The sequence below is a fragment of the Lipophrys pholis genome (genome assembly GCF_963383615.2).
Source record: "Lipophrys pholis genome assembly, chromosome: 1".
Lineage (NCBI taxonomy): Eukaryota > Metazoa > Chordata > Actinopteri > Blenniiformes > Blenniidae > Lipophrys > Lipophrys pholis.
In genome coordinates this window covers 53484081-53604097 of record NC_137635.1, presented here as the reverse complement: position 1 = coordinate 53604097, position 120017 = coordinate 53484081, and the positions used below count along the sequence as shown (strand labels likewise).

The 120017-nt window shown below is 44.3% G+C and overlaps 3 protein-coding genes across 4 annotated transcripts in view; all 3 read left to right on the top strand.

Moving 5' to 3' along the window:
- LOC308107020 (glypican-1-like) overlaps positions 1 to 35268 on the top strand; it is an 84667-nt gene extending 49399 nt beyond the window's left edge. For both annotated transcript variants that reach the window (XM_080459109.1, XM_080459110.1), the window contains exons 3-11: positions 381 to 539; positions 18269 to 18496; positions 18586 to 18749; positions 28181 to 28346; positions 28480 to 28610; positions 30443 to 30571; positions 30681 to 30814; positions 32039 to 32214; positions 33077 to 35268. In XM_080459109.1, the coding sequence (XP_080315235.1) occupies positions 381 to 539; positions 18269 to 18496; positions 18586 to 18749; positions 28181 to 28346; positions 28480 to 28610; positions 30443 to 30571; positions 30681 to 30814; positions 32039 to 32214; positions 33077 to 33291 (1502 nt within the window). In that variant the 3' untranslated portion in view covers positions 33292 to 35268. The remainder of the gene's footprint in view (positions 1 to 380; positions 540 to 18268; positions 18497 to 18585; positions 18750 to 28180; positions 28347 to 28479; positions 28611 to 30442; positions 30572 to 30680; positions 30815 to 32038; positions 32215 to 33076) is intronic.
- Positions 35269 to 43286: 8018 nt separating this feature from the next.
- rab12 (RAB12, member RAS oncogene family) lies at positions 43287 to 49892 on the top strand. Its single transcript, XM_080484580.1, is given in 7 exon segments — positions 43287 to 43643; positions 45430 to 45490; positions 47051 to 47189; positions 47342 to 47431; positions 48503 to 48562; positions 48564 to 48608; positions 49411 to 49892. Coding segments are annotated over 7 exon segments (732 nt in total). The 5' UTR covers positions 43287 to 43414; the 3' UTR covers positions 49519 to 49892.
- A 2552-nt stretch (positions 49893 to 52444) lies between these two features.
- Positions 52445 to 118476, top strand: mtcl1 (microtubule crosslinking factor 1; the record flags this gene model as incomplete). Its single annotated transcript, XM_080484567.1, has 15 exons — positions 52445 to 54339; positions 58009 to 58233; positions 59131 to 59289; positions 85939 to 85998; positions 86987 to 88369; positions 92678 to 92806; positions 96951 to 97055; positions 97902 to 98123; positions 99210 to 99392; positions 102149 to 102316; positions 105715 to 105990; positions 107058 to 107348; positions 108070 to 108149; positions 108451 to 109972; positions 118273 to 118476. Exons 1-15 carry the CDS (start codon positions 53566 to 53568, stop codon positions 118474 to 118476), a joined length of 5781 nt encoding a protein of 1926 aa, XP_080340693.1. The 5' UTR covers positions 52445 to 53565.
- Positions 118477 to 120017: the final 1541 nt, after the last annotated feature.

The following is a 120017-nucleotide window of genomic DNA, read 5'->3' as shown; positions in this document are numbered from 1 at the left end:
TGTGTGTGTGTGTGTGTGTGTGTGTGTGTGTGTGTGTGTGTGTGTGTGTGTGTGTGTGTGTGTGTGTGTGTGTGTGTGTGTGTGTGTGTGTGTGTTTGTTTGTCTGGTAACACACACATAAGCATGCATGTCAGGAGCGCTCATTAAAGGTGTATGGGAGCCGCGCCGCCGCTCCTCTCGCCACATCTGGATGGGTAATCGTGCGGCTAAAACACACACAGCCGCGCTTTCTTCTGAGAAAACAAGCGGCCAGATCTACTTCCTGTCATGTCGGTGTGCTTTCTACAGCAGCAGCGAGTGGAATCCTTCAGCTCGGCTCAGACTCGACGCTCTGCTTCGCCGGCTCCTCACACCTTTCCTGTGCTTTGTCTCCGATTCAGGCGAGCACCTGCGCATCTGTCCTCAGGGTTACACCTGCTGCACCAGCGACATGGAGGACAGCCTGGCCACCATGAGCCGCCGGGAGATGGAGATGCTGCTCAAAGACGCCGGGCGCTCCCTGCAGACCTCGCTGGCCGGACAGTACAAGGCCTTCGACGGTGAGTTTCCACACTCTGAAGGAGGTTTTACTCTTTTTTACCCTGATCATGATCGGCAGGGAGACGAGGTAAAGTCTATTTTGTCAATCAGCCTGCAGTGGTTGTAGGAGGTGTTTACATCGATAGCTAGAGCTACACTCGGTAGAGCACAGACTTTCGCCAACGGCACGTTTGTTTGTGGAAACGAGTTAGCATCGCAAGCATGATAGCTGTTAGCTCATATCGATGCTAAATAGCCTGTCGGGGAGCTCCATCACTGTGAGCAGGGAGCGTCTCCATGGCAACAGACACTGATCTCCTTTGATCTCCTCCATGAGGCGCCTCTCCCATCTGCTTTGTATGGGACTTTTTGTTTTTCAGTTTTTAGGGATTTATTCAGAAACGATTAGTCGTTAACGTCCCAAAATCTAAGCGACTCGTCCTCTGGATGATTACAAATCATCCCTGGGTGAGTGGTTTTTATGAAAGGTTGTTAAAATACAACCATACAAACCAATAAATAAATAAATAAATACAGACTAAAACATAACCTTCTCAATTGGATGAAGATAATCAACGTACTCTGTGAGAAAAGTCTGACTGTTGCTCACATACACAGGAGAGTATAAGTATAGATGTGAAAGGAGGTTTTACTTGTATTCAATTTACATGACTTAATTATCTTTGACGTTAAATTCGCTTTGGAGGTGATAAACCATTAACTAGCTGCATTAATTAGTCACGTTATTAACCACTAGTTAACCTTTGTTTTTTAATGATTCAGTAAACGTTGCTTGTTTTCATTTTTGCTTATTGTTTCTTTGAAACTTGAAAATGAATCTACATGCTGACCTGTGTTGCCAGATGTGACGGTATCCCCCAGTTGGGAAGCCAAACCCTCTTACCTTTTAACTTTGCATTTGTGTGTTTATAGCATTTCTTTATTTTTTATTCCACATAGCCCAAATTTCAGCCAAACTGTAAAAGTGTTATGTTTTTTATTGAGTTGTGTGGTTTTTACCTTGTTAGGGCTGAAAAAGGTGATTCACATCAGGCAACCCTGGTGCTGACCGGCGTGGCGTCCTTATTTACTTCTGTCGACAGCGTCTCATGCGCTCTGGGGTCCGTCGGGTCTGATAGAGGTCGAGTTTAAAATGTAGCGTGAACGATCATACAACAAAAATCGGATCCCAGCAGAACAATTGAAATCGAACATCAAGACCCGCGGTGTGAACGGAGCCACGGTGTCTCAACAATGAGGCACCAAAGCAATTATTTGCTTCTGACATCTTGCTTCAGTTAATAGAAGGGTGTCACTGGGCTCCGCTCGTTCCCCTTGGCCAGTCCGTGACGGTGTCAGCTGGATCTGGGCTCGGCTAGTTGGCCTGACCTTTCCAGATCACAGTGCTTAGTGGCCTGCTGACATTTGTTTACTCTTCCTCTGCTGCTTGGAGCTCCGCGCTCTCCCTCCTTTGTAGTCAGGTGCTGCTTGCTGATTCGTGAAAAGGATTCCTCCCTGCTCCGTGCAGGACGTCCAGAACGTACAAACCTGGTCCCGGATGGTTGAAGTCGTCCTGAACTTTTCCCCACCCTTCATTGATGCACCTCGTTTAGCGCAGTAAACAACACGGTCTGCAGGCAAACACACATGCACTCGGCTGCAGCCTCACCAAATCACAGATAAACGAACACAGACGTCGTCGGTACGTCGTGTTGCCTCATCGTGGAATCATTCGCAGCTTGTTAGCTGCTCTCGTACGCTTTGCTAGACGTGTCGGTACAAACTCCTGATTGCTGCTGTTGCTTTGAAAACAGAGAATTAATTGGACTGTTTATCTCCGGTGCTTGTTAATCCGTCCACATTTGTACTTTCTGTCCTCTCCTCTACACTTCCCTTCAGCTTTCTTACTTTTCCTTGTGCATTTGTACTTTCTCTCCTCTCCGATCCTGCTCAGCCTCCTTTTTTTTTTTTTTTTTTTCACTGTTTTTTTTTAACTTATCTCACCCCAGCCGAGCATCAGATGCAAATATGAGAGCTGACAGAGGGAGATGTGTGTGTGTGTGTGTGTGTGTGTGTGTGTGTGTGTGTGTGTGTGTGTGTGTGTGTGTGTGTGTGTGTGTGTGTGTGTGTGTGTGTGTGTGTGTGTGTGTGTGTGTGTGTGTGTGTGTGTGTGTGTGTGTGTGTGTGTGTGTGTGTAGACCTGGAGGTCTAAAAACCATCTGCTGGAGGCTGCGTCCTCAAACACCTCTGAGTGAAAGTCTGGGGTTAATTGGACGATAATACGTTCCATCCTGTTAACGTTTGCTATTGAAAAGTGGGAAATCAGACAAATGACTTTAGTTTCAGGCTTCAGTGAGTTCTGTTACTGTTTCAGTATTAATTCAGATTCAGACACCTTTATTTATACCGCAAGGGGCAATTCATTTACAGTTTCTCAGCGTGTACATTTACATACGTGCATGCATTCGCTCATTCAATCTGTCAGGAAACAGCAAGTGATATAGGGAAATGTCAGAACAGAAGAAATCAATGAAACCAGATAAGATAAGCATGAAGCAGAAAACACAAGACAGTGAAATGGTAAGAATGGTAATAATTTAAAATAAATAAATAAAAGAAGGATAATGCCATTCAAGAAATTTACAGTAATTTAAATTCTAAAATGGGCGTGGCCTGTCTTCAAGAGTTTTATGACAGAGGGAATGAAGGACTTTGAGTACCTGTTAGTTTTTCTTTGGGGTACATAAAATGAAGTGAATTGGTTGGAGTCGGGATCTCAGACACCGAATATTCTTCAGATTTAAAGTCGGGATGTACCGACACCGATGCCAGTATCGGGTCAATACTTCACGGTGTATTTATACTTATAAAGCTCCCCGATACAACCCAGAGAGAATTACGTGATGTCATCCATCGCCCGCGGTGATACGAGAGGTTAAAGGTTGATACTCGACCTTTAAAAAAATTGGGATCGTCAGTTTAGCTAGAGCTACACTCGGTAGAGCGTAAGACCTTCTCCAACGCCACGTTTGTTTGCGGAACCGAGTTAGCATCACTAACATGTTAGCCGTTAGCTCATATTGATGCTAAACCAGGTGGGTCAGTTAGCAACATCACTGTGTGACACATTGAGCGTCTCCATGGCAACAGACACTGAGCTCCTTTTATCTCCTCCATGAGGTGTCTCGCTCATCCGGAATATTTTTTAATCACTTTTTGGGGATTTATTCGAAAACGGTTAGCCGTTAACGTCCCAAAATCTAATGGATTGAACCTTTGACGATGACAAATCGTCCCCGAAGATTTTGTGCAATTCGGGTGAAAAGTTGTTGAAATACATACAAACCGATAAATAAGTACACATAGATGAAAACATAACTTTGTTTGGCGGAGGTAAAGACGAGATGAGCTGCTTTGAGTCACAGTTCAGTGACTTTGCACCACGATTCCAGTGGCTGCACATCTGGCTGTGTTTAGCAGGGTGTGGGCTGGCCCGCACCATGAGGCTAAGTGTAGGGTGTCGCTGCTCCGGCCCAGTCGATCCGGGACGTTTTAAGGTCCCAGGATTTTTGGACGAAGCGCCAACCAAGCCACAGATTAGAGGACGAGCGTGCTCACATGCAGCCGGCCGAGTGTTTGCCCCGTGACACACGTCAGATGTGTGTCGCTGTGTGTGTTTACTATGTGTGTGTAGTGTGACTGTATGTGGCTCGCAGTGTATTCCTGTGTGAAATCTACAAACTAAACAATATGTGCAGGATGTAATTTAGAGAGGGGGAAACTCAAACACACCGGCTGAATGAGAGGACGGTGAAAATGAAAAAACGGCGGCGAGCCGAGGGAAGGGCAACGATGGCGTATTAAAATTGATTTTGATAGCCAGGATAAACAGAAAAAATGGAGGCGAGAGGAGAAGCGGGAAGGAAAAGGTCGGAGAGGACGCGGAGAGTGATGGCACCGGAGGGAGCCGGGCGCTCGATGGCATCCAGGTGTGTCAGACAGACGGAAACCTTAAACCTGGCAGGTGGCGTTCGGCCTGATGGCGCCATCGCTGATGTCTGTGTGTCTGCGGACGCGGCGTGTCCTCAAACTGCTGCTGCCACACGGAATTCATGCAAATCTGAACTTTTTACAATCTTTGAAGGGAGTATTTGTTTATACTTTGCATAACAAAATTGACGGAGAAAACAAGTCTTTTGGGTTTTTTTTCACCTGATGACTTTAAAGTAGCAGAGAAGATGGATGAATGATGGATTTTTAAAGTCTTTCATGACCTGCATGAAGCTGGAAATGTGTGAAATCACACTGCTTTCTGAACTTCAGTTTTAGTAAGCCCCGTTTCCACGGCAACGACTGAAAACGCAAAACTTTGATTGCGTTCTCGGTGTGTGTTGACGCGACAACGGAGCCCGGAGCCACAGAAAATGCAACTTTTTGGAAACGCTCCAATTCTGTCTTCTTGGAAATGAGGGAAGACACAATTTTTTTTAAAAGGCTCTTACTCTGTTTCCATGGAAACAAGGGAAAACGCAGCTTTTTGAAAAACTGTTTCAACTCTGTCTCTATGGAAACCGGGGGTACATGTAACTTTTCTTTAAAACGATCCATCTCCATAGGAAAGAGGGGGAAATGCAACTTTTTGAAAATGCTCCAATTCCGTTTCCATGGAAACGGGGAGAAAATGTTCTGAAACGTTGCTACTGGTCATTTGCTCCACGGCCTGTAGTGACTAGTTGTTCTGCACATGCTCAGTAGATGGTCCACATGGTAGTTTTATTTTGACAGTCACCATAATGCCAATCCAACTTGATCGACTGTCCACTAGAATGTCCGTCTCCTCCCAGTGTTCATGTTTAGAGCTCATTGTTCTCTGCTGCATGTCTGTGTTGTTTTATTATTAAAGCAAACAACAGCACCAACTAGTGGCCAACATGCTCACTACATAGTTTTCAGCGTTTCTGCCGTTGTGAAACGATGCGCTTCCTCTTGAGACGTTGTGTTATGTTATGTTATGTTAATGACGCCTGAGCCCCTGAAGACGAGGTCACATCTCTTTTCACTTTTCATATCTGGCAGTACTGTTGGTGAACTCCCATGAAACACACTGTTCTCATCGATTTTCAAACTGGACCCGAGCCCCTTTTTTTAATGTTTTATTTTCTACACGGCTATGACGGCATGAAATGGGTTTTTCATTGTTCTTGGATAGATGTCTCTCTTTCTTTCCCTGATTTTTCAGTCTCCAGTCATTAATAAGTGCTTACATGCACTTTGCACGACACACTGACACGAGGTCGCAGACCTTTGGGCCGACGAGTTCCGGCCCATTTCAGCTGGCAGATATTTGGTCATTGAGCCTAATCTGATTTGAAGAGCAATGGCTGAATGCTCATTTCTGGTAGGAATTTCATCCTTTTTTCTTTTTATTTTCATTAAAGTGGCGCTCTGAACATCCCCCAGCTGGCCTGTTAAGTAATCCCATGTTCTCCCTTGGAGACACATTGAGAGGGAGCAGCCGAGGCGAACCACATTAGGCCAACCTAAAAGTTAAAGATTAAATTTGTTGAGGAGCGTAATGCTGCACACACCTAATTACAAATGCTAAAGTTGGTGGGATGCAAGTGAAAAGGCACAAATATGTTTAAATCCCTCTTGTGGTTTTATGTATATGGATTTATTTAGATTTTATAGCTGCTTCTACTTTATATTACTCTGTGTTTTTGACAGATTTGTGATAGAAATGTATTTAAGCTTATGAACCTTGGCTGTAACTGGACAGCTGTTTTGAAGTCTTGCAGGCCACTATGATGAACAAAAAGCTCAGTTTTATGTGTTTTCTGGTAGATGGTGATATTTCAAATATCCCAAAAGTACACGTGCCAAATCCTATCTGGGGTGACGGGATGAGAATATACGATTTAAGTTCATTTGACAGTTTAATCCAGGAAAAAGTTCTTGTTTCATGAATTACGTATTCGGCTCAGTCACTCTATTAGACACCTGCCAAAAAAAAGCAATATAGTTATAAGTCTCAGAACTCCATTCACGTTTATCCACATTAATCCAAGCCGACCTTGATGAACCGGCAGAGTAAACCCCGGAGAGGTCGGCACGCCGTCGCACGGCGAGCACACAATTATTCCTATACTTGATTTATAGTCACTAATTCAACAACAAACCGCAGCGCAGCTTCGATCTGGAGGCGAACCTCCTGTTAGCTGAGATTGATGACTGTTTCCAACATGAGGCCCGCGGGCCAAAACCGGCCGCAAGAGGCTCCAGTCTGGACAAAACACCAAGAAAATGGCGACAATTTCAAGGAAAACACTGACAATTTAAACATTCCTGTTGTTTCTCCTGGTATTTGTGAAATTATAGACATTTCCAACACAGATACTCTGAACCACAACAAAGAAAACGCATTATTGTTCAAAATAAATTTGCAAAAAGAGAAAGTAACTAGAACTTGAAAGGAAGAGAAATCTTAAAAACATTTAATATATTTAGGAGCAGAAAGGAAACGTTGCATTTCGGTAAAAAGAGTCCAGTTATGGAACAATCTAGACTCAAAAATGTCTCAAACACATGATAGATTTTTTTTTTTAAATGCGATTAAATCAAGGTTATTATTGAAATACAAAGAAATAAATGCAGCAGAATCAAAGTGTTTTTGTTGTTGTTTTTTTTATAATATAACTCATATAAATTACAGTGGCTATGTAGGCCACTTGGACTTTTATTTATTTGATATTTGCTTTTAATTTTCATTTGAAGGGATTAATTGGGATAAAGGGGCAGAGGATATCAGTTAATCTTCTTTCTGTTCTCTTTCATTCAGAAATCTGAAAACTTTTGTTCTTTATTGCATTGAATTGTATTATTATTTTTACAATGAATGAAATAAACTTTTTTCCCTTTTTTGTCTAAAAATATAAATTGAATAAATAAATTAAATAAATAAAAGTGACAGCTCTGCTCTATGATCTGTAAAGTGAATCAATCTCAACTGTGTTGTCCTTGTTAAGGTCAGTTTGGTGAAAAGCCTCCAGGTGACGCCTCCTACATTATGACAACATCACTGCAAATATGTAAAACATCCGAGCCCCACCGCCGCCGCCGCCGCCGCCACCCGCACTCCAATTTCTTGTTTTCAGGGTCACCCCTCATGATGTCACGGGAGACAAGGACATGTGGTCCCATTGTGGCGCCTGATTAGCTCATTTTATCTGCATGTACGTCGGCGGGGACACGGAGCGCCGCGGCCTAATTAACGCCAAACCCGTTACTCACCAGGAGCCACGGCGCCTCGGAAAGAAAGAAGAAAGAAGAAGAAATAAAAGCAACGGAGACGGCGTGAGAGTGAGGGAGGGGGAAAAGTAAGATCAGATAGAGTGAGGAAGAGGAAGAGGAAGAACAAAGTGACAGCGAGGGAGGAAAAACCACTTTGAAAAGAGAACCAGATGGAGAGAAGAAGAAGCGGTAAATGGTGCATAATGGCAGCCAGGAGAAGTCGCAGGATGAAGAGCTCCGTGATTAATGACATACATGGTGTGACGTGTCGGCCTGTTTAAAGTCGGGCACCTTATGACGGAGTCTAAACGCTGACGAAGGGGCCTGAAGTCTTCCTCTGTGCCGCTATTGATGAAGAGTCTTGTAAAGCGTCTAATGGCTCCCAGATCATCGGTTGATGGTTCACTGTACCCGGGGCAACGGTCTCTGTTTGTGTTGAGCTTTTCATCGTCCTTGTACAGGTGGAGCAATAACACCGAGGATTGTGGGTAGTCGTGGCGGGTGATGGATTGTTACTGCGAGTGTGGCGTTACCACAGTGTGTTGTTCAGTCTGCTTTCCTTCCATTTACTTCTTTTTTTTTTTTTTTAAATAAACGCTCAAGGTGGAGCTGCGCTGAAGCCGTTATGGCGCCGGGCGGCGACAGCCTGCGATTAGTCCGAGGAAGTGAAAGGAAACGTGTGAATCAGCCGTGATGTCACCAGGAGTCACACTGAAAGGTTCCCTGGTTTGCTTTTGTATTCAGGGGGTGGCGCTCTCGCCTCAGAACGGGAAGGTCACGAGTTGAAACACTGGCCTTTTGTCCTTTATACCACTGGGGGGCGACTTTTCAAGTGTTTTCATGCAGGAATATTTTAGGTCGTTTTAGGTTTCAAGCATTGTTTTTGTGGGGTTTTTGGTTTGTTTTGGAAAACGTTTAAACAGCAATGTTCTGAAAACATAGATTTCATGCCGGGCCACTAGGGGGAGCTGTTCGCAACAAAAGTTGTGTAACAATGAAGTTGGCCGAGGAGGTTATGTGTTTGTCTGCACGTATTTAGAATTCATTTATTTGTCTGTATGTATTTGACCAACTTTTGGCAAAAACTCTTTACCCGAGTTACATGAAATTTTCAGGGATGATTTGTCATCATCCAAGGACCAATCGATTGGATGTTGGGACGTTCACGGCTAACCGGTTCCGAATATATACCCAAAAAAACAGCGAAACAATGTCCCATGCAAAGCGGATGAGAGAGGCCCCCTATGGAGATCAAAGGAGATCAGCGTCTGTTGCCATGGAGACGCTCCCTGCTCAGAGATGTTGCGAACTGACAGGCTAGTTAGCATCGATATGAGCTAACGGCTATCATGCTAGCAATGCTAACTCGGTTCCGCAAACAAATATGGCGTTGGCGAAGGTTTGCGCTCTACTGAGTGTAGCTCTGGGTTGTTTTTATGATGAAACCACACATGCCGACAGAAAACAATACGCCCTAAACAATAACAATGGGAGAACACAGAAGTTCTAGTGGACAGACGATTAAGTTGGATTGTTATTACAGTGACTGTCAAAATAAAAGTACCTACTCCCAGGAGAATGTGAACTGGGAATCATGACGCCACGGAGGAAATATGTTCTGATTGTCTATACTGAGCATTTGCGGAACTACTAGTTACTCCGATCGTTAGGCCTGTGACGATAACAAATTTTGCTGGATGATTTATTGTCCCACAAAATTTTTTAGACAATTAACCACAAATATAATGATAATATATCAAAATAATACAAATATACCCTTTCAAATGCAATAAGCTTTTTTTACCATTGAAATTATGTCAAGAACTTTTAAATAATGTAAATAAATAAAACATAAAAAATGGACTGTATCTGTCAACAAAAACTACACTTGAATAAAAATCACAACCAAAAACAACAAAGTAGACGCTGTGTCTAGAAATGAGACAGAGACAAAGATTCTGGATCGACAGGAGGGTTCACTCCCTTCATTCCACCATGAAACAAAACCTCCAGGTGCTCAGAGTGAAGCGTCTTGTCATCCAGCCTGTTTGGAGGTGAAGGTGATACGACAATATATCGAATGATCGAGGTCATTATCTTTTAGCGGGTGATTCATTTTAAATTTTTTTAACTGATTATCGTCCCAGGCCTATCGGCCGTGGTGTGCAGTGGCATCATTTCCGCCGTCTTCACTGAGATGTAGCCCGAGCGTTTTCAGAAGGTTGTGTTTCTGTTGTTCTGTATTCACTGTGCTGCTCATTCATGCAAAGGCCCAATACGGTTCGACAACTTTTTCAGTCATTTTTAACAAACAAAAGCGACGTTTCAACAAAAGTTGGCACAAATACTCTGAATGTAAGTCTATTTTTTTTTTTTTTTTTTTTAATACTTCCTCGTCATTATATTCTCAATACTGGCATGTTCCTCCCTTTAAACTTCATGACTATTTGAAGTCAGAGACGCGGCAACACATCCGGTCTACGGACATAAATAGCAAACTAGCAGCCGCACATCACAGACAGACTCGTTCTGGCAGAGCATCACTCATTACCAAGAGATGGGATAGAAAAGGGAGACCTGGAGAAGAATGAAAGGTAGTAGAAGATGAAACCGGGGCTGCGGCGGCACCATTTGTACGCCTCTTTCATATCTGGCAGACTTAATTCTATTTGCCCATTTGACGAGCGCTGAAAGATCAAATTAGACGGATTTTGTTTCGGCAAAGAGGAGCGAGCGAGCGAGCGAGCGAGAGGGAAAATGAGCGAGCTTATGAGAAGAGGACAGGAGGAGGGGGGGATATTAAAAAAGTCGAATGTTCTCACGGTGCATCTGCTGAAGCTGTGGATGTTTGTTGTTTTAATTTTAGAGAATCTTAGACCCCGTTTTACTTTTTCAAGTTGGGGAAGAAAAACACAAAACAGCACCCACTAGTGGCCAGACATGAAAACGACATTGGTGCTTTATAGACGTCTTGAGTTTGGACATCGAATCATATAAAGAGATGATTTCTAAATTATGTAAAGATGGCGTTTGAGTAAATCTGCCTACATGCTCTATATTCCTGTATGTGTGAATACATTTCTATGCATATAAATTGTATACATACTTACTTAAATTCATTTATGTTTGTATAATTGGATTTGGTCAAACAACTTTATTATATGTATTCTGTATTATATATCATCCTTTAAAAGAATATGTAATTTATTGACACCTTTCCATCTGATGATTTAGATGTTTGGATGAAGTGAATATTAAATAAGTGGAAGCTAAAGAAATGTATAAATTTATGGAGAAAGGGTGGGATTTAATAAGTTATACTTCTTTTTCTCATTCAAATATTTTTTTTCAATAACAAAACATGTATACATAAATAATAAAGACAATAACAAGGCAAGTAGTAGTAGTAGTAGTCTTTATTTCGAATTTGTACAATGCAAAAAAATTAAATAAAATAAAAAATAAAAAGAAAGTAATATACTGTACATACAATTCGAAAAGTAGTACACTGTATGAAATAAAAACCAGGATGAGATTGAGAGGAAAATGTTCCCTGATTGATTATTCACCGTTTGTGTGGTAAAATATCTTTGGTTATCTGGCGTGCACTGTGGATTCTATATTGATTTTGAGCATGAAATAAAAAAAAACTAAAATGAAATGGAAAAGTGAAATCTTTCTGAAACAAAAACGTAAAAACGATGAAACATCGTGGCATGAGCTGCAGCTAAAACACAATACAGAGCGGAGGACAGGCGGATTGAGGGGCGATAAAGAAGAGTGTGGAACGCACCGCGAATGTGTTAATTGAGGCTGAGAATAAAAAAGAAATTTAAAAAAGAAAAGTGGGAGTAAAGTTAAAATAAGCCTCTGACATGTCAAGGTGGCCTGGATGAAGCTTGGAGTGATTACAAATGAAATCATTAACTCCTCTGTCACTGCAGGAAGAGAATCATTAAGACGCTCTCGCTCCGCTTCGCTCCTTCAAAGTGCCTCTGTGTGAGTCGGGGAGATAAAAAGACGGAAAGTCAAAATGTGATGCTGGGAGCCTCGAGTTCGAGCAATTTGGCTGATCTATTGTCACATTAAAGTCTTTTTTCGTTGGTTGTTGTTGGTGATAATGAACGACTTGCATCGCATGCAGAAGGTGATAACGTTGAAATATCATCAGATCGAACGGGAGCCGTCTAAATTATGGTTAAATAGATGCAGAATCACACGAGCCTTCATCTCGCCAGACGCAGACGCTCCTTTAGCTGCCGTTTATATTCAGTTTGAGTTAAGTTTGGACAACAAGAGTTTGTGGATGTTACATGTGAGACTTGAAAGTTTGACGCGCAGCACGACACTCGGCGGAGTTGCCTCTTATCCCCCGGTGGCTAAGCCCACTTTGCTGACAGCTGAAAGTATAATGAGTCTGGTGCTGCTACAGAAATAAAGGCCGTTCCTGTGCTGCACGCGGGGAAGGCAGCACATTTCTGTTTTCAGGTCATTAGGTTTGTTTCAGTTATGCTCGTTTCATCACTTATAAATGTCAGGAGTTTGAGGTTCTGCCTCCTACAGTTTCGTTAGATAAATACAACACGGGGATTTAACTTTATGGTACATTTCCGGAGCCGGGGCAAATCGTAGCTCCAACATTGCGTGAAGTCGTGTTCACGTTTCCCAGTTTGATCTGGACCAGAGTCTCTTCAGGGATTTTCGGGGAAAGAACGTTTGATTTGGGCGTCTTCGAACTCCCCCCCGACCTCTGAACCGGATCTAACCAGCGATCTCTGGTCGCCTAGGAAACGTCGATCTCTTCTTCTTCTTCTTCTTTTGGGTTTAACGACAGTTTGCATCTATAAAGTTGCGTTGTCGCCATCTGCTGGTTCTATCTATCATCATTTTTTCCCACCGCTCTCGTCTTCCCTGATGACTGTTTCCCTTCTTCTTCTTCTTCTTCATTTTGGTCAATGGCAGTTGACATCTGTGGAGTTGCACTATCGCCATCTGCTGGTTCCAGCTCGTCCATACCATTACCACCGCTCCCAAAATCAAAAAAAACAAAGAAGAAGAAGAGAGAAGCCGCTGTGTGGCATCTCAGTTCTCAAGCAGGCGGTTATTCCAGTGGACGGAGTGAGAGGACGGGACCTAGGGTGCAGTGCATTCTGGGTAGTAAACAAACAAAACTAACCGCGCGAATCAAAAGAAGCAGATGCAGAAAGAAAAAGTAGGAAAAATATCTTGCGGCAGACGTGGAGCAGTGAGGAACAAGTGGAAGAAGTAGATCGACGTTCATTGATATCTGATCTGGTTGCTTGTGGCTAACCATTAGCCACCCGCTAACTAGCCACCACAGACTAAAGCGGCGGGACTTCCTCTTTCGGTCCCGACCAATCAATGAGCCGTGTTTCTTCTTCACTTCCTCTCTGGTCAGTGTTTTGTTTTAGGCGACAGCGCCCCCAAACCGTGAGGTTTTTCCAGGCGGTTTGATCCGGTCTCTGCAGTGCTGCTTGAACGCAAAACAAACCAAACGGAGGTGAAGCGAGTCCCGGACTGTCTGAATGTCAGAGGCCCCTAAACGGTGTCCAACACAGTCAGACTCTCACCTCGGACCCTTTAGAATCAGCATTTAACTAAGATTAGTCTTCACATCAGCTCTTAAAAAAAAAACAACTTCCAGCTGTTGTCTGTGCCTCCAAAGCTCCACCGGCATGCGGCATGAGCAATTAGACATCGTCTCCATCACCCGTCCCCAGAGGGCCGGCGTTGGGGGGGGGGGGGGGGGGAACGAAGTGGAGGATGATGAAGGATGATGGAGGACTGCAGGTGACGGTGAGGACGGGTATTGAAAAGGGACGAGCTCTGTTTGTCGGCGGGACAACAAACATAAGAAGAACGAGAAAAGGTCATTGTCGTACGGCGAGGCACAGGAAGCACACACACACACACACACACACACACACACACACATCATTACTCACATAAACTGAAAGGGCAGCGGTGCAAACGGGGACGGCAGAGCGCCGTTTTCAAAAAGACCTGACCTCCAGGCGTGGCGATCAGGGAGAGCATCCGCGTGTGAATCCCAATAAATTCCTCTGAACACCTGAATGACGTGTTGAAACTCTTCTCATATTCGGACTGAAAGCAGTTTGACTGCAGGAATTAAAATCGCTGTGTGTGGTCATGTGATCGCGCCGCCTATTTGTACACACACACACACACACACACACACACACACACACACACACACACACACACACACACACATGCGTTCCTGCTGACGTCTGGAAATCTGATTTTGTGTGTTGCCTCGCATGTTTGCCCGTCGGTGACACGGATCCGTCCCTCTCGGCACTTTGAGGCGAGTCGGGCGCCGTTTGAAGGCGGTTTGAGTGGCGGGAGGTCAGGGAGCAGGGGAGCGAGGTGTCACACAGCAGCTGGCAAACGAAAACTGGACGTGCTGCATGTCGGCAGACATTTATTCCACCGCATGTTTATTTTATGTGACTGAGGCTGCGACATCCGACTGACTCCAATAGGTGTAATAGGTACACTGCAAAAAATAAATATAAGAAATAAACACTAAATTTGAGAAGAAAATTACTTTAAATTATTTTAATTGTCTGTCCATCCAGCAAGTACATTTTAAAAAAATCTTGATTTAAGACTATCTTGTAAAATAAAGAACTAAAAACACATAAATGACTTTTAAAACAAGCCAAGTTATCCATCATGTCCAAAAATATGATTTTAAATTTTTTGGGCAAGTTTCAAAACAATTACTTAGATTATTTGTGTGTGTGTGTGTGTGTGTGTGTGTGTGTGTGTGTGTGTGTGTGTGTGTGTGTGTGTGTGTGTGTGTGTGTGTGTGTGTGTGTGTGTGTGTGTGTGTGTGTGTGTGTGTGTGTGTGTGTGTGTGTGTGTGTGTGTGTGTGTGTGTGCAGCTCAAAATATTATTTACAATTAATCCATCCATATTCTGTAAATCTTCCTCAGCTTAGATCGGGGCTGTCGACCTGCGAGAGGCTCCGGTCTGGCCTAACCACCAAGTAAAATTGAAAAAAATAGATTTTCTTCACAAATTTCTGAACAGGACTGGACACAAATAAACACTGAGGCCTGAGCTGAGATATTACCGACGCTGCCATGAAAGTTACTACAATGCTACTGCATTGCTGTCAAACTCGCCTCAGAACCATGCTGACAGGGGCATAATAATGATGCAAAAGACGCTTTTTTTTTGGACATTTAAATGTATTTTGCAGCAAAAGGTTTTATTAAAATTGGCTTTAGGTTGAGACTGGAGTCATTTACAGTAAAAAAATGTGAAAATATAATAATTTTCATCACGTATACTCTACCCCACGATGCCGAAAATCCTTAAAACTTTAAATTTAAAGGTTATTATGGCACTATTTTATCACTCCAGATGAAATTGGTCCGTATGTGGCCTCTGAGCTGAAATGTATTTAGGTCAGTGCTGCTGGAGTAGAAAACTGAAAATGGGCAACGGGGAAACGCACACACACTCTTTCACTACAACTATGATCAATTTAATAACAAAAAATTCTAAGATAAAACACAGAGTTGGTTCATTTCTCTCACGTCTGTCAAACTGAGTAATGATACAAAGACCATCGGTGAGAGCAAGAACATGGATTTACTTTCTGCGTGTGTCTCTGTGATTTAATGAGTCTTCAAACAAGAAGCTCCTTGAGCTCCAGGCTCGTGAAAAAAGGCCAGAAGAAAGCAGCAGGCAGCAGCTGCGAAGCGAGTCGACGAGTTTCTGATAATGAGCAGGGATACCGTGGCCACCGAGGCCGGTGCTTAGATAATGCTCCACAGATGGGTCAGGATGAGCACGTCAACATGTTACGTAAGGCCAAGTGATGGGAATTTACTTCCATCCACTGTCATCGTAGTTTCTGTGTGCGTTTAAATATGCAGGATAGTGTGTATGTTTGTGTTTTTGTGCAGTCAGGGACCCCCCCCCCCCCCCCCCCCCCCCCCCCATCTGCAGCTCGCTCTGAATTAAGGTGGTGGCTGGAAAAGATAAGACATCTAGAGAGAAAACAAGGTTGCACAGTAACATGGCTTCCATCTTCCTATTCTGTTCACACACACACACACACACACACACACACACACACACACACACACACACACACACACACACACACACACACACACGCTGGAGCAGCTCGCCTTACTGATGGTCTGGGCTGAACCTTCTGCTGTCTCAGCAGAACTGAACCTCATTTATAAACATTGTTTGCACAGAAAATAAAGTAACGATGCTCCGGAAAATGTGAAATTTCTGAAAACAAAAGTCGGGAGTGTGCGTCGCTCATCGCCGACACACTAGTACACCACAGTGCATCACAGGGTGAAGCTCAGGACGCACTGATACCACTTTTTTTAAGGACGAGTACTAACCTTTCGCTGCTTCTCGATACCGTGTACCGATACGAGTACTTATTAAATGACATTAAGCCTAATTCAAACAACGATGTGCGAAGGCTTTGTGTTGCCTCAATCCCCCTCAGCACAGCCTCCGCGTCGACGCTACGTCGCCTCCATCAGCATCACAGTCTACAGTAGCATAGCGCAGAGCGTGGCGTCTTTTCTACGCACTTCGCTATGGTACTATAGACTGCAGACCCGAGGAGCTGAGCTGTTAATGAGTATCAGTCGGATTTTAATCATATTTAGCATGTGGCATCGCTCGTGTGTGAGCTTTAAAACTCTTAGCATGTAGCATGTAGCATGTAGCGCGGCTCTGAGTTACTGGATCCACTGAGCAGTGAAACTAATGAGCGACATCGGGCTAACGCTGCTGCTGATGAAGTGGCTGTTGTACGGACTTCCTCCTCTTCTTTTTTTTCTCCTTTTGATATTTTGTCAGAACATAATTTACAGTCTTCCTTACTTTCCTCATTGTCATTAATACCGAATAATCTTCTGTATTCTCCTGCTATCTTGTGTACCTGGAGCTGACGTGGCTGATACTCGTCACGTAATACGAGCTGGGTTGTATCGGAAAAGTTTTACTCAGGTATCTGTACCTGATACTGATACCAGTACTGATACCAATATCGGGTACAGATACCGGTATCAGATACCTTTACCTGATACCGGTATCAAGTACCGATACCTGATACTGATACCAGTACTGATACCAGTATCAGGTACCAATACCTGATACTGATACCGATAACAGATATCAGTGAATCCCCAGGTATAACTAAATCTAACCTACACAATGTAATGCACTATGGCAGAGATGTCAAACGCCGGTCCTCGAACACCGCCGTCCTGCATGTTTTAGCTCTCCCTGCGTCATCATACCTGAATCTGATGATGACGTCATCATCAAGCAGGTTAAAAATAAGCAAATAAGGAGCCTTTTTATTGAAATCAGGTGAGATGCAACTGTGAGAGACCTAAAACATGCAGGATGGACACCCCTGTCATATGGGTTGCATCATGTACAGTGAACTTGCGCATACTTTATCAAATTTAACTGAAATTAATCACTTAAAATAGTTAATGGAAATGTACATATTTAAAACGGCAGGATTTAACCGGGGGCTCTGGAATCGGTGCAGATGTCGAGGGCCTGGGGCGAAGTGACAGAGGAAACCATTTTGAACCTCTTGACATTCCGGCGCAGCTTTTCCCTTCGCAGCTGAAGTGTGTGCTGTCACTCTGCCGAGACCCAAACTGCTCCCTCAGGCCTTCAGAGGAAAGGTTCCAGTCCGCCAATAGATGCTCAAAGATCTCCTGATCGTCTGGAGTCCCATCGCTTTGGATTTTCTAAAGGATAACTGAAAAATGGGGGTGGGGGGGGGTTTGGATTCGGAGCTTTGTTGAGTCGTTTCAGACCTCGTGGTTCTCCCGCCTGTCACTCTGTTTACCTCTCCGTCTTCTTCACTGCCTCAGACCTATATTTGCAAATCCTCACTTGAAGCGGGATGCACTGCACCCCGGAGCACCGTCAATCTCCCTCCTCTCCCGGGGGGGGGGGGGGGGGGGGGGGGGAACACTCACGCACTTCAGATTCGGGCTCGCTCGCAGTGAAAACAGGAGGAAGGAGAAAAAAAAGAAAAGAAGCAGCAGCAGTGTTTGTATGCAGTGAGCGGAGGTTAAAGAATATGTTGCAAAGCCCAGAACAATGTGTGGAAATAATTACTTTTCCTGTGGAAGTACCTCCAGCATATGATGGCTTTATAATCATGTGGAAGCATTACAGACGGATTCATGACTGTAAGGAGGCGGAGACGTCTCGCGTTAATGGCCTTTCTCCTCGCCGCCGCATCGCGTTCAGCAAGTACAGTAGTACAGGAGGTGAACGTGAAGACGTGAAGTAATTTATGGCACAGAGAGAAAGAAGTGTGGAGCTGCTGACAGGGTATAAAAATGCACTTCCTCAGCCGTTTTTAAACTATTAACATTTTATGTCTGTTTTTAGGTTACTTCCTAGAGTTGCTGAACCGCTCTGCCATTAGCCTGCAGGAGACTTTCATTCCAACTTGGGGCTCTCTGTACTCCCAGAATTCCCAGGTCTTCTCCGACCTGTACACGGACTTGCGGCACTACTACCGAGGCTCCAACGTCAACCTGGAGGAAGTGCTCAATGACTTCTGGGTGCGGCTGCTGGAGAAACTCTTCTACCAGGCAAACAAGCAATATTTCATAGGTACATTTTATTTTTTTATTTTTTTCATGTATTTAAACCATTTTGGATGCTTGGATCAAGACTTGCCTGGACGTGTGTGTCGATTACAGGTGAAGACTACCTGGACTGTGTGTCCAAGCAGATAGAAACGCTGCGTCCGTTCGGAGAAACCCCCCGCACCGTGAAGACCACGATCACTCGCACGTTTGTGGCGGCGAGGTCGTTTGTTCAGGGGTTGGTGATCAGCGGAGAGGTGGTCCGCAAAGTTTCCCAGGTGGGTTTTCCAGTTACTAGTTGTTGTTGTTTTTCACACTTTGTTTATTGTCTTTTTCATCTTTACATTGAACAACAATCACAACACAACCTTCACCCCCCCCCCCCCCCACACACACACACACACACAACAAAACAAGATGATCGGCGAAAATAAAATAGCAATAAAATCATAAACGAATAAAATTGCAAATCCAATCTAGTGTAAGTGATCATAGATTAAGAAAAGGAATAAAAATCAAAGTTTTGCAGTAAAAAATTATAAATAAATAGAAATATATCAAAAATGTAATGATACAAATACAATATTAACACATCTAGTTACTAGTTACATCTTTGTAGTGAAATTGTCTCATATAGTCACCAAGGTTTTTTGCATTAAGAAGTAAACTTATCAAATCCTACCCCTTCTCCAATATTTAGTAGTTATATATTATAATTATCTTTCTGTATTAAAAATAGCATTATATATGTAAATATAACAGTAACAATGTTTTCTAATATAGAAGACTTATATATACATGTGTGTATATTTATATATATATATGTGTGTGTATATTTATGTGTGTGTATATATATATATATGCACACACTCATATATAAAAACAAAATGTCAAGTTTGCATTCATATACATTCATTCACACAGTGCTCCCCTTCCCAATATGCCTGTAAAGACCCAAAACATATATATAAAATACATGTACAATCACCCGTGTATAATCCTGTTTGCAGTGTGAGAGACACTGTACAGTTTCTTCATACTTGTACAGTTTATATTTGAAGTTTCAGCCTTTTTTTTAAACCGTCTCATGCTTGGCCATTGTTTCAGGTCTTGACTGAGTTTGGTAATATTAATTAATGATGAATTGTTCCCAGGGTGCACTTTGCTGGATATAACATCTCTTAATTAACTCTAAACTCTCACGCCATATCTGCTTTGCCTGTCATCAACAAGTACTTTCTGGATGAATTTTAGATTTTTTTACTCAACAACATACAGTTGTTATTAGCAGTTGGCGTCCGTAGAAAATAAATAAGCTGCTGTCGTAAGCCTGCTGGAAGCGCCCTCTTGTACTCAAATTACACGCTGGTTATACCTCATGAAGTAGTTGATTCCGCTTAAAATTATAGATCTGTATCGCTGCCCTGTGTGTGTGTGTGTGTGTGCGCGTGTGTGTGTGTGTGTGTGTGTGTGTGTGTGTGTGTGTGTGTGTGTGTGTGTGTGTGTGTGTGTGTGTGTGTGCATTAGTATTCCAGTGCTCAGAGGTGTGAGCTCGTCCCCCTTTAGCGCTCGCCTCCATGAGCCCCTGAACGCCGGCCGGGCCTGCTTTACCAGTCCACACACATAACGCGAGGCAGTGGGAGATCAATGTTCGCAGAAACAAGAGGCTCTGTAAAGTATGACCCCGCGGCTCACACAATCAGCCGCTGCGACAACAGTTAACGTCAGCTGCACAATGAAAAATGTCTCCCCCGGCTGCAGGGAGGGTTAATGCCTCCCGAGAGAAATGGTTCCCTCTGTGCATGAGACGAGATCAGAACGGGGGCTGAGAAATCATCTCAGGGAGGAGGCCCATATTGATGCCTGCGTGGAAAAATATCTCCCGTCAGACACGAGGCTGGTGAGAGTCGCAGGAAAGCTTCGGAGGAAGCTGATGTGAATATTAGAACATTCGGCACCATCCCAACCAGTTAGAAAAAAAACCCACAATCCCACTTGGGCGAGCGTAGGTGATGGTGGTAAGGAAAGTAAATCCTGTAATAGGTAAAAAATGTGCCGAGCAATCAGATTTAGACATGCAAGGTTAGTGGAGAGTAAAAAAGACCTGGAGAGAGAACAGCAGCACATCATCAGCGTGGAGCAGCGAGGGATCGGAACCCACAGAACCAAGACCGAGGAACGAGCAGCAGCCGGGTTCAGTGTGGCCGTTTCTCTGTGGCTCTCGGCCGAAGTGCAGCGATGAACCGTCTCGTTCCCCCAGCAGCTTCATGGAGTTCATTCACTCACCAGGAAACACAGAAACTAAACGTGATGAAGCAGAGGAGGTGAAGCCTGGAGGGAAGAACTGCTGGGAGGGTTTGACCAATCAATATGTCGGCATGGAGCTCCACCTGGAACCTGATACATGCTGTCAGCTCATTGGTTCTCAGTGTGTGAGGCGCCATCCATCATCCATCCATCTATCATCCGTCTATCATCCATCCATCATCCATCCATCATCCATCCATCATCCATCCATTATCCATCCATCCATCATCCATCCATCTATCATCCGTCTATCATCCATCCATCATCCATCCATCATCCATCCATCATCCATCCATTATCCATCCATCCATCATCCATCCATCTATCATTCATCCATCATCCATCCATCATTCATCCATCATCCATCCATCATCCATCCATCATCCATCCATTTTTCATCCATCTATCCATCATCCATCCATCTATCATCTATCATCCATCATCCATCCATTATTCATCCATCTACCATCCATCATTCATCCATCTATCATCCATCTATCATCCATCTATCATCCATCATCCATCTATCATCCATCCATCATTCATCCAGCTATCATCCATCTATCATTCATCCATCATCCATCCATCATTCATCCATCTATCATTCATCCATCATTCATCCATCATCCATCCATCATCCATCCATCATCCATCCATTTTTCATCCATCTATCATCTATCATCCATCATCCATCCATCATTCATCCATCTATCATCCATCTATCATCCATCTATCATCCATCATCCATCTATCATCCATCCATCATTCATCCAGCTATCATCCATCATTCATCCATCCGTCATCCATCCATCATCCATCTATCATCCATCTATCATCCATCATCCATCTATCATCCATCCATCTATCATCCATCTATCATCCATCATCCATCCGTCATCCATCCATCATTCATCCATCATCCATCTATCATCCATCTATCATCCATCATCCATCTATCATTCATCCATCATTCATCCATCCATCATTCATCCATCTATCATCCATCTATCATCCATCTATCATCCATCATCCATCTATCATCCATCCATCATTCATCCAGCTATCATCCATCATTCATCCATCCGTCATCCATCCATCATTCATCCATCATCCATCTATCATCCATCTATCATCCATCCATTTTTCATCCATCCATCATCCATCTACCATCCATCATTCATCCAGCTATCATTCATCTATCTATCATCCATCCATCATTCATCCAGCTATCATTCATCTATCTATCATCCATCCATCTATCATCCATCCATCCATCATTCATCCATCATCCATCTATCAACCATCCATCATCCATCCATCATCCTTCCATCTATCATCCATCCATCCAGATTCTCTCAAGCTTTTCTTATGAAAAGGTCTAAAAACATAAAACATGTTTAAAAGGAAAACCTCTCTTTGTTTCTCTTTGATGCAGAAATTAGAAGCATTGATAACATTTGTTCATAAAGACGTCGGGAAGCGTGAAGAAGCCGTGATTGGTCCGTTTGATTCTTGTGAAAAATGTTTCACCAGCAGAAGCTGTGCCAGGAAGCGGGAAGCTCCCATCAGGGGGATTCCCTGCTTCCATCACATCAGAAGGGGGTTTCTTTCTTTCTTTAGTACATTTTTGGTATTAATTGCTCAGATTTGGAAAAACGAAGACAATTTTATCCCGTATACTCTGAACCACAACAAAGAAAAACTTTAAAGTTTAAAATGAAAGGTTATTACTTCAGTTGGCTCCTTACCTTCCCCGTTGCTGGTTGCTGGTTGCTGGTTGCTGGTGTGATGCAGGATAAGTTATAAGACATTTGACACCAATTCACTGTGAAATGAAATGTGTATTTTCAATAATGCTGTTGGAATATCAGCTCAAAAGACACATGAACTAAACTCTTACACCCACTCGATAAAAACTGGGGGAATTTGGGGGGATTTTTTTATTTTTTATTATTATTATTGCTGCAGTTCAACTCAGTTTCGTTTATGTACTGTGAATTACTAACTCGGTCAGCTCAAGGCGTTCCAATAAAACAAGAACACAGACAAAACCCAACAAATTCCACATGAGCACACATTGGTGACAGTGGAATGAGGGGAAAAAAAGACTTTAATGGGTTTAAAACCTGCAGCGGAATCAGACATGTTGGTGTTAAAGAGCTGGATGGAGAACAACAAACACCTCATCAAGGCTGTGCAGGAGCCGCAGAAGAAAACAGGGAATAGATAATCATCATCAGACCCACATGTTGAGATGTTTGTTCATGATCTGCGGCCCTTATGTCAGCGAGATGTGACTCACTCGTTTTTTTCCATGGTGCCGTTACACATCCGTTGGTGCTGATGGACGGAAGAGCGACGGCTTCATCGCGAATCTGGATAAAAAGGGAGAATTTGTGTAAATAATTAGCCGAGCTTTTATGAAATCACAGCTGTGATTCCGGGTTTTGGGATCTGCTGCGTGCCGAATGAGGTCACGAGCTGCTTCCTGTCCTACTTAGAGCCGCGCCAGAGCCGTCGGCACACCAGGTCAGTGTCTGTGACGGAGAATACCCCGAGCTGGTCCAGTAACAAAATAAGGGTTTTGCGTTTTTTGTGTCAGGAAACGATGTAGTTGGCGTGCCAGGCTATGGGTTACTGCTGTTTGGTTTTGTAATGAAACCACACACACACACACACACACACACACACACACACACACACACACACCAGAGAACAATGAGCTCTAAACACTAACAATGGGAGAACACGGACATTCTAGTGGACAGACCACGGAGTTGGATTGTTATTACACTGACTATCAAAATAAAAGTACCAAGTCCCAGGAGAATATAGACTGGGAGTCATGACACCACGGAGGAAACTTCGTTCTGATTGGCCAGCGACTGAGCGTTTTCAGAAAATGTCGTCTTCGCCCGTTTCCACGGAGCCCAAACAATTTCACAAAGTTCCACCTTGGGAGCCAATTTGAAAAAGTTGCATTTTCATTGGCTCAGAGCATTGTTGTCGTTTAAACCCGAAACGCTGCGAAAGTTTTCACTTGACGTTTGAGGCGGTTTTTTGGCTCCGTTGGTAGATTTGTGAACTCTCAATCAGAATCAGTTTGCCCGGTTCGATTCCCCGTCTTGCTGTGTCCACTTGTCGAAGTGTCCTTGAGCAAGACACCGCACTTCAATTTGCACCGACTGGCTGGTTTGAGCCCCTCGCATGGCAGCCGCCGTCGTTTATCTGTGGAGGCAGGGGTGGCCCAGAGGCAAAACAGCAGACCTGGAATCAGGAGGTCTCATGTTCAAACTAGAACTACACTCGGTAGAGCGCACACTTTTCACCAACCCCACATTTGTCACCATGGAAACCAGTGGATTACAAGGTTATTTGATCCACCACTCCTTCCATCATCTGTCATGTTCGTTTGAGTTACTTCATGTTATCACTCTCTGTACGCACATTTTAAAATTTCTGTGACCCCGCCCGACCTTTGACCCCCCAACCACTAACCAGGGTGATGACGTCACTGCTTCATGTGGCATGTCAGAGGATGGGGAATTGAAAACGGAACATTTTGTCCCCGGTTTGACATCAATCGGATTAAAACTGACTGCATTATCACGAAAATACTTTTTTGACCTTTTCGTGACCTTGACCTTTGACCCAAACGCTCTCGAGATTTAATGGAACCATTCTTGATTAAAGAAAAATCATCCCTGAAAATTTCTTGCAATTCAGGTGAAAATACAAACAAACCAATAAATAGATAAATACACTCATAAAAAAGGGATTTCCCCAAAGGGGGGGGGGGGGGGGGGGGGGGGTTAATCAAACATGATCAGTTTGTCAGTGCAGATTAAATCATGACTGTGTAAACGAGTCCTGAATCATCCATGCCGACGCCTGTCGGATCTGATTCGACTAAAAACGATATCGACTTCCGTTCATTTTCACATTTCTTTATTAACTTTGTTGTTTTGTTGTTTTTTTTTCAGTCACGACTGCTGTGATGTGTTTATACAGATTGATGCCACACTGTGCTGTGATGTGACCGATTCAGACAGTGAGAGACGATAATAACAAATCCAGAACATTCTTATTACTCGGCTCACTTCTTGTTTGATTTTACCAGACATGTAAAAATCCACTTCTGTTTAGGTTTTTTTCCCCCAGAAATGTGAATACCTTCAATTCTGAATCCCTTTTTCTTCTCCCACTGTAATTCTATCTGTGATTGATCGGGGCCGCAATGAGACGACCGCTCCTATTTATAACTGTACGGCTGCACGGCGAAGCCCTGAAGATATAATAGATAGAATATTTGTGTTCCTTCAGATTTCTTCTGCGTGAGAAAGACGATATGAATCCCGGCCGTGTGTTTGTTGTTTATTTTGATTAAGCGGAGGTGGTGAACAAACTGAGAATTTGAGCTCTCAGCACAGAGTCGCAGCGTTAACCCCTCTCTTGCACCAGTTGCTCGGTCCTCAATTCTGTTGTTTTTTTCTTGTTTTTTTTCCTGGACTTTTGGGTTCCCTCGGGCGAGGGAGTGGAGGAAGTAGGCCACGTGCCGCATTTCTCACTCTGGAGGCAAGGAGTCTGGATCAGCTCGCTCGCGCTGTAGCACAAGAGGAGGAGAGGTCGCTCATATATCCTTACTAATTACAGAGGAAAGACGGGCAGAAAGATGGAGAGAGAGAGAGAGAGAGAGAGAGAGAGGCAGGTATGGAGAGCATGTTGTGAAGGTGAAGCAAGGACAAGTAGGTACAGGGAGATCACAGCGACGTCTAAAAGGGGTTTTCTAAACTAAAACTTCCTCTCTATGATTTAATTCGATGCGAGCTGAAAGATTTAACTCCTGGAGCTCCGGGATGTTTCTTTTCCTTTTCCTTTAGAAATCAGCACGAATAAAGACATGATAAAACATAAAAACGAGCCGTCGTCAGTCCGGAGCGGCACTGTTTTCAGGTCTTCTGGAGTTAAAACTCTTTTTAGTTCCTGTAGTTAGAAAGCATACGTTTGGTTCGGAATGTGACACATTCAAGAATTTCTTTTAAGATGAGCTGAAGGTCACGAAATTCAATATGAGAACTTTTTTATTTTTTTATCGTATTTCCGTCCTTTTGCGTGCTGGGAAATGAAATTGCAGACTTTTAATTTCATGACAATTTAAGGAGCCGTTATCAGTATTTCAATCCACAGATTGATTGTTAATGAGAACGAGCCTCAATTTGAGACTCTGAGGGTCTTATTAGTGCTTCTAATCCGACAGCCGGCGCTCCAAGGTCACACAGGAAGTTGTCGACGCCTGGCCTCCAATTAGCCACACGGAGGAGTTACACACCGTTTCATGTCTGGCCTGGGATTCCCAGCGTTAACGCCGGGCGGATGATGTAACAGAAACTCCCATTAACGACTGTGTCTCCTTAATAAGTATTTCATTGACGTCCCCCCGCCGTTCCTCTGCAGCTCCGTCCTGCTGGATCTGTTTTAACGTCCCACCACCGCTCTGTTTGTTCCCACTCATCCCACTGCTCTCTCTCTCGCCCTCTCTCTCTCTCTCTCTCTCCCTCTCTCGCTCTCTCGCTCTGGAAAGCGTCTGACTCATCCCTGGTTAATGAGCGGAGGGGTAAGGATGGAAAGACGGGAGAAAAGGAGGGCAGCAGTGAGGATCTGACTCATGTCTCATGTGACTTGAGATTAATCCTGGGAATGTGCTTATTGCTCATCTGTGTCACTCCTAATCCTTCTTCCTTTAATGAGAATATTTGGTCGAGATGTTTTCTCTTTTTCCACTTTGTTTGGGAGGCTGATAATACTTTCTTTTTTTTTTTTTTTTTTGAAAGTTGAAACGCTGTCAAATCGAACCTCTTTTGATTTTCATCTCCAGTGAAATCAAAGGAAATGGTAAATAACTTTCATTTCATTTTTGCTGATTGTGCTGAATAGCGTGTCCACTTTTAATGCCGCTATTAGAAAATGTGTATAGAAATCCTATGAACAGACTGGAGCTTCTAAAGGTTTTAATCAGACCAAAGTAAAGCAGTGTCAGGGGCAGTGCTTAGAGAGGTTAGAATCTGTTTTATTGTTTGTTTGTTTTTCTGTTGTCTGTTTTTCTTTTCTTTCCAATTTTATTTATTGAAATTTCACAGGTGAAATTGTACAGTTTTATTGGTCAGTTGTAATGATCTGTGGTCATTTCTTTTTTAAAATAAGAGAACAAAAACAACAAACAAACAAACAAACAAAAAGAAATATCCAGACAAGACGAGTTACAAAAAGAAGTGAAAAGATTGGAGAAAGATTCTTTTCAGTTTTTATTTGGACCCAAGAGTCTGAAATAAAGATTGATTGATTTATGTAGTGCGTTTCCTCCGCTTTACACTCTTTATCACATTCACACATTCACACATTCACACAGCAACGGAGGCGGCTGCCTTGCAAGGCAGGGGGAGATCGAACCTGCAACCGAGCCACGGCCAAAATGTGGAACAAAAACATTGTTTGACACGTGAGAAAATAGGAAAATTCCCTACAACTGCAAACAATACTGGAGCAGGACAAGCGTGACCGTGCAGCCGTCTTTCGTTAATATTCGTGGAAGGAAAAAGCAACCGAACACGATCCAGCGCCATCCAGCCCAGATTCGGTCTCCACACCGCTGAGATTACTGGAGCTCATCCTCCTCCTCCTCCTCCTCCTCCCAGAATCCCTCAGTATTTCTGGGAGGAGGAGGAGGAGGAGGAGGAGGAGGAGGAGGAGGAGGAGGAGGAGGAAGAGTGCAAAGTGTCAGACAGTTATTTTCCCACCTGATCCCAATTGTTGTTCTATTTTCACTGTATATTTGTTAAAAGCCGGTTTTAACTGTGACTTTGCCTTTGGAGGAACAGTTTCCAGGAAAAGCATTGGGCCGGCCCAGATGTCAGCTTAGAAGAGCTTTGTATGCCTAGCTGCTCTCTCTCTCTCTCTCTCTCTCTCTCTCTCTCTCTCTCTCTCTCGCTCTCTCAGACACACGCCCTACACTTCCTGAGGTTTTTGTATGCATAGCTGTACTCTCTTGCGAACAGGGCTTACTGGTATTAACCCAGTTTCACTTTTCACGCACGAAGAGATAGAGAGCTAGAGAGAGAGAGAGAGAGAGAGAGAGAGGCATTGAGGGACTGCTAATACTTATACGAATGTCAGGGCCTTTTCATCGCGTGTGAAACAAAAAGCAGATTCTCCCTAAGTGGTTTCCAAGGAAACTGCTGAAAGAAAGTCTGGTGCACGTCAAAAGAAGGTCACCATGGGCGGTGACCTCCCGCTGATCTCGCCGTCATCGTCCGGCTTCAGACATTAACATCCAAACTTCAATGGATATATATTTCACTGAACAGTGCGTTTTCATCCAGGTGGTGGTTATTTTTCCCGTGTGCAGGTGCCGCTGAGCCAGGAGTGCATGAAGGCCATGATGAGGATGACCTACTGTCCCCACTGCCGCGGCATGGCGTCGGCCAGGCCGTGTGCCAACTACTGCAGCAACGTCATGAAAGGCTGTCTGGCCAACCAGGCCGACCTCAACACCGAGTGGAGGCATCTCGCAGGTGGGGGAGCTCACACACACACACACACACACACACACACACACACACACACACACACGGATCGAGTTTGGCCATATGTTCGCTCCGAGTCGTCCTGCTTCATGTGAAACGTTCCTCCATCCCGTCCGTGTAGAAACCATGACGCAGGTGGCCGACCGGCTGGACGGACCGACGGGCGTCGACAGTGTGATCCTCAATCTGCCGAATCGCATATCGGAAGCCATGTTCACCATGATGGACAGTATAGACAACATCAACAGCAAGGTCAGAGCACACACACACACACACACACACACACACACACACACACACACACACACACACACACACACACACACACACACACACTCACTCACTCACTCACTCACTCACTCACTCACTCACTCACTCACTCACTCACTCACTCACTCACTCACTCACTCACTCACTCACTCACTCACTCACTCACTCACTCACTCACTCACTCACTCACTCACTCACTCACTCACTCACTCACTCACTCACTCACTCACTCACTCACTCACCAACCTACCTACTTATCTACCTAGCTACTTACCTACCTACCTGCCTACTTACTTACTCACCTACCTACCTACCTACCTACCTACCTACCTACCTACCTACCTACCTGCCTACCTACTTACCCACCTACCTGCCTACCTACTTACTTACTCACCTACCTACCTACTTACCTACCCAACTACCTACCTACCCACCTATTTACCCACCTCCCTACTTACCTACCTACCCACCTACCTACCTACCTACCCACCTACCTACTTACCTACCTACCCACCTACCTCCCTACCTACCTACCCACCTACCTACTTACCTACCTACCCACCTACCCACCTACCTACCTACCTACCTACCTGCCTACCTACTTACCCACCTACCTGCCTACCTACTTACTTACTCACCTACCTACCTACTTACCTACCTACCCACCTACCTCCCTACCTACCTACCCACCTACCTACTTATCTACCTCCCTACTTACCCACCTACCTACCTACCTACCTACCTACCTACCTACCTACCTACCTACCTACCTACCTACCTACCTACCCACCTACCTACCACAATATTCGAGCATGAAATTCTATCTTTGTTCACTGTCTGATTTTATGGCCTGGCTTTATGTCCACACTGATCACCGCCCCTGGTTCTCCATCAGTACTGTTTTAAAGCTACACATTCCTAATTTCAAACGAAGTGCCGTGAGTCATAAAGCAGCCGGCAGGCCAAACCTTTACTTCACTGTTTAACGGCGTTTGGGCTCCACTTTTATAAGCTCCTCTGAACGCAACTGGCAGCAATGAAAGACGGACTGACTTGTTTGGTTAAGGTGGAAAATAAATTGCGAGTGGAAAACACAAAGCTTCCTCTGTGCCGTGCGGTTAGTTTGAGGTGAGCCGCGGACTGGGCGGACCGCCGCCGGCCTGGTTCAGCATGGTAATCACACACGGCGTCGGTGTCTGATCTTCATCTCTCGCGGAAAGTGCTGCGTCGGAAAGTCAACCAATGCTGTAGCATTATCGCACTGGGAAGATTATCTCCTATTTACATAATCTGTTGATGTCAGGAGCCATATGCTGTGTTATGTGTGTGTGTGTGTGTGTGCTTCATAAAACCTACAGCGCCTGTGATGTGTGTGTGTGTGTGTTTCTGCTGGTTAGCGAAATCAAAAACTGCACTTACTTTGTTTGATATGTACCAGACAGAATCGATGAGTTACGGTAACAGATGTGGCTTTGAGCCTAAGGAAGGATTATTTCACAGTGATGTGTGAAGGTACAAAGTCCTGAGACTTCTCTAAGCAGGGCAGATTGGATGACAGATTGACTAGCAGTTTTTTTTTTTCCTCTATATTCCCAATGCACCCTTTAGAGAACGTAAGCCCCGCCGGGACGAGTGCTACTTCCTGAGCCGTGAATCGCTCCGCTAAAGCCGCGCCGCGATTGACTCGGGAGGTCACGCAAATAAGCGATACCACTGGCCGCCACCGATTCTCAATGGCAGATGTGTTTGCTCATGAATTCCTCCTTTGCTCCCACCTTCACCCTTGACTTCTGTTTTTAATCTTTATTCCTCAGTTGTTCCAGGCGTGTGGAAACCTCCGGGCGGGAGGAACCAGCAGCACAGGGGTGGAGGAAAACATGAAGAGAGGGAAGTTTACGGTGGAGGACAGGCTGGACGGGAGCGCCGGCAAAATGGAAAAGCTGGTCAGTGTTTGTCCGGCAGCGATGCAGTTTCTTTGACTCTTCTGGCCGTGGCCTGTCGCGCTGTGATGATGGGTAAAAGGGTTTCAGTCCTTCCCCTCTCTTTCCACAGGTGATCGATGTGACCATGAGGCTGAGGGACATGCAGCCCTACTGGGTTTCTCTCCCGAGCGTCCTCTGCAGCGACCGAGTGGCGACGGGAACCGGGGCCGAGGACAAGTGTTGGAACGGCATGAATCGAGCCAGGTACGGGAATTAAAGGGGCCTGTGGGCGGAGAGCAGCCACGCCACGCCGGAGCGTCGAGTCCGAACTGCTGGACGGAATTTCCAAAAGAAAAAAGATTGACGATGTCAATAATTAATCAATAAAAGACACTGCAGAGACAATGAGGCCCTGTTAAAACAACGTTTTCAAGTTAAAACGCAGAACTTTTGTTGTGCTTTTGGGGTCTGTTTACATAACAACGGTGCTCAGAGTCCCTGAGAACGGCTGCCAAGGGGGAACATTTAGAAAACACTCGGACTCCATCATTGTGTAGCAGCGGAGGCCGGTGGTACCTTTATTAGGTGGGGCTCTTCATTATTAACTTCATTTAAATATAGTGCTTTTATAAACCACAATACAACAGTTATGTCTTCTTTAGATTGAGAGGCCCCCTAGTGGTGAAACATTGTAGTTATTTTGAACAGCTAGTGAACAGACAGAACTTATTAACATGACTCTTTTATAACACAAACAAGCAGATGCTTAATTAGTCCCTGAATGTGTTTTGGGGCTGGTTTACTAGAAATGACAGTTATTTGGAGTTTAGGAAAAACAAAAGGTAATATTAGGTATATTTCAAGCAAAAAAATGTTTTCACTTGAAACGCTGTCGTAACTGGTTGGTTTTGTGAAAATAAAGACGTTTTTCATCACGTATACTCTGCGCCACAACAGAGATACATTTTTAAAGTTCAAATTTAAAGGTTATGACGGCTCTATTTTACCAGTCCAGCCCACTCCAGATGAAGTTGGACTGTTTGTGGCCCCTGAACTTAGATGGATTTGACACCACTGATATATATTTTCACAAAACCAAACAATTACTTCTTAAAATGACCACTATCTCAACACCCTCTAAGATGTTCTAAGACCTGGGTCCTGTACTCTGATTTTCTTATATGGAGGTAACTCAAGGGTTAAGACGCTCTTACAGTCAAGGGCCGGCCCACTTTTTCAAAACTCCTGGTATCCAGCTCTATTTATGATCCTAATCGCTCTTTTCTGCCATTTGATTACTGGATCCAGGGTAGTTTTATATGTATTTCCCCATATCTGTGGCCTTTTTCCACTTGCTTTTCATGGAGTCTTCCTGAAAAATGATTGATTTATAGAACTAACTCTTACACAGCCAATTTTTATTGGATCCATTTGCTATTACCGTCCCAAAGTATTGAAGCACTTCAAACAAGTGTGTTTGTGGTCCAGGTACCTTCCCGAGGTGATGGGCGACGGCCTCGCCAGTCAGATCAACAACCCTGAGGTGGAAATCGACATCACCAAACCAGACATGACAATACGCCAGCAGATAATGCAGCTGAAGATCATGACGCACCGCCTGAAGAACGCGCTCAACGGCCAGGATGTGGACTTCCAGGACACCAGTGAGTGATTACTAAACAACCCAGAAGTCTCTGAAGGCCGTTTACAAGAACACTTCATCGCCGATGATTCACGGATGATAGAAACATTTTAACAAGTTCCAGCTTAATAAAAACCTCGCCAAACATGGTCATTTAAAGCAGCACACTTCTGTCTTCCATTTCACGAAATGGCAAAGTGATATGGTTTGTGTTCGGATTGCATTTTAAAGGGTTTTGTCTTAAATTGGATTGTGCTTCCCCGTTGAAGTGGGATTTTTGTTCCTGTGTGTAATTACAGTCCCACATGGTGCTGCTTGTTTTCCTGTTTTTGTTTGCTTTGTCTCTCACAATGGGAACTATCAACCCGCAGCACTTTGAAAGTGGATCTATTAGAATAACTAGAGCTACACTCGGTAGAGCACAGACCTTCTCCAACGCAACATTTGTTTGCGGAACTGAGTTAGCATCGCTAGCATGTTAGCCATTAGCTCATATCGATGCTAACTAGCCGGTCAGGTAGCTACATCACTGTGAAACACTGAGCAGGGAGCGTCTCCATGGCAACAGACTCAGATCTCCTTTGATCTCTCTCATCCGCTTTGTATGGGACATTTTTTTCTCAGTTTTTGTCCATTTATTTGGAAACCTTTAGACGTTTACGTCCCAAAATCTAATGGATTGGTCCTTGTATGGTGAGAAATCATCCCTGAAGATTTCATGCAATTTGGGTTAATAGTTTTTGTGGACAGTTGGTCAAATACATACTGTACATACAAACCAATAAATAAATAAACACACGCAGACGAAAACGTAAGGAATTGGCGAAGGTTGATTAAACTCTGCGTTGTCAGATGAAGCTCATGTTCCCCGTTTGTGTCTGCAGGCGATGACGTCAGCGGTTCGGGAAGCGGCATGTGCACCGACGACTCGTGCTCCCGAAGCCCCCGCCTCGTTGCCCCCGCCACCGACCAGCCCGTCCTCTACCCCTACCTCCCCGAAAACAAGGAGGTGAAGGGCTCCGACGCTGCCCTGCACCTCCCCTCCGTCAGCCTCCACCTGCTCCTCCTCCTCCTGCTGCTGCTGCTGCTGCGACGATAATCCACTACAACCAGCAGGGGGCGTCGACCAACCGGGACCGAGAGTCCGGGGCGAGTTTGAAGCAGGAGGGAGGAGGGAATTTGGGGGATTTAGTTGCTTTGCCAAAACTGAACGAGTTTAACTAAACAACAACGAACCGATCGCTCGGTTGGACTTCCTTTGGTTTTGGATTAGAACAAAATGGAAATTTCACTTCATCGATTTTTTTTTTTTTTTCTTTCCCCGCTCTCGTCTTTTTTTTCTCTTTTTTTTTTTTCCCTTTCCTTCCCGCTATATTATGACTCCATTAGAGCTGGTCTTTCTAACGTTTCCTTTCTGGTGTTTGGGTTTCGACGTGTGGGAGTGTTCGGGTTACGATGGTGTTGACGCCACACACAAGAGTCAGGACGGAGCTTTTTGCAGTGGCACGTCTTAAAGAAAAACAAATCCCTTTTGGATTATTTATTTTTTATCGATTATCGTCAATAAACCCCAAACAGATTTAGTCACACGCAGATTATTTATAGAGGAAAAAAAACCACAAGCTGAATTGTATTAAAGTAGTGATAACTTTAACAAGGAGGATAATCTGGACTGCTGCAGACCTCCTAATGCATTAAGCCTCACAATATCATTATATTCTCTCTCTCTCTCTCTCGCTCTCTCTCTCTCTGTCTCTGTCTCTCTCTCTCTCTCTCTCTCTCTCTCTCTCTCTCTCTCTCTCTCTCTCTCTCTCTCTCTCTGCATCAGCACTTTTTGCCATTTCATCATGTAAGCTGTAATAGCAGCCGTGATCACATTTACACTGACATGATCGTCTAACATGAGAGGAACAGGGCCGTCTTCCACTCCATCCGTCCGCTCGTCTCCCCCTCCCCCCTGCTGAGGCAGATCTCTCTCTCTCTCTCTCTCTCTCTCTCTCTCTCCCTCCCTCCCTCTCTCTCCCCAGACCCCGCTGCCAGTGTAGCATCACCATGAGATTCTGTAAAGCCCACGCTCGTCCGGGGCCGCCCTCCCTCCACAGATCTCCGAGTCCTGTGATTTTGTAGCAGAAACAGAAATCAGAAGCGGAGACGCCTGCGATCTCGCTGCACTTTTTCTTTTCTTTTCTCTTTTTTTCCCCCAGTAGTCCCTCCACAATCGCAAAACGGAGCAACACAATATGATATGCATCATTTTTCTCTGTGTACCCTGAAAAAAGGTTCCGGTAACATTACTTCAGTGTCAAAAGGTTTTCCTGTGTAGTTACAGCGACGACTCACGCCACAGTACAAAACAATGCACGTCTCTGAGAAGTACTACTATTTCTATGGCAAACAAAACATTGTACATATTTTTGATTGCTTATTTGTTGTTGTTTTTTTTTCTAGAGAAACTAGCCAGTTAGGTACCAAAATTTTTATAAGGTGGTCAGATCATAGTTTTATTTGTCCTCATCCGTCGGGAGTATCTGCATCGGCAACTTTTCTATCTCGCTGCCTCCCCCCCCCCACCCCCACCCCCCTCGTTAGTTCTAATGACCTTTTAAGGCTTCTACATGACGGCGAAGGCAATATGACAATGACGCAGCGCTTCATTACGCGTCATCCTTACTGGGATTGTTATGGGGACATGGCGAGGAATGATGAGACGATGCTCGTGTGTGAATGTGTGCTCGTCTTTGATTGACAGAGCAAAAAGAAGAAGTGGGGGAGGGGGGGAGGGGACTTCAGAGCATTTATAAATCCTGTTTGGACGGCGCGTCGAGGAGATCTATTGAAATGCATTTGGCTAAACGCGTATGATGGAGTGCCATTAAAGTGACAGCAATGGGAGACTAATATAGCTCATTTTTCAAAAATAGTATCATCAGGCTACTACTGTAATAACTCACGAGCTGCATTGATGATGCCTGTGCTGTCAGAATGGCTCGTGGCAGGAAGATGGAAGAGTGTTTTCTTTTCTTCGGTTATGTGTCTTCTTCAGTTGCGCACTGGGACAATCCACTCTGACTCATGTAAAAAAAAATAAAAAATAAAAAATGTATAATCTATATGCAACTAGAGAGTTGACGACACTGCAAAGTCGTTGGGCTTGTGCGGGGTCACGCAATGACTCGGCTAATTGTTACTCCACAGGTTTACCTTTCATTGTTTGTTGAAATGCTTTATTAGTGAATGACTCGTTGCCGTGTGATTGCGTCCGTCTCCTCTGTTTGTCCCTGATTGAGAAATCTGCCTGTGACTGCCTTTGGAACTTTTTCTGGGTCAACATTGAGATTTTAAAAAGAGTGAGATTATTGTGATCTTAGTTGTTCCGACGGGGGTGGGGGGGGGGGGGGGGGGGACACAAACTCTTTTAACCGTTTGCCAGTGCCCCTCGTGGGTTCCTGCGCTGGGGGAGATTTCTGAATGTGAATGTGAAATAACACTCGCAGGCCTGTAAAGAATAAGAAAGTGCTCCAACTGTGATGGCGACATTCCAGTTCAAAGACGACTTTAGACTCACAACTTCAGTTTCAATGACTGCCTCACAATGTCATGGGCTGAAATTTGCACATCCCCACCCCCTCCCACCCACCCACCCGCTCCTCCATCACTTTTTGATCTCATTAATTTGTTGTTCAAAGCCCTCCCCCCCCCCCCCCCTCCCCCTCCCCTCCTCCCTTTTATAAAAACCTGCACTTTTATGAGGCCAATAAATGGCATTGTCTGCACAAAGACATCACAAGATGGTCGATCGATGCGCAAGTCAACACCTTCCAGAAACGACTATTGATTGGGGATGTGTGTGTGTGTGTGTGTGTGTGTGTGTGTGTGTGTGTGTGTGTGTGTGTGTGTGTGTGTGTGTGTGTGTGTGTGTGTGTGTGTGTGTGTGTGTGTGTGTGTGTGTGTGTGTGTGCGTGCGTGTGCGTGTGCGTGCAGATAGGTATGGCCCAGCGAGATGTCTCCCGTGTGACTGTGGTGAAACGGTGTAAATAAAGCGGCACTGGGCGCGAGGGTTTGGAGCGGGACTGTCCATCGTCGGCGTCTCTGACGAGGGAAAGAAAACAAAACATGCAAGGCTGATTATTAAAACCAACTTTTTTTATTTCAACACTGACTTCAGAATGGGAGGCATTTCTGAAAGGTGCCAATTTATGAGGAGAAAAAAGTTATTTTTCTTGTTTTAATTTACTTTGGTTTTATTGTTCTCGGAAATCGATGGAAAGTTTGTTCTTAAGGGGACGACAGACGCCAGACAGGTTGGAAAAAAAATATATATCTAAAAAAAAAAAATAAAAAAAGTCTCATTTGCTGTTGTACCTGAAATCTTGTGTCAATTATATACATTGTAAGATTTTCAACACGTCTGCGTCCTGTTTCTTTAATGGTGTGGATGTTTCGGAGAGAATTGGGTCGAAAGCTGTTTCACAGCTCATCCATCAGTTTCAGGGGAGTGGAGCTGATGGACGCGTCATTAATCCCCTGCACACGTGCTCTTAAACAGCAGGAAATCTAACATGGATGCTTTTTCGTTATGTCAGTAAAGCAGAGAACACTGAAGGAAACCCAGGAAAACTATGCAAATGTCACAAAAAAAAACAACCAAAACCACGAATAAACTAGTTTGATCAGTGGTTTTCAACCAGTGTGAAGCTGAAAATTATCCAATTTGATTTAATTGGTTGATAAAAGTCTTCACTGGCAGTGGTTTGATATTGTGGAGCTTCAGTGCCTGGAATGTTTTGACTGCTCAAAAAAGATTTAACACCTTTCCTTGCCAGCAGGTGGCAGTGTGAAGCACATTAATGCTGACCCGAGTTATTAATAAAGGTCATATTATGCAAAATTCACTTTATAAAGGTTCTCCAGCAGTACTAATCGTCCCCATACCTGGACTGACGCTCCAGAAGTGAAGACAGTCTGTCCTCTCTCTCCCTGGCTTGTTTCAGGTTTTAAAAAGTGTGTTGCTCCAACCAGCCAATCAGAAATCAAACCCTATATAGTGTCATCGGGGGTTTAGCCAATCCCAATCAAGGTAGGCCCTCCCTTCGACTCCTCCCACAATTAGGCAGCTCTGCTCTGGCACATGGCACCACGAGAGGAAGTACTTCCTCCTCTTCCCAAGATGGGCATGTGTGGGCGGAGCCAGTCCAGCTCACACAGACACAGCAGATTCTGAATGCAGCTCCTATGATCCAATATTCAAATGGAGGAAAATCAAGGAGAAGCCAGTAAACATTTCTCTTGATCGTAGTTATTTTCAGTAGTATTTTTTGGGTTTAGCAAAAAAATACTTTTTCTCATGCGCCACAACAAAGATGAGTTGTAAAGTTTAGATTTAAAAGTCATTACGGCTCTTTCGTCACCCGTCCAGATGAGACTGAGCTGAATGTGGCTCCCTCAGTCGTAACCAGGGACTCGGCAGGAGAAGCAATGAAAGAACCCGCTCTGGTTTAAAATGGCCGTTCCGTGTTCACGCCTGAGGAGATCCGCTGTGCGTCGCAGCACGGCCACACAGGAAAACACACCACAAATACCTGGAGTCTCTCTGCACACAGAAACAAGACAAAGCACTCAAACGATGAAGCGACTGAAGTCATCAGCTTCCTCACGTTGGTTCTGGCTGTTCGACCACGAGCCTGTGGGACATCGAAAAGATAGAAATCACTCTTTTATGACCACTTTTTTCAGTAACGAGTAATCTGACGCGTTACTATTTCCAAACCAGTAATCAGATTAAAGTTACTCCTCCAAGTTACTGTGCGTTACCAATGTAGAGTCCCGCGGGAGGTTGGAAAGTGAGTCGAGTAAAGCCGCTTTATTGATAAACAGAACCAGGCCGCTGTTTCATTCTAATCCAAGCTGACACACACACAAACACACACACCCACACACACACACACTGCATCCACTCTCAGCCAATCACAGGCCAACTCGCTCTCACGGTGCGTTCAGGTGACACAAAAGAATCGGAACCAACAAACATCATCACTAAACCTTAACACTGCATCAGTGACACAACTACAGAGATGGTATTTTTGTCGGGGGAGGGGGGGGGCAATTAAAAGGTAGCATAGAAAAGGCAGTGCAAATAAATAAATAGATAAATAATGCAACTATAGAATAGAATAGAATAGTAAAAACCTGATAATAAAACAGAGGGTCAGATATAAATACAACAAAGAACGAAGGTCAAAGGTTAAATAAGTACAATCATGGTGCAGCAGGCCAGGTAAGGATCAGCACTGAGTCTTTGGTAAAACCAGTTGCAAACGCAGCAGAACAGCTGGAAAGGTTGAGTGACGGGTTGCTGGTTGCTCCACCAGACTGTTTGCACGGCGTCGGCCAGGCAGCATTCGCATTCCCGCTCTGGGGTGAGTGAACAGGTGAATTATCATCGTGTTGATGCTCGGCCAGTAAAGACAGTGAAGTAGGTGCTGACCTTTACGGGTCCAAGTAATAAATAATCATCGGGTGAATGAGCTCGACTGAAAAATTCCAAAATAGACATTTGACGTTGGTATTCTTACCGTGTTTTATTCAGTTTGAAGATCCGGGACAGTTGGTGGATTATCAGAGGTAATCTCATGTCATTTATCAACGTTATTGATATAAAAAACTCAATGGGGGGGGGGGGGGGGGGGGGGGGGGGGGTCATAAACACAAACATGTGTGCACACATACACACACATTACATATTCTGACTTGTCTGTATTGATTCAATTCTAGTTTATTTGTATTTGTATAGAACCAAATACTAGTTATTTCAAGGGATTTCTTTGTGTGAAAAATTAAAACTTTATGGGTTTAGGAGAAAGAAAAATAAAAATCTCACAAGAAGAAACCAGCAGAAAAAAAAAGGACAAGAATGGAATGAAAATATTGAGGGGAGAGACAAGAGTACTCCATATTATTTATTTATTTATTTATTTATTTATTTATTTATTTATTTATTTATTTATTCATTCATTTATTTATGGGGGCTCATTCTAAGTTAAAATGAGTTCATGATTATTGGGTTCTCACTCACCTGTATAAAGAATGACTTGATATGTATTTCTGGAAAAACGTGTACACAAGTTAATATGTTGATGAGGTGACGCTTTGTTGACAATATTAATAATGATTTTTTTTTTTTTAAAACCTGTATGACCAGACTCAGATAAAAGAAGGAAACAACCGGTTATGTGGAGAGTAAAGTTGCAAGAAAAAAGTATTTTTCAACGAATTCTATCGTTTCTCTACATTCACTGAAGCTGCTGGGGTCAGGTGTCTTGCTCGTGGGAAACTGTCGGTGGGATTTAACCCGCAAACCTCTGATGGACGACAAAATCTGCTTAAACAGCGTGACGACGCGCAGACGCTTTGTGAGTCGCCACCTCTGCACACCTTCACTCATTTTTCCGTGGTTGTCTTTCGTCCTGGCAGACGAGCTTCACTCTCACTTATTGATTGAGTCTGAAGCTTTTTGCCTCCTCTCTTACACACACACACACACACACACACACACACACACACACACACACACACACACACACACACACACACCCCAGTACTTTCTCTCGGCGCTTGCACTTTGCTTTGCAGCACTTTTATGAGTGACTGCTCCTGAACCTTACACGGTCGCTCCCGCGTATCAGCTCAATAGGCTTGTCAATAACATTTCCTCACTGCAATTTTTCCCTTCAGGTTCTATCATGACTTACTGGGCCAGAACCACACGCTCAGTATCTTCTGAGTGTTTTCAAGTGACCTCATACACTTTTTTTTATTTCTTTGATGAGCTTCTCTTAACTTGTATGAAAGAAACTCAAACTTATTTAACTTTATGTTCATGCAGAGCTCCGAAAATTTGCTTCTCACATACCAAATGATGTTATATTGCATCATAGAGAGAGCATTTTGAAAAGTTGAGTTGACATAATAGTGTCTCATTTCCTAATTCCTTCTTTTTGAATATCTAGAAAATGTGAATTCAGTCAGAGAGAGCCTGTAGTTTTAAATATATCTGTCAAATCTGGTCATTCAGCTCAAGATTTTCAGTTCATTTTCATACTAATCTTTCCACCATGGGCGGAATTTTGTCCTGTCATACTTTCCCTTTAGTCTAAGACACCCCCCACCCCCACCCTCCCTTCTTTGATGGGGTTTGTAATGTTCCTCCTCTAACTCACTTTTTTTCCCCTCTCAATCATTTTCTCTGATCTCCGGCTGTCTGACTTCTTACATAATTTCTACTAAGACGCAGTGGGAGAGAAGAAGCCCTTGATCTCAGATTTATGCTCCCGTCGGATGGCTGAATTTGCAATGAGTCAAATTGCAGGCGGCAGCGCAGCCAGATGGATGGCCCCACACTGCCACCCAGTGGAGGGAAGCTTTCATTACATTGACGTAAAAAGTAAAAACACAAATCTTCACCTCCACGTGACGGGAATATTTCAGTCTTACTGAATAAAGAAAACATGGAGCTTTAACATTTATAGGACACTCAGGGAAATTGCTAAGGTATTCCTATTTTAGAAGATATAAATACTTTATTATCATTTGATATAGTATCAGAGTCAGGAAAAGAAATCAGAAATAAATATGTAATTTTAGTTTGAAACATTTTATATCGTGTTGTATATGAAAAACGTCTATTAGTGGGGAAACAAAATAGGTTATGCATTATCTTTTAAAATTATGCTTTTTTTTAAAATAGACACATAACTATTAGAATGTTCACCATTGTGCAATATCATTAAATCTGGTGTCAAAGAGGAAAATGTAATAATGACTCAAATTCTTAAATCTGATGATTCCAAATGATTAGAATAGAGTAGATTAGCTTCACATATTAGAGGCCAACAATTAACCAATGCCTAAGGATTACACTCCAACAGAGATTACGCAAAACTCAACTCATTGCGCGGGATTCCAGTGGATGGGGATGGTATAGTGTTTTCTTTCACTCATTTCTGTCTATAAGTAATCCTAAATATTTCTGAAAACAGGGTGAAGTCGATTTTAAAGCAAGGTTTTATCAATTCCTATTTGTTCTGCCTTTCCTTTGTAGGTCTTCTATGCTTCCACTGCTTATTTTGTAGAAATAGTATTATTATAATTTTTCTGTTACGTGTAAGTCTTTTGTGTTTTCTCTACTCAACCTTGAGTGAGATCTTCTTCTGGCCTCCGTAAAAAGTGCAGAAGATCCTGAACGATTCTCCTGAGTGAGATGATTACTTACCAACACCGTATTGTACTTTGTTAATTCCTGTGTGATTTGACTTTATGTCAAATGGGGTGAATTTGATGTAAAGTGATTTAAAATAAGTCTTCAACATGATCATGGGCAGATAGATTCACTGCAAATAACAACAGCAACAACAACAAAAAGACTAATGAAATATTTTATAAAAAGTCAGTTTAGTTATAGATACTTAAAGGGGACATATCATGCTAAATCCACTTTTTTAGCCCTTAAATGCATTTTGTTGTATATTTAGAGTGTTTAGAAGTACAGAAAAGTTCAAAGTAGTCTCTTCAGGTGCTCCGTTGATATCTTTATATTCTGTTTTGGTCATATTTTGCGATCGGTTTCGATTCTTCTATTCTCTATTACGTTTTTTGAACAATGACGTCACAGTATTCTCAGCGGAACTGCCAAATTAGGACATCGACATTTCGAGCAATCCGCCATTTTTGTTTCTCGCTGCGATTTTGCAGTCCAACCGAAGTTACGAGAGGATAAGTGGAAATGTTCGGTTGTTGGATGTAGTAACCCACAAGCTTCGTTACACCGTCTCCCAGCATCAGAACCTTTTCCAAGTGCCTGGTTGAGTTTTATTTTTCACAGAAATGTACCCACATCTGTGGGTAAGGTCATTTTTGTGTGCGCGAAGCACTTTAAGGACGACTGCTTCAGCAACCTCCGCCAGTATAAAGAAGGATTTGCCGAAAGACTTGGTCTGATTGAGCGGTCAGTTCCTTCTATCTATGGAGACGACGAACAGAGCACTTCGGTAAGCTGTATATAACGCTAAAAAGTGTGATGATAAGACGTCCCTGTCATTGTTTTGTTAGCATTAGCAGTTGCACCGTCTTCATATGTTAGCGCTGTGTGCTCGTTTTAGATTATAATGTAACTTCTGTGTTAAATAGTCGTTGTAATACACGCAGTATTGTAGTAGTGGGCATGGATGGAGAAGTTAGTGTAAATCTAGTAACACACCATTGCGTTACATCCATATGAAGACGTTGTTCTGTAGGTGCATCATCGTCATTTTCATCTCGCTCCGCCGGGTCCGACTCTGGCTCCAACATGTATGGCTGGATGGACAAATCTTCCCTTGTTGACATTTTGTAAATAATGTGTGAATATAAAGTTTCTGCGCCGCTAGATAATTGTATCTGTTCTATCAAACTACAAAGATGGCCGGACAGGGTGGCGTTGAACCGAGTGTCACCTCTGCAACCTGGAGAGGAGGCGGGGTATGAAGTGTCTCATTTGCATTTGAAGAGACCGCCCCAAAACGAGTTGCTCTCAGAAGCACATCAGAAAAGGGGTTGAAAAAGGGGCCTGTGGAGCTATAATAATGAGGAATTCAAACCCAAGCATTGCAGTTTCGCGTTGTATAGACCACAACTGTATGATTTATATGTAAAAAGGAAGGATTTAAAAGCATGATATGTCTCCTTTAAAGTGAAATACATGTATTTTGTTGTAATTTGGATTCTTTTTGGAAGGAAAAATGACGTGAAAAAACCCAGAAAAAAGTAAATGTCACATCAGTACACAACAGAGAGAATAGATCTATGAGCACCAATATTATTTTTAGAAAATAAAAACATTTATCTATTTATTTTTCTTCCTTTTTCATTCATCATTTTTTGACAGAAAATTTATTTTAAAAATGTACTATTTTTTAATATTAAAAAATGAGTAATAATATTTTTTTTTCTTTTTTATTCAGAATTTTACTGAGAATTAATTTTAAGAACTTAGTATTTGTGTACGTCACCGTGGCGGAGTGACGTCGCGGGCGGATGTGACGTCATGACGCCTGGTTTCTAATGGCTGAACAACAACAACTGTCGGTAACGGACAAACTTTCTAAAACTTCTTCGGGGACGGAGGAAAGTTCGCTGTCGTCGTCCGCTTCGTTCTGTTCGTCTTTCACGCCCCCGATGTGGAGCCACTGATGGACCCGAGGTTTGACATCCCGCGGAGGGCCGCCGGAGCTGGCGGCGGGGACTCCGCCAACTCGTCCCCGGCTCTGGGGGCTCAGTCCCGGCGCAGGAAGGTGCCGCCCCGGCCCGCTGATTTCAAACTGCAGATCATCATCATCGGCTCCCGCGGCGTCGGTAAGACCAGCCTCATGGAGCGGTTCACCGACGACACCTTCTGCGAAGCCTGCAAGTCGACCGTAGGTGAGGACCGGAGGCGGACCGGCGCTTGGTGGGGCGGCTGGGATCAGACTAGTTTCTGGACAAGAGATGCTTCTAACAGCCTGAAGCCAGTAGATACACTCCTCCTAGTTGTCACAATACCAGCTGGAGACGACTGCCTTTACCAGCCCGGGCCAACACAGTACATATACTCCTCAAACTTCTCCTAATTCCACATGTAGATGTTTAACTTTAACAGGAAAATGTTCTTAAATGAGCACTGAGCTCGTTCATTACATCACACCACATCACATTGATGGTTCACGGCCTGGAGAAGTATTTCAGGTGGTTTTCCTATATTTTATACTCCTATTAGGAGTCCCTGAGGCAGTAATCTAAAGAGGCAGGCTTGGACTTGATCACCTCAAGCTTGGGAAGCATTTGTTTTGTGCTTCTTTCTTCACCTGTCAGGTGTGTGAGTGAATATCCAGATCGGGCCCTTTTCTAGATTTCTGTACAGAACAAATATTTATATATATATATATATATATATATATTTGATTGGTGGGACCTTTCACAAGGCCAAATGTGGCCCTTTAGCTCTGCTTGACCATATTTATTTTTAGATTTTTTACGACGTATGAACAATCTGAACAGTACCTGAACATATTAACCCCCCCCCCCCCCCCCCCCCCCCCCCCCCCCCAAGAAAAGAGAAGACTTGATGCTTTGCTTTTGGGTAAACAACCCTGTCATCCAGCAGACCGCCATAGTGTCCAATCCCAAAATAGACACACACACACACACACACACACACACACACACACACACACACACACACACACACACACACACACACACACACATGGGCAGCTGCTCTGGCAGAACTCCATTTTGTTCCCTGTCATTATCGCAACACACAACTTGCAGGTTGTTTGAGCGGCGCAGCTCTGATGTCAGCCTGTTCTGATTGCAGTATCATCAATACATCACAGTCACTTACTGGTGTGACCAGGCTACAGGTGCTTCTGGATTCAAATCGAGGGAATCTCATCATTCCTGTCGCGCTGAACTCAGTTTTTAACACTTTATCAGTCATATTTGACCCATTGTTTTCCGGTAATTAGTGCAGATTAGATCAGACTTAATTAATCCCACATGGAGGAATTCATCACAACAGCTCCGCGTTGTACAAATAGTTAAAGATAGTTAGGATGGTGGTATTCAAGAGAATACACTATGTATATGTGCATAGGAGTACATGATGGTGATGTACATTAATCGTCATTCCTGCTTGTGTTTCTGGAACTTATAAATCTACAACACTTCTGGTTTTTTTTTAACAAATTTCTCAAGAGAAGCAACACGACACTGAGACATGAGATGAGTATCCATGATGCTGCCATGACATCTAACGACCTGACAGTTTAAATTTAAAGGTTGTTCTGGAACTATTTTCCCCCGTATGAAACCGTGCCGTGTGTGGCCCCTGAACTACAACATGTTTGCCACTAATGGCTTCAACATGTCTCATAACAACACTAACATAAGAACAGTGTTTTGGTGTTTTAGTCCCACTTTGCGTCCCGTCCAGTCGCTGCTCCTCGCTGGCGCATGACGGAAACACGACAACTGGGACAGTCTGTGCATCCATTAAGTCACATTTATGGTATTTCCTGCAGTTAGCAGATTGTATTGAGATAATGGTACTCCGCAGTGTGTAAACAATATTTTACAGGACTCCAGTAAATATCATGGAAAACTCCACATTAGGGTTTCGTCAGTACATCAGTAACCCTGTTATCTACATGTTTTCTTCCGCTCCCAGGAGTCGACTTCAAAATCAAGACAGTGGAGCTCAGAGGGAAGAAGATCCGACTACAGATATGGTGAGAGATGCCTCTCTCTTGAATCCTCCCCGTGGTGCGTTCAGGGACCGCTGCAGAAAACACTACAGCTGGTTCACTGGCTGGATCGCAGCCTTTCCTATGGGCTTAGACACGTTTGTTGTTTTCACTTCTGTTCAGAAAGCACCGCGTGAACGCACTCTTTTGTCTAAAGTGTTATGGCCGTAGCAGAAGAAATATTAAACAGGTCATATTAGGTAAAGTCCACATTCTAAAGGTTTTCCAGCAGTACTAATCGTCCCCATACCTGGACTGACGTCCCAGAAGTGAAGACAGTCTGTCCTCTCTCTCCCTGGCTTGTTTCAGGTTTTAAAAAGTGTGTTGCTCCAACCAGCCAATCAGAAATCAAACCCTATGTAGTGTCATCGGGGGTTTAGCCAATCCCAATCAAGGTAGGCCCTCCCTTTGACTCCTCCCACAATTAGGCAGCTCTGCTCTGGCACATGGCACCACGAGAGGAAGTACTTCCTCCTCTTCCCAAGATGGGCATGTGTGGGCGGAGCCAGTCCAGCTCACACAGACACAGCAGATTCTGAATGCAGCTCCTATGATCCAATATTCAAATGGGGGAAAATCAATCAACTTAGAATACTGAAGGTTTCTGGACGAACCAGACCAAGTTAAATTGTTGAAAAGCTTCATTATAGGAGATCTTTAAGACTTACCAGCTATTTCAGGCTTCAACATGAACGACTCGTATTGCCTATTAATGATATCTAGTGTGAACCAATGCATGTGCTGAGGGATGCCGAGTTTCAAACGCACCAAAATGTAATGGGATTCCACTGATTACATTTTGGGAATATTTCATGACTCGCATTTGTTTTTGTTTTTTCACTCACTGTGTGACTCACTGTGTGTTCTGAGGGAACTCCATTGCTCGTTTCACTAACACATCTGTCTTGCTCCCCACTAACACCCCCCCCCCCCCCCCCACCACCCCCACCCCAACATCTCCGGCGTGCCACACTTTTCCATGTCACATCGGCTCCGGCAGCCGCCATGCTGCCGCCGCTGTGCGCTCCTCCGCTCGTCAGCCTGACTGTGACTCACTGGGCGACGGGGCTGAAGGTACAGTAACGCCTCAAACTGCTGCTGCTGCAGGAATCACATGATCCGCTGAGTCAAACTGCACCCGGCTCCAAATCAAGAGTCCACGCCGAAGACTCTTCTTTACCTAAACTGATTCAGTGAGATCGATCTAATCCGCCCGTCTTTCACAACTCCTTCTGATCTTCAACATTATACTGGAACAAAGTTCTTTAGTTGGATATGGAGAAAATAATGTGCATGTCAGATTCAGGGTGATCAAACTGGAAACCTGATTACAGCAGCATCGTCACCGTTAATCTACGATGTCAGATTATTGCAAATTGCTGCAGGACTGATTCTTCTGTCACAAACTGTAGTTTGACGATCGCCATGTATTCTTACAATGTGTGTATTGATAAATCATAGACATTAATCAGTAGTTATATTGGAATTAGTGACTCTCTGATCTCACAGGTTTTGTGTTGTTTTGTCTTTGGGTCTATTTTCTAGGGACACTGCAGGACAGGAGAGGTTCAATAGCATCACGTCGGCCTACTACAGAGGAGCCAAAGGAATCGTGCTGGTGTACGACCTCACCAAACAGGAGACCTTCGAGGATCTGCCCAAGTGGATGAAGATGATCGACAAGGTATTGAAGCACATTGTAGTTCAGTGCAGCTCAGTTTCACCTCGAGTTGAGCGGTAAAGTAGAGCAGTAATAACTCCTAAATCTGTATGTATAATTTAAAGTATGTACTGGATGATGTGTAACGGCGTGCTCTGCCTTGTGTTTGGCGTCAGTACGCCTCAGAGGAAGCAGAGCTGCTGCTGGTCGGGAACAAACTGGACTGTGAGACGGATCGAATCGTCTCCAGACAACAAGGGGAGCGGGTGAGTTCACAGCGTCGGGGGGGGGGGGGTTGTCAATTCTCTGAAATGAAGGAAAAGAAAATCATTTTTCTTTTCAAACAAATTATAATTATAAAGTGTCGCCGCGACAATCTGGATCCATTTTAATACATTTTTTCGAGATTTTTCTACTTTTTTCCGCTTTGGCCGTTTTAATGCGTCTCGTCTATTTTAGCCGCTTTAGTGATTTAACTATTTATAGTCGCTGTGCAGTTTTAGCGATACCTGCTTTTTCTTTTTTCCTCTTCTTTCATTTTTTTCTTCTTTTCTCTTTTAGTATTTTTCCCATTTCCTTTCTTTTTTTTCTTTACCTATTTTTCAAGTAGTTTTAACAATTTTTTCAAATTTTCTTTCTGACTGTTTTACTTTATTGAGCTGTGTTGATTTATTTGTTTGTTTGTTTATTTATTTGTTTGTTTGTTTGTAATGAACAGATTAAATTACAAATATTTACTAGGAATAGATATTAATTCTAAATATTTATTAGCTAAAGTATCTAAAATAGAAAAGAGTCACTCTTTCCTCTTTTCTTCTTGGTTTGATATTTATAGCTGCTGTGCATTTAATAATAATTAAATATATAAGCAATTTTACCCTGGAAAACAGATTTGAGCTGTTTTTGCTGTATTGTTGTTTTTTTTCATTGTTTTAGCTTCTACTTTTTTTTAAATGAGTTTTAATCCGTTTCCAGCTGTTTTAGCTGTTTTCATCCCGGATATCAGACCGTTGTTAAAACAAACGTGGTATGGGCGTCAAATAAAACTTAAAACCAAATGTTTATTTATATTGAACGTCGAGGTTGCAGAGCCCTGTGCTCTACTCATCCTAAAAAAACTGGACACATTTCTACCAAATGCAGTTTAATCTATGTACTATTACCTTATCGGCTGCAGTTGAAGGATTTTTTGTAATAAACATATTGAATTATTTCAATAATGGACGAAATATCATATTAAAATCAGACTGAAGGTTTTGCAGAGGTTCTGACTTTTTTTACTGGGTTTTATTTTTGCTCATTAAACTTCACTCTGGCTTTGTTTGTTTGTTTTCCAGTTCGCCTCCCGCATTAGTGGAATGCGCTTCTGCGAAGCGAGTGCCAAGGATAACTTCAACCGTGGACGAGATCTTCCTGAAACTCGTGGACGACATTCTTAGCAAGGTGGGCGTGTTTCTCTCAGTGAATTCAACATCCTCACCTGCACTGACTCAATTCATCATTATTGTTTAGTCAAGTTTAATCATGTATAACCAGTCTATTCTGGCTGATCACAGATCAGCCGTAACATTATGATCGGCTGGTTGGTTAGTTGGTTGGTTAGTGGGATCTATTAGACTGGTTTAAAGCATCTGCAAAGCTGCAGCTCACTAATTCCATGCGAGCAGTCAGAGGAAACGGAGGAAAGAAAACAAATAAGCCCTTTCAACAGTAAGAAACCTGCAGAACCAGGTTCAGAGGAGGAGACTTCCTGCTGTTCCAGTCATGACTAGAGGATAGAAAAAGAGAAAATTGATCGGACAGAGACGTGGAGCAACAAGCAAACCGCTGCAGATGTGAGAGAATAAACAGGAAGTGTCGGTTTGTTGTGACCGGCGCAGCACAAAGAGGGAGTCGCTCCCATATGAAGCTTTTCCATCAATTTCCACTGATTCTACTGGTTCAGTTTGCTGGATTCCCCCTAAATCTGAGTCTGTATGGAGCTTGAAAGGAGGTGTGTGTGTGTGTGTGTGTGTGTGTGTGTGTGTGTGTGTGTGTGTGTGTGTGTGTGTGTGTGTGTGTGTGTGTGTGTGTGTGTGTGTGTGTGTGTGTGTGTGTGTGTGTGTGTGTGTGTGTGTGTGTGTGTGTGTGTGTGTGTGTGTGTGTGTGTGTGTGTGTGTGTGTGTGTGTGTGTGTGTGTGTGTGTGTGTGTGTGTGTGTGTGTGTGTTAGCGGAGGTCTGACGGCGACGTCGTCTCTTCCAACAGATGCCTCTGGAAGTCTCCAACAAGGAGCTTTCCAACAGCGTCCTGTCTCTGCAGCCAGAACCAGAAGTGCCTCCGGAGCTGCCTCCTCCACGCATGCGCTGCTGCTGAGAGTCCTGCTCACTCACACACACACACACACACACACACACACACACACACACACACACACACACACACACACACACACACACACACTATGCAGAGTACCAATGTAGCCACCAGAGGGCGGCATATAGCAGCATTTAGGAAGCACGAACTCAACAGGCAGTGTCATCATCATCATCTTCTTCCTGTTTCTTCTTCGTCTACGACCCCGAGCCGCACTAACTAACAGCTCCTCCCACCTTCCCGTCGGCACGTGACCCAGACTATCTCACCCCCCGCACACACACAGTTCTGGCGAGCTGCCCCCCCCCCCCTCCAGGTGCCTTCCGGGCGGAGGTCGTTCTTCGCCCTCCTCCTCCCGCCTCTCATCACTCTCATCACACCGAGTCGTCCGGTAAAGTCTGGAACAACGTGTCGCGTCTCTCCGACTCTGTTTTTTTTTTTCCATCTCTGCTCCGCTCTCTGCTGCCAGGGCGTTACCACGGCGACGTGAGGTAAACAGAAGGTGTGGATGCAGTGCGGTTGGAGATCACATCAGTTCGTATTGATTCGCCTTAAAGTATTAAAGGGTTTCTAGTAACTCGTCATGTTTTGCATTTCAGTCTCTTTTCCCCTTTAGTTCAACTGACAGAGAAGAAAAGCACAAGTAGTGTGTGTGTGTGTGTGTGTGTGTGTGTGTGTGTGTGTGTGTGTGTGTGTGTGTGTGTGTGTGTGTGTGTGTGTGTGTGTGTGTGTGTGTGTGTGTGTGTGTGTGTGTGTGTGTGTGTGTGTGTGTGTGTGTGTGTGTGTGTGTGTGTGTGTGTGTGTGTGTGTGTGTGTGTGTGTGTGTGTGTGTGTGTGTGTGTGTGTGTGTGAGAGACATGGTGGAACACTAACAGACACACACACACATGGTAGAGGTCCTTGTTTAGTTTAGTTACTAAAGTTTTGTGTCCCTCTGGATTCAGACGCTCAGTTTGTTTGTAAGGACAGAAACGTGCGGGAGGTTCGTTCAGTATTTGAACGACTCGGGAAGCTTTGATTTGATTATTGCACGCTCTGCAAAACTCGCTTTGCCGCCAGTTTCATCAGTTTCATTACTTTTAGAAACAAAAGCGTCTGGTTTGTATAAGTTGGAGTATCTGTTGGAGTGAAATGTCGTTTTTGGAGGAGCTCCTCCTCATTTCCCTCTAAACCATGACAGACTTTAACTCTGAAGAGTCGCGGCAGCAGAGAACTGCTCCTTTAAAAGTTACTGATCAAACACTTTGGGATTCCTTTTTGCGTGTGAAGTCCTTTTGACTCGCTCGTCTATCAGAAACACCGGGCTCCGTAAGCCTCCACGTTAACTCCTAGTTTTTATAACGTCATGTACTTTCCTTTCGGAGATACTGCAGTACCATCAGTGTGGCACTGCGAGTGTTTTCCCGGCTTTTCTTCCCGGTAATCCTTCATGTTTTATGTTAAACTCGAGCTTCTGTTTGGCCTCTAATGTGTACTAACCACGACTTTACTGTTTTTGCCTCTCGCCCCCGCGTTGCTTTGGGGTTTTGCTGCGACAGGAGAAGGTGGTGACGAGTCGCTTCTTTTTCTTTCACTTCCTCGCAGTATTGATATTATCGAAGGAACCACCTTTCTACACACGTGGGCGTTTCTTCGGGTGTAGACAGTTGAAGTAGACTTTTCACTTTTGGCACTAACCCTGTGTACTTTGTTATAACAGCCCAGCCTTATACTCACTCGGCGTTTCCCTCAAACTGCTCCTCACCTTTCGGATGGAAGACTGTACTTTGTATTAAACCTGGTCTAAAAGTCCTTGGAGGGTTTTTTGGGGGCTTGTTTAAAACAGATCTGTGGTATTTATAACTTGTGGCATTCTTGAACTAATGAAATGCAATTAAAGATGTCTATATTTATTACCAGAATTTAGTCTTGGTGTTACTCTGTGCCCTTTTGAAATGAGATCATTATACGATTATTAGTAATAGATATTGAGGAAAAAGAAAACTAAAAAGGGACCAAAGCTGAAATCTCTAGTTTTCTGAGGAGAGGCTCATGAATCCCACGAATGGATTAATACTATGTTCCTGCAGTATTTGGACAATAATCATTTGTACACGGCACATCGAGCCGTTTTGCAGATATTCTTGATAAATAATAATTTTGGAAAATTGCATCTCAGAATTTTTAACGTCCAATACAACATTGCCTCAAAATAAACTAAGTATTTTTAACCCAAATACTCCACTGCAGTTATTTATTATGGTTCTATTAGTTCTGTTTTTAGGACGAGGTGATCAATCCCGATTAAACAACAATCCTGATATATTGAATGAATGAATGAATATTTTGAATGTACAGAGGAAAAAGAAACATTTAATAAAACCACACGATCCACTTGATCTACATTCATCTACATGTAACAAACAAATAGTGTCGTAAAAAAACATACCGAACATTCAGAACTGCAGTTTCATGATATACTTTATTATTAGTTTGACAGAAACTGTAAGAAATGAGGAAGTTACTTAATATACAGGATAAAACTGAGTTTGGAAAGAAAACGTCCAAATCTCAAAGTACTTTAACAGAATACTTTAGGAGAAATGAGCGATTAGAAACAAGTGATTGATTAGTGGAGGTGATTATTGGCTGATGAAGAAATGTACACACCCTCCCTTGCCAGCAGGTGGCGGTAGGTCGCACGTTAATAATCACCCTGTGATGGGTTGTAGCGCAACATTAAGGACCCCAGCGACCAAAAGAAGTGATAAATATTATAAATGTTGATATTATTGAAATACCTTTGCTTATTTGTTATTGAACTATTGATTTTAATCTGTAAAAAAAATTTAATATTGTCATTAAATGTGTCGTATAAACCGACAATATCTCATTTTGTTACCTTTTTCATGTAAGACATGTACCGTTAGAAAAACTAGGCACTAAATTATACCAAATTAAAAAAAAATATATTCTATAAACTCCTCAAAGATGTTGAACAAATGTTTAAATTAGAATATTATGACCCTAATTAGTCCTCATCAGCTTCAACTCGCTGCATTTCTGTTAGTTTACCAGGGTTTACAATGCAAAGTTTTACAGCTTTATGTTTCTGTTTTTCTCAAAGATGGAAAAGAATAGTTACATTATGAAAAGTTTGTTTTTAAACATTTAATTTTGTGTATATAGAATTTTTCAGTAAATAAAAATGTGTTTATGGCCAAATTGTGAATATATTTTAGATGTTTATTGTCATGTATTTAAATATACAGGTAAATAGACATTTACGCTGCACAATGAAAAGCTTATACTTTGCTTGTTCCCAACTTGTAATTAACGAAAAGATAAACTAAACTATAAAGAACGAAGGAACAGCGCATGTGCAGATGAATAGTTAGAAATGATAGTTCTTTTTTTTTTAAGGTCAGATCGATCGTCAGACTTGCAAAACAAGATGCAAATTCCTCATGTGAAGATGATCAATGGCCAATAACGTGCGCGCCATCGGGACATGCGCACCAGTGCGCGTCAGAACGCCTGGTTCCTCCTGGTCCCGCCTGGTTCTTCCTGGTCCCGCCTGGTTCGGGAGAAACCCAGGGGTGTGTTGGGTCGGTGAAGCAGCGGCGCATGCGCCCCGCAGGAAATCACGGGCGTTGAGCTTCACACCGCAGATTGCAGATCTTCCATGTCAGATAGGAAGGTGTGAGAAGAGGGAGCACACACACACACTCACACACACACCGGGGATCTAACACACTCCTCCCGGTGCCACGGAGCGACGGAGACCGGCTGATCTGCATCACAAAACGGGACCGTCTTCCCCCCCGCAGATGCAACCTGTCCCGCCCGGTTCTCGTTACAGAGCGGAGCCACGATGACAACCTGGTGAACGCAGTCCGGACGGAGTGAAATTCACGCAGCTCCACGCACGATGCGCATCCTCAACCCGGCGGGGAAGAAGGTCGAGAAACCACCGGGGTGCTTTTCTGGCGCGGCTCGTCGGGGATCCGGCTCCCCGCCGCGGATTGATCGTTTCCTCCCGCAGCCTCCTGCTGCCGGTGCCGGTGTATGATGGAGAGCTCCAATGGCTCCGGCAGCGACACCAAACCGCAGAACCACCAGTTGGAGAAGAAGAGGCTGAACCGAGCGCCCTCACCGGCCAGACCGTTCCTCAAGGATGTGCACTCCCGCTCCGCCAAGCCACCTGCCATCGTCCCCAAATCCCCCAAATTCAACAAGCAGCAGCAGCAGCAGTCCGCCCCGGTGCCCTCGGTCCACCCGAACCGCAGCTCCAGACGCACCGGCACCGCGGCTAAGGACAAACCCGCCGCGGCCAAAAGTGCCACCAAGTCCGCTGCCGTGAAAAAGCCCACGAAGGTTCCCCAGCAGGCGGCCGCGGAGTCCAAAGCCGCCGCCGGTACCAAACCGGACAGCACCAGAGGGAAGAAGGGGAAGGCAGCCTGCGGGTCTCCGGGCCCGCTGAGCCACGGATCCCCGATCCGCGTCCCGACCGGAGCCCCGGGCCGGGCCAGCCACACCGACAGCAGCTCCGACCTGTCGGACTGTCCGTCCGAGCAGCTGTCGGTACCGGCCGCCAGCAGCGACGCAGAGTCCGGTACCGGCTCCAGCGACCGGGACCAGCCGGGAGCCGGTAACGCGCCCGGAGCGGCCGCTTCCTCCGCCAAGGGGAGCACGTCTCAGGCTCAACCCGCTCCGGGGGCGCAAGGAGAGAAGAAACCCTCCGCAGGCGCACCGCCCAAACTGCCAGGCGCCAAGGACGCGCCGGAGGAGGACCTGCTGCGGGAGATAGAAGATCTGCGATCTGAAAACGACTACCTCAAGGTAGGAGGCTTTATTCTCTCCCAACAAGTTCCCAAAACCGAAGGTTCAAATGCTGCGAATTACGCGCAGGCAGAACCAAGAGGACAGAGCCCAGCGCTCCCAGGTGTCCAACCTCCACCTGCTCAGATTAAATCCATCATTTCAATCTGTAAGTTATTAAAACGTAAAGTCGTCGAAGCGCAGCTGTCCTCCCTCCATCCATCATGTCTTCTTTTTACCCTCCTGAGCTTCTCCCCGGGGATCTGCCCTCTATTGATGGGGCTTTTATTGACCCTGCTGCTCCCTTTAATTCTGGAGTCTTCATGTTATTTGATCACATGGGTATATTATTATTATTTCTTTAAAGTGCATTGTCAGTCAATTAAAAAGAAAAAAAGTAAAAACAATCAAAGCACAAAACAGCAGAACATCAGTCATGAATCATTGAGGGACTTTAATCCTTTTAACACATTGAAGGAAAAGACCTCCTTATTCAATTTATTGGAAAAGTCAGGAGTTTAGGGGCGAATGGCGACGGCAAGAGTCAAAACGCAACACAAAAGTCAGGGGACACTATTTTGTGACGGACTATTTTAATTAAGTGACATTTTAATGAAAGGTAAGTGAAGCGCAGCTGCTGGATGATTGTGATTAATGTCCTTATGTGTTGGTCGCTGTTACATTTCATTAAACTCTCCTGTCATCAAAATGGTCCGTCGGAAAATGTTGTCCCCCCCGGAAACGAAGCCTGTTCTCTTTCTGGGTGAACTTCCATTGTGACCTTTGCGGTGGCGTTGCGTTGACCCCCCCCCCCCCCCCACTGTAATAACCTGAAGTGAAGCCGGTGAAGGAGAAACGTTGAATAAACCTCGGAGTTCGTTCACTACAACTTGTGACAGATTATTAAAGTGTCTGTAAAGTGTTTACGGAGGAAGAGGAAGAGGCACTTTCAGCTCCATCTCAAACTCCAGACCCTGCAGGTGTCGTTCAGGAGCCCACCTCCTCCCCCTGCGTTAAGCAGGTTTTCTTCCATGTGCTGCTGGGGAGGGGAGGTGAGGTGAGGGGGGTGAGTGGGGGTGAGGGGGGGAGGCCGACGGATAATGCGGCAAACAATCTATTTTTCTTTTTTTTGTCAAACGGGGAGCCAGGTTTATTTGCATGTTCCTGATGAGAGTATTATTTCAAACTTGATCACGCATGTCTGCGTCTGTCTGTCTCTCTCTCTCTCTCTCTCTCTCTCTCTCTCTCTCTCTCTCTCTCTCTCTCTCTCTCTCTCTCTCTCTCTCTCTCTTCCGCCGGGTGGAAACACAACAGAGTTAATCAGCTTTACAGGCTCTCGCTGTAATGGCTTTATCCCACAGGAGTTGATAACAGTCAGATGTCCCATGTGTGCCGGGTTCAAACACCCTCCTGCCCGGCTGTCAGGTTGCCAGCTGGGACTTTGAGGGTCTCTAGCCTCACCCCCCCCCCCCCCCTCCCCCCTCCCTCATAATGTCTGGGAGTCCCCATCAGTGCTGGTGAACACAGGATTTACCTCTTCCACTCGTCTTTTACTTCCCATTTCAGGTCTTTTGTGGAGACAAGAGGGAGAATAGAGTAACAGAGACACTTTTACAACCAAATCTGATTTCATAGAAGCGATTCTGCTCCAGTGAAGCTCACAGTGCGAGAAATGTTTTTCCATCTGCAGCTTAAATAAAACTTGTAGTTTGAACGTTACGACACACAAAAGTGTGGTTTTAGTTCAGGAGCCACATTAAGTTCAATTTCATCCCGAGTGGGGCGGAGCGGTAAAATATAACCTTTTAAAGTTTAACTTTAAAGTTTGTCTTTGTGATGAAAATGTCTATATTGTCACAAAAACCAAACAATTAGTACTGAAAGTGACGACAATCTCAACGCAAAGACGTTTTTCAAGAAACCTTCTGGTGCAGAATACAGTGAAATGTCCCCCCCCCCCCCCCCCAAAAAAAAAAACCCTGTTGCATTCTGGGTGTTTTTACAAACGAACCTTTGAGACCAACGCTAGTTTTAATATTGGAAGTTTTTATAATAAACAAACAAAATAAGAGTAGGAATAGCAGACAGGGTCAGGACAGGTTCAACATGTCTTTGTTTGTTTTGTTTGAAGTCATTTATAAGGTGTAAAGAAAAAGCAATAGTTTCATGTTATGTGTAATTCATCCTCATCATTTTCCTGATCAGGAGAAAAAAGAAGCAAAACGTCAATTCTACAAAATATAGACGAACATCTGAGGGATTGGAAAGGAACTTCGGCTATTTTTGATTTTGAACACTTTTTAGAGGTCAGGCGCTCCATAGTTTAGATTAAAAACAAATCTAAGGTTTGTTTGAATCATTTTTTAAGTTTTCTTGGTGGTTTGGCCAGATGCAGGCCCTGGTACCCCCACCCCCCCCACCCCACCCCCGCTCTAAACCAAGTTAGGGTTGGGTTTGTGTTTTTAAATAGGTAAAATAGTAATTATAAATTGATATTTCTTTCTTTCTGATAAATGCAGTATAATGTGTTTTCATGACTTAATTAAGAGAAGTTAAGCACAAATGATGAAAAAGAGGTGGTGCCCCCCCCCCCCCCCCCCCCACACACACACACACACTTAATAAACATGAGCAATCTTCTTAAATGTGTGTGTTGTGGCTTTGCTTCTGCTTTTAACCCGTCCATCGATTGACACCCCCCCCCCCCCCCCCCACCCACTATTGTAGAATTTCAGTTTAGAAAATAAATCTTTTTTTTTTTTTAGTAGTGAAATCTAAATGTTTCCAATCCGAGAGATAAGATGCTTAAATTCAACCCGTCGTGTTACATCATCGGCATCGCTGGAACGCAAATGTAATCATATGAAAGTATTAGCAGAAGCTGCAAAGGTACATTACTTTTCTAATGTAGTAATGTTTACTCTGTTCTAGGGAGGGAAAACGGCTCTGCAGCTTCTATCGGCTGTTTGTTTCTGACTTTTCCATTAAACACACTGATGTTGGTCAAATTAATCAATTCGGTCCAAATTTAAAATGTCTTCCAAAGCTCCACACGTGTAAAAATAGCAGTATATTTTCATGTTTGGGGGATGAATAATGTTTTTCTATCTATTGTAGTTTTATTTTTCATTCCTGCTTCCCAGAGGCTCAATCTTTTGCACTTTTTTTCAGTTGTGAGTCGAAGAAACTGCAGCTGTACAGACTCCGCCCTCTTTATTTGGCCTTTTTTTGTATCATTATTATTATTATTATGTTTATTTCTTTTTTTCTTTAAATATGTATATATATATATTTATTTTAATTGTCTTTTTTGGGAATACGTCTCAGCTATTCCTTGTTATTTTTGGGGGGAAAAAACTAGTAACAAGAAAAAACTCAAAAACTAAGATTAGTTTTGCACAGGAAGTAATAGTGTAGTAGTTTGCACACGCCTCACTAAAAGGTTGTCGGTTTGAGTCCAGGCTTGCGTCTTCATATTTTTTTCACCTTTTTAAAATAACTTATTAAACAGTTTGTCATTTTTAAATCACAGGATTTATTGTTGAACGCAACCATAGACCTTTCTAATTCTACTAAAACCTCCCGAGTCAGCACTCTTCCTTGCGTTAAGCTCAGAGATGTAATGAAAGTTTAGTTCTGGTTAACAGACGTTCGAGTGTGATGGCGTCCGTCCTCCGTGCGTCTCCCCAGGATGAAGTGGACGAGCTGCGGGCGGAGATGGAGGAGGTCCGGGACAGCTACCTGGAGGAGGAGGTGTACCAGCTGCAGGAGCTCCGCAGGGAACTGGACCGGTCCAACAAGAACTGCCGCATCCTGCAGTACCGCCTGCGCAAGGCGGAGCAGAAGAGCCTGCGGGTGGCGCAGACCGGACACGTGGACGGAGAGCTGCTGCGGAGCCTGGAGCAGGACCTCAAGGTGGCTCCATCAATGAGATCATCGCAAACTGTCGTTATTCCGCTGAAGGAATTCTGAGATGTTCCTGGAAGCAGGAGACACGAGTCACACACACTCACGTTGTCTTTAACCCAAATGCACGTAGTTGTTCGGGGGGAGAAAAACCTGAATGTCCTTCACTCGGGTGGAAAACATGCAAACTCTGCATAGAAAGTGTCCTGATTACATTTTGCTTCTCCAGCGAGAAATACGACTCGGTCATTTAACTGATGACCTGCAGAATTTAGCAAGGAAATAAATCTACCTTTAAGTTTGTGTGTGAAAAGTCAGATGTAAAGTCTTTTGTTTAATTAAATCCATATCCATATATATATACATATAAAATAAACTAGAGCTACACTCGGTAGAGCGGTGACTTTCACCAAGCTCATATTGATGCTAACTAGGTAGCTACATCGCTGTGAAACACTGAGCAGGGAGCGTCTCCATGGCAACAGATGCTGAGCTCTATGAGGTGCCTCTCTCATCCGTTTTCCCGCAGTTTTTTGGGGGGATTTAGTCGGAAACGTTTAGCCGCTTAACGTCCCAAAAGCTGAAGGATTGGTCCTTGGATGATGACAAATCATCTCTGAAAATTTTATACAATTCGGGTGAGTAGTATTTGCGAAATAGTGGGAAAATGCATACATACAAAACAATAAAAAAAAAATATATATGCAGATGAAAACACAACCTTCTCGGCCCAACTTTCTTTGGCGAAGGTAATAAATAAATCACAGCTTATGAAAATATAGTCAGACAAAATAGATAATCTATATTTAAGTATACCCACATACCTTCTCCTATATTCAATAGTTATATTTATAAAGATCTTTCTGTATTAATGCATTCAGCTAAAGTGACTCCCCCCCCCCCCAGGTGGCCAAAGACGTGTCGGTGCGTCTGCACAACGAGCTGGAGAGCGTGGAGGACAAGCGCAGCCGGGCGGAGGACGAGAACGAGCAGCTCAGACAGAAGATCATCGAGGTGGAGATCTCCAAGCAGGCGCTGCACAACGAGCTGGACAGGACCAAAGAGGTGAGGCGGGCCTCCCTTTCTCTACCTCATCTCACATCTCATCTCACATCTCATCTCACACGCACGGCTTTACAAACAGCTGGTTTTGGTGACGCATCGTGGTTAAAGCATCATGGCGACGGTCGGTTGAGAATTCCGTGGACTCTGTTGCCGTTTCGGTTCAGTCTGATGGATCCTTGCAGAGGAAACGGAGGTTTGTGTGGAAATCAGAGCTGAACATCCTGAGCTCCTCCTGAAGGCCTAATCATCTCGACTCCGACGTGTTTACACGCTTAAATCGGCCAATATTATATTTCCTATCACAGCTCTCTGGAATTAAAGGGCTCAGGGAAATTTAATGGACAGATATTTTTACCTTCGCTGCCAACGAAAGTTGGGCAAGAAGGTTATAATTTTGGCTGCACTTGTTTAATTTTATTAAATTTTATTAAATTTTATTAAATTTTATTAAATTTTATTAAATTTTATTAAATTTAATTTAATTTTATTTTATTTTATGTTTTTAATAGTTTTTTTTATTTTAAAATAATTTTTTTTTAAATTGGTTTGTATGTATATATTTGACCAACTCTTCACCAAAACTGCTCACCCGAATTGTATGAAATCTTCAGGGATGATTTGTCATCATCTGAGGATGAATTGATTAGACTTCGGAACATTAACGGCTAAACGTTTCCGAATAAATCCCCAAGAGACTGCAAAAAAAACAAACTGTCCCATACAAAGCGGATGAGAGAGGCACCTCATGGAGGAGATCATAGGAGATCAGCGTCTGTTGCCATGGAGACGCTCCCTGCTCGGTGTTTCACAGTGATGTAGCTACCTGACAGGCTAGTTAGCATCAATATGAGCTAACGGCTATCATGCTAGCGATGCTAACTCTGTTCCATAAACAAATGTGGCGTTGGCGATTATCTGCGCTCTACCGAATGTAGCTCTAGTTTTTTTAATTTCTCAGCATAATAAGCAGTTCTGATGTCGCCGGATCTATTGCAGCGTCCAGGAACATGTTTTAGATGATATTCGTTGTTCCCGTTCCAGCCGGAGGTTACGCCTGCTGAACTCCTCGTGTTTTCTCCATCCTGCTCCTCTATGGAAAACTCTCTACGGGGTTTTCTCTGCTGCTTCCGTCCGATTCTGACGTTTCTCAGCGGGTTTCCTGCTCATGTTTCTCAGCGGAGGCAGTATCTGCGCTGATAAAGGTCTCCTCCTCGCAGGTAATACCATGAGCAGGGGCTTTTCTCAGTTCGGCTGCTTAGACTAATCGACTGTGACAACAGCAGGTCGACGCGCCGTCTGCCAGCGGAGAGAAAGCAGGCTTAACGCCAGAGCAGCCGGCGTGACGCGACGGAGGCGTGGCCTTCTTCTGCCGCCTGTGTGACACAGTTTGGCGTCTCGTCGTATCACCGGGGTGACGGGAAGTTTTCTTAACCATCGGAGGACTCCCTCGCTCGGTGATCGTCCGACCTGAAGGTGGCGCCGCGCTCCGCCAATGAGCTCTCATGTAGTTTTGTGGTGAAATGATGAATTAGAAAAACACAGTTTTTTGTAGTTCCGTTCCACCGTTCCTTGTGTGTTTCTGTAGTTGCTGTTGTACTTTTGCTTAAACCTGTTTAAAGCTTGAGTTTATTGAACGACAGAGCCTCAGTCACTTTTTATTTTTTGGATTGTTTATATGCATTTTAACTCTGAGGACAATCACAGCAAAGTCTGCAGTCATTTTTAAGTGCTTTGAGAAAAAAAATCAAATTGAAACTTGAATTTTTCTTTTTTTTGTGGGGGGGGTCGAGCCCTATGATGAATACATGAATGAGCGCTGGATGACACAATTGTTTTGTGTTCCATCGAGATTCGTCCCAGAAAAACACAAGCAGGCTTTGAGTTCTTCTACAATCCCCCCTATCATAACAATCCAGGGCGGTGATGATAAGAATATTTACATGCTGACTTCTTCTACCTGGGAATGTTTTTTTTTTTTTTTAAATCTGGGAATCTGCCGTCTGCTCTCCGGGGAGATAAACCTCAGTGAGAGAATAAAGAGGTGGAGTGAAACTCTGCTGATAAGAATGCAGCTCAACAGGATTTAAAGGTTCTGCTTTAATTGGAGCTTGTAAACCGCGACCCAGTGAGGAGCGTGGAATCCACAACACTGCGACTTTTATTGCTGCACGTTTCCGTCTTTGTGTTTTTTATCAGAAAAGACGGGACAAATGCGTTGTGTATGATTCCATCAGGTGTGTCGGCGCTGAAGGAAGAATGAAAAGATGAATGGTTGCTGCGGTTTCTTCGGCTCGAGCAGGAGTGTCGAACGCGTTTCAGTTCAGGAGGCAGACTGGTTGAATTAGAGCCTTAATAACTCTTTAGTTTAAACTTTTAAAGGTTTTCTTTGTTGTGTTGCAGAGTGCACGTGATGAAAATGTCAATATTTTCACAAAAACAAACAATTAGTACTGAAAATGACGCCAATATCAACATAAATGGATCCTTCTGGTGCAAAATGCAGTGAAATGTCCAGAAAACTGTTGCATTCTGGGTATTTTTTTACAAACTCACCTTGACAGCGTGGCTCTGAGGCCAGTTTGATCGTGAGCAGGGAGCCAGCTTTCATAGCAGCATCGGCGATATCTCAGCTCGGGCCTCAGTGTTGTGAAGTTTTCCGTTACTTAAAAAAAAAAAAAAAATCATATTTTCTTTCAAGTTTTTACAGTTTTCTTGGCGGTTTCTCCGGACTGGAGCCTCTCGGCCTGGTTCCGGCCCACAGGCCTCAGGTTTGACGTCCCAGAGTTACTGCTGCTCCACATAGATTTCTGTCGGCGCAGTTTCTTCTAACATCTTATCTTATTGTTCAATCAGGAAGTGGAAGTTAATTTATCACCACAATGGAAAACTCTTAATTTAATGATGAAATCAGAAGATGTCTTTAGTTTTATTAAAAAGCAGTATAATACATAGTGTTGACCCGTTCTTGTTCTGCATCAAAGTCTTCAATTTAATTTCCTATTAAACCTCAACAGCTTTTCCTTTATGATCACTGAGAATATTACACATTAATCTGTTGATAGTGAAAGAATTCCGCCGGCGTGGCCCTTTAAGGCCGTCTCCTCGTGTCCTCGTGCTCTCGCTGGGCCATCAGGAGCCACAGTGTGTTTCTGGCCCAGAGTTTGGCACCTCAACATGGATTAATCCAACAAGAAGGCCTGTTATGAAACAGCCTGGCGTGTTTCTGTCCAGTCAGCTGGGAGGGGAGGAGAGCGGCAGAGAAAGGCAGTAATCGGACAGCCGTAGGCCCAACGCCGCCGCCGCCGCAGCCGCCGCCGCCGCGCCACGGCTTACCAACTCGGCCTGGACAATATGGCCTTTTATTAATATCTCGATATTCTTATTCCATATCACGATATACAATATATATATCTTGATATTTTGCCTCATTATATTGCCTGTAATCACACTAGTGTGACGCTTCTACGTCCACATTAAAACCTTCTTTTTTTTAAACCTCGTTGAGGTTAAAACTCATTAAAGTAAAAATTAAGGTTCCAGGCCAAACAGGCACATAAAGACAAAATGCAGTTTTTGAATGAAGGATTTTATTAATGAGGAAGAAAAAAAATCCATATAGTAATTTCCTGTTTTGCACAGAGAACGAGCCGCGATGCATCGAGTATATTTATTCGATATATCGCCCGGCCCCGTTCCAAACCTCACGTCAGGCCTTCAGGACGTCCTGTTGTTCCCGGCGTGACGGCGAAGACGGGCTCGCCGATACACGTAATGAAATGGAACTAATGAAATGCCAACAGGCAGAACGCCAGCGCCGGGCGATTTATCAGGCGTTCCCAGTCCCACCATAGGAATCCACCAACACTCGGTCCTTTGTGCTTTTCTTCCTCTTGTGGCCATCGAGTTCCTCATACCTGAGAACATCAGACCTTTAACGCCTCGGTAGGAACACCCACCATCATCTGGGATGGGTCCTTGTTGTGCTCGACTATTTAATGTCCACTCAGCTGAAACTTCTCTTTGTTTTTTACATGATATCTCACTTAACTCTGGAGATACGAAGTCTGAAAGCAGTTCCAAGCAAGACCTGTGGATTAAAAAAAACCAAAACGATATGTATATATATATATATATATATATATATATATATATAAACTGTTGCGTTTGAAAGCTCCATGTGTGGCCATTGTTTTCGGTTGGACGTCTGTGGATACAGGAAGTGATGTCAGTGGTTGGCAGCCATTTCTCTGTGGAGTCTGCATGTTGTCGCTCCAGCTCCTCCAGATTCCAGGTTAATTGATGACTCGGAATAGTTTTTATTTATTTCACCGTTCTTTGACCGGGTGGGTCTATTTTTTAGAACCGGTTTACAGTGACGACCCGACCAAGAGGCATGAAGACGTAGAAACAAATGCACACGACAAAACACTGCCGCGTAGTATTTCTAGTGTTTACAGGGATTTTAAGAAATAAATTGATTAAAACTTACAAGCGAGGGCAGTGATGCCTCGCTGTTGGTGGTGTGGTATATCCTTAAAATTACCTTCATGTTGAGATTGGAGTAATTTTCTGTTTTTTCTGAAAATATCAATATTTTCATCAGGTATTCTCTCTGCGCCGCGGCAGAGAAAAACTAGAAAGGTACAAACTTAAAGGTTGTTTTACACATTAACTGAAACGTGTTTGACACCGCTGCTGTAAAGTCGGGACTTTTTCGGGGGGGGGGGGGTGAATTTCTGCATTCCCGAGCAGGAAGCCGCTGCAGACTCCTTTTGTTCGCCGTGCCTCCTCTGCCTCCGACTCCTCGCGGCACGGCGAGCCTTTGAGGGAGCATCCTCTGATCCTCTTCCTCGTCTCTGCCGCTCACCTCCCCTTCCTCCCCTTCCTCTCTCGTGGTTCCCTGTCGGAGGAGTGTGGAGGAATCTCATTGACCCAGTTAACATCTTGCGTGCGACTCCGCCAACAGGAAGGAGGAGAGCGGCGGGCGGCTGCTGCAACTCGAAATCTGCTGCAGTGACACACATCCATGTGAAGCTTATCGTCACGGTTTGGCCCCGGCATGCAGAAATCCTGCGATTGTCATAAACGACAGTGACTTGGAAAATGTAGCTGGAGAAGCTCTGGCTTCAAACACGTGTTGAGAATGAATGTGGAGGAAAAAACGAGGAAACGTAGCCGGTGGATGACTGAACCTGATCACGCAGCGGCGATGACGATCTCCTCCCTGAAGGAAAACTATCGCTGACACAAAGCTAAAGACGGAACATCAATTCTGCAGGAAGCCCTGCAGCCGTGTCTCTTAATTCTCGGCCTTTTGAAGATTAAAATCGTTGAAAATTGAAATTCCCCTCCATGTGGATTGTTTTTTAAAATCTGTTCATGAATATGTTCGACACGTTTTTTTTATTGGCGTCATATTCTCCAGCTTTTTAACTCCTCCTCTTGGTCTCGTTGGTCCAGAAACGTATTGAAAGTTCATTGATTTTCCTCCATTTGAATGTTGGATCATAGGAGCTGCATTCAGAATCTGCTGTGTCTGTGTGAGCTGGACTGGCTCCGCCCACACATGCCCATACTGGGAAGAGGAGGAAGTACTTCCTCTCGTGGTGCCATGTGCCAGAGCAGAGCTGCCTAATTGTGGGAGGAGTCAAAGGGAGGAGCCTGCCTTGATTGGGATTGGCTAAACCCCCGATGACACTATATAGGGTTTGATTTCTGATTGGCTGGTTGGAGCAACACACTTTTTAAAACCTGAAACAAGCCAGGGAGAGAGAGGACAGACTGTCTTCACTTCTGGGACGTCAGTCCAGGTATGGGGACGATTAGTACTGCTGGAAAACCTTTAGGAAGTGAATTTTACATAGTATTACTCCTTTAATGTACAAGATGAATCAAAGTTGAAAGATTCACTGATCCAACGCATCAGGAAACATCAGGCCGCATTTGAAGCACGACTACAAAAATAAAAACATGATTTGTTCTGAATTGTTCTTTTTTAAGTTTTGCCGATTTGACATGAAAAGGAAGAAATGTGGTTTCAAGGAGGTTTTTAATTCTACCGCCAGAAAAAAATAAAAATAAAAAATCTCCCATTGTCTCTAATTTTGCTGCTCGGCTTAACCCAGATCCGAAACGCTCACGACGGCGTCAGAGGTTTGTATCACGGTGCCTCTCGTCTCCCCCCTGGAACGAATGGCATTAGCAGTTCTATTCAGGGAGGTTGGCGGCTCAAATCCAGCTCCTCTCATATGTTCGGGGGCTTCGTCTCCTTGTCGGGGGAGGAAAAGTGGATTTGTCAAAGGTTGTAGAAAGAGAGACGTCGGGTTTGGTGTGTGAAGAGGAGGATGGATACAGAGGATGTCTCACGGTGGTGTGGAGGTTGGTTAGATCCCTGTTTGTCCAGGATTTACTCTGATTTTCTCCCAAAGTTGGATCAAACTGGAATGAAGTTCAAGCCGAGGGGATCGCTTTGACACTGAACAAGTGGGGTCGTCGTTTTTTTAGCTTCTTTTTGGCCTGTTTTGGTTTTACGGAACAAAAACTAATAAAAACCTGCGCTGAAATACGTCGTCACAAGACGTGACGAAAACACTGAGTAAGTCAAACCGACCGTTGTGGTTCCCGACACGTCAAGGCACCGTTACAGATCCAAAAAGTGGCTCTTTTGGTTGTAGACCCGTCTCGTCCTTTTTCACAAGGACGAAGTCTCCGTTATGAGTCTAAACACAGAAATATCAATCGTCTTTGCTTTTATTCTCTGTGAGAGGATTCTGACTCGATCATCGTCTGGTGGACTGAGACCTTTAATGAGACGTGGCAGAGGTCAGAGGTCAGAGGTCAGAGATGGTCTGAGTCAAAAAGTGTCACCATGTTCGGACCGGCAGCAGCAGCAGCAGCGACGCAGAAATATGATTTAACGTCAGAGAATCTTTTCCCTTTCAGAACTCATCGGTGCAAAGCCCCGTCACTTTTCGAGTGAGACTAATTGTTTTCGCGTTTTTTTCAAAAAGTTGCACGTTTCCACATTAACGTTCTGAAAACGATGTCCGTTGTCTGTTTCAATCGGCACCAAATCGTTCCGTTTATTAGTTTTAGGGTTATAGAAGAATAGCAGAAATGAAAGGATTAAGGTTTCATCCAATTTACATACTTTAATTTGAGGTAAGTTTGACGAAATTGTCTGTTTTCCATTTTTTTCGTTTCGTTTTTAGAAAGAAAAACAAATGTTTTTCTTGTTTTTCATTTTTGGTTTCATTTTGAAAAATGATTGACACACAAAATGACCACTGTTATTACCAGATTGTCTCCCTCTCGTCATGATGCAGTGGAGGAAACGGCAGCCCCGTTTCGAGTTGAGGGATTATTACTCATTCAGAGATTTTTCCAAGATGTCGTGAGTTTTGATGAAGACGAGCTGCCTGGGCCGAGATGAAGTCATCACTTAATCATGACTGTTTGCACGCGACGGACGACCCCGGAGATCTGGAAGTGCCCGCCTGCGTTTGCCTCCCGCAGAAACTTCCCTTCACGTGAGGCTTTTAACTGACCAGAGCCACGGAAAAACACTGTTTTTAGAGAAGTGGAACTTTTCGAAAATGCTCGGGTGCCGCCGTCGCGTAACCCGGCGACAACGACACCGCGAATGCGCGAGTATGTAGATAATAACAAACATGGCGGCCTCCTTGTTGTCATGACTCCCGGGCTATTTTCTCCTGGGACTTTGTAGTTTTATTTTGACAGTCACCGTAATAACAATCCAACTTGGTGGTTTTATTTTGACAGTCACAGTAATAACAATCCAACTTGGTGGTTTTATTTTGACAGTCACCGTAATAACAATCCAACTTGGTAGTTTTATTTTGCCAGTCACAGTAATAACAATCCAACTTGGTAGTTTTATTTTGACAGTAATAACAATCCAACTTGGTGGTTTTATTTTGACAGTCACCATAATAACAATCCAACTTGGTGGTTTTATTTTGACAGTCACCGTAATAACAATCCAACTTGGTGGTTTTATTTTGACAGTCACAGTAATAACAATCCAACTTGGTGGTTTTATTTTGACAGTCACCGTAATAACAATCCAACTTGGTAGTTTTATTTTGACAGTCACAGTAATAACAATCCAACTTGGTAGTTTTATTTTGACAGTCACAGTAATAACAATCCAACTTGGTAGTTTTATTTTGACAGTTACAGTAATAACAATCCAACTTGGTGGTTTTATTTTGACAGTCACCGTAATAACAATCCAACTTGGTGGTTTTATTTTGACAGTCACCGTAATAACAATCCAACTTGGTGGTTTTATTTTGACAGTCACAGTAATAACAATCCAACTTGGTAGTTTTATTTTGACAGTCACAGTAATAACAATCCAACTTGGTAGTTTTATTTTGACAGTTACAGTAATAACAATCCAACTTGGTAGTTTTATTTTGACAGTCACAGTAATTACAATCCAACTTGGTGATCTGTCCACCAAGTCCACACTTGTCACCATGGAAACCAACGGATCTCAAGGTTATTTAATCCCCCTCTTCACTCCTTCCATCATTAGTCCTGGTCGTTTGAATCGCTTCATGTTGTCATTTAAAACTGACTGCGTTATGATGAAAATACATTTTTGACCTTTTCGTGACCTTTGACCCAATCGCTCTTAAAATGTGATGGAACCGATGAAGACAAATCATCCCTGAAAAGTTCATGCAATATGGGTCGATCGTTTTTTGCGAAACGTCGGTAAAATACGTACAAACCAATAAATAAATAAATAAATACAGACGAGCAAAACCATAAACAGGTAACAACAGCCCCCACTAGTGGCCCAACATGACAACTACATCATTTATACAGTTTTTTTTTGCTGTTTTCTGTGGAAACAAACCTCGTTTTCAGCTCTAAGGGACGTTTTCTGGACGTTCCACCGTATTTTGCAGCAGAAGTTTTCATTAAAATAGACTTTATGTAGAAATTATAGTCATTTTCAGTAGTGAGTGTTTTTGGTTTTGCAAAAAATTTATGTATTCTCATCTGTAGTATACTCGATTTAAAAAAAAAAAAAGGTATGTTTTCACTCGAAATGTCATATAAAGGCAAAACTTTTCAGAAACAAATGTAAAAAAAGAAGTTTTAACCTGAAACGCAGCGTGAATGTAAAACTTTACTGATGCTAAAATGATGCATTTCTTAAAAAACATGCATAATGCAACAAAATTCTCTGTATTTTTTCCTAAAAAAGTTCTTTATGTTGAGTTTGTAGTCATTTTCTGTCGGAATTATGTTTTGCCAAAAAAAAGAAAAACTTTAACGTTTAAATTTCAAGGTTGTTCTTGTTCTACTTTCGTACTCCGGAGGAGCTTGGTCTGATGTGTGGCCCCTGAACTAAAACGTGTCGTGTGTTTGCAGAAGGAAGAGCTTCGTCCACGTTAATTATGAAAAGCTGCCGCGACTGCAGTCTCCGGCTGCTCCATTAATCATAGACTGACGGATAATAACCTGCTGATAACGGCTTAATTAAAGCCCAACAGCCATCTTGAGGCTGTTTGCAGACACAATCGGCACTGGAATGAGATTATTGTTTCTTCCTATCGGTCTGATTGTACCACAATGTTTTGCAGCTTCGGCGCTGCAGGTTTACAACAAACTGATCAACTCGCTTCCTCCTCTGAATCCCAGCTTCTAACGTCGCTTATTTAAAGTGAGAAATTAAAGGTTTTTTTTTTTATAATACTTTCGTTTGCGTCCTCAGATGAAAAGATCAGATCACCTCACCCCAAGTCTCACGCAAACGATACGTTTAATTACAAGTTTACCCTGTAAATAAGATTAAACTGATGAATCGCTCGTCTCTACTTCATTTGAATCAACACAGTTTAACTCACACAGGTTTTATTTCACTCCCACTATTGAACCCAATAAACATTTCATCTTATTTTTTTTTTTTTTCCATTCACACAAAAAAGTCATTACCTAAAAAAAAAATATAACCTAGAGCTACACTCGGTAGAGCGGCAAACTTTCGCCGACGCCTCATTTGTTTGTGGGACCGAGTTAGCATTGCTAGCATGTTAGCCGTTAGCTCGTATGGATGCTTTTAAATTAGACGCCTTCAGAGCAAAAAAAAAAAAAATGAAGCATTTATAGCTATTATTGCTTTTTCTATCGTGAGGTGGTTCCCAGTGGTCCCGTTGTCCAGATCAGGACGGTCGACACGTCGATGTGAGAGGATGAATGAGCACAGAGCAGAATGGATTGTACTTTTGGTGTCGCGGGTACTTTGCCTCCTGTCAGATGAATCCATGAAATGATGAAACCGACGGCGGCTTCATCCTGTGAGACGCCCTTTAAAAGATGAATTCCTAATCCGGGGCTGAGCGGACGGGTTCCAGTGGGGGCGACACTAAAGAAAAGAGATGATCCGCCGTGTTTTACACGTCTGAGCCGCGGCGGCTTGTCGTGGCGTCTGGTGTTGATTTGTGTTCACATTATTTAGCTCCGGCCGAGCGCAGCTCTAAGATCTGATCCCATTTGTAGGGCATGATGGTGCCGCCGCCGTGCACCGTGCACATGGCTCTCTCTGGCTTACACACACACACACACACACACACACACACACACACACACACACACACACACACACACACACACACACACACACGAGGCTGACGTCCTGACAAACCACCAAGAAAATTGGAAAAATGCATAAAGCAAGTTTTCACTGCATTTTGCACCAGACGGTTTAATAAAGTTCAATTTATTTTGAAATTCTAGTCATTTTAGGTCGTGATAGTTCGTTTTTGCTGAAATATATTTACATCACTTTGACTCACTTTGACTCACTTTGAAATGTCCCGTAAATGCGAAACTTTTCAGAAACCAAAAGATGATGGGATTTCTCAACGAAAACGCAAACGTAAATTCGTTCCCTCTTGAAAAGCTGCGACTTCGGCGCTCGTCAGCCAGCGGGGACAAACCGGGGTCCACCGCCGCCGGTTTCCAGAAAACCTCAGGGTCGTTCTGGTTTTTGTTGAATCCACAGAGCCTCAAATTGTTTCTTCCTGGGTTTTGTCCAAACTGCAGGATCAGCGCCAGAACAAGAAAATAATAACTGATGGGAAATCTGTGCCATTGATTTCAGTGTTTACTGTGATTACAAAGACGGCGACGCTTCAGTTCCGCCTGAACAAATGACTAAAGATTACTGGATTAACATAAAGTCCGTTTGCCAGAACCGGCCTGCAGGAGGCAAATGTATAACATTTCAATTAAAACGTCCTTTTTTTTTTTTAACACATTCTATATTTTGATTTTAAGGTTATAGCACTATTTTACTCCAGATTAATTTGGTCTGCGTGTTTCCTCTGAACTGAAATGAGACTGCAGCCTCCTTAAAAATCTAAGAGTAAAAAACATAAGCAGAAATCTATTCTCAATCTATGACACATTTAATTCAACAGAAAAACTAACATTTACGTCACAAAGTTAAAATATACGTTAAATTCAATATGTATAATAAAACATAGAAACTCTGAAAGTGAGTTATATATGAAAGTAACGGCCTTTATTTAGATTTGCTGAGCTCATGAGCTCGTCACTACATCTCACAGATCTGATGTTCCTTCCTCCTCGCTGATCAATAAAACTTAATTCATGTCTTTGTTGATTTTCCGGATCCCCCCGAGCGGTTTTCGTTTTCGGCTTCGTTCTTCTCGTGACATTTCAACATAAACGAATTTACCGGAGATCATCCGGGGCAGTCGCTGTGCTGAATAAAAAAAACCCGCTTCCTCCAGGACCGAGGCTTTAATTCGCCGCCCCCCCCCCCCCCCCATCGGTTACCATGGCAACCTGTGACTGACCGGCCGAGCCGAGGAGACGGGTCGTTCATCACCGCGTGGACAGTCGCAGGTTTTACGACTTGTTTCACGGGGTGACTGAGCGCTGTGGCGGCTTGAGTCCGAGCCAGCAAACAAATTCACTAATTACATGAAGTCCGGAGATACTGGTGGTTGATGAAGCGCCGCTTGAGGATTCACTGTTTCGTGTTTCGAGCCCGTTGCTGCTTGTGTGTGTGTGGTTTCATTACAAATACAAAGAGCACCCACTAGAGGCCCAACATGGAAACGTCGCTTTCAGAACGTCACAGACGTGAAACTTTCCTCAAACAAAAACGCAAAAACACCATTTTCACTTGAAATGTTGTCGCCGAACCCGCTGGACGGATGAGTTAAAGAGGTCATATTATGCAGAGTCCCCATACCTGGACTGACGTCCCAGAAGTGAAGACAGTCTGTCCTCTCTGTCCCTGGCTTGTTTCAGGTTTTAAAAAGTGTGTTGCTCCAACCAGCCAATCAGGAATCAAACCCTATATAGTGTCATCGGGGGTTCAGCCAATCCCAATCAAGGTAGACTACTCCCTTTGACTCCTCCCACAATTAGGCAGCTCTGCTCTGGCACATGGCACCACGAGAGGAAGTACTTCCTCCTCTTCCCAAGATGGGCATGTGTGGGCGGAGCCAGTCCAGCTCACACAGACACAGCAGATTCTGAATGCAGCTCCTATGATCCAACATTCAAATAACTAGATTGTTTTTTATATCTTGTTGTTTTCTCATCTTCTCAGTAACTTAGTGTTTCCAAACCTGTCAGACGCCTCGATCACAGGAATATCAGATCACATTCCAGTGAGAATGAAAGTGTGGTATCCCGCGTAACGTTTCATTTCCGTTCTGGTTGATGGTGTTGCAGGCCGGAGGGACGCTTCACGTCCTTATCGCTCGTCTTCTGCGGTAATATTTTACTTATCTTTGACAGGATGGCAATAATATCTGCGGCCTCTCTCTTGTCAACACACGAGCTGTAATGTATGAGGCGCATGTTTATAATCGTCCACCTTTTGTCCAGAAGACGTTTGAACCCAGAGAGAGTCGGTACAGCCTCGGGGGTTTCTGGGAGTTTTGTTAGAAATAAGGGAACGAATCGAGAAAGTAGATGCGTTTCTGTAAAAGGTGTTAGTTTATGGAATAACCTGGACCATAAGTAAAAAAAATAATAAATTGACTACGCTTAAAACATTTAAAAGGAGGTTTAAACTCACTATTTTTGACCAATATTGAGCTCAGGATTCACAAATTAAAATCCACCGTGTTCCCTTAAAGGACGGTTTAAATGAGTTTTTGTGTTTTTTGGAGTCTCCTCTGGAACTCACATCACTGATGCTGCATTCAGTTTTGAGAATTAATTGTTTCTGCGCTGTTGCTTTAATTGTAGAAGCTTTACTTGTGTTATGTTCCGGGTTCCGCAAAACAAGTTTAACTTCAGCCAAAAACCCTTCGGTCGCAAATTATAAGAAGGATGTTGTCACGGTGACCGAATAAGTTGACAGAAAGTTTGTTTGTACCTTTGTTTTGTTGCGTCATATATTCAGTCGACCGACAACCTCTCGTCTCGTTTTCCGATTCCCGGACAAGCCTGAGCTGCAGTGACCAGATCAAATTAAATGTCCGTGAGGCGAAGCTGACTCTCCTCACCGTGAGATCTGCAGAGTCAGCACTGCTGCCCGTTTCAAGTGTCTGACACACACACACACACACACACAAACCTGATTCACCAGCTCTCGTCGTTCGCTGAATCGTGCAGCACTTCGGCTGCGATTAAGGGAATTGCTTGTTATTATTAGCAGCTAATTGCCGAGGCACGTTTGTTTACTTTTGTTTGAATCGCCTGAGGAGATTAGTGGAGAAAGTCCCGGTGAATTTCCTCCTCTCCCTCCTCTAAGCCGTGTCGTCGACCTGGTGTCTTTGTCCGGTGCCAGTTTGGCCGAGTGGCATCGTGTTTTGTTCCGGTGGCGGCGGCGGCGGCCTGCCGGGCCGTTCGGGGGGATTTCTGTTTATTTTTTGAGTGTAAGCGTGAGTGACGTGCCCCATAAAAGCCCCATTGTGCTCCTCTTTAATGCACATCGGGTCTCAGACTGAGGTCAGGGCCAGCTTAGTGGAGGGGAACAGTATGGGAGTGACCCTCCGCCGCTCACACGCCACCTCCTGCAGACACGTATGGAAACAACACACACACACACACACAGGGAGCTGCCCGTACGAGGCTGAAGTCCTGACAAACCACCAAGAAAATTGTAAGAGAAGTTTTCTGGACTTTTCACTGCATTTTGCACCAGACGGTTTAATAAAGTTTAATTTATGTTGAAAGTCATTTTAGGTCGTGATAGTTCATTTTTGCTTATGTATATTTACATCCCGTAGACTCTGCGACACAGCAACAAAAAAAAATGTATGTTTTCACTCAAAATGTCACGTAAATGCGAAACTTTTCGCAAACAAAAATGCAAAGATGATTTGAAAAATTTGGCATAATCACAAAGTTTCCACTTGTAAATCTGCTTAAATACAAAAACTTTTCTGAAGCGGAAAAAACGATGTAATATAAGTGATGCTGCCATGAAAGCTTCCTGGTTGATATCAAACTCGCCTCAAGGTCATGATGTCAGGAGGAGTTTGTAAAAACACCCAGAATGCAACAGTTCTAATAGAAGTTATTGAGACGTTTCACTGTATTTTCATTAAAATTGGCTTCATCTTCAGATTATCATCATATTTGGGTGGAACTTGTTTGTTTTTTGCCAAAATAGACATTTTCATCACGAATACACAACAAATAAATCTTAAAATTTTAATTTAAAGGTTATTATTATTATTATATCATTTAGAAGTTTGGTCCACCTGAGATGAAATTCGATTGTACAGATTAAAACGTGTTTTCAAGGGGTTGTTGCCGAGTGGTGCAGTGATTTCTGGCTCACAGTGTTTGTGCTCATCCCGCAGGATGATGCATGTACAGACGGGTCGTTATAGCGACCAGGGTCGTTTCCTTGGAGAATCCGTGTTTTTCTCGGCCGCCGTCGAACATAAAAAGTCTCTGGTGGGGAAAAACCAGGAATAGCAGATCTGTTGACTCCCCATGCTGGTAATTCTCTGCTTTTACAGCCCCGGGATGATAAAACAAACAGTAACACTCCGTGTTGAATGGACACCGTTTTCAACAAGTTGTTCTCGGGTCGTTCACAGAAACGTCTCAGTCCAGTGATTTATCTCACATTTTAGTCATAAGTCTTGTGTCGGAGCTCGTGGTTTGTTGTTAAAGACACATTTCAGCACCAAAGTCAAGCTTGTGAACAATCTGCAGAAAATTAAGTTCCTTAAAGGGTTTTTTCATTTGAGAAAAATCCAATAACTCAGTGAGGGTTGAATTAAAACAGGACGGTCTCAGAATAGCCAACAGTGTGTTTTCCATCATTAATAAAGGGAAATAAGGTAATTTCTTATTTACACACCAAGACATTTTAAACATGGGGCTCCCGTTTGTATCTTTCAGCTCACAAAATTCTGTCTTATTTGATGAATTATTGTTCTTATTTGCGAATGAGTAGCTTTCTGCACACGGTCTAACAGCCGAGTTTTCACTCCGTGCAGCCAAAACAAGATGAGATGGGCTAAAAACGCAAAAGATCAGTTGAGCTCATAAGTTTGTTTTTGTGTTTTTATCCACCAGTAACTTTGCTTTATAACCATCTGGGGAGGCACAGGAGCCGATCCCAGCAGCGGCAGACTGAAATGACCAAATGTCAAGGTCTCCCATCGCAGCTCTTTATTAGAAGAGACGACGACGAGGCAAGAGACGAACACATTAGGATTAAACCGGATCGCAGACAGCAGCTCTGCAGCTCATTAACTATTCATGTTAGACACAAACCCACTTCAACGTCAGGAATTGCAGTGTTGCTATTTTCATATTAGAAATTGCTCACGAACTCAAAACGTCGCAGTCAAATTTTCCATGTGATCCCGGCTCATTATGTTGGATCCCGACAGCGGCTCTTGGCTTTGTGCTCGGATGGACTCGTTTGGTCCCTTTTCCACGTAGCGGAGGAGCTCCACCTCCCCGGGCAGCTCCGACACGCCACAATCTCTGGACAGCTATTGATGTCTGGACGCAGCGGCGGTGGAGATGCTAGACGCTGTTTACAAGATGCTGGCGTTCCGCCGGGGATGCCCTGACATTGGAGTGACCTCCGGGTGCTGCATCCGGCCCGTCTTCCTGACAAATATATGCACACACTAGCACTGACACACACACACACACACACACACACATGCATGCACCAGCTCAAAAACAAAGCACCTGTTAGACTGATGACTGCAGATGTGATCGGAGCTGCGCACTCTGCCGGATTACCTTAATTAATTTAGCTTTGATTGGTTTAGGAATTCTTCATAAATTTGCTGCTGTTGCTATTTGAGTGTGTAACACTGTACACAGTGTGTGTGTGTGTGTGTGTGTGTGTGTGTGTGTGTGTGTGTGTGTGTGTGTGTGTGTGTGTGTGTGTGTGTGTGTGTGTGTGTGTGTGTGTGTGTGTGTGTGTGTGTGTGTGTGTGTGTGTGTGTGTGTGGGCCTGCATCAATTCTAACGGCAAATTGAATTTCAATGCGTTTCCTGGTGCGTTGTGCCGATGAAGCACATCCACACACGCAGTATATTTAGACCACTGCAGGTGCAGCGAGCCCGAGATTGATCGTCCATATAAAAATAACGCGGCGCCGTAAATCACGACGCAGCGTTAAAACGGGAACACTTGTGCATCGGCGTGTGACCTCGGAAACGCCCCCCCCAAAAAAATCAATCAGACGTGGGGTGAAATTAAGACGACACTTAGATATTTCCAGTCAAGTGTGCTGCTGCAGTATTAATTAATTCATTGAGAGGGATTACAGCCCAGATTGAGCGCTCATTCATCCCGATCTCACTAATATAATCTGCCTCTAAACATTTTAGAGCGACTTATCTCTCTGAGCTCTCCCGCCGGGTGAGCAATATTTATTCTGTTGTGTCGAGTCTTAGCTTCCTCTGTCAGGGCTGAGAGGGGTTTTATCTGCATCCACAGCGCCAATCGCAGCTCCTTTTGTGCCCCCTCAAACCCCCCACCCCCCACCCCACCCCCACCCCCAAACCCCCCCCCCCCCCCTCGCTGGTCACACCGCTTCCCCCTGTTAAATCCCATTACCAGAGCCAGACGCCTCTCTCCGCACTGCACTGTGTTGCCACCGTCTTTGAGCAACATCATAAATAGGCCAAGCTGTTGAGTGCAGATGCTGCTGAAAATACACTGGCTGTTCCCATTCTGGCTCCTTCTCCACCCCCAAAATGTTCTTTTTTTTCTCCCCTCATGAACATGCTGGGAGGTTGTAGCAGCAGCAGCAGCAGATCGTTTCTCCTCCTCGTGGGTGAAAGTGTAATTCCTGAGATCTGGACTGAGTCCAGATTCAAAATGTCGACAAGCGGCTCTTTATTCATGACGGTGGAGAGGTAAAGTAACGCCATAAATACTCACTGGACATAAATACACCGTCACACGCGCACACTTACCTCAGCCTCACACTGAGGTCTCGTTTCCACAACCTTCCAGGTGAGAACTCGTCGTTTTTGTGGGGGGTTTTTTTGGCCACGTTTACAAAAAGTGGCAAAGCTCCGCTCGTTTCGGAAAAGTTTCACGTTAAAGCAGATGACGAATTGGACGCTATGAGCAGTGGAGCTCAACTATTACACTACCGATATGGACGATAAAACTAGGAATACTTCTGAGCATGTGCAGAACTATATAATATCGTTGTGACGCACAATAGCAGCTCCTCCGCCGTCGCATCAGTTTTCAGTGGCTCTGAGCAGCGTAAAGAAACCCGAATGGAACTGAATCCATCCTGACTCTCATCCTAACGGGACTGATTCAGAAAGCGTTAACGGGGTCATATCGTCCAGCTGCTCAACACTTTAACTTGGTCTGGTCGGTCCAGAAACCTTCAAAGTTTATTGATTTTCCTCCATTTGGATATTGGATCCTAGGAGCTGCATTCAGAATCTGCTGTGTCTGTGTGAGCTGGACTGGCTCCGCCCACACATGCCCATTTTGGGAAGAGGAGGAAGTACTTCCTCTCGTGGTGCCATGTGCCAGAGCAGAGCTGCTTAATTGTGGGAGGAGTCAAAGGGAGGGCCTACCTTGATTGGGATTGGCTAAACCCCCGATGACACTATATAGGGTTTGATTCCTGATTGGCTGGTTGGAGCAACACACTTTTTAAAACCTGAAACAAGCCGGGGAGAGAGAGGACAGACTGTCTTCACTTCTGGGGCGTCAGTCCAGGTATGGGGACGATTAGTACTGCTGGAAAACCTTTAGGAAGTGAATTTTGAATGATATGACCTCACTAAAACCACATCGTGTCACACAGTGAATCCTGAACGGTTCCTCGTCACATTCAGCACTTTACTGTGTTTTGGAATCAGATTACACGGAGGTACAAACTGAAGCGGTTGTGTAATACGACTCTGCACAGATGTAAGAATCTGTCCGACAGCATTCAAGCGGCCGTGATTCTGTTCCTGGATTGTGTTTCAGAATCTGCACAGGCCTGCTGTTTGTCCTCGGTGATTACATTAGAGTTAATGGGAGAGAGAGAGAGAGAGAGAGAGCAGAGTGGAGTCTGGAGGGGAGGACGTTTATCGTAACAACGGAGATGATGAAATGATCAACATTCGTTTGTCTTCTTTAAAAGGAGCGTTTGGGCTCGGTGGTTCGCTCATCAGTCTGCTCTGCCATCTTTGTGCCACTCTCTCTCTCTCCGGCTGATTAGTGGCTGATAAATGGAATGGTTGAATTGTTTCCTGACTCTGACCTTCATCCTCGGATTCAAAGCCGACTGTCAAACCCCCGCCGGTCCCCAGAAGAACAGCACAACCTCGTAGTGAGACACACACTCCGTATTATATATTTCAGATGTCCTTCATGGGCGACATGTGAGAAGCCAAACAAACGGCAGTGAATCAGAGGGGGGGGGGGGGGTCTCCAGGAGGGAGGCGCATGACGGGGACAGCGGAGCACAGATTCTCACTCCGAGCCCGGAGCGTCTGTTTAATTCAGCAGAGAAACGACTGCCTCACTCCAATCTGCTAATCCCACAGGCTGGCTCAATCCCGCAGGAGTAAAACCAGCCGCACCAGTACTGCAGCCGTAAGCTGGAGCTGAATGCAGACTGACTCTCGGCCAGTTAGTCTGAGTGAGGCTGACTGGCCGTGAGAGCGTTACGTTACAGACAACGATGATGAGGAGGATGAGGAGGAAGAGGAAGAGGAGGAGGAGGATGAGGAGGAGGAGACACCCCTCCGTGCACGTTGGTGGACTTCAGCTTCCATTGAAGGAGGATCAGTCACACAGAAAACACTGCAACGTACGGAGCCCCAGTCTCGTCTTCTGAAATAAAAATTTGAATTGTGGCCACGATTTACTATTTCGTGCCCAAGAAATACTCTTTGACGTCACGAAATAGTCATTTATGGACATTAATTACTATTTTGTGACTTTAAATTTAGATTTCCTGACCTCAGATTAATATTTTGTAGCCTTATATACCTTTTTTTTCCTTTTTTTTTAACCAGGAATCACTATTTCTTGGCCTCAGATGACGGATTTTGTGAACTTGACGTCGCCAAGAAATAGTAATTCATGACCACAACTTCCTATTTTTTGACCACAAATTACTGTTTCGTGTCCACATTAATATGCACGTTTTTACAAACGCCCTCTGACATCATGGCTTTGACGCTGGTTTCACAGCAGCTTGGTAACTCCCTTTCACGGCAGCACCACCGATACCTCGACTCGTCCTCTGGCTGCTTCGCTCAAGAAGTCCATGCTCGGAGACTACTCGCTCTCAGGTAGTGAGGACGAGAGGAGGACACGAAGAAGACATTTGCCGCTCCGCGGGGAGTCGCGTGAGAGGATTGACGTGATCGTTTTTGGGGTTCGAAATGTCAAGTTTGTCCATGGATTTATTCAAGAGGTGCAAAGTTACAATGGCTCTCTTCTGTTTTACGGAACACGGTTGAATATGAGGCCAAAGCGTCTCCAGCTGAAGGGAATCGCTTCGCTCCTCACAGTGGAGTCGTTGTGACGCAGCTTTGGTTCCTCAGATCCAACCTGTAACCCGGCGGTCTGACCTCGGAGCTGTGCTGGTAGATCTCCTCTCGCGCTGTCTCAGCGACCTCGCTTTGAGAGCTGCTAATCGTATCGATGCCGTGTGGTGATCTGTGCGATCTGTGAAACGATCCCAGCAGCTCCACCGACGGGATTCCTGCTGCTTCTCAGTCCAAGATTCGACCCTGAAGCTCACATTTCTCAGAGAGAGAGGGAGAGAAAGAGGAGAATTCCGGTGTTGGTGCACTTTAAAATGTCGCAGCGAGCAAAACACCATCATATCACTCCTTAAAATCCAGCAGATTTCTTCTAAAGCTCTTAAAGGCCTCGCTCGCTCGCGTCTCACTGACCCGACGCACCTGGAGGCGCTCAGCCAGAGGTGTTCGTCTTTGTGCCTGACTGAAAACTAAAGGGGCTTTTAAAGTCCAGGCCCGAGGCTCTGGATCAACCTGCCAGGGGAAATCAGGTCAGTGGAGTCGGGGGTTTTCTATAAATTTCTTTTTTTTTTATCTCAGTTTGAACTATAAACCTTGGAGGTTTTCACCTTTTCATTTCATGATGGAGATTTAAACAAAAGTGATCATTATATTTAATTTAAATTAATTTATTAAAAATGTTTATATTATTCTGATTATTATTGTTGATAATATTAATTTGAAATTAATTAAATATCTCTTTGATACATCTATCGGAGAGATTTTTTTGTTTTTTTATCAGTTTTTATCAGGATGTTTTAACCTTTTAAGTTTGTGGTGGAGATTTGAAACAAGCGATCATTAATGATTATTATTGAAAGATTGAGCCGTGGGATATTTGAATAATTTAAATAGAAGCAGACGGTTTGATAAATTCCGTTTACACTCTTGAATTGCAAGTGATTATTTCCTTCAGTCGTTTAATTCTTCATCTTTCATTGATATTATTTTAACTTTTTATTGCACAATATAAACATCTACAAGAAATCCTTCATCCCCTCTGCTATAACTATACAGCACTGTTTCTATCTGTTGTGTGTGAATGTTTGTAAGTGTGTTTTTAATTGTGATAAGCCGTGTAAAAGACGAATTTCTGTTTTATAAAGTTTCTATATATCTATCTATCTATATATTCACTTGATATATCAGGCACTATGTTGTTAATCCACACAGTTTGAATTCATTCTGTGTTAATTTGAGACAAATTGAAATCATGAAATGAGCTTTTGTGCAAAACTATAACTGTCATAGTGTCATAAAGTGTTTTAACAACATATACCAAATATTTCTAATTAAAAGCCTCCGGCAGCAGGAGAAGTGACTTAGGAAACACACAGAGGTAGAAAACTGAGGGAATCTGGCGTTTAATAAAAAGTGATGTGGTTTGAGTGGCTCGTCCTCCAAAAATATGAAAACACGTTTTATCACGGCATGAATAAACCCTTTTAATTGCTTTTTATAGTTTCTCCTCGGTATGAATAAGTCATTGATTTGGAGAACTTTTTCAGCCGCTTCACTCCCAGCTGTACACACACACACACACACACACACACACACACACACACCGTACACACCCTGTACACACCCCGTTGCCATCCTAAATGGAGCAGTAGGACAGAGTGAGTCACTGATGGCCGGCCGGATGGAAAGTGTGAGGGTGAACCTGTTTCGCCCGGGGCTGGACTGGACCTTGACTCAGTCTTTGGCTCCGGGCCAGAAAGAACACGCCCACTTAGAAAACGGCACCAAAAAACATGATTACATCCAAACTGTGAGTCACCGAAAGAGTCCCGGGACTCATTGTGCTCTTTCAGCTGACAGATTTTCACACTAAAATCCGATGTATTTGTCAATTTGTCCAAATGCTTGGGTTGACTGTGGTTGTGCGTTGATGCAGTGGAGATACATTCATGCCATAATCCTCTCATAAAGCCTGCCTGATACCTTGCTTCCATTTCCAAGATGAAAATACAACCTAACTGTCCTGATTTTACTAGAAAACTGATTTTTACTTTTATTTATTAATTAATTTCAGATGTGATTTTTTTTTTAACATGTTTACAATGCTATATACTCCACTTACCCACATACCTTTATATACAAAACCGTGTATAAACCTCTTGTGATAATATAATTAAGTTATAATTTATGAAGATATATTTAGAAGAAATAGATTATCTATATTCTAGTATACACACTTCTGTCTGAAAAAGGTGTAGGAAGAACTAAAAACTACTTCTCCAATAGTCTTACAGTATAATTATCTTTATGTTATGTTGGAAGCCACATATAGAATATATTAAAAAAGAAATTCTAGAACTATTGGTATTATTTATAAAACAAGCGACTTTCTGGTCAACTTTCTGTTTTTTTGTATTTCTCACTTATTACACCATATATGACATATTGTGTTGAGGTTTGGGGAAATACATAGAGAACACATATAGACCCTCATTAAACTCTAGAAAAGATTAATAGAATAATAAATAAAGCTTCCTAACGAGAAAACGCTAATAAATAGATTAGATTACATAGATATTGTATATTTAAAAACATTAGAAATACTATATTGATTAAAGAATAAAAGTCGTCCGACAGCTATTAATTAAATTTTTTTTAATCAAGCGAAAATAATTATAATTTAAGAGGATTGTGTGTATTTGAAAGAGTGTGAGAACCAATGGTGAACATAGATGTGTTTCCTTTCTGGGAGTCATTTTATGAAAAAGACTTAGTGACGACTTAAAACTGCGTAAATCTTTCTGCTTCAAAAAAAACATTGACAGGTAAAATAATTCATGGTCACAATGAAAAACGGTGTCTGTTACTTTTGTTTTTGTTTTTCTCTTTGGTATAACTTTTGTTAAGTTCTATTTCGCTGTATTTTTTTTCCTGTCTTTCGAAGTACTTCTGTTATGTTTAGTTTTTTCACATTTGGTCACTGGTGTCCTGGGAAACTTCATGGGTTGTTAAAGGAAAGGCAAAAATAAGCCTTGGCGACAGATGTAGTAAAACTATATAGTTTATATATAGATACAAAGAATATATTTCTAATGATGAGTTCACACCCAAAGGTCTGCATAAAATATACAAACATACACCCGTGTACGTTCATGTTTAATTTATATATATTTTTTAATGGTCTCATGCTGGACATTGTTTCAGGTTTTCACTGAGGGTTCTATTAGAATCGATTGCATGACGCCTTGTATATGAGCGAAACGGGGACTTTTATTTGTTGTAGTCGTCATGGAGGAAAACGTGACCGCGTGAGCTTGAGCCATGAAGCCAAACCAGGAAAAACAAATGACGACCGGTCCTGTAACACGTTTGACCTCAGTGTGGCTCCAGATCTGCAGGTTTTCCTTCAGCCAGACTGATCTGTGTTTCCCTCCATTTATCTGAATTATTGGTGTTGCTCATAGCGACGCCTGGAAACGACTGAGGGTGATGACGCGCTGGAGAAGCTGCAGCTCTGCTCATGCTTTCCTCTCGGCCCTCCATCGGTCGTTCCTCAGACATGCGGCGCCACAGTAAATCTACATTTGACCGTATTTGACGATGCAGCGCCGTTATTTATTCGCGAGTCGCGGCGTAGCTCCGCCCCCTGTCTCCCCCCCCGTTGGTCCAGTTTGGGGCTCCGGTTGTGTGTCGGTATCTCCGCCACCAGCCGTGGTTTAACTCCCGGCTGTGGTGACGGAGCTAATCTCTCCGGGGGAGACGATGGATTAGACGGGGTCTTGCTCAAAAGCTGCTCTGAGTCCCAGACGGCCGGTCGGGGATCCCCCGCTTATTGTACGCGGGAGTCGATACCGGGGGGGGGGGGATCGACAGGATGATCAGAGAGAAAAGAAACTAAATCTGAAGAAGTCGCCTGCCAGTACCGCAACACTGATCTCCTCCAAACGTGGCAGCTTGGATTGATCTGGTCACTTTATTTTTACTTTACAAAAACAACAATGTGAGGTCAAATAGACCGAAACGATTTGTCGATTCAAGGCAAAGTGGAAGAATCTTACCTGAGAACACACAATGACGTGGTAGTAACAGTATAAACAGTCAGACATCGAGGGATCGGTATCTTTCACTTTTGATCCGATACGGTACCGACACCGGGGAATCGATACCGGTACTTAACAATGCCAATTTTCTTTAATTTTGTGTGTTTATGTGGTAATAAATGTTTGATATTTTGTTTAATAATTATAAAAAAATGCATATTTATTTCTCTATAGATAAACGAACAAATAAATCAAAACAACACCCAACTGTTTGTATTGTAACGTCACGGTTGCTTCACAAATCTGGAGTATTTTTTCTTAATAATAACAAATCGAATAGGAGGACATCTAGTGCTCAACTAGGAACTTCCTCAGATTAGAAGTGTTCCTGCCGCTCGCCTCGAATTTCGCGCCACGGATATTTCAGCGAGCGTCGTCTGCATTTTGATAAACGGAGCCTCTCGAGCGTTTTCTATCAGCGCCGCCGCGCCGCTCTGATGCTGCGTTCAAGTCCGGCTCGGGAAAATCTCCCACTCGTCCTCTCCCTCAGTCACAAGGAGGCATTTAGTACGGAAGAGTTTTGGGGCCACTGAAGGAAAAACAACAAAAAACCTTTGTGCGCTTCAGAAAAAGTCGAAAATCAAATTCGAGATTTTTTTTTTTCAAGGTGGAAAAAAAAGTGCGTCCATCCACCTGCCAGCGGTGTGACTACTCCTCAAAATGCATCAGGCGGTTTAATGACGTGGTGAAAAGATGCTTCAGGACAGAATGGAGCTCATAAACACGGTCAGTTATCATCAGAACCAGGACCAGAAGAGACAGAGCAGCCTGCTGCCTGGTTCTGTAGAGGAACACAGTTATCATCAGAACCAGGACCAGAAGAGACAGAGCAGCCTGCTGCCTGGTTCCGTAGAGGAACACAGTTATCATCAGTATCAGGACCAGAAGAGACAGAGCAGCCTGCTGCCTGGTTCTGTAGAGGAAGTTCGTCGAGTACGAAGGACAAAGACACGGATCCTGGGCTGCTTATTTAAATGTTCTTATTAATCAAGGAAATCCTGTGTAAAATCACATGTCCATAAGCAGTAAGCAACCTGATATAGTCACAATTAAGTGATTTAATATGAATTCACATCTACGGGCAAATGATGAGGGACGGACAGACGTCTCTCTGTGAAAAAAAAAAAATCTCGAATTTGAGTTTCGACTTTTTTTGAGGCCACAAAGGTGTTTTTTGTTTTTTGTTTTTTTTTAGCCTCCAAATTTCTTTTTTTCATCAGTGGCCCTAAAACTCTTCCGTACATTTAGGCACCGAAACATGGTACCGTTTGATTTTTCCTGAATCGGTACTCGGTAGTACCTATAAAAGTAGTGATTTCGGTACCCATCCCGACAGACATCTTAATGTTTTTGCATAAAATCTCCAAACCGATCAGGGTAATTCATCGTTTTAGAGACATTCCGTAGCATTTCAGAGCTGAGCCCTTGAATGTTTGACAGGCAGGTGTAAAGCCAGAGAACGCTGACCTCTGACCTCTGACCCCGACACAGACGGGAAAATTATGTATATCAGTGGTGCAGTATCACACACCACTAATATGAGGATTTCCTTTTTGTGTTACATCTGCTGAGATTACTATTATTAGCAGGTACAAGCACTTATAAAAAACTTAAGTGTTTCTTTATTTGTCGTATCTCATATCGTGATATTAACATTAAAGTGCCGCGTTAAGATCAAAACACCTTTTAAAGAGGAAGATCGGACAAAAAGTGGCTTGAAATGTATTTTTTTTTTAAACGGCAACATTTTAGAATTGAATTAGAATTCTCTTTTCAGCAGAAGTCCCGAGAAATAAAACGTATTAACTGGAGGTAGAGTGAAACGTGTCACTCGGAGATCAGAAACATGAAAATGAACTTGGTGGCGGGGAGTCGGGTCGCAGCTTCACTGATCATCACAACCTTTAAATAACTCTGCCGGGGCTGCAATCTGTTCCTGGAAAAAGCTCGGCGCTGCATTTATAGACGAGGGGGGGATTTCTGTCTCTCTCTCTCTCTCTCTCTCTCTCTCTCTCTCTCTCTCTCTCTCTCTCTCTCTCTCTCTCCTCTTTTTCTTTACCTCCCCTTCTCCTTCCTATGCTGCTGGAGCTGATGTAAGACAGCGAGTTGGTAAAAGTGAATGATTTTTATCAGCGGGTAAGACTAAGCTGGTGTCCACGAGCTCCAGTTTTATCCAGGCTTTGCGTGCGATGCCGCCGCAGTATTAGCTCCAGGCCAGATTTGCCCCGCTGGACGGGGCAGATGCTTTACCCTCGCAGTGCTGTGGAAGCGCCATGTGTCACTGAATCTGAGCCGGGATGAGACGTCTGTCCCCCTGGGCAGCTCTGAATGGGCTCCAGAGTATCCTGGTACATCTGTATTCTCTCACATCTTAAGTTCTCTCAAGAAAAGCTTTGAATCACAAATCGCGTCCATTAGAGTGTGAATATGAACGTATTAATGCAACGCGCCCTGATTAGAGCAAAGCGTCGGTCTGGTGATGGGTGTCACGTCATGCAATGCATCCACACACATCAGTGTTCCTCTGCCTGCATGTCAAAATTAATCGTTTGTCTTCTTTGCTCTTTTTCAGACTGCGTTGAGGCGCCGAGGCAGCAGGGAAACCTTTAAAGAAAAGAAATCCACAAGTCAGGTAAAAAAAAAAAATGAACAAACATTAGTTTGGCCAATAAATGTAAATTGTCCATCTCGTTTTCTCGTGTCGTGTCCCTGAAGTGTTTGAGAAAAAGACTTAATATATATTGTGTTGAATTCATAAGAAAAATAAACTTTTTCAGTTCTTTTAAATGATTCTGATTGAATTACACTGAGAGAGAGTGCGCACACTGAAGCTTTAATAACCAGTCGTGCTCATATGAAAAGACACTGATTGTCTCATTGTTATTGGTCCATGTCGCCCTGTGATCCGAAATCTCAGTACAAGTAGAGAAGAACAACATGTGGTATGCAATGTTCCACACTAAGCACTTTTATATCCAGGTTATTTGTTGATGGATTTATTATTTATTTATCTATTTATTTTTGTCTTTTTAAAACTTATAGTTTGCATTGATTTAGATTTTGGAGAACATTTTAAATTGATAATTTTTTAAAGCTAATAATTTTGTGGAAGCAGAAACAATTCACAAAACTATTTAAGTTTCTATATTATTAAGATCTATTTTACACACACATTTATTTCTGACTTCTTCATGAAGAATATGATTCAGAAACGGAAGAAAGGACTTGAAAAAATTTAAGATTATTTTAGGTGAAATATCCTCCTATAACTAAAGAGGTTATTTATTTATTTATTTATTTATTTATTTATTTATTTATTTATTTATTTATTTATTTATCTCTTTATTTATCTCTTTATTTATTTATTCTTTTTCTGTGTAATAATTTTACTCCAGCCTCCTGTGGCCCAGGCATTACTATTTTTTAATTGAATGAGGATGTAATTTTCCTTTTACTTATTATGAAGTGATCCAGTATAACAGAGAGATTTTTATGTCCAATAAGTTTACTAAAGAGGACATAAGTCAGCTGTCTTTGGTTCAGGACGCTTCCAAGTGTAAGAAGAATCACCCCTTCATCCTAATAAGTTGACCCCCCCCCCCTGTGACCCTCCCCTCCAGGAGGACAGTGCAGACCTCCGCTGTCAGCTCCAGTTCGCCAAAGAAGAATCGGGCCTGATGAGGAAGAAGATGGCCAAGCTGGGCCGCGAGAAGGACGAGCTGGAGCAGGAGCTGCAGAAGTACAAGTCGGTCTACGGGGACGTGGACAGCCCCCTCCCCCTGGCGGAGTGCTCCGGCGGCGGCCCTCACACGACGCGGGAGGCCGAGCTCCGCCTCCGCCTAAAGCTGGTGGAGGAGGAGGCCAACATCCTCGGCAGGAAGATCGTGGAGCTGGAGGTGGAGAACCGCAGCTTGCGGGCAGAAAACGAAGACATTCGCTGTCAGTACGAGAGAGACTGCTTCGGGCGGGAGCCCTTCTCCAGCATGCCGTCCTCGCCGTACGGCGGCGACACCCTGGATTCCGCCAGTGAGCTGCGACGACACCTCCAGTTCGTGGAGGAAGAGGCGGAGTTGCTGCGCCGCTCCATCTCGGAGATCGAGGACCACAACAGGCAGCTCACCTCCGAACTCAACCACTTCAAGTTCGGTCCGAGCAGCACCAGCAGCTCCGGGCCCGGCGGCGAGGACGGCGGCGAGGGCGGGCTGTTCAAACCCGGGAACGGGGGCGGCGGTAACGGCATGATGATGGAGGAGCTGAAGTCGGCCAGGATGCAGATCAACGAGCTGAGCGGGAAAGTGATGAAGCTGCAGTACGAGAACCGCGTCCTGATATCCAACGTGCAGCGCTGCGACCTGGCCGCGCACCTCGGGCTTCGCACCGGCAGTCCCCGGGACAGCGACGCCGACAGCGACGCCGGACGGCGAGAGGCCGCCGAGGAAGAGGAGGCGGGCCGGCTCCTTCTCCTCCAGCCCAAGAGGGAGGGTCCAATCGGGGGCGAGAGCGACTCCGAAGATCTGTTCGAGAAAACGGCGACCACCTCGGGGTTCGGAAGCATCAAGCCGTCGGACGGCAGCGAGCTGAGTGCCGCCGAACTGGCCAACCGCCGGAGGGAGGAGAGGGAGTCTTTCTCCAACGTGAAGCGAGAGGCCGAGAGGCTCGGCAGGTCGGTGGACCGTCTGATCACCGACACCGACAGCCTGGTCTTCGAGGGCCGGCTGCTGGTGACGACGGGCGAAAGCCTCGAGGGCGGCGTCGCTCCGGGATCCAAACCCGACACTCAGGTTCTGGACACCATCAACACGCGCATGAAGGCGTTCCGCACCGAGCTGCACATCTTCGTGGAGAAGCTGGACCACATCGGGGAGGGGCTGAGGGAAAGCACATACGATCTGTCGCCGATGCCGAACCTGACGGAGTCCAGCAGCTTCCTGTCCACCGTCACCTCCATGTCCCGGGACTCGCCCATCGCCACCTTCGGAAGAGACCTGGTGACGGACTTCCAGGTGAGTTTGGTTGGTTTTTCTCTCTGACTTAATAGTTCACCAATAAAACTGAAAACCTGCCGCGCTGAGACATTTTCCTAGAAGTCCAAACAGAACGAAGTTCTCCTGATTGAGGCCTCGTGTCTCCTGAAGAAAAGTAAACGTCGTGGTTTAGTCACTTTAAATGTTATAAAACTGGTCGGTGAACTACCAGGAAGTATCTCCAACCCCATAACTGTGAGAAGTAAATGACCTTTGGGTTGAACTGTGCAGTCATTAGTAAACCATTTAAACTGAACTAAAAGAGTCTAATTCAGCAGCATGTGCAAAAAAAACCCTCAAACTAAAAATAGTGGCAGCGTCGTCCATCTCTAGCAGGACGCGACTGTCGTAAGCTGATCGCGGATTCTATGAAGGGTTTGGATTTTTTTCAAGTCTGGTTTTATATATATCATATTTACGTTCCCTTGGTTGATCAGATTCAACTCGTTCAGTCTCCAATAGGAAGTAAAAACCTTTTGATAAGTCCTCATATCTGACATTTAAAAAGCCCTGGTGTTGTTCTGTATGTGAAACTCATCTTCTTCAATTGTTACGGGAGATAATCTGTGTATAAATCTAAATGACAGGCACGCTAGCATCACACTACCCAATCAGAGCAGCCAGACTGAAGGCAAACTTTAATAAACAGGATGGTACAGTGGAACTGACATGAAGCCTGTTTGTAGTTGGTCATCCGCTGGGGTCAGAAATGAGCAGCTGTGGCTCAGTTCCTCGTCTTTCAGCTGGAAAGTTGCAGGTTTGATTCCCCATCTCTCCCTGTCCTTGAGCAAAGCACGCGACCCCAAACTGCCCCCAGTGGAGGGATAGAGCACCTTGCATGGCGGCCGCCTCCGTTGGTTATGGCTCGAGAGGCGGAGGTGGTAATGTTGCAAAAGTATCAATAAAATACCAATAAAAGAGAAAAAGTATCAATTAAGTTGAAAAACTTTCATTAAAGTACAAGTTAGAGTGAATCAGTATCCAAAAAGTATCAATTACCAATAAAAATGAAAAAGTATTCATCAATTACCAGTGGTAGGGAAATAGCATCAATTATTCACTAATAAAAGTGGGAAAAGTATCAAAAAAGTATAAATCTGTTACCGATAAAAAAGAAAAAATATCAGTAAAGTACCACGACTTGAAAAGATCCAAACCCAAAGCCGGTAGAGGAGACCGGTGTCGAGTCTTTAGAGCCAGCACAGGGTGACATGACGTACCCACCTTAAAGCCACCCAGCTCTACCCCACTGGCACCTCCACCACTGTCACCTCACCCCACCCCCCCACCCAGAACCGCCGCTGTCACCACCGCTGTCACCACCGCTGTTACCACCGCTTCCTGCTGCCGCCGCCGCCACCTTCACATCTCCATGCACATCCTCATCGCCAGCAGCCCCGCCTGCCTCCCTCTCCCTGCACTCACCGTCTGCAGTCGCTGCTGCCCCGCCCCGCCCCGGCCCGGCCACAGGGGGGCGCTTGACCGGGTGCTTGGTGTGAATGGAGGAATTTTAGCAGCTTCTTCCATTTGGCCTCGACGTCTCCTGACCAATGGTTGCATGGCGAACTCTGGTAATTCCTTTCCGCTGCACCACGCTATCATCCGTGTGACTGGTGCTGTTTACACACAAACATCGGTCGCTCGGTGGCGTTTCCAGGGAGACGCACCGCATCAGTAACCCGCGTGCAACAATCCAAAACAAGAGTGTGAAGCGGAGTGGCATGGCGCTGCGTGAGACCCCCGCTGGCTGGCATCCTGCTTCCTGTCCTTGTTTTATCGCAGCTCCGAATGAGTCAACATGTCAACATTGATGTTTACTCCTCCAACGCAGGTTCATTATCTCTGTGCTGCTTGATCAGGCAGCGTCTTGGACGTCATTTTCTAATCCGCTGGGATTAAACAAACACCTCCTGAAGAAGCCATTCTGCTGCGGAGAGACGATAAAATGATTTTATTGAGTTTTTTCCTGATCATTCTCGTCCAGTGGCTTGTTTCTGCTCTGGTTTTAGTCTGGGTGAAGCTGGGTGGTTTTAGTCTGGGTGAAGCTGGGTGGTGTAGTCTGGGTTAAGCTGGGTGGCTTTAGTCTGGGTGAAGCTGGGTGGTTTTAGTCTGGGTGAAGCTGGGTGGTTTTAGTCTGGGTGAAGCTGGGTGGCTTTAGTCTGGGTGAAGCTGGGTGGTTTTAGTCTGGATGAAGCTGGGTGGCTTTAGTCTGGGTGAAGCTGGGTGGTTTTAGTCTGGGTGAAGCTGGGTGGTTTTAGTCTGGGTGAAGCTGGGTGGTGTAGTCTGGGTGAAGCTGGGTGGCTTTAGTCTGGGTGAAGCTGGGTGGTTTTAGTCTGGATGAAGCTGGGTGGTTTTAGTCTGGATGAAGCTGGGTGGTTTTAGTCTGGGTGAAGCTGGGTGGTGTAGTCTGGGTGAAGCTGGGTGGCTTTAGTCTGGGTGAAGCTGGGTGGCTTTAGTCTGGGTGAAGCTGGGTGGTTTTAGTCTGGATGAAGCTGGGTGGTTTTAGTCTGGATGAAGCTGGGTGGCTTTAGTCTGGGTGAAGCTGGGTGGTTTTAGTCTGGATGAAGCTGGGTGGTTTTAGTCTGGGTGAAGCTGGGTGGCTTTAGTCTGGGTGAAGCTGGGTGGCTTTAGTCTGGGTGAAGCTGGGTGGTTTTAGTCTGGATGAAGCTGGGTGGTTTTAGTCTGGGTGAAGCTGGGTGGCTTTAGTCTGGGTGAAGCTGGGTGGTTTTAGTCTGGATGAAGCTGGGTGGTGTAGTCTGGGTGAAGCTGGGTGGCTTTAGTCTGGGTGAAGCTGGGTGGTGTAGTCTGGGTGAAGCTGGGTGGCTTTAGTCTGGATGAAGCTGGGTGGTGTAGTCTGGGTGAAGCTGGGTGGCTTTAGTCTGGGTGAAGCTGGGTGGCTTTAGTCTGGATGAAGCTGGGTGGTGTAGTCTGGGTGAAGCTGGGTGGTGTAGTCTGGGTGAAGCTGGGTGGTGTAGTCGCAGTCGACCGCCGTCACGAAGGAGCCGTCATTCATCCACTGAGAGCTGCTGAAGACACCAGGCGGGGTTGAGAATAAACTAAACCGCAGAACGAAGCAGATTTCAAATTAAAGTCGTACATTTAGCATGTAGAAGTGCTGGAGGCACAAATAATCCCAAATATATATTATCTGACCTGAAATTCTCTTGAAACGAGTTTCAGTGATACAAATGAGTAATTCAGACTTATAATCCAGAATAACATTGAAATGAACTTAAATAACGATGATTTTAAACATCTTTAACTTGTAATAAACTATTTTACATTCAGGTTATGCTGCATTTCTAATTAGAGACATTTCGTCATTATTAAACTGCGTCTCTGATGTAATCGTAGTATTTAGTTGTATAACGTGTCGTTCACTTTTAAAGGATGAAAAGTTGCAGATGTGAAAACATAAATGTGATTAAAGTGTTTTAACTGCCGAATAATGATGATATATTATATTATTTTTTTTGATCTGATATCAAAATGTGTTGCGGTGATAATGACAGGCGCTGCAGCCGGCATGTCGCTCGCTGCCTTCGAGCCTCCATGTATTTGAAATGCTGTATTTTCTGACCACGATGTGCATCGTACAGGCTGGAGATGCAACGGTCCTGTTAGTTTTTAGGGGTTTTTTTGTTTTTATTTACTGCTCCTCCTCCTCCTCCGACGCTCGCGGCTGCGCACGGGCATGTGTTGACCCTCCTCTTCCTCCTCTTCCTCCTCCTCCTCCTCCGCCGCCGGCGCGCCGTAGCTCTCGCTCTGCAGTTTCTGCTGTGGAATCTGTCGGTTTTTTGGACTCATGTATCCCTCATTGCATGCGCTTCATAACAAGTGTTTTGCATTCTCCCCCCCCCCCCCACCCGACTCCCTCTCTCTGTTCCTCTTTGTGTTCCCGCCAGATGTTTCAGCCCATGATTTTGTTCATCCTCATTCTCGTTCTCTTCTCATCTCTCTCATACGCCGTCATCTTTAAGTTGGTCTTCCTCTTTGCGCTCTTCTTCGTACTCTAGTCCATCTTGTCTCCACACTGTGTAGTCTGTTAGTAGACCCCCCCCCCCCCCCCCCCCCCCCACTCCCCCCTGCTTATATTCTTTACCCATTTTCTGTTTTATTTCTGTTCTCCCCCTCCGTCCCCTCACTGCCCTGTTTGTTGTCTGTTTTTTGTCCACGATTCACCTCACACATCTCCCCCCGATGCCACCGCCACCACCCGCACCCCCTGTATCCTCCACCCGTCAACCCCCCCCCCCCTCTCTTCCTCCCCCTCCACGTCACTCACAGTCCGGTCAGAGGGATGAGCTGGAGTGGCGTCTAGGACAGGAGCGAGGCGTGGAGCCCCCGAGCCAGGCCCAGAGCAGGGGAGCCCCGGGACCCACTAGGTACCACAGGCCCCTGGCTTTAAGAGCAGAGGTCAGTGCCTCCTCCTCCTCCTCCTCCTCCTCCTCCTCCTCCTCCATCTCCCTTCCTCCTCCAGTTTAAAGCACAAATCTGGACATTGCTTCTCTTTTTCTTTATTTCTTTCCTCCCTCACTGCTGTTGAATCCAGCTCTGCAGAGGGATCTGACCCCTCCTCAAAAAAAAACAACTCCACAACAAACTGAAGCATCAAACATTTTTCATTTTCACTCATCTAACATCTAAATTCTGTGACTTTCTATTTTTAAAAAAAACAACAACAACAAATGAATCGAGGAGTTGCTTTGCTGCAACACCTCACAGAAAGCTTAATTCCATTAACGAGATTTAGAATCCGAACCAACATGCATGAAGTGATGGACGGTTTCTGTTCTGGAGTTGATTTTGAACATGTGCAGGTCAAATATGAAGAGTCTAAATAATCTGAAATGTATAAAGTCGTATCGGTGCCTCTCGAGAGAAAAGCAAAAAAGCTTTCACGTTACATTTTGATGAGCTTTTAAGAACAATTCATCTGATTTGGATGTGAAATATTCGAGCCGCTCGGTCCAGCTTTTGGATGAACACACTTTCCCTCCATTCACTCGTCTTTCACCCTCTCACAGCTCCGGGTGGTTCTTTCTCTTATTTTCTCCTTTAATCCAACATCTTTTAATGCTTTTTAATTTATTTATTTTTTTCGATTATCCTACGCTGCTGGGAGATTTTAATTGGGACACAAGTGGAAGATAAATAAGCCAAAGTCAAAAGTTAAATTGTGACTTTATTTTATATTTTTTTTATACTTTTTGATCTCCTGTTGAATGAAATGCGTCGGTTTGCTTCCCTTTGAAGACAGACTTACGTTTTGGTTTCAGTCATGGTTTTAGGCAGCGAGCCGTCCAGCCGTCATTTAGACGGTCAATTTGCGGAAAAGACGGCCTCTAAAATAGCGGCCGTGTTGCTCAAAGCCTCTAAAATATGGATATAATGTCCGTCACCGTCGAATTTTGTTTGAATTCATTTTTTTCGACGAAACATTGCGAATTATCGGCTCGAGTTCACAGCTCGCTACTGACTTTGGGTTTAGTGTTACGCCAAGTAACGAGCAACGTGATTGGTCATTTGGTACCACGTGGTTTTGAAAGGCGGCCTCTGATTGGTTCGTAATTCTCTGACTCATCCTGATGCGTTCAAATGCTGAAGCGGAGGGGAGGAATTTAGGGGAATTTCCTTTCCAAGATGCCGAGGAATCATATCTGCAGAATCCACACGGGTGGAACTAATTCTCTAGACCCACGATCGATCTGAATTTTAATTTCCAACATGTTGACACATATTTGGATATCTGTACGTCATTCATGTTTTTCATTGAAGAAAAAAATATTCTTTGCTGTGAAAATGTTGATTTTGATCTACAAAAGTATTGACAATCATACTTGTTCCCCTTTAATTATGTGAGTCTGTGACATTCCAAAGTCTTGGGCCTGAGATGTTCTATTTTAAACTAATAAGAGGAGAATAGAAACGACTTCAGAGTTCAAAGTTTACAGGTGCTCAGTTTAAGGTGCAGGTGGAAGCAATGTGAAACTACAGGTACAGGTACAGGTACAGGTACAGGTACAGGTACAGGTGGAAACCATCACCAATGAAAAGACGCCTTAAAAGAAAAATAGACGACTTTTTAACAAAGCAAGAAAGGAAATAGGATCCATCCGCAAAAATGCCAAGGAGAAAAGGAACTATATTACCGTTAAGACGCAAAATGTACATGTCACAATGTAGTATTAATAGTCCAGAAATCAGTAGAATGCACATTTTAATGTCTATTTTTTTTATAGACCTTAAGTCGATTTTGAGTTTCAGAGCTGAATCTGCAGTCAACCGACGCCCTCTGGCACCGCTTCGTCGCCGCCAGCTCGACTCTCGCCACCTCAGCAGATTGAACGTATGTAGAAAAGCGTCTCCGCCCGGCCGGACGCGCCGACAACGTGAGGCTAAAAAGCACAATGGCAGGGATGAGAGCCTCCGGCGGCGCCCATCAGCTCAGAGCACTTAAACCCGTCCAGTGACTCGGCCGTTCAGCAGAGGCGGCTGTGCGACAGCGGTGATTCATAATCGCCGCCTCATGCTCGTGTGTTCGCGGGGAGAAAAATAGCCGGCGGTTACGCAACGCGGCGCGCTGGCATTGACACACAACTATTACAGTTACAGTCATGGCACGTTGGCGTGGTTTCTCTTTGTCCTGCCGCCGTGTAATCTGCGGGGTGGAGTGAGCGAGTGAATGGGAAGCAGCCTGGATGTGGCGGGATTAGCGCCACGCCGGTTTGCATTTGACATTGGGCTGGCGGGAAGGGGATCCGCGGTCAGTACGCGGCGAGCGGCTCGACTTACTGCTGGAGGGAGGCGACGCTCCGAAAAGAAAGAAGAATACGCCTTAGAAATTTCTTCTTTTTTTTTTTTCATGTGGAAGTTCTTGAGCGATTAACAGACCGTCACATTCAAAACCATGAACATGAGCATCTCATTCCTCACCCGCTGCTGGATTTACCTGAAAGGAACCTTGAGAGAACTCGCTCTCTTCAGTACAAAGTCTCTTCAGAGATAACACGTTTGTTGCTCCTAAGTTTTTCCCGTAATCTTGTCGTCATAAATCAGAATAATTAGTCAAATCGCCGGGCTCATATTATGCAAAATTCACTTTCCACTGGTTTTCCGACAGTAATAACCGTCCCCAACACCTGGAATGAGGAAGATCTAGTTGGAATCACTGGATTCACCAAACTGTTTCCAAGTTTGTAAAAACTCCCAGAATGCAACGGCTGCAGGAGATGTTTATTTAGACATTTTACTGTGTTTTACACCAGAAGGTTTCATCAAAATTGGCTTTTCGTTGAGATTGGAGTCATTTGAAGTAGGAAGTGTTTGTTTTTTTTACATAAAAATCAGCATTTTCATCACGTATACTCACATCATCACAGCAAAGAAAAACTTAAATTTAAAGGGCTCGTATTGTGCAAAATTCACCGAGTACCAATACTATTACTTATTAAAATACAATATAGCAAACGATACTCTTATCGTTGGCATTATGGAGAATAAATCCGTTTTTATGCCATTTAATAAGTACTCATTCATGCTACGCGCCCAACAGCGTTACGGTCTACAGTGGCGTCTATACGCACTGCGCTGGACAGAATTCACAGTTTATCTTAGTTTTGTCGTTCTCATTACTTTTACTTTTACTCGTGCTCTCTCACCGACCTGTGGGCGACGTTACTGATGCATGATGTCATGCAATACTCGCCGGGGTGGTTTGTCGAGGAGCTTTTTCCAATTACAAGTACTCCGTGCAGTATCTGACCTGATACTGGTATCGGTATCGGCATCGGTATCGGTGCATCCCTGGATAAGCCCAACGAGCCGATATGAAATCCTCTCCATTATTAAACTTAATGGAAATCAAAATAATAAAGGAGTTAATGGAAACAGCGTATCGACAAAGGAGAGGACAGGAGAGAATTACATCATTTAGCTTTAAAAAAAGAGCCAAAGAAAAAGTGAAAGGATTTGTCCCGAGAGGAACTCTAATAGAAAGTTGATGGTTTTGGAGGAACGGCAGTTTGATGATAACAAGAAAAGTTGTGTGGAAGGTTTTATTCATCATTCATGAATTTATACATAAAAAATGTTTGTAGAGCAGGAACGGATGAAATCGGTGTAGTTGACTCCTGGGATATGAGACGATTCTTTAAAAAGTTTGAGCTTAAAGATTGTACTTTACTACATTGGAGATAATACTCCTGGCTCAACTATACAGCATCTAATTATTACTTTTTACTTTCACTGAGATTAAATGGAACAGAGAGCGTTGCCCTTTGCACAGACACATGAAAAAAAATAAATTCTCTGAGTAGAGCTCATCTTTTTTTTTAGCTTCCCCGTTTCTTCTTCTTTGTTTTGTGGATATTGAAGAGAACAAATGTAATCTAGCAGAAGAAGCTTGCTCGCAAATCCCTGTTTGATTTCCAGCAGGTCAACATGCGTGCACTGATCCGAGGAGCCGCTTTAAGTCGGTTTTCTTTTTTTTTTTTCTTTTTTTTTTTTTATTATTTTAATCTTTGTATTTTCTGTGCTGTCCTGCGGTTCCTGGGTTCAGCTCCGGGAGGCGCCGGCTCCTGACGTCCAGTTCCGCCTGGATCATGAACGAAGGCTGCGGGCGGCGACAGCGGAGCAACGGGAAGCCGTCGTTTCTCTGCCTCAGGTACTGGAATGTGATCGCCTCTGGTGTCTCTGGAGCTTTTTATTAAGGAAGAAGTGAGAGATCATATAGAAGCACTTATGGAAGTTATTCAAAATAAACGGTTCCCTTTCTCTTTTACCTAATATACACCGACGATGAAATTTGAAATTAGTTTATAAGTGGATTAATCGTGATTAATCGAAAAGTTGCCTAAAATTCTGTCTCTGTATTTTACGCAAGCTTATAATGTGATTGTGAAATATTGCAATATAGTGTGAAGCATTAGTTTTAACTCAAGCTTCTTTTTTTCTAGAGTGGGCTGGAAGGGTAAAATACTGCCATAATAACCTTTAAATGTAAACTTTAACGTTTGTCTTTGCTGTGGCGCAGAGTACACATGATGAAAATGTTTATATTTTCACACAAAAAAAAGCTTTTCCTGCAAAAACTGACTACAATCTCAACACGTTTTTAAAGAGACGTTCTGATGCAAAATACAGTGAAATGAACAGAAAACGTCTACGACTGTTGCATTATGGGTGTTTTTACGTGACAGCGTCACCGATATTTCGGCCCGGGTCTCAGGGTTGTTTTGTGGCCACTAAAAACAATGATTTCTTTGAAATTTGTACAACTTTTTTTTGTGGTTTGGCCGATTTAAAGCCGCTTGTGGTCCAGCTTTGGCCCACTGACCTTATGTTTGAAACCCCTGAACTACAGAATCGAGTATTGATTCATGAATATTGATTAAATCAGGTTGAAATTGGAAGAATCGGCTGAGGGGAAAAGTGACTAAATGCCATTTCCGTCCATTACAATGAGTGGACTCCTCGTCGCTCTGCGTGACTCGGTGTGTTTGTGCTGCAGGACGACGAGCGTCTGCGTCTGGACGTCCAGCGCGAAGGTCTGGAGCTGCCGGGCCTCCAGAGCCTGGAGGTGCCCTGGGCTCAGGAGCGAGCCGCCCTGCAGCAGGAGGTCCGACTCTTCAGACGAAGCAGCATCATGGTCTACATGAAGCTGCGCTGGATCCTCGCTCACTGGAGGCTCGGCCGCAAGGACGACCCGGCAGAGGAGGCGGCGCCACCCGACGTGAGTCCAGCCAGTCCTGAGCCACTTCCAGTGGTCTGTACCTGTGAGATTCATGGCTTCCTGATCTTCAGGTGAGCGGCGGCGCGTTTCCCTGGAGGTCAGCCGACACTTCAGCCAGCTGTCAGCTCTCCTTTTCAGCCTAACGACTCCTGGGTGGAACCGTGAACCTTTTCTACGCCGTTCCTTCGCGACATTAATCAGCCACAGCGACGAACAAAACTGAAGAAAGAACTAGAGCTACACTCGGTAGAGCGCAGACCTTCGCCAACGCCACATTTGTTTGCGGAACCGAGTTAGCCTCACTAGCATGATAGCCGTTAGCTCCTATCGATGCTAACCAGCCTGTCAGGTAACACATGAGCAGGGAGCGTCTCCATGGCGACAGGCGCTGATCTCCTTTGTTCTCCTCCTCTCTCATCCGCTTTGTATGGGAATTTTTTTCACCGTTCTTGGGGGATTTATTCAGAAACGTTTAGCCGCTAACGTCCTAAAATCTAATGGATTGATTCTCGTCTGACTCTTAGAAGCTCTCAGCAATTAATTCTTTGACTTTTAATGACTTTTGGTTGCACGCGATTGTAGGTGTTCGGTGGTTCGTTGTGCCTGTTCATAGGTGAGGTTTCTACTAGTGTGTGTGTGTGTGTGTGTGTGTGTGTGTGTGTGTGTGTGTGTGTGTGTGTGTGTGTGTGTGTGTGTGTGTGTGTGTGTGTGTGTGTGTGTGTGTGTGTGTGTGTGTGTGTGTGTGTGTGTGTGTGTGTGTGTGTGTGTGTGTGTGTTGTTTTATATGTTCATATGTGCCTTTGTGTGTGAATATATCTGTGTGTACTTGTGATTGTAAAGCTCTTTATTATTTTGGCTGCTCGCGCCGAGCCGCCATCTTTGATATTCACGTGTTTCCTTTCCGTTGCATCGCTCGACTTTATTTTCCCGCTTTGATTCGCTGAAACAAACATATTTTGACATCCGGTGACGAGATGCAAGGAGCCTGATAAATTCGCTGAGGAAGCCGTTGATCGTTGACGTCGGTGTGGATCCTATGGCTCTGAGTCGTTCTGACTTTTCTCTTGTGTTTCTTGTGTTTCCCAGTTTGAGAGGTTGGAGGGCTTCCCGGATCTCGGGGCGATCGCGGAGCAGGCGGAGGCGGAGTCGGACCGAGATGACAGGCTGTGCTTCCCGCCGACACCGGGGGACGCCCCCGACCCCGGACCCCTCCTCCTCCCCCTCCCCCCACTGCCGTCACCTGACCGACACCTCCAGCACCACAGACTGGTACGGGACGCATGTGTCTCATGCTCTCTCTCTTTTTATGAAGCCTCTGTAGACCATCTTCTGATTTGATACTATATTTATTTAAAAATTGTAATTTATGTGTTTTTTTTTAATTGCATTCAGTTCCAAAATGTGTTTTAATGAAATAAATGACAGTAAGTATAATTATTCTCTTTCTTTATCAGGGTTAAAAGAATTTGGTGTTCTAAGTGCTCCAGATTCATCTTTAGAATCAAGTTTATTATCACCGGGTTCAGTTCTGCCACAGACACCAAATACAAATCAAAATGAATGAGTGAAGGTTTTCTCTCAAAATTTAACTAAACTGAATTATTACTTGACGCATTGTTGTGAGTTTGGACGTCTACCAAACTGAGGCCCTTCATTATTTTTCCAGTTTCTGCTTCATTTTCGTGTTTTTTTTTTGTTTTTTCACAGTGAGCGTTCCGCAGCCTTTCATTAGCGCTGTTTGGCGCGAGTATGCAGATGGGAGTTTTGACCCAGATAGCTGCTTACAGGCGGCAATTATTCCGTACACAGTTTTTCAAGCTTCTGCGGCCGAAATATTCCCGTCTCACCGAAGACAAAGGGAAGCCGCAGCCTGCAAGATCTGTTAGTGGAGCTTCAGCGCTCCAATTTCAGCCCGTTAAAAAAAAAAAAAGAAAATGGGAATATGAGAGCTTTTGGCATGAGATGCATTATTAAGCAGCCATAAGTGCTTCACTTTCTGTGGTGATTTGATTTTCTTCCCAACGTCACACAAAAAAAAAAAAGGGTTTTCCACTGATCTGACCTGTTGCTTCGTCCTCTGTGAGGAAGTTGTTTCAGGAAAACACTGTAAGTTAACAGAAGAGACTCTCTTCACTTTTTCAATATAAATGTTCTGGTTTGAAGCTTCAGATTTCTTCAGAAACGACGTCTCCATTAGGGACACTTGAATGTAATTGCCATTTATCTTAATGTGCAGTTGCTTTGCAGAAAAGCGAGACTCCCTCTGAAGGTTTTGCGAACGTCGCAGTAATATCATCCTCACTAATCTTACCTGTTGCTCTAAACCTGATGGGCATTTTCTGCTTCCACTGTGTTCTGACGGCACTCTGAGGGATTATTGATTCCTCTTGATGTGTTTGGATGAAAAGCGCCGTGTTTTTGTTCTGTGAGGATAATGAAGGATGGCGGGCGTGTTTGAAAGTTGTGAACTAAGCAGTGCAGTGATGACAGCAGGTCCACCGAGGAAACGCTGGGAGGAAGTCCTTGTCTGCACAGGGAGAACATGCAAACGCCACACCTTTTCAAGTTTTGGTGATATAAGTGAATTAACTGCAGAAAATTTAAAATATTTATTTATTTATTTACTTATTTATTTACATTTTTTATTTAGTATACGTTTATATTAAAAATCTCTTATTCAAGAGTGTCCTGGTGAAAAATGTCAATACATTAAAATACATGGAAATTTGCTTCAAAAAAAATATGTGGGTAAATATTATTAGTGTGCATGAAACTCATGCAAATTCTATCAGTATGTTTTATTGAATGGAACATTTTATTGACTAATTTCCGCAGATTTCTTCTTTCTTGTGGAATGTCGGTTCAAAAAACTGAAATCACACATGATACATTTCCTTAAAGTTCTCCTGTCCTCCAGCGTTTCATCCCCCTCCTCCTGGTCGGGTCGGTCCAGAAACCTTCAGTATTCTAAGTTTCCAGCTCCTCCTTGATTTTCCTCCATTTGAATATTGGATCATAGGAGCTGCATTCAGAATCTGCTGTGTCTGTGTGAGCTGGACTGGCTCCGCCCACACATGCCCATCTTGGGAAGAGGAGGAAGTACTTCCTCTCGTGGTGCCATGTGCCAGAGCAGAGCTGCCTAATTGTGGGAGGAGTCAAAGGGAGGAGTCTCCCTTGATTGGGATTGGCTAAACCCCCGATGACACTATATAGGGTTTGATTTCTGATTGGCTGGTTGGAGCAACACACTTTTTAAAACCTGAAACAAGCCAGGGAGAGAGAGGACAGACTGTCTTCACTTCTGGGACGTCAGTCCAGGTATGGAGACGATTAGTACTGCTGGAAAACCTTTAGAAAGTGAATTTTACATAATATGAGCTCTTTAAATAAATCCCATTACTTTGACTGTGATTAAACTGGAGAAGCTCCGTGGAGCCGATTTGCTGTGTTCCGATGATCCGGTGACGGCCACCACATCTCGAGGTGATATAGATTCCCGATGGGCTTCACGGAGGACCTGCAGCCCCTCCACTGCAGGACCACCGGAGCCGCTGCTCCACCCGGCCCGAGGGATTCTAGGTCTAAATCCAGATTCTCAGCCATCAAAACTTTTCTTTGCGGCTTTAATCACAGCGTCGCTCAGAAGCTCTTAAAGCAGTTTGCACGATCGGTCGAGAAGCACCTTCCTGCAGGGGTCGAAGAAGGGACGAGGGTAAAGAAGCAGAACAGAGATGGAGACGTTAGAGTGAAAAGAAAAAAAAAAATTGATTCATGAAGCACTTACCAAGCAGGCTCATCCCAAAGTGTCCTAAAGAGAAACAAAGGACACCATCAGATAAAGACGGGAGACGAATCCGTCACATTCCCTCAGATAAGAGAGGAACTTGCTGAGCTGACACGTGTGTGTGTGTGTGTGTGTGTGTGTGTGTGTGTGTGTGTGTGTGTGTGTGTGTGTGTGTGTGTGTGTGTGTGTGTGTGTGTGTGTGTGTGTGTGTGTGTGTGTGTGTGTGTGTGTGTGTGTGCAGTTGGGTGAGAACCGGCGGGTCCTGCAGGCCTTACGGACGCTGCTGGACGAGTTTCGGGAGGAGCTGCAGGACGAGGAGGCGAGGCGGAGCCAGCTGCAGCAGTCCTACGCCAATGACAAAGCCGCCTGGGAGGTCAAGTGGGCCGAGATGAAGAGCCAGGTCGCTCAGGTACAGATGGCGTCTCAGCAGCAGGCCTTTAAAGGGACGGCGCGCGCTCTGCCTCCGAGCGCTCGCCGGGCTTTCAGTAAGCAGCCAGACGACAGTAAACATGTTGACTCCTCCGTGGACTGAATCCCGGTCGGGGGGGTTGGAAAACCTGTAACGGCTCCAAAACAAGCAAGAAGGAGGCTTTGGTCTTTTGACCTGATATTTTCAGCTCCCGTCTCTGAGCCAAGCGCTTTTATTTAATGCAGCACTAACAACGGAGGAGAGCTCCCAACTCAGACCAGAGCCCAATTCAATTCAAATAGAAACGGCAGCAACCAACAGCTGGAAGGTGAAGATATTTCCAATATTGTGCAAACAGAGTTTGTTAGCGTCTCTTTACTGAAGCAAACTTTCCTCTTTTGATACGACTGTGAGATAAAAAAACGGAAATCATTAGATTGTTGCCTTCCCTTCATGTGTGAGTAGTTTTTTTTACACGTTTTATATCAGGTCCGCAGATCAATTGTTCTTTTCACCAAATAACATTCAAAACATGATTATTGGAGCAATTTCAAGTCAAATTGTGTTAATTGTATTTCCTGTGTCCAGAGCTGAGAAGCTTCAGCTCTGAGGTCTTGTTTACGACACAAAACGCATCGTTTTCTTATCGGACAGGTTTTGCATTGAGACGGCAACGTTTTGAAAACGATGAAAGAATCGCTGACAACGATGTAGTTAGCATGCCAGGCCACTAGTTGGTGCTGTTGGTTGTTTTAGTAATGAAACCACACACACATGCAGCCGAGAACAAGACGCTATAGACACTATCACTGTTCGTACCCGGACATTCTAGTGGACAGACCACCAGGTTGGATTGTTATTACAGTGACTGTCAAAATAAAAGCACCAGGAGAACGTGGACTGGGAGTCACGACACCACAGAGGAAACTTTGTTCTGATTGTTTCTACTGAGCATGTGCAGCAGCAGCGTTTCAGACAAGTTGTGTTTTCCGCGTATCAACTGATTCGGAGCGTTTTGGTTTCGATTTTCTTTTTTAAGTTGTGTTTTTTCTTGTTTCCACGGAGACGGGGCGTTTTGAACAAGTAGTTTTCTCTGTTTGCATGGAGGCGTTTTCAGAAAAGTTGCATTTTCACACGTTTCCACGGAGTTGGCACGTTTTCAAAAAGTTGCGTTTTCAAGGGAACTAATTACAAAGTATTTCTACACTCGCTTTTAACACAAACTGCTAATCACCAGAAATAATATACTACTTTTATAACCCAAAGCTTTTTCACCCAAACACAAATCCATCAGTGCACATATTGATAACTAAGTTAGATTTAAGAGTAAATCAGTTCTATCAATACTAGGAAGCTGATAAGAGTCAAGTTTAGATTCGATATTGTTTTGATTAAGTAGAGGAGTTCAATCTGTATTTTTACCATTTTATTTTGTGACTTTTTGAAGAAACCAATTAAAATATAAGCTATACAAGTATTGAAAAATCAGTTTAAAAGAAACTCAAGGTTTTCTTGGAGTTTGTTTTTACTCTTCTTCGCTGCTGTTTGGAGATGAAATGTTCCTCCCTGAGCCGTTCTACTCTCAGCTTTGCTCTGATAGAAGGAAAACAGCCGCTTTGGGAGCCAATTAAAGATGTTTGAATTACATGAGGACGATTATCTGTTTCTCCACGGTTCAGGCGGCCGAGGGCGGCGGCGAGAACACGGCGAACACGCCTTCCTCTGATGACACAGTTACCGAGACTTCAGAGGGAAAAAAAAAAAAAAAACCCCAACCTGGTTATCATTCAGAGCAGACGTGCACAGATTTAGAAATACTGAGCTTCAGATTGAGAGTTATGTAACGTGGTGGAGGAGAATCCACCTGCTGGTTCCTACGATTGTGTTTAAAGTCGGAGTGAAGATTAGAGGAGCTTCTCGGAGCTTCTTTCCCCTCCTCGCTCTGCAGCTTTAAAGATTCCTCCGGCAGGACGCACCGTCTGTAAACCTGCACTTTGTCAGAAGAATGAGGGTGAAGCGTTGACTCAAGTTTGTGTAAAACCTCGAATATGACTTTGTATTAAATTCTGGTCCTTCTCACCTTTTTTAAATTGTGACATTGTGAGAGAATCAAGAGGCTCCAAACTGTTCAAACACAACCAAGAGAATGGTCAATATAGGATAATAGGACTTTAACTATCTGTCCGTGCAGCAATTCATTTTACTATAAAAGAGGAAAATGACCCAAAATATAGAATATACCAGAAAAATATGGCTCATACAGAAAAAGATGAACACTCTACTGTGAAATATATTAATAGACAAACAAATGACTGTAAGCTAAGTGTGAAAAAACAAAATGTTTTAAAGCAGCTGATATGAAGATTAAACAGAAAAACTATAATATAAAACCGCGCTGACGGCGTGAGTTTATAAAAACACCCACAATGCAACAGCTGGTTTTATGGGACATCTCACTGTATTTTGCATGAATATAATTAACTATATGTTGAGATTGTAGTAATTTTCTGTAGTAATTCTTATTTTTTTTGTGCAAATATAGACGTTTTAATCTGCGCCGCAACAAAGAAAAACTTTAAAAGTTTAAATTTAAGGGTTAATTGTGGCTCGATTTTACCCTCAAGATGAAACTGTGCTGCATGTGGCCCCTAACTGAACTGGGTTTGACCCCTGTTAGAGCCCTGCAACAATGACCCCAATTTTTATCAAATAAAATGTAATAAAACATTTAAATGGTTTGTTTTTATCATAATTGATAATGTTGCTCCGTCTGTATCCTGAATGAGTAAAAATGAAGACGATGGAAACTTCACAAAACCTCCAAAAAAAGCTTTAATTTCCAAGAAATCCCATATTATTTATATGTTATTACATTATTAGCTGCCGTTTTTACATTTTGAAAGGATTTTTTTTTTTGTTTGAATTCTGTTCCATAATGTTAGTTATTAGATCAGGCGTGTCAAACTAAAAGTTCGAGGTCCAATTCCGGCCCACCAGAGGCTCCAATCCAGCCGCCAAACCAAGCAAATCATAATAGTTTCAAAGAAAATGTCGATTTTTTTTGACTTTTCAAAGTGTTTTACACCAGAAGGTTTCAGTAAAATTGGGTTTATGTTGAGATTGTCGTCATTCTCTGTAGTAATTGTTTGGTTTTATGTGAAAATATAGACATTTTCATCACACATACTCGCCACAAAGAAGAAAAGCTATAAAAATGTAAATTTAAAGGTTGTTATGCCACTACCGTACCAGTTCGGCCCACTCCAGATGAATATGGACTGAAATGAGTTTGAAGCCACACGATGCCGCATCAACATTTGATCGTGTGTAAAACGTGATGACGTCTGTTGTTTCAGCAGCTGGAGGAGGAGGAAGAGGAGGAGGAGGAGGAGGAGGAGGAGGAGGAGGAGGAGCAGCGGTCGAAGGTGCGAGGAGAAGCTCAGGGAGGAGAAGGGCGGCGGGCCGACGACGCCGAGTGGGCCCTGAAGCAGGAGCGCGAGGAGCAACGCCGCCTACTGGCGGCGAGCCACAGCACGTCGCTGGACCTCCGCTGGAAGCTGCAGCACGGAGAGAAGAGGTGGAGCCGCGAGAGGGCGGAGCTACTGGAGCACTTCGACCGCGAGCGGCAAGAGTGGGACGGCAGCATGAGGGAGCTCCACCGCAAGATGGAGAGGGTGAGAGGAGGAGGAGGAGGAGGAGGAGGAGGAAGAGGAAGAAGATCTCACTAAAGTGTTTCCACCCAGAATGCATCAGCTACAGAAGACATTTCACTGTATTTTGCACCAGTTTAAGTCGTAATTGTTTTGTTTTTTGCTTAAATATCAACATTTTCATCACGTTTACTCTGCATCACATCAAAGAAAAACTTTAATAGGTTAAATTCAAAGAGGTCATATTCTGCAAAATTTCCTTTCTAAAGGTTCTCCAGCAGTACTAATCGTCCCCATACCTGGACTGATGTCCCAGAAGTGAAGACAGTCTGTCCTCTCTCTCCCTGGCTTGTTTCAGGTTTTAAAAAGTGTGTTGCTCCCAGCAGCCAATCAGAAATCAAACCCTATATAGTGTCATCGGGGGTTTAGCCAATCCCAATCAAGGTAGACCCTCCCTTTGACTCCTCCCACAATTAGGCAGCTCTGCTGTCTCTCTCTTAAAGGTTATTGTTGCACTATTTTACCGGTCCAGTTCACTCTAGATTAAATTATATGTGCCCCAGTCACAAAAAATGACTGTGACACCCCTGATTCAAACCATTACGCCTCATGTGAAAATCCATTATGGCCTTTTTTTTGTCTGGATAAACGGAGAGGCGTGACGGGATTTAATGTAAGTTAGACTCTTCCTTGCAAGGGAGAACAGCGAGGACGGTAAACAAAATAATATTTATTTAATCACTTAAGGACACGATGTCAGATTCACACCTATACGTCTATTAAAAACCGTCTTTAAGTGCGGCTCCGGCTCGGCAGAGGAAAAGTGCTGACGCACCGGCGGCGCGGCGCAGGAAGCGGCGATGCATTATTCGGAGATGTTGCAGCTACGATGAAGCTCAGGTCATCAGACGAAGAGTAACGAGGAGGATGAAGGTTCTTCTTCCTCAGACAAAAAGCAGTAGATTCCACAGAATCACTGACACTGACCGGGTGGTGGCATTGTGGGGTGAAAAGCTCCGGCCGGGGTCGTTTCTGAGAGTTTGCATGTTCTCCCTCGTCGTTCTCAGACTCTCGTTTCCTCCCCCGTCCAGATGCAGAGGGAACTGAACGCCAAGGACCACAGAGGAGCGTTCTCGCCCCAGGAGACCTCACCCTGCGGCGCCCGCTCCCCCTGCACCTCCGCCCCCGTCCCGCCGCCCCCCACCCGCTCCCACTCCGACTCGGACGCCGTGCTGGAGGAGCAGGGCGGCGCCGCCGTGAGGCTGAAGGGCCCCACCGAGAACCTGTTCCTGGACGCGCTGACGCTGGACCCCCTGAGCGGGCTGGAGGTCCCGGCGCCGTCCGGGCTGGACAGCGAGAAGAGGTTCCCCTGCATGACGGAGGTGAGGCCGCGCGGAGAACTCAGAGAAATGAGCGCATCTCAGCGTTCCTTAGAGAAGTCTTAAAAGTCTAAATATCCCGTTTAATCTGTGACTTAACGTCTAAACTGCTGACATGAGACACGAAATCCTTTAAAATACTGTTTAATACTAACAAGGTCATTATTTTGTCAACTGTTTTAGTAGAGAAACGAAGACGTTTGCAACTTTTTTCTTTACTTTTAATCTTCCTGACAAAAAGATGCAGGAAGATAATCGAGCAGTTTTGGTTATAAAAGAGTGAAATAATAATAATGATGATGATGATAATAAGACATTTGACTTGTACAGAACTTTTCTTAACATAGTCACATAGTATAGAATCAGCAAATAATGAAATAGAAGATAATAAAAACGTCCGATTTTATGAATCTATTATTCTGAGATTTAGTTTGTTTTCATTCTCAGTCGTAATTTATTTTCCTTAAATGTCGACATTTGCATCACCCATGCTCTTCGCCACAATTTGCTACTTTCATGTCTTAAAAAAGTAATGGATTAAAACTGGCCAATGAAAAATATCAGTACGTAAATGTGAGTATTTAATTAGTGTTAAAAAGCTTTAAGTAATGAACCAAGAGGATTCGTGGGGCTGAAAGAACCAAATTCCATCCATTGATGTGTTTTATTTAGTTTTCTTGATTGGATGAAATGAAGGATCTGACTTGATGTTTCTGTGTTTCAGGCTCTGAACGAGCTTTCAGAGAGTGAAGACGCTCCTGCGTACCTGGACGAGGACATGAGGGAGGGAGGGAGTCTGCTCAGGTGAGACCGTCCACATTCTTCTGCTGCTTGTTGGTACAGAGTCACAGATTTTCCTCCCGGTGGATTATTTGGGAAGATTTCTTTTATGGAACCGGAGAGATTCAGGTCACGATGTTGTTAAATAATTCAGGCCGTTATAAACTGAAAAAAAAACATGGAGCTGCTTTTGATAAAAAATCTGTTTTATACGGTTTATATAAGCAAATTCAAGGTTTTTATTTTAGTTCGTGACCTTTGTGTGTGTGTGTGTGTGTGTGTGTGTGTGTGTGTGTGTGTGTGTGTGTGTGTGTGTGTCCTCCAGAGCGAAGTCGGTGTGCTCCATGAGCGACTTCCAGCGGTTGATGGACAGCTCGCCGTTCCTCCCCGATAAGACTCGGTCTGGCGACGCGGGTCGGGATGACGTCACGCCGCCGCTCTCGCCGGACGACCTCAAGTACATCGAGGAGTTCAACAACAAGGGCTGGGACTTCCCCTCCCCCGCCGCCGCCGGCCTCCTCCGGGAGGGGGACCCACCTGCTCCCGATCCATTCCAGCCAGCGTCCTGGTTCCTGACCACCAGCGCCACCCTGACCACCAGCACGCTGAGCAGCCCCGAGCCATGCCACAAGTCGCCGCTGAGGGGCAACGGCGCCGCAGCGGCGGTGGGACTGGACCAGTACGGGGTCCACATCCTCCACAGCCCCACCAGGCCGGGGACGGCCGAGCACACCACTGCCCAGGACCCAGACTTCCTGTACGCCAAGGGGACCAAAGCGAGGGGCGGCGGGGAGGCGGGGGGCGGAGTCAGCGGGCCCGACGAGGTCTTCGGCGGCGCCAGGTGGCCGTGCCTCCTGGAGGGAGGGGGCCTGAGGACTTCTCCGAGCCCGTCTCCGCTCTGCCCCACGGTGGGCTACGCCTCCTCGCTGGAGCTGCAGCTCTCCAGGAACATGAGCGACGACATGAAGGAGGTGGCCATATCGGTGAGGAACGCCATCCGCTCGCCGCCGGGGCCCGCCGTCCGCGAAACGGCGTGCCAGACCAACGGGTTCACCACGCGGGGCACCCAGACCACACAGACCATCAGCGTGGGCTTGCAGACAGACCTGCTCAGGAACCTGACCAGCAGCCCGCACCGCTGCCTCACGCCGAAGGGCGGCGGCACGCCGGTGTCCTCGCCGTCCCGCAGCACCAGGAAGGTCCAGTACTCCCCCGTCGTGCAGAGCAAGTTCGAGCGGCCATGCTGCTCGCCGAAGTACGGCTCGCCGAAGCTCCAGCGCAAACTGTCCACGTCCAACAAGACCGAACCGCCTAACAACAGCCGCGCGCCGACGCCCACCACGCCGCAGAAGGGCAACAGCGAGTCGGCGTGGGCGCGCTCCACGACCACGAGGGACAGCCCGGTCCACACCACCATCAACGACGGCCTGTCCAGCCTCTTCAACATCATCGACCACACGCCCGTCGTCTTCGACGCCATGCAGAAGTTCAACAAGTCGCCCAGCCGCTCGCGCCCCACGCCGCCGCCCACCGCCGAGCCCAGCCCGGCGCACGCCGCCCTCGCCACCGAGGGCCAGCGCGCCGCCCCCCGGGGCCGCTCGCCCAGCCCCGTGCAGCTGGCGGCGGAGACGCAGGGCGACAGGGGCGCGGAGGCGGTCAGCGTGCGGCAGGACCTGTCGGCGCCGCCGGGCTACACGCTGGCCGAGAACGCCGCGCGCATCCTGAACAAGAAGCTGCAGGAGCAGAGCTTCCGGGAGGAGCGACGGCTGCAGGCCGGGGCGCCGGGCGGCGGCGGCGGCGGCAGCAGGCAGGCCGACCCGGACCGGGCGCCGACCGGATGTATGGAGGTAAACACACAGAGGATCAGTAGCTTCATCACTCATTTCCTGTGGCGGCCATGTTTCATCAGTCTGACGGAGGATTTCAGCTCCTGGTGATCGAAGATTTAAAGGAAATTTGTTCAATCACTGAAATGTTGATGTTTTTTTCTCAGATGGAAAAAACTGTGTGATGAAATGGTAAAGATGAAATATTTAATCTTCCTCAGTCGCCTCAACTTTTCTGTTTCCCGCTGAAACTCCGAGGTTTCCTCCTCTGCTGCAACGATTTCTTCTGCTTCTTGCTCTCCCTCTTCTTTCTCTCGCTCTTCTTCTTCTTCCTCTCCCTCTTCCTCTTCTTCGCTCTAACTCTCCCTCCGTTATGCACTGAGCAGAATCCCATTTGCGAAGCGACATAATTATTCGTCACTCTCACGCTCCGATTAAACCTTCAACCAGGAGTTTAAAAAGTTGGACTTTCTGAAGTGATTTCATCTTTTTTCCTCTGGAGGCCTCAGACGGCGGCACCGTCCCGACTCAACCAATCGGCTCCAACTCGGCAGCCTTTTCTTAAAAACATATGTTTTCAGTGGCTCCAAGCACCGTTGTCATGGAAACGGGCCCTGAAACAGACCACGAGTACTATTGGATATTATTATGTACGGGCTTTACGGTGACTCATAGAAGCACAGAAAAGATTAAATTGATGCAGCAAACACTATTTTCAGGTTTGCTATTTTACATGTTATTATAATGAGAGGATTAGTTTGTAACCATTGTGACGGTTGCAGATTATATATAAAGACCATAAAGACATTATTATTGAATTTTTTTATCTGTGATTGCCAACAGTTAACAGTAATAATAATAATAATAATAATAATAACAATGACAATAATAATAATAATAATAATAATAATAATAATAATAATAATAATAATAATAATAATAATAAAAGCTTCAAGCAGCCTTGATGAGACGAACAATTGAGTTTTGGTTTGATTTTCCTACAACATTCCTACAGGCTATGGTGGCCGTTTCTAGTGTATCTAGGGGGCGCTAGACAGCAGATTTTGGCACTCTGGGCATTCATTTTTATATTGTCTTACATTTTTCGCCAGTCTTGATGAACATGAAAACGTTGGGGAGCTTTTGAGTGTTTTTATGGGTCAAATTTGGGCTCAATAACGCGTCAGTATCAGAACAAAAGACTAATAATAATAATAGAAGAAGAAATATTACAGTTACAATCGGGTCCTTGCCTCCAGGCCGGGCTCAGTCCCTAATAATTCTCCTGCACTAAAAGAAGGACTTATTTGACAGTTAGTCAGTAACAAGCTGAACGGGTCCTGAGTTTGTGAGCAACAGACGTGACTCCGTTTTGACGCCATTATTTAGTATGACATGTGTAATTCAGCCATGTTTCCTGCTGCTGTGCAGAGGTTGACTTATGTGACAGGATTGAATTTTTAAACTGTGAGGATGTGCAGTGCAGCTTTTACCGGACCTGGATGTGTTGTTGTTGTTGTTGTTGTTATTGTGTGATTCTCCTGAGGCCTGTACTACGAACTGTGATCAACATATCCAGGATCTCTCTGTTTCCTGGGTTTGACTGATCCAGACACTCGTAAGTTACCAGGTGATTTATCCTGGTCAGACGTGAGCGAGCGTCATAGTCCAGAAACCCAGAGTTACTCTGAAGTTACCTGGATAAGAGAGGATCCAGCGTGGTAGTCCAGAAAGCCAGAGTTACTCTGAAGTTACCTGGATAAGAGAGGATCCAGCGTGGTAGTCCAGAAAGCCAGAGTTACTCTGAAGTTACCTGGATAAGAGAGGATCCAGCGTCATAGTCCAGAAAGCCAGAGTTACTCTGAAGTTACCTGGATAAGAGAGGATCCAGCGTGGTAGTCCAGAAACCCAGAGTTACTCTGAAGTTACCTGGATAAGAGAGGATCCAGCGTGGTAGTCCAGAAACCCAGAGTTACTCTGAAGTTACCTGGATAAGAGAGGATCCAGGGTGGTAGTCCAGAAACCCAGAGTTACTCTGAAGTTACCTAGATAAGAGAGGATCCAGCGTGGTAGTACAGGCCTCAGCAGTGTTTCTTACAGGTCCAAAGTGAATATTTTTATAAAATCCGCCCTGTTGATTTCTCCCTCTGATCTTAAGTGTGTCTCCTCTTTTCCTTTATTAATATGTCCTACTCTATCCCCCCCCCTGTATCTCTCCTTCCTCCCCCCTGAGATCCAGAACCACACTGTCATACTAACAACTCCTTGGGGACTCTAACTCTGCTTGTCTCCGTGATGTAAGTTCCTCCTCCTCCTCCTCGACCTCCGGGTGGCGGTGGCTTCACCAACCACAGGGACCGCTCACCTCACGACCCCCCCCCCCCCTCCTCCCATCCATGCATGCTTCACAGGACAGCAGAGTGACGGTGTGTCAGCCATCGGACTGTGTCTTCGTGTCGATTCGTGCATGCTCCGTTTGTTTGGTGGATCATTACTTTTTGTTTATTTATTATTTATTTATTTATTTAAAGGACCACGCTGGTGTTTTGGCATGTTGACGCCCATGAACTCATGAATCACTTTCATTACTTCCAAAACCATTTGTTGGGTTGTAGTCGCATTTTCTTTACCGACACAAGTATGAAAATCATCTTTAAGAGAATTTATTGAATTTTGATGGCAATCCTGAGACGTCGGCACGAATCCTAAAGTCTTCTTCCATTATTCTCCAGACTGAACGGCTCAGTGGTAAAGATTTTAGAGTTTGCTTTTTTGTTTTCTTAATCTCCATTATCAGTCATATTAATAATAATTATAATAATAATGGTATAGATCTTTATTTCAAACATTTAAAAAAAAGAAAATATAAATACAAAAACACGAGAAATGAGAATAATACAAGATGTCGGTACCAGTAATAATATGAGAGTGGAGATGAAAGGAAAATGGTATATAAATAAATAAATATTGTAATAATGAAAATAATAATAATCAACCAAACACAATTTTCCTGACTTTTTTAATCTGTACAGAAACTAAAAACTGACTGATACGACTGGATGGATCGAAGGAAAAAGAGAAACTGCGTTTAGTGTTATATCGAGGCTCCGTGGACCTGCAGTGGGATTTTCATGTGTCTTCTCTCAGTGTCGATGTAGTTATTTTATCATTTCTACTGTTTTGGGAGGTTGAGCTGTTGTTATTGATAAGCTGGTAAACTTAGCTGCGGTTTTCTTTTTTGGTGCGATTGGCGATTTTGTTTTTTTCCTTTTTAAAGGCTAAAAAATTGTTAAAAAGATCTTGTTGTTCAGATTTTATTCAGAGTCTCATTGGAAGTTGGTTGAAGGCTCCAGGGTTTGTTTTAATTCTTACAAAACTGAATCGTGCAGCTAAAGTGAGCTGATTTTCATACATTGCAACCACAAATGTGCTTTATTGGGATTTTATGTGACCAACACAGTATGAGGTGGAAAGAAAGTTATTCTTTTGTTTTTTTTTAATGTTTATTTTACAAATAAATTGAAGAGTCTGGCTTGTAAACGTCTTCATCAATCCTGATTCAACAATCTGTCGAGCCTCATTTAGCGAAATAAATACACAGAGTTGGAGTGTTTTCAAAAAGTTCCAGCTGGGGAGCCATTTTTAAAAAGCTTCAGTGGCTCCGAACACCGTTATTGTATGAACGGATTCTCAAAACCAAACTGAAGTTTGGTGTTTTCATATGAAATCGTCTCTAATGACCGTCTGAGGCCTTCACAGAACAGCTGGATTTAAAATGAGATTATATTTCACACACCTGGGACTCTAGTTACTTCTAAAGTCTCAGAATTTACCTGGATTTTATTTAGAATACTTTTGAACACTTTTCATTTTTTAATTTATCATAAAAAAAAAAAGAAGAAAAGTGAAAACCAAGTGTCGGTTTCCTTCCACTTCACCTTGTCTTGAACATGAAATCTCAATCAATTTGACAAAAAGTGGAAATCTGCGAGGAGAATCAATATTTTATTTACAAGCCACCGTAAAGATGAATCAATCAACAAACAGCAGTTTGGTCCTTTAAAGCAGATTGGCCCGGAGCGTCTTGACGTTGTGTCTGGTTCTGGACGTTTGGACACTTGGAGCCAGAAGCTGTCCTGGTTTCGGTGGTTTCACTCGATCGCAGGCTGCTGGTGGTTCTTCTGGTCTCCATCCGGCCTCACCGGTTCCCTCTAACGCTGTTTCCACCAGGTTCATCTCACCATGTGGACTTTCTGCTGTGTCTGCACGGTGCTCTCTCTCTCTCTCTCTCTCTCTCTCTCTCTCTCTCTCTCTCTCTCTCTCTCTCTCTCTCCCTCCTCCTACCACAGTTCTTCACCATTTCCTCTCACGATAACGATCTCTCCGAGATTCACCGGTCCTTCACTGAAAACTAACTCAATGTTTTCATCCATGTTTTGCGTGCGTGAAGGAAAAAAATCCACCTTCAGATTCACTTTTGCACAGTTGATGAACCACAAAGTCTGATGGGTGAAATATGGAACTTTGACCTTTTATCATTACGATAAAGTCACAAAAACAGATTGAAACAATAAGTCACTCTATTTTAGCTTCAGTAAGACGAAGTTAAGGAGATATACTTTGAGATTGATGCACTGGACAGTTTTTATTTCCCTCTTAATCAAAATGTATAGATTTAAAGTTGTCATATCCTCCAGATGTTCATCTCCTCCTCCTCCTGGTCTGGTCGCTCCAGAAACCTTCAGTATTCTAAGTTTCTAGCTCCTCCTTGATTTTCCTCCATTTGAATATTGGATCCTAGGAGCTGCATTCAGAATCTGCTGTGTCTGTGTGAGCTGGACTGGCTCCGCCCACACATGCCCATCTTGGGAAGAGGAGGAAGTACTTCCTCTCGTGGTGCCATGTGCCAGAGCAGAGCTGCCTGATTGTGGGAGGAGTCAAAGGGAGGGTCTACCTTGATTGTGATTGGCTGAACCCCCGATGACACTATATAGGGTTTGATTCCTGATTGGCTGGTTGGAGCAACACACTTTTTAAACACTGAAACAAGCCCTTTAAGAGAGTAAAAACAAAACACCTTTTCACCAACGGGTCAGTTTTAATCTCATGATCAGATTATGAGATGAATATAAATAAATATATAAACAGGAAGTTTGATGGCTCACCTCCCTTAGACCTTGTTTAGATTCAAGTGAAAACACATCGTTTTTGCGTTTTCATGTCAGTAAATATACGTCAGGAAGCTACATCACTGTGTGAAACACTGAGCAGGGAGCGTCTCCATGGCAACAGACGCTGATCTCCTTTTATCTCCTTTTTGGGGGGGATTTATTCCGAAACAGTTAAACGCTAACGTCCCAAAATCGAATGGATCGGTCCTTAGATGATGACAAATCATCCCTGAAGATTTCATGTAAGAGTTTTTGTGAAAAGTTGGTAAAAAGAAAAACATACGTACAAATCAATAAATCAATAGAGACAGAAACACACTTCCCCTAACGTTGGTTGGCGAAGACGATTAAAGCTCATCACTTACTTCTAGTGATGTTTTTACTTTCACTTTACTGCACCGTCGACTGCAATGGACATTAACAGCAACATTTTTACAATGTGACATTCCTCCCGGCGCCAAACATCGAAACACAAATCGTTCAGTTCCTTGAGTTTGAGGTAATTCAGCTTCATCTACATGAAGTTTATGTTTCCGGTGTTTGATATTTGGGCTGCGGTTCTTCTTCACGACTGTGTCAAAGATGTTTTAAGGTGGATTTTATTCTTTTCAGGCATCTACTGAGACGTGGTAGTGTGAGGTCCACGTCGCTCTGACTTCCTGTGTAGATTACCGCTGCATGACCTGTTGACCTGTGGCTCTATGTGATGTGATGAGTCAGCGTCTCAGAGGAGATCCTGTATTAACCCACCAGCCGGGCCGTTCCATGTGTTTCTGATCCGTCCGCTGTGTCACCATCAGATGATTTACCGTCTGTTTTTCTACCTGTTGGTGAAGATTCCCCCGCAGGTCGTCCGTCCATCCATCAGTTACTTTTCCTCCACCTCATCCTCTTAGAAGACTGTTGCTTTTGCGCTCATCCTTCAGATGAACTCTTGACGCCAGGAGACCCGTCTATTTATAGCGCCGGCCGGCGGTGTGACGGTTCACTCGGTCATCTCCCGGACATCGTTCTGCGGGAGGGAAACAAACCGTCTCACTTTTATCTCTTCTCAGCGTCTTTCCGGGCTCGGTTTGAGTTTTCGGCCCTGGAGAGCAGAACTGTGACTGAGGTTACACTCAAACATCAACGTAAACGTCACAGTCTTTAGGTTTGAATTCACTCTGCTGATCACAAACGGAATAAACTAGAATGGGCACTAGAGCGGCACTACCGTCACTAACATTTGTCACCATGGAAACCAGGTTGTTACAAGGTTATGTGATCCACCACTCCTCTCGTCATCTGTCCTGGTTGTTTGAATCGCTTCATGTTGTCACTGTTTGACACTGATGTAAACACATTTTACAATTTCTGTTTGACCCCCCCCCCCCCCCCTGACCTTTGACCCCCCCCCCCACCACCACCACCACTAACCAGGGTGATGACGTCACTGCATCATGTGGCATATCAGAGGATAAGGAATTTTAAACAGAACATTTTGCCGTTATGACAAAAATACGTTTTACCTTCTCGCGACCTTTGACCCAATCGCTCTCAAAATTTAAAGAAACCATCATCGGATGAAAACAACTTGTACCAGAAAGTTTCATGCAAATCAGGTGAATAGCTTTTGTGAAATTCACATCCATGGCGCAACGGAAGCTGATCTCCTTTGACCGCCTCCATGAGGCGCCGCTCTCATCCACTTTGTTTGGGACGTTTGACGCAGTTTGTTGGGATTTATTGGGAAGCGATTTGCCGTTAACGTCCCAAAATCTCCTGGATTGATCCTTTGATGATGAGAAATTCATGGGATTCGGGTTGATTTGGTTGAAAAGTTGGTCAAATACATACAGACAAACTAATAAATCCACAAAAACAAAACATTTGGCCAAACGTTTGTTGGCGAAGGTGAAAAATACTGTGTTTTGTACAGTAATACTGTAGCAACAATCCAACCTGATGGTCTGTCCACTAGAATGTCTTGTTCTTTCATTGTTAATGTTCAGAGCTCGTTGTTCTCTGCTGCATGTGTGTGTGTGTGTGTGTGTGTGTGTGTGTGTGTGTGTGTGTGTGTGTGTGTGTGTGTGTGTGTGTGTGTGTGTGTGTGTGTGTGTGTGTGTGTGTGTGTGTGTGTGTGTGTGTGTGTGTGTGTGTGTGTGTGTGTGTGTGTGTGTGTGTGGTTTCATTATAAATACTAACATCAGCACCCACTAGTGGCCCAAGAGGAAAACTACGTCGTTTTCAGTGTTTCTGCCGTTTCCATGGAAACGGACGTCGTTTTCAGAATGTTGCCATGTAAAACGTCTCCGAAACGAAAGGGCAAAGTCAAGTCGTTTCCATGTGAAACGTTGTCACGTAAACGATTCCTACGTTAGTTCTTCATTCTCCTTCATCGTCTCTTTGACGTCGTTACTTTTTTCTCTTGTCGTCTATTTTTTTTCAGTTTGTTTCACCTGTTTTTAAACACCTGCAGACGTCATCCTCCTCTTCTTCCTCCTGCTCTTCCTCTTCCCCTTCATCCTCTTCCTTCCTTCTCCCGATTTTTCTTCCTCTTCTTCCTCCTCTTCCTTTTCCCCCCTCTTCCTCCTTCTCTTCATCATCTCCATTTTCTTCTTTCTCATCCTCTTCTTCCTCTTCTCCTCCTCTTCCTCCTTATTTTTCCTCCTCTTCTAGCGTCCTTCTCTTACTCCTTCTCCTCGTCTTCCTTCCTCCTCCCTTTATTTCTTCCTCTTTATCTCCTCTTCTTCCTCTCTCTTCCTCCTCATCTTCCTCTTTGTCCTCCTCGTCTAGCTTCCTCCTCATCTTCCTCTTCCTCCTCCCTTTTTCATCCTCTTCATCTCCTCCTCTTGTGCTTCCTCTCCCTCCTCCTCTTCCCCATCTTCTCTCTCCTCTCCCTCTTCCTTCCTCCTCCTTCTTCCTCTTCCCCCTCCACTTCCTCTTCTTTCCTCCTCCCTTTTTCATCCTCTTCATCTCATCCTCTTCCCCCTCCTCCTCTTCCTTCCTCCCCCTCCCTCTTTTCCTCCTCCCTCTTCTCCTCCCTCTTTTTCTTCCTCCTCTTCCTCCTCTTCCTCCTCTTCCTCCTCTTAGTCTTCTTCCTCCTCCTCTTCCTCTTAAACTTCGTCCTCCTCCTCCTCCTCCTCGCTGACAGCTTCCTCTCATTGTCAGGACCTCCCTCGCTCTCCGGTGGCTCCTCCCCTGGACTCCTGCTTCCTGCGCCCGGCCCGCCCGGCGAACCGCCGCCCCCCCTCGCGCTGGGCCGGCCGCTCCCCCTCCTCCTCCCCCAGGTGGAGCGACGCCTCCCGGAGGAGGTTCACCTTCCCGCCGCCGGGACGCCGGAGGATCATCCTGGAGGGGGAGGAGCCGGCGTGACGCCGTCCTCTACCTCCTCTCACCCTCAGTACCTCAGAACACCCCCCTCCCCCCCAGGACCATGAGAGAGGAGGGGGGTCCCACCCAGTAGCACCAGCTGACCATCAAGAACCTTCTTTTTGGACGAACCTGAAACTGAAATCGTCCAAAAGGAAAACAAACTTTCCATCAGAGGTGCCTGAACCTGAGTCACTCGCCGCTCCACGTCTCAACTCATTTCTGCCCCTGCACCTTGACACCTCCTCTCACGTTTCCTTTTTTTCTTTGAAACATTTCTCCTTCGTCCAGTCCTCCTCGCCTCCATTCTTCTTTTTTGCCAAGTTAAAAACAAACAAACAAACGAGTCCTGCTTCATCGGGTCTGAAGCAGAGACGCATGATGTCATTTCCGATGCTGACGTCCTTTTTTATTTAAGGTTTTTTTTTGTACCGTTCGTCCGTACGAGGAGGGGCGACGACGACGACGACGACGAGCTGGATAAACTTATGCATACTTTTGGAAGGCAGATGTACAAATATGGGGGAGATATTTGCATGCCTTTTGAACACTAGCACTTTAGTGCATGTACATACGAGCTGTAGTCATTCAGGAGAAGATCAAACTCATCGTGATGGATTTACGTTGTCTCATGATTTTGCATCGAATAAAATAAGAACCCTTTTTAAGTAAATTATTGTAACTACCAGGCTGTCTTTGTACAGTTACTATTGGATATGAAGTTTTTTTTTTCTCTCTCTTTTGACAAGAAAAAGAGATTATGTGGGCCGGGGTGGGGGGGGGGGGGGATGAATGTTTTAACTGGAAAGTCTACGTCTAAAGCGATCTATTGTCTGATGTAAATACTAAATGGTAATAAACATGAATGTGTATTTACAAGACTTCCTCTGTTGTTGCTGTTTTTATTTATGGAGGTTTGATAGACGATCGTCTGTCATCAGACCTGAGAGCTGCAGACGCTGATCCTGGTGTGTGTGTGTGTGTGTGTGTGTGTGTGTGTGTGTGTGTGTGTGTGTGTGTGTGTGTGTGTGTGTGTGTGTGTGTGTGTGTGTGTGTGTGTGTGTGTGTGTTTGGATTACAGTGCAGACCGCAGGATTACAGTGGGTCAGGGGGGGCAGACACACACACACACACACACACACACACACACACACACACACACACACACACACACACACACACACACACACACACACACACACAGTGAACGTGAATAAGAAGATTGTGTCCCTCCCTCCCAGAAGTCAAATCCTCTTCATCACAGTCGTACATGTGCCACCTTACTCATGTTTCCCCGCTTGTCACGCAAGAGGAAGGCCACTAACATCACCCCGGGCCAGTTCAAAGGTCAGAGACAGAAAAAAAGTAAATAAATCAATGTTTTGGGCATTTATGTACAATGTAAAGCAATTTCTTTCTTCATCCATAGAGGAGCAGTGAAACGACGCAAATCATCTGAAAACTCAAAGTTGTCGGAAATAAGATGCGTGTTAAAAAATGTCCCACAAGAGAAACTAATAGTCTTTCGTATTTACGGAGATAAG